We start from the raw sequence: 144179 nt of genomic DNA, 5'->3' as shown, positions 1-144179 counted from the left end.
TGGGCACCGCCACAGAAGGAGCAGACGTGTAGGAGTCTGCAGTTCGAGAGTGAGCATCCGAGATGGTTGAAGTTATTGCATACCATTCTGCCTCCTTGATATAGAATCGGCCGTCCTCTTTTATCTATACTTTTGGGAATTGGGAGGTTGACTGTGGGGCGTATATCGAGGGGTTTTGGAATGATAGGTGGAGGTGGAGCTGCCGAGGACAGTCTATTGAAAATGGGTATTTTGCGCGAGGAAGATGGCTGAGATTTAAGAGGGGTGATAACCGTGCACATGGAGGCAGGATGTGACAGGGCTCCGCAAAGCTCGCAGGAGAGTGAAGTACGGGCTGCAAAGATGCGACAGTAAAGTTCGGCATCGAGGGTGCCCCAGTATGTCCCTTGGTTAAACTGCTGTAACCGACCTGCAGCTTGAGTGGCAAAAAGAACGTGGTAGTTATAGAAGCCTGTCCCTCCGAAGTGTACGGCCATGTCTAAAATGATTGATAGGTAATCGTCTAGCTCGGTCCTACGATTTAGGTAGACAGAACAAATTATGTCTCGGTAGATCGCGAAGGCTAGAGCAAATTCGGTAGGGGTAAGGTCTTTAGAACGAGAATTTATAGTGTGGCTAAGCTGCATGATGCCTTGGCTGGTTTGCAGCTCTCTAGGCTGGCTGATGTTTATGAGGGATGGCTGGAGAAGGTGGGCTAGATCGATGTAATTACCAGACAGAATCTGATGACGTAAGACTGGGGAGACGGGGGAAGGCCGAAGAACTGATGAAGCTGGCTGAGGAGGTGGTGTTGCTGTGGCCAGCGTATATGGACTGCTGTTAATTGGCATGAAAAGAGGGTATTGGGAAGGGGAGGGGTTAGGGAAGGTAAGGGAGGGGAAAAAGGATAGATTAGTTGGAAGAGCAGAAGGTACAGAAGGAGGTTGAACAGACCCACTGGCAGGAATGATTCCCGGGTTTGCTGCAAGGGGAACTTGGTTTGGGTTAGTTAGTAGAGAAGAACCAGAAGTAGCAGAAGCCATATTGCTATTAACCCTTTTAAACCGGCTGTGTCGGTGCCGACACATCAGACCAAGCTGTATTCATGTTACCATAACTCTTCTACCGTTTGCACTATCAAAATAATTCAAATTGCTCCTGACAGCAGACAACATGCGCTTTTCTGCAATATATGGCTTATTACGGTAATTTCTTGCGCTCCGTCAACAAATGACGGCAGATTTCCGGGAGAGCGGGAAGGGAGAATTTGAATGGAGAGATAGGGAGCGCGGAGTTTGTTATTGCATAAAATAATAAACAAAATGAAGAAAAACATGGTCAAAGAGGAGTAAACAGCATAAGAGTCGATTAGGATGATTTTTGATGAGACTTTGGGACAGGCTGAGTGAGACTTTTTCACATGTGGTATGTGCGTCGCTATAATGAGTCCGCGCATGTAAATGAATGGGTGTATGCATGTACATGCATGTGTAAATGTGTGCGTGTATGAACAAAAAAGCCTCCTGAATGAAAACTGTGCAACCCAGTGTCCCAAAAATACTTGCATATATGTATTATAGTTGAATTTTGAAGTAAGAAGTGTTGGATTATTTCGATCATGATTTTTCTCTTTTTTTTCTAAATAAAAAACAGAAAAATTATTCCGGTTTTTTTATTTTTGTCTATTTAAATTCTGTTTACAAACTCAAAACACAAGATTAATGGTCAAGAACTGTACTTTTTTGAAAGCCATTTGTTTTCTGAAAAAAATGACACCTTGCACTTGAAAATAGCACATTCTTTTAGAATTTTACAGTCAAATAAACAAAATGTGTGAAAATGACCTATTTTACCCTTAGGTTTTAAAGGGTTAACGGCTGAAGGGAGGGTAGAGGAATGGATGGTGGGATGAAAGGATGAACAAGTGTTAGGATTTGGGGCAGTTTGTGAACATAAGGATGATGAGAAGGATGTAATTATCTGTGATAATTCGAAGGTGGAAGGAGCCGGTGTTGGTGGCCTTTGCATTTGGCCGCCGCTAGGTGGCGCGGATGCTGCTTGCTGAGGTCGTTGTCGAGGCTGAGTATTGAAGTCACGAGTGACGAGGAGAGGATTCCGTGAGGATCCCGGAAGAGTCGAGGGCTCTGAGCTTACCTTTAGAGGAGTGTTGACAGATGCTGTGTAAAGTTGGAAAAGTTGTGATTTATTATCATAGCGGCTGAAGTTGATGCTTCTATCCTTGAGAGCGCGCTGTAGGCGAGCTACGGTCCAATGCTTGATATTACTCTCTGGTCTGGGGGACTTGCCGTGAGTGCTTTGGCGAGGACTGCCGGTGGATGGATTTAGATGCTGTTGGCGGGGAACAAGATCGCGCGGGCTTCGAAGAGCCGCGGTCCGTTGCTTGGTGTTACTCTCTAATCCGGGAGACTTGCCGTGAGTGCGTTGGCGAGGACTACGAGTGGGTGGATCTTGACGTTGTTGGCGAGTAGAGCGGTTACGCCTGCTTCCGTGCCTGTGAGATCTATCGCGATCGCGGATAGAAGTTCTCGTGTGCGGCGGAGAGTGGGCGTCTGGTCGTGTCGGGGTTGGAGAAATCTCGGATAATGAACTTGTACGAGAATGCTCACGGGGCTGAGGGATTTGAACAGCGGAACGCAACCGATGTGAAGATTGGCTTCGTGAGGATTGCTGAGAAGATTTGCTGGGTGAAGAAGAATTGATTCCGAATAGATCGTCATCTGAGTCGGAGGGGATAATCTGCAGCTCTGGATCCATGGTGAGTGAGTCCAACAGGAAACTGAGACGAACAGTTCAGAGAAGGTCAGGTTTGCATAAGTAGCTGACGGGTAGCGAGATGATTGGTTGAGGCGTGGCCCTGCTCCCGAACTTTAGTTAACTCATTAACTCCATTAGTTGTTGTATTTACTCTTGCATATCTATTGTTAATAAATTTCATTTATCTTATTACAATTGTGTCTTCTTTGTGATGATGATCCAAGGCTTTACTAGCTAGATAAACCACCAATCTTTCGGATAAATCAGTTGACCAGCTCCCTCCAATGTGTGCAATTCAAATTATTGAACAGCTTGTGGGAAACACGCCCACATTGCCAAATTACCAGTCTTTGACTGGTGCACTAAACTAAGTGAGGTGGGAATTGGTCATCTGATATACTCATAACCGCACCTTGAGTGACGTGTGACCCAAAATCACAACGTCTTAGGTGACGTCAGTCCCACACACTACATAGTATTTTAGTTGATATTACTCTTGCCAAGCTCTGATTTCTGAGAGATGCACAGAGAGGCAACAGCAATGACGTGTTTGATTTGTGCTCTTTTCATTCATAAAGTTTACATTCATTCACTTCACACACTCATTATTGCACAACTTTAGAGGTTTGTGTAAAATATCGCGCTGATCCCCTGGCTCACCTGTTACCTAGCAAACACCAGAGTGTGCCAGCCTCAGCCAAATATTCGGGCAGAATTATTCGTTATCCGTTATTTGTTTTTGAAGTCATTATCCATGCCTTTCCGAATAAGGTATTCGGCTTCGGGCACACCCCTACCTGTCACAAATATTGTCACAAGCATGAAGATACAGCTTTCATTTCATCAAGCTGAATGCTCACTAAAAACTGAAAGTCATCACGTTTTTAAGCCATTTCATGTTTCCTTTTGACGTGACAGTCAAGTCAAGTCATCTTTATTTATATAGCGCTTTTAACAGTACAGAATGTGTCAAAGCACTTAACAGTATCAAATTGGAGGATAGAGTGTCAGTAATGTACAAGATTAAACACTCAATTTTCAGTTAAAGGCATTTCATTATTGAATTCAGAGATGTCATTGTTTAGCTCAGTTTAGTTTAAATAGTATCTGTGCAATCAAATCGGCGATAATCGCTAGAAATTAAGTGTCCCCAACTGAGCAAGCCAGAGGCTACAGCGGCAAGGAACCAAAACTCCCTCTGTGACAGAATGGAGAAAAAAAAAACCTTGGGAGAAACCAGGCTCAGTCGGGGGGCCAGTTCTCCTCTGACCAGACGAAATGCCCCTTATATATGTTATATTCCAGTGGTGTGAAAAAGTGTTGGCCCCCTTCCTGATTTGCGTGTTTGTCACACTTTAAGGTTTCAGATCATCAAACAAATGTAAATATTAATCAAAGATAACACAAGTAAACACAACATGCAATTTTTAAATGAAGTTTTTTATTATGAAGGGAAAACAAAATCCAAACCCACATGGCCCTGTGTGAAAAAGTGCTTACCCCCTAAACTGGTTGTGCCACCCTTTGCAGCAACAACTGCAATCAAGCATTTGCGATAACTGGCAATGAGTCTTTCACATCGCTGTGGAGGAATTTTGGCCCACTCTTCTTTTCAGAATTGTTTTAATTCAGCCACATTGGAGGGTTTTAGAGCTTGAATGGACTGTTTAAGGTCATGCCACAGCATTTCAATTGGATTTAAGTCCAGACTTTGATTTGGCCGCTCCAAAACCTTGATTTTGTTTTTCTTGAGACATTTAGAGGTGGACTTGCTGCTGTGTTTTGGATCATTGTCCTGCTGCATAACCCAAGTGCGTTTGAGCTTGAGATCACAAACTGATGGCTGGACATTTTCCTTCAGGATTTTCTGATAGATTGCAGAATTCATGGTTCCATCAATTATGGCAAGTCATCCAGGTCCTAAAGCTGCAAAGCAGCCTCAGACCATCACACTACCACCACCATGTTTGACTGTTGGTATGATGTTCTTTTTATGAAATGCTGTGTTGGTTTTAAGCCAGATGTAACGGGACACGCACCTTCCAAAAAGTTCAACTTTTGTCGCATCAGTCCACAGAATATTTTCCCAAAAGTCTTGGGGATAATCAAGATATTTTTTGGCAAATGCGAGACGAGCCTTTGTGTTCTTTTTGGTCAGCAATGGCTTTTGCCTTGGAACTCTCCCATGGATGCTGTTTTTGCCCAGTCTCTTTCTTATTGTTGAATCATGAACACTGACCTTAATTGAGACAAATGAGGCCTGCAGTTCTTTAGATGTTGTTCTGGGTTCTTTTATGACCTCCTGGATGAGTCATCTTTGTGCTCTTGGAGTAATTTTGGTAGGCCGGCCACTCCTGGGAAGGTTCACCACTGTTCCAAGTTTTCTCCATTTGTGGATAATGGCTCTGACCATGGTTTGCTGGAGTTCCAAAGCCTTAGAAATGGCTTTATAACCCTTTCCAGACTGATACATGTAAACTATTTTGTGTCTCATCTGTTTATGAATTTCTTAAGATCGCGGAATGATGTGTTTCTCTTTAAACATGCTTCACTTTTGTCAGACAGGTCCTATTTAAGTGATTTCTTGATTCAACAGGTCTGGCAATAGTCAGGCCTGGGTTTGGCTAGTGAAATTTAACTCAGCTTTCTAAAATAATGTGGCTAATCACAGTTCTTTCATGATTTAATAGGAGGGGGCAAGCACTTTTTCACACAGGGCCATGTGGGTTTGGATTTTGTTTTCCCTTCATAATAAAAAACTTCATTTAAAAACTGCATGTTGTGTTTACTTGTGTTATCTTTGATTAATATTTAAATTAGTTTGATGATCTGAAACATTAAAGTGTGACAAACATGCAAAAAAATTAAAAATCAGGAAGGAGGCCAACACTTTTTCACACCACTGTATATATAAAATTTCGTCATATTCGTGATTTATGATTTTTTATGAAAATTTTGTTTTATAGAATAGCTAGGGTATTTGTTATGTTCGTATTTTCCTTATGACAAAAATTCATTAGCCTGGCCTGTTTGTTATGAAGTTGATTCAAAATTGTTCATAATACATTTTAAGAAGTTAAAACTTAAGAGAGAATGAAATTAGCCTGTAGTCTATAGATCTATAGATAACTTTTATTAGACTGCATGCAGATCAAAAAAAAAAAAAAAGTCTTGATAATCTTTAAAATGAGAGAAATTACTGACATAATTTAGGCTATAGGCTACATTCTTTTACTGCAGGAAAAAAAAAAACGAAACCATTTAATTTGCAGTGTTAACTTATGAATTAAATGAAAAACAAGAAATAAATCACAAGAAGAATAATAGTTTTTTTTTTTTTTTTTTTTGTAATCAAGAAAAAAATATTTGGCAATTTCAAAATGAATGCTGAATGATGTTTGACAGTGAACGCATCTCTACTGCACAGCCGCATACAATCGTTGGTGTCAGCCGCAAATATTAAACATGTTTTAGGCTACAATGCATGGCATGTGTTTCACTAGCACTTTTGTTTGATCTAATTCTGGATATTTCCAGCCTGAGACTTGTGATTAATCCATATCTAAAGCTGTGTCTACACCAAGAGAACCCATTATAATCAGTTGATGTGGTGACTGTCCACACGGGAAGTGGCGTGAGGCGACAAATGCCTCCTTTTATCCCAAATCTTTGAAACATGCCTTGAATGCATTGAAAGTGAAACCTAAAAAAACAGCGCACATAAGAAAGTGATTGCACGCTTTCGTGAGCTTCAGCAAATGCACGCGATCACAGATTGCAGGCCTCCCAGCCGAAACAACCCCCCATGTGAAACCTGAAATCAAAAAAGATTTTGGCCATATTGCCCATCTACAGTAAGTCATTCATCCCACACTATCAACAGACATGTAGGCTACACTTCTTGTACTTCGTTTGGGCACCACAAGGTGTCACTGTGGCCTCAAAGCTTACCCCTCGCCTACTCAAAAAGAATCAGAATCAGAAAGTGCTTTATTGCCAAGTGTCTTTACACACACAAGGAATTTGTCTTGGTGTTAGGAGCTTCCAGTACAGAAGTACAAACATAGTGCAGACAACATATAATTAAGGTAATAAAAAAACACTAATAATGAAGAGAATAGACAATAAATTATAAATAACAATAGTAATAAAAATAAAAATATACAGAAAAGAAAAATGAAAAATGTCCATAGACAGAACTGTGAATGTGCATGTGTCCTATGTACAGATGAAGGTTTGATGAGTTATTTACAGATGTACAGTACTGGGGTCTGTTATGTGTTATTAAGGTGGGATATGGCCTGGGGAAAAAACTGGGTTTCACTTTATTTTGATGGTCCCTTTAACACATTCTATTGACTATAAGTAATGTTGCACCTACATTTCTACTAACTCTCATTAGAGTGTTAGTAGTGTATTAGCTGACTGGTAGGGTTAGGGTTAGATTAAGTTGACACGTTCTTGCAAAGTTACTTATAGTCAGTAGAATATCTGTTGGGAGATCAACACAATACGAAGTTAGTAGATATGAAGCAGAGAGTTTACTAATACTCTTATGAGAGTTTATTGACATGTAGTTGCAACATTACTTAGTGTCAACAGAATGTTCAAAAGGGACCATCAAAATAAAGTGTTACCAACTGTTCTTGTGTCTGGCTGTTTTGGTGCTGAGTGATCTGTAGCGCCAGCCAGAGGGCAACAGTTCAAAGAGAGAGTGAGCTGGTTGTGAGGGGTCCAGGGTGAGAGCAGAGGGGGTTCCTCCTGAAGTCTACTATCATCTCCACTGTTTTGAGTGTGTTCAGCTCCAGGTTGTTGTGACTTCACCAGATTGCCAGCTGCTCAATCTCCTGTCGGTAAGCAGACTCGATCCCCAGTGAAGACCTCGTCACCTAGATGGCCATCGGGACAAGACCTTGGGAACCAGATGAGTCCTTTACACAATCTGACTTTGCTGCAGTTGGAATTGATCTGCTGGTTAGTCTGGTCAGAGGAGAACTGGCCTACTGACTGAGCCTGGTTTCTCCCAAGGTTTTTTTCTCCATTCTGTCACCGATGGAGTTTTGGTTCCTTGCCGCTGTCGCCTCTGGCTTGCTTAGTTGGGGACACTTATTTTCCAGCGATATTGTCTACATGATTGCACAGATACTATTTAAACTGAACTGAGCTGGACGATGACATCACTGAATTCAACAATGAAATGCCTTTAACTGAAAATTGAGTGTTTAATCTTGTCATTTTACATTATTGACATTATTTTCCTGTTCTGATATTGGAAAGTTGCTTTGACACAATCTGTATTGTTAAAAGTGCTATATAAATAAAGGTGACTTGACTTGACTCGAATCTCCGTCCTTGATGAGGCCGATGACTGTGGTGTTGTCCGCAAACTTCAGAAGCTTGACACAGGGGTCCTTTGAAGTGCAGTCATTGGTGTACAGAGAGAAGAGCAGTTGGGACAGAACACAACCCTGAGGAGCACCAGTGCTGATCATGATAGTCCTGGATTTGAGTTTGCCCAGCCTCACTAGCTGCTGCCTGTCTGTCAGGAAGCTGGTGATCCACTGACAGATGGAGGTGGGTACAGAGAGCTGTGTCAGTTTGTCTGAGAGAAGGTCAGGCATGATGGTATTGAAGGCCGAGCTGAAGTCCACAAATAAGATCCTTGCATAATTCCCAGGTCTGTCGAGGTATTGCAGGATGTAATGCAGTCCCATACTGACAGCGTCATCCACAGACCTGTTTGCTCTGTAGGCAACTGTTTACTCAGGCTCCATTGCTATTCCTGAAGTAATACACGCCCTCCTCATTACCCTACGGACAAAGAAATGTAGAAATACATAAATGTGGAAATAAATAAAGCAAGAAATACATGAATAAATACATAAATGTGAAAATAAATAAAAGAAAAAAATAATTAAATGTGGAAAAAAAATACATAAGGAAATACAATTTTAAATAATTATTTATTTTTGCATTTTTACTTTGTTTATTTAAATGGCGCTTTTCCACTGCCTGGTACAACTCGGCTCAGCACGGTTCAGAACGGCACGGCATGGCTCAGTTCGGCTCGGTTCGCGTTTCCACTGCACTTTTTTGTACCGCTTTAGAGTGGGCAGGATTATTCACGTGTCGTTATAGTTGCGCCTCCTACTGCTGTAGCCACACTGCCGTGACTCCTGAAAAACTTTTTAATTCCGTGTCGCTCAATCAAGCTCTCGCTGGATCCGCTCCTCGGCTATCAACGAGAGGACAGTCTGTACTTCCTCAACAGACAACAAAACAGACATTTTTTTTCTTTTTTATTATTTATTTTATATATTTATGTTACAGTTATATTAGTTTGAAGTTTTATTTTTAGTTTGTTTTGTCTTGTGTATGTGGGGAGTAGTCGGACTTCCACGTTGTGCCGGCCAAATCAAACGCTCGAGCGGCGCCTGCTGACGTCACTGCCCGTGCCGCGCCGGCGCAATGCGATCATAGTCCGACGAAACCATTGTTGTTTTTGTGTGTGGAACTGTGTCATCTTTTCTGTGGAGTGAAAATATATTAAATGTTAATGATTTGTGTTATGTTTTAATAATGGTTTATTGGTTTTTGTGTTTTATAATGTGATTGATGTTTTATGTGAAGTTTATGAGTTAAAATGAGAATATAAGATTAAATACTTACCTGGTAATGGTACCCTCTGGGAAGGGGGTTGAGCCCGGCCTATAAGAAGTTGCTTGTTTACCAAGTCAGCCAGCATGTGCAAATTTGTGGATATAAATGATATAATGGTCTTGTTTTTGGATTGTGATACTGGTCTAGTAGAAATGGACAACATAATTAAAATTTTTGTTTTATTTGGGAAATATATACAAAAAACAAAATGTATGTTAACTGTACCAAATGGTAGACTATTTTCCATTGATTTAAAGATTTTTTGTTCATCTTAACTTCAGTACAGCGCAATCGTAAAGCTGTTAAGACATCTCAGCTACTAAAGAGGATACTTGATGTAATAGATTGATCTTTGATGAAAAAAAGTGTTTTTTTTTTCTTCGTTTTTTTGGGATTGTATTGATTTACAGACTCATGTATTTTTATACTGTTGTCGTATTGTACTTTGACTCTGTTCCCCTGTTATTATTGCAAATAATAAAAATTAAAAAAGTCAGCGAGCGTGTTACTGCAGTGCCGTGAGCAAAACCAGACCTCTTGTATATTGTGGATACTCGTTTGTACATATTATTTGTTGTTTATTTTGTTCTTTTTTTTTGTCTTTCGTTTAATTTAAAAATACGGTCCCACTTTATATTAGGTGGCCTTAACTACTATGTCATGGTTCAAGCGTTTGCGCTGCCTGAGCTGGAGATTCTGCTTCACCGGATTATCAGCACTTCCTCTGTGGCTGTATTATTGGAGTTGTCTAATAAAGACTTATTATTGACTTGCAATTGGATCTTGAGTTTCTGTACCGTGACATACATGTTCTTACATTGTACTTATATTGTTAATAATACCTTTCTGTAATTACATCTGTAATTAATTTCTGTAATTACATTTATAATTACACCCATTCCTTATACCTAAACCCACCCTTAAACCTACTCATACCACTTAACCTGTCCCTAACCTTACCCATATCCCACCTTAATAGCAGCAAAAGTGTTTTGCAATACAATATGAATACGATAAGTACATTGTACTTACTTTTTGATGTAAGTACATAGTAGTTAAGGCCACCTAATATAAAGTGTGACCAAAAATACTTGATGTGTATGTAATTACTAGAAATTGCTGCAAATATAGTGAAACTGCTGTCTGTCCTGATTAAACCCATTCAATATAGACAGCGCAGAGAGAGCCATGAACCACATGACCACATGGCAACGAGATCAAAGCATGTCGCAACTCTGTTTCTCAATGGCTCTGCGTGTAAGGTACATCAATTTTGGTATGCTTTGGAATGCTGCCTTTTGAAAGCAAACTTATTTTGAAGTTTTGTTGTGGTCTTGCCGTTTCCTGTTCCCTTTGAATTCTGATATTTCCTCTGTTATCGTTTCATGTAATACCCTTTTTGTGTATAAGTACTGTATATACCAATTTTCTTTTGTCTCCTCGAGTATTTTGTGTTCTGTGTTCTTATTTGCCAGTGACTTTTGGGTTATTCCAAAACATTTACATTTATGCCTTTAGCAGACAATTTTATTCAAAGCAACTTTCAAAGACAAGTTCACATTTGTGTTATGAAGTTCAGGGGCCCGTTCTTTGCACGTCGCTAACTCAGTTAGCTGGATTTGATTGTTGACGATTTCGCTTGATCTTGGATCATTTGGTTCTTCGAAGCTCATCCTAGACTTGGTCCGCTCCCTGCTTACCGTGGAGATGAGATTCATAGCAGACTGTCGTCACTCAATGGCTGGATGTCTAAGTGGTGCCCGCAAAATAACCTTGGCTTCATAGACAATTGGAAGAATTTTTGGGGCAGACCTGACCTGTTGAAAAGAGATGGTTTTCATCCCTCCTGGGGTGGTGCCGCTCTTCTCTCTAGAAATATGGCACATAGTCTTAGAGTTTGTACTTGACTAACTGGAGCCCAGGTCAGGAAGCAGACAGACTGGCTAAACCGACCGTCTGCTAGCCGCCTCACGTCACCAAAGTCAGTTAACTCTCAGCACATAGAAACTTTTTCATCTAGATATCACACTATAGAGACTGTGTCTGTTCCCCGAACTAGAAAATACAGAAAATATCCAAACCAAAGTAATAGTAACAATTTAATTGATGTTCAACAAATAAAAAAACGATATAAAACAGATAAACACATGATAAAGCTTGGCTTTTTGAATATTAGATCCCTTTCTTCAAAAGCACTTTTTGTAAATGATATGTTCACTGACCATAAACTAGATGTGCTTTGTCTGAAAGAAACCTGGCTAAAACAAGATGATTACATTACTTTAAACGAGTCTACACCCCAAGATTACTGTTACAAGCATGAACCGCGTCCAAAAGGTAAAGGGGGAGGTGTTGCTACAATTTATAGCAATATTTTCAGTATCTCTCAGAGGTCAGGTTTCAAGTATAATTCGTTTGAAGTAATGGTGCTTCATATAACGTTATCCAAAGAAACAAGTATTAATGATAAATCCCCTGTGATGTTTGTACTGGCTACTGTATACAGGCCACCAGGGCACCATACAGACTTTATTAAAGAATTTTCTGATTTTCTATCGGAGTTAGTGCTGACTGCAGATAAAGTCCTAATCGTTGGTGATTTTAATATCCATGTTGATAATGAAAAAGATTTGTTGGGATTAGCATTTATAGACATTCTAAACTCTATTGGTGTTAAACAACACATGTCAGGACCTACTCATTGTCGAAATCATACTCTAGATTTAATACTGTCACATGGAATTGATGTCAGTGGCGTTGAAATTTTGCAGCAGAGCGATGATATCTCAGATCATTATCTAGTCTCCTGTATATTCCATATAGCTAAAGCTGTAAAGCCAACTCCTTGTTACAAATATGGTAGAACCATTACCTCTACCACAAAGACTGCTTTATAAATAATCTTCCTGACTTATCTCAGTTCCTCAGCATATCCAATAGCTCAGAACAACTTGATGATGTAACAGGAACTATGGACTCTCTCTTTTCTAGCACTTTAGATGCTTTAAGATGGCGCCGTGTACGTGGCATGCCGTCTCTCTGCTCTATCCTGGTTGGTTTTTATGACTGTTTTAGTAACACTGTTTATACATGATGCTACCTCCGCACTGATCTATGATCGCCATACACTTTTAAATATTCGAAGCTCGTATGAGAAATTTTTTAAAGAAGGAAGAGGTGAGCTGCAACTCCCTACTACTAAGCCGCAGCTGATTATTCCCACCTGGCTGAAACACGAGCCCTGGCCTCCTGTGGAAAAGAAAAGTCGCCGTCATGAAAGCGGGAGGAAAGTTGGTGAAACTTAAAGCCTACCTGGTCTCTCTTCCGAGAACGCCTTGTCTAGTGGATGTGCTACTATGGGGATGGTGTGGCGGCCGGGTGTTATATCGGCGCTCGGAGAACGTGATGCCGCGGTGGGTTCAGCCAGTGGAACCGGCAGGCCCCGTGGTGACCTGTCTTCAGCGTACCCTGTATCTCCATTGGAATGGAGTTCATTTACAGAATCTTCGCCCTGTACCCTGTGGCTCAAGCAGTTTCACGACGCCGTGGTGGATGATACGGGACCAGCGATCAGGTTGGCGCTGATTAACGTCCGTTCATTGAGAAACAAGACTTTCATCTTAAATGAGTTCATTAGAGCCCGTAATTTAGATTTTTTATTTATCACTGAAAAATGTTTAAACGCTGGGGATATGTCTGTTTTTGGAGAAGTGGCGCCAAGTAACTTTGCAGTATTTAATACTCCCCGAGAAACGGGAAGGGGAGGTGGTGTGGCCTCTATTTTTAAGGATACTTATATTTGTACCAGACTCAAATTTGAGGTTTTCTCAAGTTTTGAACTCCAAGTTTTTGAAGTCCGGCTGTCAGCTCCTGTGCTATGTGCTGTTGTCTATTGACCACCTGGATTTAATAAGAATTTTATTCCAGAGTTGTCTATGTTTTTAATGGACATTGTTGTGAGATATGACAAAATATTAATATTAGGGGACTTTAACATTCACATATGCTCTCCGACAAACTCCTTTTCAAAGGATTTTTTAAATCTCATTGATTCTGTTGGCCTTCAGCAAATGGTTAATGGTTCTACTCATACCTATGGTCACACGCTGGACTTGATTCTGTCACTTGGTTTATCAGTCAGTGACATTATCATAGATGATCTCCTGGTGGCTGATCACAATCCTGTTCTATTTACTGTCTTCCTCGATGTCAGCTGAAGAAAGCTTGTGCCATAAAGAGGTTGGCTCGTTCGATAAAGCCAACTACATATGTGGACTTTAATGAAACTTTTATGGTTTCTCTGCAGAATGTAAAAATGGACCTCTTATCACATTACCTTAGTGTGGAGGAGGCGGTAAATAGTTTTAATTCTGTCTGCCTGGATACACTAGATCAAGTGGCGCCTCTAAGGCAGGTGCATAGAAAGCACAAGTCAGCTCCATGGTTAAATGAATATATCAGGTCCCTAAGAAGGGATTGTAGAAGATGTGAACGGAAATGGAAGAAAGATAAACTACAAATCTCTTATGAAATTCTGAAAGAATCGTTGTCTAAATTTCAACGGGCTGTGAAATCTGCTAGAACAAGCTATTTTGCAAATGTTATTGAGAAAAATCGCCAAAATCCAAGAGTTCTTTTCTCAACGATTGACTCTGTTTTGAACCCTAAATTAGAGGTGTCTGTCGATACGTCTGTGGAATTATGTGAAAGTTTTTTAAAAATTTTTGTCAGTCGAATATCAGAGGTTCAAAATAATATTCAGCAGTGTACATATGTGCCTTTGAATGCACCAGAGACCCCTGCTATGCTATCTGAATTTGAGCCTATCTCCATATCTACTTTTAATGACATTATTTTTAAATTGAAAGCTACATCTGCCCCCCAAGACATTATTCCAACAACTTTGTTAAGGCAAATTATCGGCACGGTTGGTCCATATATAGTTTCTATAATAAATAAAAGCTTACTCCTAGGGATCGTTCCCGAGTACTGCAAACACGCTGTAGTTCAGCCTTTGTTGAAAAAATAAAATTTGGATAAGAGCGTTCTTTGCAATTATAGACCAATCTCTAAACTTCCATTTCTGGCTAAGATTTTAGAGAAAAGTGTTCTTATTCAACTGGAGTCATTTCTTGATGATAATGATATCTTTGAAGTGTTTCAGTCAGGTTTTAAAAAGCACCATAGCACAGAAACTGTATTATTAAAGGTTTTTAATGACATTTGTTTGGCAACCGATCAAGGCAATATGACAGCACTTTTGCTTTTAGACCTCACAGCAGCGTTTGACACAATTGACCATCATATTCTTATTTCCTGTCTTGAAACTTGGGCAGGCATCTCTGGAAATGCCTTAAACTGGTTTAAGTCCTATCTGTTAAATAGAAGTTTTTCTGTTTGTTTGGGTGAGTGTACATCAACTTCCTCACCTTTATCATGTGGTATTCCTCAAGGGTCCGTTTTAGCACCGCTCCTCTTCTCACTCTATATGCTCCCTTTAGGTTCGATCCTGTGTAAATACTGTGTGTCCTTTCACTGTTACGCAGACGATACTCAACTATATGTACCATTTAAGTCAAGTGATTACACTGCCATGGAAAGATTGCTGGCTTGTCTTGATGATGTCAAGGCATGGATGTCTATGAACTTTTTGAGCCTAAATGAATCGAAAACGGAATTGATTGTCTTTGGTCCCTCTGAACTTGATAATGCGTCTCAAACTAAGTTGGGTCCCTTGAGCCAAGTTAGGAAATATCATGTAAATAATTTGGGGATGATTTTTGATAGCGCACTTAAATTTGACAAGCAGATAAATGAAATCGTCAGAAAGAGTTTTTTTAAACTGAGGATGACTTCTAAGATTAAGCCTTTTTTATCCCAGAAAGATTTGGAAAAAGTTATTCATGCGTTCATCATCTCGAGATTAGATTATTGCAATTCATTATATTATGGTACTCAAAATAAAGTTTTAGACAGATTGCAGATGGTCCAAAATGCATCTGCAAGATTGCTCACTGGCACGCCGTAAATTAGATCACATTACCGGTGTTAAAAGCATTGCATTGGTTGCCCATTTCTCTTAGGATTAACTATAAAATATTATTATTTGTTTTAAATCGCTACGGTTTAGCTCCGTCTTATATTGCTGATCTAATCAAGGAACAAAGGACAATGAGATCCTTACGATCCCAATCACAGAAACTTCTTGTTGTTCCTCGGTCTAAGCTGAAATCTAGAGGGGATCGTGCGTTTGCGGTCGCCGCACCTAAATTATGGAACAGCTTGCCGCTTTATATTAGGGATGTACCGACACTTGGTCAGTTTAAGAGCCATTTAAAAACATACCGTTTTATGATAGCGTTCGATCTAAGATAAGTGCGAAGGTTGCTAGTGTTATATATGGTTTTTCTGATCTTATTTAAAATGTATTATGATTGTTTTAAGGTCTCTGCTATATTATTCATTTAGATGGATATGATCCCTTTTAAATGTTGTCTCCTGTTCATTGTGTTACTGTTTGTACAGCACTATGGTCAACCTTGTTGTTTTATTCAGTGCTTTAGAAATAAACTTGAATTTGAATTTGAATTTGAATAGATACAGCTGCTCCTTTATGCTTAAGGAAGATTAAGGATAAGAGTCCAACACCGTGGTATAATGAGCACACTCGCGCCCTAAAGAGAGCAGCCCGGAAAATGGAGCGCAGCTGGAGGAAACTAAATTAGAGGTATTTCATTTAGCTTGGCGGAAAGTACCTATCCTACAGAAAAGCATTAAAACTGCTAGATCTGATTACTTTTCGTCTCTTCTAGAAGAAAACAAACATAACCCTCTGTATTTATTCAATACAGTGACTAAATTAACGAAAAATCAAGCATCAACAGGTGTTGGCATTTCCCAAGAGCATAGCAGTAATGACTTTATGAACTACTTTACTTCCAAGGTCGATACTATCAGAGATAAAATTGTATCCTTGCAGCCGTCAGCTACAGTATCGCATCAGATAGCGCACTATAGATCCCCTGAGGAACAATTCCATTCATTCTCTACTGTAGGAGAGGAAGAATTGTATAAACTTGTTAAATCATCTAAACCAACAACATGTATGTTAGATCCGATTCCATCTAAACTACTAAAAGAGCTGCTTCCAGAAGTCATAGATCCTCTTTTGGCTATTATTAATTCATCATTGTCATTAGGATATGTCCCCAAAACCTTCAAATTGGCTGTTATTAAGCCTCTCATTAAAAAACCACAACTTGACCCCAAAGATCTAGTTAATTACAGACCGATCTCAAATCTCCCTTTTCTGTCAAAGATACTAGAAAAGGTAGTATCCTCACAATTATATTCCTTCCTAGAGAAAAATTATATCTGTAATTTGGAATTCCAGTCAGGATTTAGATCGTATCATAGTACTGAGACTGCTCTCATTAGAGTTACAAATGACCTGCATCTATCATCTAACGTACGTTAGTACGTTAGAATGCTGTTCATTGACTTCAGCTCAGCATTCAACACAATAATCCCACAACAGCTCATAAATAAACTCAACCTGCTGGGCCTTAACAATTCCCTCTGCAATTGGATCCTGGACTTTCTAACCGGAAGACCTCAGTCAGTCCGTGTCGGCCACAACACCTCGAGCACTACCACACTGAACACAGGTGCCCCACAAGGCTGTGTGCTCAGCCCGCTGCTCTTCACGCTGCTGACCCACGACTGCACTGCCAAGTCCAGCTCCAACCACATCATCAAGTTCGCTGATGACACAACAGTGGTAGGCCTCATCAGCAACAACGATGAAACGCACTACAGAGAGGAAGTGGCACAGCTGGCTGAATGGTGTGGCACTAACAACCTGTCCCTCAATGTGAGTAAGACAAAGGAGGTTGTGATGGACTTCAGGAGAAACTCCGGTGATCACCCCACTGACCATCGACAGCTCGCCTGTGGAGAGAGTCAGCAGCACTAAATTCCTGGGGTACACATCACAGAGGATCTCACCTGGTCCACCAACACCATGTCACTCCAAGAAGGCTCAACAGCGCCTACACTTCCTCCGCCGGCTGAAAAGAGCAAGTCTCCTCCACCCATCCTCACCACTTTCTACAGGGGCACCATTGAGAGTGTGCTGACCAGCTGCATCACTGTCTGGTACGGAACTGTACTGCAGCAGACCGCAAGACCCTACAACGGACAGTGAACACCGCTGCAAGGATCATCGGTGCCCCTCTCCCTCCATCCTGGATATTTTCCTCACACGATGCTCCAGCAAAGCCAATAGTATCGTGAAGGACTCCACACACCCTCCACAGTCTCTTCCAGCTCCTACCATCAGGAAGGCGGTGCGGAGCATCAGAGCCCGCTCTGCCAGACTGCTCAACAGCTTTTCCCCAGGCTGTGAGAGCCCTGAACTCAAATCACCCGCCCCTCTCTGAACCCCCATACAAACCCCTACCTCCTGTAACATGTAACGTGCAATTCAAGTGTGCTACACACAGGTGAGTGGGCCTGTACAAACCACCTGTAGTAGCACACTCTCCTCCTCTATCGCACTAGTCACTTTTCACACACACTGCTGTGTGTACACAAATCCACAAAAGAACTCCGTAATATACAGTGAGGAAAATAAGTATTTGAACACCCTGCTATTTTGCAAGTTCTCCCACTTAGAAATCATGGAGGGTCTGAAATTGTCATCGTAGGTGCATGTCCACTGTGAGAGACATAATCTAAAAAAAAAATCCAGAAATCACAATGTATGATTTTTTAACTATTTATTTGTATGATACAGCTGCAAATAAGTATTTGAACACCTGAGAAAATCAATGTTAATATTTGGTACAGTAGCCTTTGTTTGCAATTACAGAGGTCAAACGTTTCCTGTAGTTTTCACCAGGTTTGCACACACTGCAGGAGGGATTTTGGCCTCCTCCACACAGATCTTCTCTAGATCAGTCAGGTTTCTGGCCTGTCGCTGAGAAACACGGAGTTTGAGCTCCCTCCAAAGATTCTCTATTGGGTTTAGGTCTGGAGACTGGCTCGGCCACGCCAGAACCTTGATATGCTTCTTACAGAGCCACTCCTTGGTTATCCTGGCTGTGTGCTTCGGGTCATTGTCATGTTGGAAGACCCAGCCTCGACCCATCTTCAATGCTCTAACTGAGGGAAGGAGGTTGTTCCCAAAATCTCGCAATACATGGCCCCGGTCATCCTCTCCTTAATACAGTGCAGTCGCCCTGTCCCATGTGCAGAAAAACACCCCAAAGCATGATGCTACCACCCCATGCTTCACAGTAGGGATGGTGTTCTTGGGATGGTACTCATCATTCTTCTTCCTCCAAACACGTTTAGTGGAATTATGACCAAAAAGTTCTATTTTGGTCTCATCTGACCACATGACTTTCTCCCATGAGTCCTCTGGATCATCCAAATGGTCATTGGCAAACTTAAGTCGGGCCTGGACATGTGCTGGTTTAAGCTGGAACCTTCCGTGCCATGCATGATTTCAAACCATGACGTCTTAGTGTATTACCAACAGTAACCTTGGAAACGGTGGTCCCAGCTCTTTTCAGGTCATTGACCAGCTCCTCCCGTGTAGTTCTGGGCTGATTTCTCACCTTTCTTAGGATCATTGAGACCCCACGAGGTGAGATCTTGCATGGAGCCCCAGTCCGAGGGAGAATGACAGTCATGTTTAGCTTCTTCTATTTTCTAATGATTGCTCCAACAGTGGACCTTTTTTCATCAAGCTGCTTGGCAATTTCCCCGTAGCCCTTTCCAGCCTTGTGGAGGAGTACAATTGTGTCTCTAGTGTCTTTGGACAGCTCTTTGGTCTTGGCCATGTTAGTAGTTGGATTCTTACTGATTGTATGGGGTGGACAGGTGTCTTTATGCAGCTAACGACCTCAAAAGGTGCATCTAATTTAGGATAATAAATGGAGTGGAGGTGGACATTTTAAAGGCAGACTAACAGGTCTTTGAGGGTCAGAATTCTAGCTGATAGACAGGTGTTCAAATACTTATTTGCAGCTGTATCATACAAATAAATAGTTAAAAATCATACATTGTGATTTCTGGATTTTTTTTAGATTATGTCTCTCACAGTGGACATGCACCTACGATGACAATTTCAGACCCCTCCATGATTTCTAAGTGGGAGAACTTGCAAAATAGCAGGGTGTTCAAATACTTATTTTCCTCACTGTATGTATGTTTACATGCTCATGCACTACAAATCATCCTGCACTGTTCCCCAGCCAGCTGCTTGAACTCAATGTTTCTCCTTGCACATGTACAGTACTTATCTGAAGCATTCGTATAGTTTGTATAGTTTGTATTTTTTAGTTTGTATAGGTACTTTTTTATAGATAGTATATTTATATTTATAGTCAAAATCTATCAGTAGGATAGTTGTGTATAGGTTTATATTGTCTTACTCCATTGTTGTATGCCTGTATTTATGTAGCACCGTGGTCCTGTGAGGCACGACATTTCGTTCCACTGTATGCCCCCGCATGTAGCGGAATGACAATAAAGCTCAACTTGAACTTGAACTTGATCATCTGATCATGGTTGTATCTCTTTATTAGTTCTACTGGATCTTAGCGCTGCATTGGACACTATCGACCACAACATTCTTTTGAATAGACTAGAAAACTTTGTTGGCATTATTGGAAGCGCCTTAGCATGGTTCAAATCGTACTTATCTGACCGCCATCAGTTCGTAGCGGTGAATGAAGAGGTATCATATCGACCACAAGTGCAGTATGGAGTACCTCAAGGCTCAGTACTAGGGCCGTTACTTTTCACGCTTTACATGTTACCCTTGGGAGATATTATCAAGAAACATGGTGTTAGCTTTCACTGTTATGCTGATTATACTCAGCTCTATATTTCTTCGCGGCCTGGTGAAACGCACCAAATTGAGAAACTAATGGAATGCATAGTCGATATAAAAAACTGGATGACGAGTAATTTTTAACTGCTAAATTCTGAAAAAACAGAGGTGTTAATTATCGGACCTAAAAACCCCACATGTAATAAGCTAGAACATTATCTAACACTTGATGGCTGCTCTGTCAATTCTTCTTCATCAGTCAGGAACCTAGGTGTGCTGTTTGATAGCAATCTTTCATTTGAAAGCCATGTTTCTAGCATCTGTAAAGCTGCATTTTTTCATCTCAAAAGCATATTTAAATTGCGACCTATGCTCTCAACGTCAAATGCAGAAATGTTAATTCATGCGTTTATGACCTCAAGGTTAGACTATTGTAATGCTTTATTGGGTGGTTGTTCTGCACGCTTGATCAACAAACTATAGTTGGTCCAAAATGCAGCAGCTAGAGTCCTTACTAGAACCAGGAAATATGACCATATTAGCCCGGTTCTGTCAATGTCACGAATCTGGTCTGCACTTCCGTCCATTCACCACCAGAGGTCACTCACACCACACACCACATGGACTCCATTTCCCATCATCCAACACTGATCACAGCTGTCACCAATCACTCATTGCACTAATCACACGCACACCTGATCCCACGCACATACTGATCACACACGCTTTATAAGCCTTGGACTTTCTCTGCCTCTCTGCCGAGTATTGTATGCGTTTACCGCTCCCATAGCCGTAGCTACTCTACAGAGCCCCTGTTGTTTCCCTGGATTAACCCTTGCCTTGCCGTTTGGACTCTGATTGCACCCCATTGGATTCTAGCCCGTGTTCCCTGGATTATCTCTCTGCCTTGCCCACTGGATACTGTTGCCGATCGTCGACCTTTGCTTGCCCTAGGATTACTCTGTCTTGTCTCTGCCATACCTGTTTGCCATTGTTTCGACCCTGCCTGTACGACCACGTCTCTGCCTAATAAAAACTTGCACATGGATCCGCACGTCTCACGTCTCGTCAGCCCCGCTACAGAATACTTGGCCTCACAAGGATCCAGCAACTTCTCAGATGGACATTGGTCAGGTATGGACACAAATAGACAATTGTTTGCCCTTAAACAAGGCCCACGTTCATTGGAGACCCATATTAGGGAATTTTTAGTTTTCGCTCATTATTCCGATTTACCAGACATAGTCTTAATTGAGATTTTTTGTGATGGCATTAATCCACCTCTGCGATCTCAGCTCAGACGCGAGGGCCCGCGTTCATCACTGAGTTGTTTCTTGGATTATGCTCTGTGGTCTGTTGGTTCAGCTTCCACTGTGGGTGTCGCGGAGGAACGCGACACTGCATTCTCTCGTTGGATAGCAGCCACACTGGAGCAGACACACAAAGTGGCAGCTACACTAGAGCACTAGCACAAAATGGCGGCCACAACAACACCCCGTCATGTCATTGCTGCTATTCATGAGCCAAGTCAAGTCAAAGTTGATGTCAGAGAATCAAATCAAGTCACAGTTGGTCGTCATCAATCGAGTCATGTCTCAGCTGCTCGTCCAGAGTCACAGCAGCACGTCTCCGCTGCTCGTCCAGAGTCACAGCAGCACGTCTCCGCTGCTCGTCCAGAGTCACAGCAGCACGTCTCCGCTGCTCGTCCAGAGTCACAGCAGCACGTCTCCGCTGCTCGTCAGAGTCACAGCAGCACGTCTCCGCTGCTCGTCCAGAGTCACAGCAGCACGTCTCCGCTGCTCGTCCAGAGTCACAGCAACGCGTCACAGCTGCTGCGTCCAGAGTCACAGCAGCACGTCACAGCTGCTCGTCCAGAGTCACAGCAGCACGTCACAGCTGCTCGTCCAGAGTCACAGCAGCACGTCACAGCTGCTCGTCCAGAGTCACAGCAGCACGTCACAGCTGCTCGTCCAGAGTCACAGCAACGCGTCACAGCTGCTCGTCCAGAGTCACAGCAGCACGTCACAGCTGCTCGTCAGAGTCACAGCAGCACGTCACAGCTGCTCGTCCAGAGTCACAGCAGCACGTCACAGCTGCTCGTCCAGAGTCACAGCAGCACGTCCACGGCTGCTCGTCAGAGTCACTTCACGTCTCAGCTGATCTCCTAAGGTCAAGTCACGTCTCAGCTGCTCGTCAGAGACACAGCAGCACGTCACAGCTGCTCGTCCAGAGTCACAGCAGCACGTCACAGCTGCTCGTCCAGAGTCACAGCAGCACGTCACAGCTGCTCGTCCAGAGTCACTTCACGTCTCAGCTGATCTCCTAAGGTCAAGTCACGTCTCAGCTGCTCGTCCAGAGACACAGCAGCACGTCACAGCTGCTCGTCCAGAGTCACAGCAGCACGCGTCACAGCTGCTCGTCCAGAGTCACAGCAGCACGCGTCACAGCTGCTGCGTCCAGAGTCACAGCAGCCGTCACAGCTGCTGCGTCCAGAGTCACAGCAGCACGTCACAGCTGCTCGTCCAGAGTCACAGCAACGCGTCACAGCTGCTCGTCCAGAGACACAGCAGCACGTCACAGCTGCTGCGTCCAGAGTCACAGCAGCACGCGTCACAGCTGCTGGTCCAGAGTCACAGCAGCACGTCACAGCTGCTCGTCAGAGTCACAGCAACACGTCACAGCTGCTCGTCCAGAGTCACAGCAGCACGTCACAGCTGCTCGCCCAGAGTCACAGCAGCACGTCACAGCTGCTCGCCCAGAGTCACAGCAGCACGTCACAGCTGCTCGTCCAGAGTCACAGCAGCACGCGTCACAGCTGCTCGTCCAGAGTCACAGCAGCGCGTCACAGCTGCTCGTCCAGAGTCACTTCACGTCTCAGCTGATCTCCTAAGGTCAAGTCACGTCTCAGCTGCTCGTCCAGAGTCACAGCAGCACGTCACAGCTGCTCGTCCAGAGTCACAGCAGCACGTCACAGCTGCTCGTCCAGAGTCACAGCAGCACGTCACAGCTGCTCGTCCAGAGTCACAGCAGCACGTCACAGCTGCTCGTCCAGAGTCACAGCAGCACGCCACAGCTGCTCGCCCAGAGTCACAGCAGCACGCCACAGCTGCTCGCCCAGAGTCACAGCACGCGTCACAGCTGCTCGCCAGAGTCACAGCAGCGTCACAGCTGCTCGCCCAGAGTCACAGCAGCACGTCACAGCTGCTCGCCCAGAGTCACAGCAGCACGCCACAGCTGCTCGCCCAGAGTCACAGCAGCACGTCACAGCTGCTCGCCCAGAGTCACAGCAGCACGCCACAGCTGCTCGCCCAGAGTCTCAGCAGCACGCCACAGCTGCTCGTCCAGAGTCAAAGCACGTCTCCGCTGTTCACGCCACGGCTGCTCGTCCAGAGTCACAGCAGCACGCCACGGCTGCTCGTCCAGAGTCACAGCAGCACGCCACGGCTGCTCGTCCAGAGTCACAGCAGCACGCCACGGCTGCTCGTCCAGAGTCACAGCAGCACGCCACGGCTGCTCGTCCAGAGTCACAGCAGCACGCCACGGCTGCTCGTCCAGAGTCACAGCAGCACGCCACAGCTGCTCGTCCAGAGTCAAAGCACGTCTCCGCTGTTCACGCCACGGCTGCTCGCCCAGAGTCACAGCAGCACGCCACGGCTGCTCGTCCAGAGTCACAGCACGCCACGCTGCTCGTCCAGAGTCACAGCAGCACGTCTCAGCTGCTCGTCCAGAGTCACAGCAGCACGCCACGGCTGCTCGCCCAGAGTCACAGCAGCACGCCACGGCTGCTCGTCCAGAGTCACAGCAGCACGCCACGGCTGCTCGCCCAGAGTCACAGCAGCACGCCACGGCTGCTCGCCCAGAGTCACAGCAGCAGCACGCCACGGCTGCTCGCCCAGAGTCACAGCAGCATGTCACGGCTGCTCGTCCAGAGTCACAGCAGCACGTCACGGCTGCTGCGTCCAGAGTCACAGCAGCGTCACGGCTGCTCGTCCAGTCACAGCAGCACGTCACGGCTGCTCGTCCAGAGTCACAGCAGCACGCGTCACGGCTGCTCGTCCAGAAGTCACAGCACGCGTCACGGCTGCTCGTCCAGAGTCAAAGCACGTCTCCGCTGTTCACGTCACGGCTGCTCGTCCAGAGTCACAGCAGCACGTCACGGCTGCTCGTCCAGAGTCACAGCAGCACGTCACGGCTGCTCGTCCAGAGTCACTTCACGTCTCAGCTGCTCGTCCAGAGTCACAGCAGCGCGTCACAGCAGCAGCACGTCACGGCTGCTCGTCCAGAGTCACAGCAGCACGTCACAGCAGCGTCACGGCTGCTCGTCCAGAGTCACAGCAGCACGTCACGGCTGCTCGTCCAGAAGTCACAGCAGCACGTCACGGCTGCTCGTCCAGAAGTCACAGCAGCACGTCACGGCTGCTCGTCCAGAGTCACAGCAGCACGTCACGGCTGCTCGTCCAGAGTCACAGCAGCACGTCACGGCTGCTCGTCCAGAGTCAAAGCACGTCTCCGCTGTTCACGTCCACGGCTGCTCGTCCAGAGTCACAGCAGCACGCGTCACGGCTGCTCGTCCAGAGTCACAGCAGCACGTCACGGCTGCTCGTCAGAGTCACAGCACGTCACGGCTGCTGGTCCAGAGTCACAGCAGCACGTCACAGCAGCACGCGTCACGGCTGCTGGTCAGAGTCACAGCAGCGCGTCACGGCTGCTGGTCAGAGTCACAGCAGCACGTCACGGCTGCTGCGTCCAGAGTCACAGCAACGCGTCACGGCTGCTCGTCCAGAGTCACAGCAGCACGTCACGGCTGCTCGTCCAGAGTCACAGCAGCACGTCCACGGCTGCTCGTCCAGAGTCACAGCAGCAACGCGTCACGGCTGCTGCGTCCAGAGTCACAGCAGCACGCGTCACGGCTGCTCGTCCAGAAGTCACAGCACGCGTCACAGCTGCTCGTCCAGAGTCAAAGCACGTCTCAGCTGTTCACGTCACGGCTGCTCGTCCAGAGTCACAGCAGCACATCACGGCTGCTCGTCCAGAGTCACAGCAGCACATCACTGCTGCTCGTCCAGAGTCACAGCAGCACATCACGGCTGCTCGTCCAGAGTCACAGCAGCCTGTCACAGCTGACCTTCCAGAGTCGCAGCCCGTCACGGCTGACCTTCCAGAGTCACGTCACGTCCGGGCTGACACACCCAGATCATCAAGGTCAGTCTTCCACTATCCCAATTTGATGTCTAGTTTGAGGGATGTACCGCTGGTGTCTGCACGCACGGCTGGTATCCCCAAACCAACTCACACTAACCCTCCTGTTCTTATGCATATTCCCCTGTCCGAGGCACTTCCCCTGATGGGAATCGCTTTGTTGCGTTTGGGCTGCGTACACCACCGCAGAACTGCCCAAGGTGGCGGCACACGCTGCAGAACCTTCCGAAGCAGCCGGGCTCGCCTCAGCCTCTTGTATGGTGGTGGCGCCCTGCAATGTTCTCTCGGTCTGTCGAGTTGCGGTCAAGGAGACTGTTACCGCTGTAGAACCTCCAGAGGTGGCGGCAACCGCTGCAGAACCTCCGGAGGTGTCAGTGGTATCCACTCACCAACTCTCGTCTTGCCCTGCCACGGCCACAGAGGCCGTCCTTGATTCCTCGTCCTGTCCTGTTTCGGCCAAGGAGGCCGTCCCTGAACTCTCGTCCTGCCCTGTCAAGGCTGTGGAGGCCGTCTGTGAATCCTCTGCCTGTCCTGTCGCAGCCAGAAGGGCTGTCAATGAACTCTCGTTCTGTCCTGTCACGACTATGGAGGCCGTCAATGAACTCTCGTCCTGTCGCAGCCAGAAGGGCTGTCCCTGAACTCACGTTCTGTCCTGTCACGGCTATGGAGGCCGTCAGTGAACTCTCGTTCTGTCCTGTCACGGCTAAGGAGGCCATCAATGAACTCTCGTTCTATCCTGTCACTGCTATGGAGACTAATTATAAACTTCCTATGTTCTCTACCTCAGTCCTTGTGTCTGTGCAGGTTCTGTCTCCTCCTTGTGTCTCCATTCTCCCTAGTTCCCAGGCTCTGCTGTGGGTTCCTGATCCGTCGTGGTGGTCTTCGGGTCCGCCTGCTCCGCTCTGGTCTTCTGCTCCACCTGTTCCACCCGCTCCGCTGTGGTGGTCCACTATCTGGCTCTGGTGGTCTTCTGCGCCGCCCTGGTGGGCTTGTGCTCTATCTGCGCCGCCGTGGTGGTCTGCTGTCGGGCTCTGGTGGTCTTCTGCACCGCCGTGGAGATCTTTGGCTCCGCCCTGGTGGGCTCAAGTCCCGCCTGCTCCGCCCTGGTGGGCTCAAGTCCCGCCTGCTCCGCCCTGGTGGGCTCAAGTCCCGCCTGCTCCGCCCTGGTGGGCTCAAGTCCCGCCTGCTCCGCCCTGGTGGGCTCAAGTCCCGCCTGCTCCGCCCTGGCTTCCTGCTCTACCTCGGTCCCAGATCACTCCGCTTCCACAAGGACCTGGCCCTCTATCCCTCCCCCTGTTCCGCCTCCGCTCCACCTCCCTCCTGGATTAAAGACTGTGGAGCGTCTGGAAGCCGCTCTTAGGGGGGGGGCTCTGTCACGAATCTGGTCTGCACTTCCGTCCATTCACCACCAGAGGTCACTCGCTCACCACATGGACTTTCACACCACACACCACATGGACTCCATTTCCCATCATCCAACACTGATCACAGCTGTCACCAATCACTCATTGCACTAATCACACGCACACCTGATCCCACGCACATACTGATCACACACGCTTTATAAGCCTTGGACTTTCTCTGCCGAGTATTGTCGTTTACGCTCCCATAGCCGTAGCTACTCTACAGAGCCCTGTTGTTTTCCTAGTTTTCCCCTGCCTGTTTGGTTTGTGTTTTCCCGTGTTTGTTCTAGCCCGTGTTTCCCTGGATTAACCCTTGCCTTGCCGTTTGGACTCTGATTGCACCCCATTGGATTCTAGCCGTGTTCCCTGGATTATCTCTCTGCCTTGCCCACTGGATACTGTTGCCGATCGTCGACCTTTGCTTGCCCTAGGATTACTCTGTCTTGTCTCTGCCATACCTGTTTGCCATTGTTTCGACCCTGCCTGTACGACTACGTCTCTGCCTAATAAAAACTTGCACATGGATCCGCACGTCTCACGTCTCGTCAGCCCCGCTACAGTCAACACTGCACTGGCTCCCTATCAAACATCGGATAGATTTTAAAATCTTGTTAATTACTTATAAAGCCCTGAATGGTTTAGCTCCTCAGTACTTGAGCGAGCTCTTATCGCATTATAGTCCTCCACTTCCACTGCGTTCTCAAAACTCTGGCCATTTGATAATACCTAGAATATCAAAATCGACTGCGGGCGGCAGCTCCTTTTCCTATTTAGTACCCAAACTCTGGAACAATCTACCTAACACTGTTCGGGAGGCAGACACACTCTGTCAGTTTAAATCTAGATTAAAGACCCATCTTTTTAGCCTGGCTTACACATAACACACTAATACGCTTCTATTATTCAAATCCGTTAAAGGATTGTTAGGCTGCATTAATTAGATCAACCGGAACCGGGAACACTCCCCATAACACACGATGTACTCGTTACATCGTAAGTAGAATGGCATCTACGCTAATATTTGTCTGTTTCTTTCCTATTCTGTTTCTCAGTCCGTATCCGATCAGATGGTGGATCAGCACCAAGAGATGATGTCTACAGCCCTGATCGTCAGCGGAGACCAGGACACCCAGATGACCCCCAGAGACATATCCCCAGTGAAGACCTCGATTAAAATACAATAAAACTAAAAAATATAACAAAATAACTAAAAATATAATAAAATACCTAACTACATAATACTACTATTGTTAGAAATTGCAACAAAATTAAAATAGAAGGTAACACTTTATTTTGATAGTCCATCTGTTGAGACTATACTAGTTATCAGTAGTCATTTAGTAGCATGTCAACAGTGAATCAGTTGACATTCAACAACATTGTTTCAACAGACAAGTAACAGACATTCAACTAACTGCCAGTAGATTTTAAGATGCATTTCAAATTTTAATCTATTGATTTTACAAAAACTGCCTGTTGACTGTCTATATGTTTTTCGCAACAGATTGTTAACCAATAGTCAGCTAACTTTCTGTAGATTGTGTTACCATCTCCTAAGTTGTCTACCAACTACTCAAAATCAATGTGTCAGTTGAAAGTCTACAGTCATGTCAACTTATAATCAAGACCATATTACATCATTCTTAATCAAGAGTCTCAAACGTATCAGATTAATAAATATTTAACACCTCGTTTTTATCAAAATCACTAGTTTAATATCTGTTGATAGTCAACTAAAGATTAGTTGCATATCTGTTGCTTTTCAACTAATCTAAAGTTTAGGATCAGCAGACTATTAGTAGGCATTCTCAACTAAAGATTTGTATATATTTTAGGACCATCCAATTAAAGTGAAAAACAGTTGATAACAGTAGAAAGTCTATAAACTATCAACAGATCACATACAGTCATCCATTAATTATTTGCAACATATTTACCATTTGAAATGAGAAGTCAATACCAGACGATGCAGTAGAGAAAATTATTTTATTAACAATATATTTATACAACCCATTGTTCACTAGGGTATCAGATCTAAACAATCTTACTATATGTGGCAAACTTTACATGAATTAACATTATATGAAAAAACTACACTGAGAAAAAAAGAGAGAGAGAAAAAACATGCTGCACATATGTCTTTACATTGTTGCACATATGGCTTTACCATGTTGTCTTATTGGAGGTGTGGCTTAGGGAAAAACCAACTTGAACAACAGCCACCACCATTTCAAATTATGAAAAATAAAACTTACCTAGTTAACACTAATCTACTTAGACTTATCTAGTTAACATCCTGTTGCCTATAGTCAGTCTTTCTTGGCAGAAAAGGGGATGAGCTGTTTGTTGTTTTTCATTTCAATGATCTTTTCTGCCAGTTCACCAACTATTTTTTTCTGACAAAGTTGTGCTAGTTTCAAAAGTGTGTATTTACCCTTGAACTGGTCTAGGACACTTTTGTTTGCTATGTAAATCTCTGCGATTGCTGCCGTGTCTTTCACAGCATTTCTTGAAACGTGAGCTTTCTTGAAAGCTGTGGTCATCCTGAAGCCTCTTTGCACAAGTTTGAGGACCCGTCGATATCTTTTCACCACATCTGGGATTGAGGCAACTGAAAAGAAAACAATGAGAATAAATCACCAACGACTGTTGTGTCTTTTGTGCTGTCATAGTTGCAGGGATGGATAACTTGGATGAAAGTGTGTGTAGCTTATCATTTGATTCAGAACATTTATCATAATTTATAGTAGGTAGTGTGAGGGCAGTCTGCCAATTAAAGCTGATTATTTGTTCTAAATAAATTCTGGTAAACACTGACAAATAACTTCACCGTAATAGGTAAGTGCATACATAGTGTATCTCTGTTTGCTTCATTCATAACATACACTATATCTAAAAGTATTGGGTCACCCCCTTCTAATGAACAGGTTTGACTACTTTAGTAATTTCCATGTGTACAAATCTTAATTTTTAAGCATATAATGATATTCTAGGGAATTGTGTGTTTCTAATTTTAAAGCAACAGTTTGGACAGAACCCTTTTCTACTCTAACATGACGATGCCTCTGTGTATAAGGCAAGGTTCAAAAAGAAATGATTGATTGAGTCAGTGTGGAAGAACTTGATTGGTCTGCAGAAAGCCAAGTTGAACACCTCTGCTGTGACATTAAATGCAGATCTTGAGCCAAAAACTCTTTACCAAACACCAATGACTTGTACATATGGGTACGATCATTTTAGACACTTCAAAACTGTTGCAACAGAGATGGAAATAAAATTTTTAAATACATGAATTATGTTTCCATCTTTGTTGCCACAGTTTTGGAAGTGCCTTTTCTGTTCTAAAGAAGGGGTGTCCCAATACTTTTGTCCATATAGTGTATGTACAAGTCATTGGTGTTTAGTGATGAGTTTTAGGCTCAAGGTCTGAATTTACATTTACATTGAATCATTTAGCAGACGCTTTTATCCAAAGCGACGTACAAATGAGAACAATAGAAGCAATCAGACCATCGAGAGTGCAGCAGTATACAAATGCCATGACAAGTCTCAGTTAGTCCAGCACAGTAGACGTAGGTAGGGTTTTTTTTTTTTTTAAGACAGACAGATATAATAGGCAAGTGTTAGTATTAGTTGGTCAGGTGCAGGCGAAAAAGATGTGTCTTTAGATGATTTTTGAAAATGGCTAAAGAATCAGCTGTTCGAATTGAGATCGGGAGGTCATTCCACCAGAATTTAATGTCACAGCAGAGGTGTTCAGCTTGGATTAGGACTTTGCTTTCTGCAGACCAGTCAAGTTCTTCCACACTGACTGAATCAATCATTTCTTTTGAACCTTGCCTTATACACAGAGGCATTGTCATGTTAGAGTAGAAAAGGCTCCTGTCTAAACTGTTGCTTTAAAATTAGAAGCACACAATTCCCTACAATATCATTATATGCTTAAACATTAAGATTTGTACACATGGAAATTACTAAAGTAGTCAAACCTGTTCATTAGAAGGGGGTGCCAATACTTTTGGCAATATAGTGTATGTAAGAAACCTGTAATAAAAATATAAGCTGGATATGGATCATCACTGATTCAAGAAAAACAAACAGCACAGAATTGTGGAGCACTGGCTCTGGCTGTAACAGAACAGTTAAGCTTTAAGTGATAGTTCACCCAAAAATGAAAATTATGTCATTAATAACTCGCCCTCATGTCGTTCCAAACCCATGAGACCTTCATTCATCTTAGAAAAACAAATTAAGATATTTTTGATTAAATCTGAGAGCTTTCTGACCCTCCATAGACAGCAAGGATCCTAACACGATCAAGGCACAGAAACATAGTACATTTATTTACATTTATGCATTTAGCAGACACTTTTATCCAAAGCAACTTACATTGCATTCAAGCTACAGTTTTTTTTTACATTTTATCAGCTCTTGCTTTCCCTGGGAATCGAACCCATGATCTTGGCGTTGCTAGCGCCATGCTCTACTATTTGAGCTACAGGAAAGCACATAGTAAGGACATTGGTGAAACAGTCCGTGTGACATCAGTGGTTGACTGTAGTATGACCAGTGGATGATCAGAAAGCTCTCGGATTTTATCAAAAATATCTTAATTGGTGTCTAACGAAGGTCTTACGGGTTTGGAACAACATGAGGGAGAGTAATTAATGGCAGATTAAAATTTTTGGGTGAACTATCCCTTTAGTGTCATGTCATTTAAAAGAGAGATGATAAGAGTGGTGTTGGGGGATAGTGTGCATAACGCCTCAAATCCAATAAAAAACACTTTTTTTTTTGTGGAATCTTCTCCTTCTTCGCCCTCAGCGTTTCCCCTCCGTGCCATTGCCTGGGTAAAATGCATGGTACCCAGCAGCGCACTGCTCCCATTGCCAGGTGAGGGGCGGTAATGCGCTTCATCAAACATGTTATGTTTAGGCTGAGAAGAAAATTGAGATAGCGATTTTGGTTAACATGCAAGTAATAATGACCGCTCTCTAAAAATAAAAAGAACAATATTTCCAGTGGAGTTAACTCTTACCATTCTAGACCGCCAATTTTTTTTCCAGAGCAGTACGAGTTGGCCAATCCGATTGTAGAAGTGCTCGGTCATGTGTTAACTCTGCCAACACTCAGCCATGGTAGGTGTGTCTGATAACATATTTAGCCAATAAAAGAAAGTGCGCCAGTTTTAAATTTTTGGGTTGTCTTGGTCGTTAAATTGACAAAGAGACACAGTTTGTGTCTGTTTGTTTGCTTGATCTGCCGGCTCTATGGATTCACTGGAGAAAACTTTTGACTAAAGTTTATGTTAGAGAAACTAAAAATCATCTTTAAAATTAATCAAATGGTTGCAAATGATTGGCTTGTTAAAACGCAAAATTAAATGCAAAAACTGCGGGCATAAAATGAACATGGTTCCCTCCCAGACCAAGGACTGTTACATCTGGTAAGAATAAATTCTTGAAAACTATAGGTTTAAATTTTGTTTTGCAATAGGTAGTTAACCTTGTAGATAGGGTTTCCTCCTTAGTAAACATTAGTAAGTTATATTAGTAGAATGCTGCTATTCCTCTTGTAGGTGGGAATTACATTAATAATTGCTAAAGTCTTAAATTAATTTTTTAAAATCAATTTAAGGTCATATAAACTTTTAAATATAAATTGTATGAAAAAATCTTAGTAATTATTTGAAATGGTATTTTGGGGAAGGAAAAGCTAGAATCGCTATATGGCTTAATGTGTTAAACTTAATAAAAAAAAAAAAAAATAATAAATAAGTATCAAAGTTCAAAAAGCTATTATTTAAATAAATGTTCTACTGGTGAGTGGTTTCCGAGCAGTTGGTAATGATACAGCACACAGTGATTGCTTTTGATCTACGCAATGTATACAGTACTTGCAGTGTTCATATTGTAATTTATTGTAGATCTTTGTAAGAGAGCAATTTCTTATCATGATTTTACTTCCATTTTTAGCCAGCAGCTGGAAGTAGTAAAAACACAGATATTTCAAAATAAGAGTTTTTATAACATGGGCTGCCCATCATAACAAATAAATACTACAGATTTAATTTTATTTTTTTAAACACATTAAGTATATAGATGTTACTATGAGCACAATAATCAATTTATTGTTTTCTTTACACACCTGTATTTCATATATATATATATATATATATATATATATATATACACATTAATTAAATATCCAACTTACTGTGTGTGTGTGTGTGTGTGTGTGTGTGTTGAAAGACAAATGTTAACATTTTTGTATATCATTCAATTTGATTTCCTAAAACTTCCCAGGAGTGTCGACGTAAAAGATGTGGGCGGTTGAAAAGAAGTGTCAGGTCAAAGTCACTCTTTTCACCATTACACTGTAGTCTATTCACATGGATGAAGTACATTCACAGGTAAGCAATGCAAGTGCATTTCATAAGAACTATATTTGGAATATTACACTATTTGTATAGTGCTTTTGAGTGCATAGAACAATTGCACTACAGCATACGCTATAATAGTTTATGTTGGCATGGATTTAAAAAGATATTGTGGTCCATCTAGTGTAGCATTATATTACAAAAGAATGTTCTGTAATATGTCACCGTAGTTTGCCATACATGTTACAATAACCAAAAAGTAAAAAATAAAATATATATATATATATTTTTAATTGCATCAAGCTGCCTATATTTTGACCATAATTGTAACTATGTAATATACATTTCTAACAGAAGATTATGGTGGTGACTGTATAGATGTGGCACTGTGTTGCAAGGAGCATCACTTTTAGTTACTGTACTATACAGTACTGTTTAGTCAGCTATGGTTGGTGGACAGAATGTGTTTTTATGCTTACAGTATGTTTTGTTATGTTTAGAATTTGAGCAGCAACACGTCAATAGTCAAAAGAAAAAAAAAAGTGTCTTTGCTTTGCAGTCTACTATTTCATAAATCATAGATTTTCTGTATGTGAAATATACTGTTCTTATTTAATGGTAATCAGTTTTGTTAATCCTTTGTAGATTTGCACAGGGTTTACATCTACGGCAAGTAGACATGCTTCAAGATGGCATTGCAAAGAGCACAGCAACACTTTCTATGATGTCAACGAAACTCAGAAGAATTTGTGTAAAAAGCCTGGAAAAGCACCGAAAGAAAAAAAGGCAGAAAGTTGGCGGAGTTAATGTCGTTGTTCACATTGATGAGAGCAAGTTCTGCCATAAACACAAGGTAATGTAATCTAAATGTGCAATGCACTTGACAAAACGTGTTAAATTTTGTAGAACCTGAAAGAGCTGACATCAATATGTGTATCGTAGTTTAGGATATTTATAAGTAGTGGGGGTGGACATCACTTTCCCCAAAGATGTCAATCAGTTTATACTGATTGATTGTATATAAGTTTTGTTTACTTTTTTCTTATTTTATTATTTTGTAAGCATATTTACCCAGTCAACAATTTGATCTCACAGTGATGTCACCATGAGCTCACAGGATACTCGTGATGAGGTCACAATGTGAGGTAACAGTGAGCTAAAAGTGTAACCTCACAGCGCCCTCATTGTGTGCTCATAGTAATGTGAGATCAAAGTGCACTCACTGCACAGAGACTAGGTACCCAGCATGCATTGCAGCATGAAGCTTTTGATTGTCACCATTGTTGAGATTCATACACAGATTCTTGATGTCTCTCTTTGTGTTTAAATGACAGTAGTTCAAAATGTTTGTGTTTTATCATGCCTTTAAAATCCTTCATAAACGATTGACATTGCTGGGTCCTATACTGTATAATCACAGAGCTATTACTAAAAACTCTAGATTAATAACTCCTCACAAAGACTGCATACTGAATTTAGATGATGGTTGCAGTGTTATCATCAGTAACAAACCAATATCACCTGGTTGCAGTCTCTTTTTGGTTTTCCTTGCCATAACAAATGTGTTTTTCAAACACAGTTACAGCAGCCCCAAAAAATATGATATTATAAAGTCAAGGGTCAAGAGCCCAACTAAAGCAAACACTACTCACCACGATGGTAACGTCAAACAAAACAATAAAAAATCATCATCTAAATCTGTTAATTCTCAATAAGCACTTTTGTAGATGTCTAACAGAAATAAGAACCCCGCTCATCTTTCTGAGTTCACAATGAGCTCATATATTACTCACACTGTGAGTATCACCGTATGAGAATGGTGTGAGGTCACTGTGATCATCGTGTGATCTCACGTGTTGACTGGGTATTGTATTATACAGAATTTAAAAAGTTGCTTAACAATGAATTTAAAAGTTTTGGATGAAAAAAAAGTATTATCATATAAATACACCTTTCTAGTAATACATTTTTACAGGATCAAGAGATTATTTTGATTATTTTCTAACACTGTTGATACTGTTTTGTAGTATGCAAGAGGACGCTTCGGTAACACCTGGAAGAGAAAGCGAACGTGGGTGTTTGGTATACTTGAAATCAAAGCGGCAAGCAGACGTCCAATTCTTCGCCTTGTGAAGAAAAGAAACAAGCAGACCCTTGTTCCAATAATCAAAAAACATGTCAAAAGAGAAAGTTTAGTTGTGAGTGATGAGTGGAGAGCATACGCCAGCCTTTCCCAGGAGGGCTACAAGCATGCCAGAGTAAACCACAGCCAGAACTATGTCAATCCACAAACAGGACTACACACTCAAAACATTGAGAGAGCATGGCAGACGTACAAAAGGGAAATATGGCGTATGCGGGGGAATCGGTCTGAGAAGGCCTTAAAAAAACAACTCTGCTTTATTGAGTGGACTTACTGGTTGGCCAGAAGACATAAACATGGTGTACTTGGAAGACTTCAAGGACATAAGGAATGGTAACCACAGTTTAAGATCTTTCTGTAAATGTTGATGATGCATTAACTCGATTAGCATACCCACTGTCATGAAAGGCAGAATTAATTAATTATTATTATTATTATTTTTTTTCCTTGGTGTTGTTGGCCTAGTTTGTTTTCCCCTACACAAACCTTCAATAACACTGCATAGTAAAAACTTTGATTAATTGTAGTGCTGGCCATGCAATGCAGCATGTTTGTTTTGTTGTTGTTTTTGTTTTTCATGTAAAGTTTGCCACATATAGTAAGATTGTTTAGATCTGATACCCTAGTGAACAATGGGTTGTATAAATATATTGTTAATAAAATAATTTTCTCTACTGCATCGTCTGGTATTGACTTCTCATTTCAAATGGTAAATATGTTGCAAATAATTAATGGATGACTGTATGTGATCTGTTGATAGTTTATAGACTTTCTACTGTTATCAACTGTTTTTCACTTTAATTGGATGGTCCTAAAATATATCTACAAATCTTTAGTTGAGAATGCCTACTAATAGTCTGCTGATCCTAAACTTTAGATTAGTTGAAAAGCAACAGATATGCAACTAATCTTTAGTTGACTATCAACAGATATTAAACTAGTGATTTTGATAAAAACGAGGTGTTAAATATTTATTAATCTGATACGTTTGAGACTCTTGATTAAGAATGATGTAATATGGTCTTGATCATAAGTTGACATGACTGTAGACTTTCAACTGACACATTGATTTTGAGTAGTTGGTAGACAACTTAGGAGATGGTAACACAATCTACAGAAAGTTAGCTGACTATTGGTTAACAATCTGTTGCGAAAAACATATAGACAGTCAACAGGCAGTTTTTGTAAAATCAATAGATTAAAATTTGAAATGCATCTTAAAATCTACTGGCAGTTAGTTGAATGTCTGTTACTTGTCTGTTGAAACAATGTTGTTGAATGTCAACTGATTCACTGTTGACATGCTACTAAATGACTACTGATAACTAGTATAGTCTCAACAGATGGACTATCAAAATAAAGTGTTACCAAATAGAAATATAAACTTTTGAACTGCGGGTTTCGTCTGGTCAGAGGAGAACTGACCCCCGACTGAGTCTGATTTCTCCCAAGGTTTTTTTCTCCATTCTGTCTCGGAGGGAGTTTTGGTTCCTTGCCGCTGTCGCCTCTGGCTTGCTCAGTTGGGGACACTTCATTTCTAGCGATTATCACCGATTTGATTGCACAGATACCATTTAAACTAAACTGAGCTAGACAATGACATCTCTGAATTCAATAATGAAATGCCTTTAACTGAAAATTGAGTGTTTAATCTTATCATTATACATTACTGACACTCTATCCTCCAATTTGATACTGTTAAGTGCTTTGACACAATCTGTATTGTTAAAAGCGATATATGAATAAAGGTGACTTGACTTGACTTGACTTGCTGTCATAGCAACGGGTCCGCAAGCTTAAACCTCGGGAGCAGGGTTATTTAATGTAAACCGGATTAGATTGCATCTTTTTAAGCAGAATTGATACTTAAAAGCTGTCCTAGCCACTGCTACTTTATTACAAGAGTTCCCTGCTGGTCCAGGGACAATCATTTAAAATAATAATAATTTAAAAATGAATTTGAAAATAATATAACAATATAATAATATAATATAACAATGTTGTGTAGTCTATAATACTAGAGACACAGCCAGTTTTACTCATTGAAAGATTTATTAGTGATGAAATAATTAATTTCGCTATGGAATTACAGTCTGGTTTGGAAACTTGTCTGTTCAACTGAAAAACAAATGGGCTCATATCCACAAAACAGCCATGGAAATCATAGGAATAAAACAATATGTACCTATACAGACTTTATATGAACAGGCAGTGATGAGATGGGCAAAAAGTATTAGCACTGATCCCGATCATCCTCTTTTTAGTGAATACCAGTTGCTGCCGTCAGGAAAGAGAATGAGAATGCCTATGTGTAAAACTAATAGATTGAAGCTTTCATTTGTTCCTGCCTCCATAAAACTATTGAATTCTAATAAGAACAATGCACCTATGGCACATTAGCACTTTACTGTGTTTTTGCATTTATTTATATTACACATTGTTGTATTTTAATGTATGTTCTTAACTGTTTTATTGAATCTGTTTTGTCTATCATTATTGTATGTATTATTGTTTAGAGCAACATTGTAGCACTCTGCCCGAGACAAATTTCCTTTCGGGGACAAATAAAGTTTATCTTTATCTTTATAATTTTATTGGAGGCTTGCACACATTCTATATAGTTAATCTGAGTCGTGCATTAATTTGAGTGATGACAGATATTATGGGAGAGGCTTGATGGAGCGCAGGAGACGCGGATAACTGGATCTCTAAAAAACTTTAATTAATGTTGTCACCATAAGAAATTTACTTCAAAGATAAAATTGAATGGATTGCTAATTACAACATTGAAATAAAAATGTAAAGCTTGTACAAATACTAGAAATCATGAAAATAATTGGGAATCATGTAAATAAATACAAATAAATTAAAAACCGTGCGCATTTCATTTATCTATTATAACATTTATGTAGTTTTGTTCGCTCGGCTGTTTCCTTATTAAGGTCCAGAAATTTGTCAACTTTTTCGTCAGGTGTCTTTTTTAATGATATGTTGTCATTACGTTGCTGTCTTGCCGCAGCCAATCACTGCACTGCTGATCACGGTTTCAAGTATCAATACATCTGCCCTTTTAGAGGAACACGAGAACACGCAGTAATCCTAGACCACTTAATCCAGATATTTTAATCTAATACGTCAATTCGTTTGAAGAACCAAATTAGCCAGAGATCAGTTATCAGGATTAGAAGATCTGGCATCTTTCAAATCATCTCAGATCTATTAAGCGACGTACGAAGAACGGGCCCCAGGCTGTTTCCGGTTAAAAAAATGTTCCTGCTTTTTTGGGTTCTTTGTTACTATCGCAAGTTCAGTACACTGCATTTGTGTTCTTTACCACATCATGCCTCATCTTGTCTTTTAAAACAGTGATTGAATATGTGATAAAGTTTGAAAGTGGAAAAAACAATGGAGAACAAAGTCAAACTTTGCCATTTAATGGACACAGAAAAACTCAGCACAAGTCAGTCATATACTTGCTTGTAGGTGTAGTTTCTTTTCGTCATTCTTCATCTTTAGTCTTGAAAATGCAAAAAAAAAAAAAAAATTATTGAAAGTGTTTCATAAATTTTATGTATAAAAAGTAACTTTTCTCTACATAATTATCATCTGTTGTTACCTTCCCAGCTTCACGGCTCTTGGCTCTCAGCTTGTTGACCTGGGACTCTGCGATGTCAGCACGCTCATGAGACTCCTCCAGCTCATGCTGCACCTTCCTGTACCTGGACAGGTGAGTGTTGGCCTGCTCCTCCTGTTAGGATTGCACAAGATATCCAACCCCTTTCAGAGCATTGCACTCACGGAGTGTATTGAATAGAAAATGTCAAAACTTCACACTCAAGCCATTTGACATTAGACTTACAGCTTCTTCAGCTTGGCGTTTGTAGGCCTTCACTTTCAGCTGCAGCTTGTCTACCAGATCCTGAAGTCGGGTCACATTCTTCTTGTCTTCCTCAGTCTTTGGGTGTAAAAATTGTTCATGGTCTTGGTTAAACTATGTATATTATCATGAAAGGTGTTAAATGTCTAATTCTTGTGTAGTTTTACCTGGTAGGTGAGCTCCTTCACTCTCCTTTCATATTTGCGCACTCCTTTCACAGCGTCTGCACCACGTCTCTGTTCAGCTTCAACTTCAGCCTCCAACTCACGCACCTTCAGTAGAGAGTTATTGTTGTCACCTGTCAAATCTCTGCCATGGCCCGTTCATCTAAAGGTGTACTCACACTAGGCGATCTGAACCATGCTCGAGCACCCCCAAAGTCTGGTTCTTTTGAACCATGTCCTGGCCCTCTTGAAGACGTGAGCCAGAGCATGTTTCAGTTGGGCTCTGGTGTGGTACACATGCAGTGTGATCGCTAACTGCTTTACTGTCATAATTTCTACAAAAACATCTATTACTACTTGGAAAGTAGCAATTTTCAGTTAATTTGAGTATTGAGTAATATAGGTTTATAACGGGTCTGGTTTTCACATTATTGATAAACAGTTTTCATACTTTGTGAGGATAGCTGCAAATTCCTCCATCAATGTCGTGCAGCACAGTTAAATGAAAATCACTACACTGCATAAGTGATAAATATATTAGACAGTCTATTAGCGAAAGCGCTTTTCTTCCTGCTTTCTTCAAAACAAAATTTGAATCGTAATGACGAAAGCCTGCTCCAACCCAGAACGTTAAGTGCAATGTAAGTGCAGGCGGGGGTATAATCGCACTCTGGCTTGGTACAAGGCAACCGTTCCTAGTGTGAGTACACCTTAAGTCTGTATTTAACCTGTAATTTACCCTGGACTCCAGTTTCTGGAGCTGTTTCTTTCCGCCCTTCATGGCCAGACTCTCAGCCTCATCCAAACGGTGCTGCAGGTCTTTAACAGTCAGCTCCAGGTTCTTCTTCATCCTCTCCAGGTGAGCACTGGTGTCCTGCTCCTTCTTTAGCTCCTCGGCCATCATGGCAGCCTGAAATATAAGCCAATGAAAATGAGCTAACCAATATAGATAGAATTAGCTTCCATGAATGATCTCTTTGTTACCAGAGTCAAATAACTGTTTAAATTAGAATAGAGCAACAGAAAGTAAACACCCACATCAGTGATGGCCTTCTTGGCCTTCTCCTCTGCATTTCTGGCCTCCTGGACTGCATCGTCCACCTCACCTTGAACCTGGACCAGATCAGTCTCAAGCTTCTTCTTGGTGTTAATAAGACTCGTATTCTGCAGGATTTAAGCAGGTAGTTTAGTTTATATTTAACTAAAACTGTGTCATGTAACCTGAATGTGCTCTTAGTATTTAATTTTTTTCTGTACTTGTGAGTGCAGCAGTCCCACACGCTCGCTGGCATCCACCAGCTCCTGCTCCGCCACTTTGCGGCCTCTCTCTGTTTGCTCCAGGGCAGCTCTCAGCTCCTCAATCTCTGCTTGCATCAGGCTATTCCTGCGCTCCACCATGGCCACCTGCTCCTTCATGTCCTCATGTCCTCTGACAGCTTCATCAAGGTGCAGTTGGGCATCCTGTGGCAATGTTCTTTCTTTGTTAGTTGCATGTAATGCTTCAGTTAATTCATGTATCATATTCATATTATTAAACATTTAAACTCCTCATTCTACAGAGAGATACCTTGAGTTGGCCTTGGACGTTCCTGAGCTGTTTCTGGGCCTCAGCAGCCTGGCGGTTGGCATGGCTCAGCTGGACCTCCATCTCATTCAGATCTCCCTCCATCTTCTTTTTGACCCTCAGGGCATCATTTCTGCTCCTGACCTCAGAGTCCAGTGTGCTCTGCATGGAATCGATCACTCTTTGGCTGTTCCTCTTGATCTGTTCCATCTCCTCGTCCTTCTCAGCCAGCTTCCTGTCAATCTCGCTCTTCACCTGGTTCAGCTCCAGCTGCACACGAAGAATCTTGGACTCTTCATGCTCCAGGGTGCCCTGCATGGAAAAAAGGAAATAATTGACTTACTTTTTCAACTTGTCAAAATGTACTATATGCTTCCCGAGTTATGGCACTACATTTGTGATTGTTTAAGAAGGAAATAAGTACGTTTGTTTAAGGTTTTGAACCACTACATATACAGTACAATGTTTTAATATTATTCAAAGCACTGGTGTGATGTTAGTATTGTATCGAAGGAATGGCACCTCGGCTTCTTCAAGTGCAGTCTGGATCTCTGATTTCTCAGACTCCACTGTCTTCTTGGCTTTCTCTAACTCATGAATGCTCTTTCCAGTCTCTCCAAGCTGCTCAGTGAGATCAGAAATCTCCTCTAAAAGTATTTAAAAATCAATAGTACATCGTTTTCTGTTTTTAAAAAAAAAATACATCTCTGTTTTATAAAATCCTTGCTGTAAAAATAAATGTGCCATTTACGTTGCAGATTCTTGTTCTCCCTCTTCAGGGTCTCGAGGTGGTCAAGAGCTTCTTCATAAGAGTTCTTCATTTTGAAAAGCTCAGTGCTGAGAGAACGAGCTTCTTTCTGAGCAGCTTCTAGTTCAGCCTGGCTTTCCTCATACTTCTGCTTCCACTCTGATAGGACCTGAAAAAAGAAATGTAGTCATTGTTAATTAGCCAAGTCCATGGTTCAAGGTTTAGATTTGAAGATTATCCACCTCTTTCTTACCTTATCAAAGTTTCTCTGCTTCTTGTCAAGGTTGGCAGCCAATGCATTTGCCCTCTCCCCATCAACCATGAGGTCCTCTACTTCACCCTGCAGTCTCTGTTTGGTCTTTTCCAGTGAGGCACACTTGGAGTTCACCGCCTCAATGGATTCTTCAGCATCCTGCAGACGCTGTGCCAACTTTTTCCTGAAGAAAGTGGTATGAAATTATGAATTCTTGCTATTAAATGTAGGGTACTGAAGACTTTTTTTGTTGTTGTATTTACTTGGCTTCCTCAAGCTCTTCAGTGCGTTGGATGGCATCAGTCTCATATTTGGCTCTCCACTGGGCCACCTCACTGTTGGCCTTAGACATTCCACGCTGGAGTTCAGCTTTGGCCTCCTGCTCCTCCTCATACTGCTCTCTGAGCAAATCACAGTCATGGCGGGCAGACTGAACCGCATGGGCCAGAGCATTCTTGGCCTATAAGGCAGCGCATTTTGGGATTTTAAACACTCTTCAAAAAAGCATTAAAATCCATTTGATTATCAAAACAAAATAATATGTGCAACTCTACCTTGACTTCTTCCTCAATATGTCTTTTGAGATCCTCTATTTGCTGAGTATAAGCCTGTTTTCCTCTAGTTAACTGTGAAACAAGTGCTTCTTTCTCTTCCAGTTGACGGCTAAATTCACCTTAGAAAGAGGTTACAGATATTAGCATGAAATATAATAACATAATCTTTAACTCAATTTTGTTTTGAGGTGTTTTACACGTGTAGCTTATTCTCTTACCATTTTCAGTCTGAAGTCTTGCTCGTTGTGCATTCATGTCGTTCAACTGGCGACTATTTTCATCACTTTTGGCCTTGATTTCACTCAGCTGGTCTTCAAGTGTGCGGCACATCTTCTCTAAATTACCCTAAAGAGATTAGAGATTTAATGAATATGTTTGTAAAGATGATTGTGTACTTATTAATGATCATCTAGTGACATTACCTTTGCTTTAGCCACAGCCTCCATGTTGCTTGACAAGTCATCAATCTCCATCTTGTATTCACTCTTCTCCTTCTCCAGCTTCTGCTTGACCCGCTGGAGGTTGTCGATCTGTTCTCCGAGCTCAGCCACACTGTCTGCCTGCTTCTTTCGGAGAGCTGCAGCTGTAGCTTCATGCTGCAAGGTAGACTCTTCCAGATCACGACGCATCTTCTGGAATTCAGCTTCACGCTTCTTGTTCATCTCAATCTGGGCAGCAGTGGCACCACCAGCTTCCTCAAGCCTCTCACTGATCTCCTCAAGTTCCCTGGAGAGATCAGCTCTCTGCTTCTCCACTTTGGCACGAGCAGCTCGCTCTGCCTCAATTTCCTCTTCCAGCTCCTCGATACGGGCCTAATTGAAAAAAATAAATAAAAATAAAATAATAATTATTGATATTTGTAATGTGGATTTTTCCAGCTATGCATCTACTTCACCATTTCACATCAGATAGACTAGGGTTAGTGTTACCTGAAGTTCTTTGATCTTCTTCTGAAGCTGTGCTCCCAAAGTCTGTTCATCCTCAATCTTGCTGAGAAGTTGACTTATCTCAAATTCCTTCCTGTTTTCAAAGTATTGTTTTGTAAAATGTGCCAAATACTTATTTTGTGTAATTGTGTAAAGTTCAAAATCTGATGCCCACTCACTTTTTGATCTTCTCATCTGATTGCTGTTTGTCATTCTCCAGGTCCATGATAGACTCCTGGGCCAGTTTCAGATCACCCTCAAGCTTCCTCTTGGCTCTCTCAAGGTCCATACGGAGCTTCTTCTCTTGTTCCAGTGAGCCCTCAAGCTATTGTGACAAATCAGAGCATTAAAATATTAATTAGCAACAATATTAATTTCTCATTGATTCCCATTGATTCATGTTCTTATTCTTTTGCCAAACATCTTACATCGTCCACTTGCTGCTCAAGCTTTGTCTTAGCTTTAGTCAGAGTGTTGACTTTGTCTTCCTCTGCCTGAAGGTCATCAAGAGTCTGCTGGTGTGCCTCTTGGAGGGCTTTCTTCTCTTTGGTCAGCTTAGCAATGCTCTCATCTTGAGAGGCCATCTCCTCCGTCAGGTTTTTCACCTAAATGGAAACATTGATTACTGGTTTCATTATCAACAGCCTGAATCACAATCTGCAGTGTGTGTGTATATACTGACTTTATTTTCTGTTGCATGTTTCTCCTTCTCCACTTTGGCCAAGGTGAGCTCCAGGTCATCGATGTCTTTCTTCAGCTCGGAGCATTCATCCTCCAGTTTCCTCTTCTTGGCAGTCAGTTCAGCATTGATTTCCTCCTCATCCTCCAGTCTCTCGTTTGTCTCTTTGAGTTTGCCCTCGAGCTGGATCTTGCTTTTGATGAGCCCTTCACATCTCTCCTCAGCATCAGAGAGGTTTTCAGATTCCTGTTGATTGACATGGACATAGTTAATGACTTATGTTTATTGCTGTAGGATCTATATTAAGATCAGTAAGAGCTGAAATACTCACAGCAGTTACTTGCAGTAGAAGATCGTTTTTCTCCTGAACAAGTGACACCATTTTCTCCTCAAGCTCCTTCTTTTTAGCTAATGCCTTTGTTAAATCTTCTTTCATTTTCTCATAATTCTCCTTCATGGCTGCCATTTCTTTCTCAGTCTCTGCACTCTTCAGAAGAGGCTTGATCTTGAAGTACACCTTCATCCATGGCCAATGTTTCACATTCATGAATGAGCGGATGTTGTATTGGATGGTATAAATTGACTCCCTGTGTAAATTGTAAATTGTAATCAGTAAATCAGTCTTTATCACTCTGTGGTACTAAACAGTTGTGTTCCAAACATTATTGTAAGTTCATTGTACCTCCTCTCCATCATTTTGACAAACTCCTTCCTCATGACATATCCACGGCACAAAGCCTGAGTCATGGTAACCAGATTTGCTAATTTCTCATCTCTCATCTCCTCAAGAGTACCCAACAGACCAGCTTTGAAGAACACCTACAACAACATTTGGAATATATTAGTGGTGTAGTGTTGAATAAGCCAACAAATCCTTTTCAGCGTATGTGTGGCCTGGGATACACTATATGGCCCTAATAATAATTGAGTTTGGCTGTTCCAGTAATTCCAGTGGGAAATATATATATATTATGTTCTACACTATATTTTAGAATGACATTAGAGAAAATTCTGTTCTTTCTTTTTTGATGTAACAGTTTGGAGAGGCATGACAGTGTCCAGTACACAAAGTGGGGTCCATATATAATATTTTGGGGTAATAACTTGTGGAAAAACTGGTGTGGTGTGGAATAACTTGACTGGCACAAAGCCTAGACTTGAACCCCTATTCAAAAGCTTCCGGTCTTCCTTCCTCAGACTGTTGCAGTACATTTGGAAGCAATGAATTCTCTACAATGTCATTGTGTTGTGGCAGAGTCAAAAATGAGAAGGAAAGAGTTGAAATACTTTTGTCCACATGGTGTATTTGCTGAGCAGCTCACCTTAGTGAGTCCAAATTTGTATTGGGTGTGGTCAACATCAATAGAGCCCAAGAGTTTCTCTGCAGCCTTTTTGTTGTCAATGAACTGTCCCTCAGGGATGACGCTAGCATTTAATACTTTGTATCTAGAGGACATTTAGGGAAGAGTCATATTCTTGTGTTATCATGTAAGGAAGCGGAGATTAGGTGATACATCATCTCTAAGTAAGAAGTTGCAAAAAGATGTCTTTACCTCTGCTTGAAGTCGCCGTAGTGGATTCTGCTGGGGAAACCCTTCCTGCAGATTCTAATACCCTCCAGGACACCATTACACCTGAGCTGGTGGATAACCAGGTAGTTCTCCATCAGACCTGAATTGCAAATGTTCTTAAGGTTCCAGACATTTTTTCAAAACTGTGATGCATTTGAGTCTTCAAGGATCAAGATTACCTGGAGTCTTGGATTCATTAGGAATCAAGCATCGCACAAAGTGAGGGTGAGTGCTCCTCAGATTAGACATCAGTTTAGCCAAGTTCTCCTGTGGAAACGTTTGTAATTAATCTAATCTGTAATGTTGAAAAAATTCACAAACTTCATTAAGAGAGAATCTGTTTACCCTAAAAAGTGCAGACACCGTCTGGAAGGAACCACCCTTCTTCTTGCCTCCTTTCTTTCCACCTCCCTCTGTTTTATATCAATGACAGAAGTTTTTTGTTGTTGTTAATCTTGTGTTGCTTTCCATTAACCCCTTCAGTAAAGCTCTATTTACATCTTGTTGAATCTAACTCTTATCTTGCATAGATATACTTCATATTTTGAAACTCCAAAATCTGTGATCACATAGTTTGTTGCGTTCTGATGATCTCATTCTTTTTTCTTTTTTTTTTAAAGTTTTTGTATAAGCAGGTGTCTTGTACATAATTAAAACACAAAGGAATTGAGGAAATGCAGATGTCTGTACCTTCTGCAGCAGCAGCAGCGGCATACAGGAAGGCCAGCACTTTGAGCGATGACTTTTGGTAAAGTTGCACAACTGAGTCATTCAGTGGATCCTTGTTCTTGTCCAACCAGCCACTAATGTTGTAGTCCACAGTGCCGGCGTAGTGCACCAGAGAGAAGTGGGCCTCTGCCTTACCTTTGGCAGGCTTGGGCTTCTGGAAAGCTGGACATTTTCCCAGATGCTGGTCATGCAGCTTGTTTTTGAAGCTTGTGTCTGTAGCCTTTGGGAACATGCACTCCTCTTCAAGGATGGAGAAGATGCCCATTGGCTGTTGAAGAAATATTCACACTCAAGTACAGCCACAGTGAGAATAGTTATTTTAATTTACTGAATATCCTCTTACTTTCTCAATGAGCTCAATGCAGGCAGCCAAGTCCATACCAAAGTCAATGAACTCCCATTCAATGCCTTCTTTCTTGTACTCCTCTTGCTCCAGAACAAACATGTGATGGTTGAAGAACTGTTGCAGTTTCTCATTTGTGAAGTTGATGCAAAGCTGCTCCAAGCTGTTGAACTGATAATTCAACAGAAGCAATTATTGCAACTGACTGTTATCTTTTATGTCTTGATTCTTTCAGAGACAATAATGACTGATACTCACATCAAAGATCTCAAATCCAGCGATGTCCAGCACACCGATGTAGAACTGTCTAGGCTGCGTTGTGTTCAACATCTCATTGATACGGACGACCATCCACAGGAACATTTTCTCATAGACAGACTTGCAGAGTGCCGAGACTGCATTGTTCACCTGAGAAATTCAATGGTGTCTCACGATGACTATGTCTGAGACATTTCTCACTGTATCCATAAGTTAAATGTGTTGATAAAGTCATCACCTGTGGTACTGTCTGGCCTTTGGTCACCATCTCGTTCCCGACCTTCACTCTGGGGTAGCACAGAGCTTTCAGCATTTCAGCGGAGTTGAGGCACATGAGGTAGGCAATTTTATCAGCCGCTAAGGAAGCAGAGTTTTATGCATTATTGTTGCTAATTAAGTGAATGTTTATATGTTAATATGTGCTAAAATTTTATTACCCTCATTGCCGTCAGGTTCGGCCTGCTCCTCTCTCTGCTTCTGTTTGAACTTCATGCTCCCATGATGCATCACAGCACCCGTCAGCTTGTAGATGCTGATTTTCTCATCAGCAGTGAAGCCAAGAATGTCAATGGCAGTCTGTTTTTACACAGACCAAATAAATCACATTGTTTATTAGAGTCAAAAAAGAAGGGTATTTTATACTGTGTCATGCATTACTCAGTTCAAGCTGGTGTTATTCTGATGTTTGTTTGCTCAGATATATTGCAAAGAATCTAAAAATACTACTACTACTAATAATATTGCAGCTGTCCACATACATCTGTGGCAATGAACTCCTCCACGTCATCGATACTCTTGACAGTGATTTCACCTTGACTGATCATTGGATAGTCATAAGGGTTGGTGGTGATGAGCAGGGCCTCTGTAAAGAGTTGATGTGCAGTATGTTAACAGTGCTCTCAAACATGGAAACAACTGAAGCACACAATCCTGTAGATTTCTCACCGAGCAGCTCTGGCTTGTGTCCAGTCATGAGCTGGTAGAAGATGTGGTAACTCCTCTCAGCAGACAGCTGGAATGTTACCCTTGACTTTTCTAGCAGATCTTTCCATGAAAAAAAAGAGGAAAAAATATGTGTTCAATTGATTAACCCACATCTTAGCCTCCAAATAAAATGTTTGGCTTAAAACAGTGTTGACTCACAAGTTTCAATATCTGCTTTGGCCAGTTTACCAGTGGTCCCAAAGTGAATCCTGATGAATTTACCCTAGATTGAAATCAATGATAAAAGCTCAACTGTTTGCCTGCTTTGAAATTGTGATTGAAAATGTATGATGTTATTAATGATGATTCATAGGTGCAACTTACAAAACGAGAGGAGTTATCGTTCCTTATAGTCTTGGCATTACCATAAGCCTCCAGCAGAGGGTTGGCTGCAATGATCTGGTCTTCCAGTGATCCCTAGATGTAATTGTAGGACAGTGGGTAGTCGTGAGGTGAATTACAAACACTGTCATTAATAACATTGTCTAGAATAGGTATTGACTAACCTGCATTTTTCCAGGGACAGGCTCTGCCTTCTTTGGACCAGACATCGCAACAGTTGCAAAGTACTGAATGACACGCTTTGTGTTCACAGTCTTTCCTGCACCAGATTCTCCGCTGGAGATTTATATGAGATCATCATTTAGTCATAAATCTTTTATTGATTTACAATTATAATTGAAAAGCTTCAGGTTGTGTCAGCAGAAGAATATTTACTCACGTAATCAGGACAGACTGATTCTCACGATCTGAAATCAAATCGTAAAATGTTAACAGGATTTCTAAAATAGGTAGCACTCTATATTAACTTGAAGCTATAAACTGTTTGTGAAGTTTGTTATTTTTCTTGCATTGGTATTAGATGAATAGGCTACATCCTAAACTTAACATTTCATTAATTTATTCATATACGTGCATAGAAGAAGGTAGCTTTTTATACAATAATGCAAAATAATGGTTTTTATGAAGTACTTACTAATTAAACATTAATTTTCCTCAGCTTAAAAACCTTATTTAGGTATCGTTTACTAAGTAATTGTTAACTAAGGATAAAAAACATCAGTCCTCTTTCATTTATACATATACGATTTGGATTTAGCTTATCTATGAACTCTGTCAAAATAGCAATTTATAGAATTTTATCTTTTTAACTGTTATTTGTTGAGACTGCTGGAATCCACTTACCAGTGAGCATAAACTGGTAGGCGTTGTCAGAGATGGAGAAGATGTGAGGTGGGGCTTCAATCCTCTTCTTGCCTCGGTATCCAGCCACAACAATTGCGTCGTACACTGGGAGCCATTTGTATGGATTGACAGTGGCGCAGAACAAGCCAGAGTAGGTCTGAAATGGAGATCATCCAGTTTTACAATGTTGCTGCCCTATTCCAGGAATAAATTCTGATTTACTTACATAGATCATCCATGCTGCGTAACGCTCTTTGAGGTTAAACAGCACAGCAGGCTCATTGAGGTGGGTCATCATGGCCATGTCCTCCATTTTGTCAAACTTGGGAGGATTCATTGGGAAGATTTCATCTTCTTTTACTGTGACAGTCTGTAATGAACATTGTTTAGACTTTTTGTACACACATTTCTACACTATTTAAGAAAAACTTCTGAACTCAAGCACAGTAACATATGAAATAGTTTTTGTTTGCTTGTTTGTTCACTCTATGATACTTACTTTCCCACAGTGAGTTTTGACAGTAGCTTTGCCACCCTCTCTACTAACAAGAGTACTTTTCAGGTACATCTCAGCTTGATCTGTCACGAAGAATGCTGATTTGGCGTCAAAGGGGGTGTTCTGAGCCTCGATTCGCTCTCTTTCTGGCTTCCGGAGGTAAATGGCCGCCGGGCCGAAACACTCCATTTCACCATCTCCCATGATTGTACTTCACTGTGGAGCAGAACTGACATCACCATGCTGATATACTTAGATTCACTTTTTGATTGTCATTGTCTAACTTTTAACTCTAACTCTCCTAATACAGTCCAATCAGTGAAACCTCCAAACAGATCATATTGTCACAAGTTATTTACCCTGTATTATGCTCAGATATAAATCGCAGCAGTCAAATTCAGGATTCTGAAAAAATATATATATATAAATGACTAGTCACACACACATATATATGTATATATAATGACAGATAGATAGATGGATAGATTGATGGTTTAACTCACCCACCTTTGATGGGCAACTGTGCTGCAATCAGAGGCTGTCGTTTATATAGTGTATTTACTGAACACTCAGCTAAACTGTCCAGCTGGATTTGGTCATGATCTTCTACTTGGTTTATGATGATGTATCTCAGTCCTAGTGGAAAATAGCAACATGTCATGTCACAAACTTCATTTGTTTTTGTTTTTTGTTTTTCTGGAGCATGTGATATTTTAATTATTCTCATGGTTTACATCAACTGAACATTGTTTCTATACTTATATTCATGATGTTGATATGTTTTAATTTTAAAGCAATAACACATTCATCATAGACATTTGGATAATACACTTATATGTTATAAAAGTTTTACAGTCCGTGCTTTTTTCATGTTGTGTTTCTTTTTTTTAATGTAGGCTTTCTTGTTGTGTGTATTTGTTAGTTTACATGTTTAATTTGTTGTCACTGAGGTCTTATTTCAATATCGAATCTTATTTTAATCTTGGCAAAGAGGAGGAACTTGGTTCAGATGTGAAGGAAGCACTCAGCTGCCACTGCTATTTAATTTTAGAGGTGACAGCAAGACTGACACAATGTGATGACTAAAAGTTTTTACTTTTGATAAAAGGTAATATACAACTTATGTTTTGGCCAACTATCTATTACATAACGATTGATATTGCTAAATCACATGATGTCATTTACCATTCCTACCTTTGTTTTACCAGATAAATTCCTGTGTTCAGCAAGTTCTAACATTTGTTATTTAGCATCCATATTATTTCCTCTTCCATTGCAAATACAGTCAAGTAACAGTGTTTGCATATAATGTCAACTTTTGGACACATATTTAAATCTTTTACAAAATCACAAAAAGCTTACTGTATGTAATATCTAGTTCGATCACAGGAATGTGAGCAAAGATTTTCCTCTTGACCAGTTTGAGAAGTTTGGCAAGCAGGGCATTAAAACCTAGATGAATTACCAGAGCTGGACCGTAACAGTCCTTCCAAATGAAAAAATAATATCTCTGGCATATTTTTATTGGGCAATTAAACCTCAGTGGTCACGGCACATACGAATCGTATTTCATGGTGTCATAATGACTCTCAAAGTTATAAACAGCATGTTCATATATGGACAAATCATAAATATAGCACAGTGAGAGCTCATGTTTGTATTATGAAGTTTAGGTTACTCATCCAGGCCACGGTGAAGACTCATTTGACCTATCATGACATTACTGTAAGATTGCTCTGTAAGTACACTGCTTTTTCCAATTTACTGTACCTTTGAAATAAATGAATAAAAAAAGTAATAAACAATGTTTATGACTTGCTCTAGAGTCTAGACTATCTAGATTCATGTTATGTTAAAATTGATTAGCTGCTGCAGTATACTATTGTTGTAGATTGTTACCAGCTATTAACTGACTTTGTGTTAGAGTCACAAGCCTAAGAATTTTGCTTGATTTAAATATAAATTTACAGACAACAGTCAGCATGTGGTGTAGTACTTATTCAACTTTGAGCCAAATGGTTCTGAGCATGGTGAGTTACATTTCCAGATGCATTTCTACATGAATACAGTACGGTTTGTAATCATACCACATCTGTTTTAAGTGCATGAAGTCAAATATGAAGCATCGAACCACAAAATCATTTACTTGTCTTGAATGTAGTTTTTGCATTGTTGATCCAGTATGTAGGAATACAATTTAGAATACAATTGTGAAAGACTGTCTTCATGCAAATAAAACAGTCAAGTCAGAATACAAGCAACTAAAAAATGTTTTGGTAGGCTATGAAATTTGCAGAGCGGACAATAGTCTGGAGGGATTTCAGAGAATAGTACCAAAACATCCAGTCGGCAGTCGTTCTGTTGCTGTGGTTGAAAATGCCTTGTTAATGACTGATCCAAGGTGAAGGGATCAAATCAAATCAAATCAAAGTTTATTTATGGAGCACTTTAAAAAAAAACAGCAATTGTTTTCCAAAGAGCTGTACAAGCATAATCAAGATAAAACAAATATGAACAAATAAGTAACAAAAAAAAGGAACAAATATTAACACTGACCAGATACATAAAACAACTCTCATACTGAGTTAAATGCCAGTGTATAAAAATAAGTTTTAAAACTACATTTAAAACAGCAAGTGTTTGGGCCTGCCTAACCTATAGAGGCAAGTTATTCCAAAGTTTTGGGGCTGTGACAGCAAAAGCCCCTGCTTTTTAGCCTTTAACGAGGTACAACCAAGAGTAAACGGTCAGCAGACCTAAGTGCTCTTGATGGATCATGTGGCTGTATTAAATCAGAAAGGTAATTTGGTGGTAACCCCTTTAATGACTTTAAAACTAAAACCTTAAAATAATTTCTAAAATGAACAGCAAGCCAATGAAGAGTTGCCAATATGGGTGTAATTTGTTCGCGCTTGCGCTCCATGTTAACAGACGAGCAGCGGCATTTTGTACCATCTGTAAACGTTTGAGAGAGGCCTTATTGATACCTACATACAGGCCATTACAATAGTCAAGACGGTTCGAGATAATTTGGATAATTGCCTCAACTGGAAAACAATGGATTTAATTACTAAATTAATTTGTTTATCCAATTTAAAATCACTATCCATTATGACACCCATGCTTTTAACGTTTGGCTTTACATATGGTTTCATAACACTCAAATCTAAATCTGGGGGTCATAATGTGTTAGCAGGTCTAAATATCATGACTTCTGTTTTTTCTTCATTGAACTTTAAAAAATCTGAGGCCATCCAGGCCGTAACCTCCTCAAGACAGTCCAACAATGGTGCTAAACAGTTTGCATCATGTCGTTTCAAAGGGAGATAGAGTTGTGTATCATCTGCATAGCAATGAAACGAGATGTCATATTTTCTAAAAATGAACCCTGATGGAAGTAGATATAATGAAATTAAATTCAAGAATGGAACCCTGAGGGACACTACACGAAAAAGATGCAGAAGATGACCCCAATCCCAAAGGCGGACTGTAAAACTTCTATCAGACAAATAAACGCAGTGCCCTAACTCCAACGCAATGCTCCAACCGAGAAATCAGGATGTTATGGTCTACAGTGTCAAATGCAGCCGTGAGATCCAGGAGCATGAGGACAGCATAATCAGTCAGTGGCTAGTAACAAGTCCTTAAAAACTTTCAACAGGGCCGTTTCTGTGCTGTGGAGTGATTTAAAACCAGACTGAAACACTTCCTGCAAACCATGTTGACTTAAAAATGATTGCAATATTTTAGAAAGAAATGAAAGTTTTGAGATAGGCCTAAAATTATCAAGAATCAAGGTATACAAATTTGACTTCTTAATCAATGGTTCCACTATTGCATGTTTAAAATTTAGAGGTACAACTCCTTATTTAAGCCCACCGGCAACTATAGTTGCCGCAGTTTATAGTTGTCATTTTCCGTTTGTAAGTATTTTTCTAGATGTTATCCATGTTTGATGTCTCAATGACATGCAAGCTAACAACCAAATAAAGGATTTCAAGGGGGAAAAAAAGGTATTCACTTCCTTCCTGTCACACGAGGCTGTCAACTTCCTACTCCTATTTTCAGGAAGCATGGCAAAGGCAAACCCTCCCAAAGAAAGGTAATTTTCATGTTACTAATAAGTATTTTTTGTTGACTTATATACATCTACATAATCATGAAGGTCTCTATAATCATCCAAACAAAACAAATCTGACAAGAGATCTGTAGTTTTTGTATACTTAGTCAAAAGTCCAAGCGGCAACTATAGACCTTTTTCCTGAATAACCGATGAGCGGCGCCATGATGGATTCTAACTTCCGTTTGGGTGCTCTCGTGTTCCGGTCTCCACAGAAATCCATTAAAGCGGGGTAAAAAAGATAGACTGAATTGAAACTTTTTCAATATAACTACATATAAAAATGTGTGGAGGGTTGCTGTGCTGTTGTTGGCTGCCACAGTAAGGGCAGTATAAGCTAAGGAATTCCTTTAAAGTACTTGTTTTGCGCATCAGAAAATCTGTCTTGTCAGGCACCGTATATATGGCTTGCAGTGCTTAAGTTAAAATATTGAGTGTGAAATAATAATATACAGTGGGTACGGAAAGTATTCAGACCCCCTTAAATTTTTCACTCTTTGTTATATTGCAGCCATTTGCTAAAATCATTTAAGTTCATTTTTTTCCTCATTAATGTACACACAGAACCCCATATTGACAGAAAAACACAGAATTGTTGACATTTTTGCAGATTTATTAAAAAAGAAAAACTGAAATATCACATGGTCCTAAGTAATCAGACCCTTTGCTGTGACACTCATATATTTAACTCGGGTGCTGTCCATTTCTTCTGATCATCCTTGAGATGGTTCTACACCTTCATTTGAGTCCAGCTGTGTTTGATTATACTGATTGGACTTGATTAGGAAAGCCACACACCTGTCTATATAAGACCTTACAGCTCACAGTGCATGTCAGAGCAAATGAGAATCACGAGGTCAAAGGAACTGCCTGAAGAGCTCAGAGACAGAATTGTGGCAAGGCACAGATCTGGCCAAGGTTACAAAAAATTTCTGCTGCACTTAAGGTTCCTGAGAGCACAGTGGCCTCCATAATCCTTAAATGGAAGACGTTTGGGACGACCAGAACCCTTCCTAGAGCTGGCCGTCCGACCAAACTGAGCTATCGGGGGAGAAGAGCCTTGGTGAGAGAGGTAAAGAAGAACCCAAAGATCACTGTGGCTGAGCTCCAGAGATGCAGTCGGGAGATGGGAGAAAGTTGTAGAAAGTCAACCATCACTGCAGCCCTCCACCAGTCGGGGCTTTATGGCAGAGTGGCCCGACGGAAGCCTCTCCTCAGTGCAAGACACATGAAAGCCCGCATGGAAGGACTCCAAGATTCTCTGGTCTAATGAGACCAAGATAGAACTTTTTGGCCTTAATTCTAAGCGGTATGTGTGGAGAAAACCAGGCACTGCTCATCACCTGTCCAATACAGTCCCAACAGTGAAGCATGGTGGTGGCAGCATCATGCTGTGGGGGTGTTTTTCAGCTGCAGGGACAGGACGACTGGTTGCAATCGAGGGAAAGATGAATGCGGCCAAGTACAGGGATATCCTGGACGAAAACCTTCTCCAGAGTGCCCTAACCCTAACCTAACCCTGCCCTAACCCTAATACTGAGCAAAGGGTCTGAATACTTAGGACCATGTGATATTTCAGTTTTTCTTTTTTAATAAATCTGCAAAAATGTCAACAATTCTGTGTTTTTCTGTCAATATGGGGTGCTGTGTGTACATTAATGAGGAAAAAAAATGAACTTAAATGATTTTAGCAAATGGCTGCAATATAACAAAGAGTGAAAAATTTAAAGGGGTCTGAATACTTTCCGTACCCACTGTATGTTAAAATAATGTTTGCTCTTGTCATTCTGTATACAAAATCCCATGAACTTCACCCCCCTGCTGGAAAAACCAGCAAAGACCAGCATAATTCCCATGCTGGTTTATGCTGGTCTATGCTGGTCTATGCTGGTTTGGTGCTGGTTTAGCTGGTGGACCAGCGAAACAATGGCATCCCATGCTGGTCACCAGCATCCCAGGTAGCCAGCGGAATCGGGCCGAATGCGGCTGAGTGTACTCGGCTGTGTGCTGGCAGCGGCTTGCCAGAATTGAGCCAGGTCCGGCCCAGTAATGGTTGCTAGATTTGGCTAGGTTTTGGATCTGTGGAACTGGCCCGATTCTGGTTGAGAAACGGCATATTTAGCCACATTCAGCCACATTCAGCCCGACTGTGGGCCAGAAGTCTCAGTCCTAAAATGTCAAAAATTCAGGTTTTACTCCTTATTTGCTCCTTATCTGAATATTTGGTCCCCACAATGGAAATTAAACCTGTACACACACAATCAATCAATTAGGCTGAATTATAAAATTACAAAAATATATATTTTTAAACAAACGCTTTAGAGTTGTCAAACCTTTTGCATGTCAAAGTTATTTATTCAATTTTATTATTATTTTAATTAATATTTCTATTCATTTTTAGGCTGACCTCAAATAGACTTTGCTTATAATTTAAAAATGTTCCCTTCCTCTAAATTGACACTTTCTGACTGTGTGTGATTGCAAAAACTGATACCTCAGTAATAAGTGGTAAACTTTACAAAATATGATTTCAGATGTTATAATAGTGATTTTATTATGTCCAAATAAAAGTACCACAGCAAAACTTAGGCTAGTGGGTAGAATGAGCCAATAAGTGATTCTCTGCTGCCATCTTCTGAAATCAGTGAGTGAAACTTTATTATTAATAACTGTAACAATATATATATATATATATATATATATATATATATATATATATATATATATATATATATTTGTGTGTGTGTGTATGTGTGTGTGTATGCGTGCGCGGAGATGGTCCACACTGCAGAACACAAGATCCAGGGAGTGTGGTTGGATCTAGAGCCAACTCCTGCCACCTTACATTTACCTAAACCTACCAGTCTCCACCCCTGATCCCTAAAACCCACCCATCTCCACCCCTGGATGTGGATCCATCCCCGCCCCTGGATCTTTGTTCTGCATTGAGTGGCTACTGCGTTTTGTGACAAATCAGGACATAGATTTGTATAATGACAAGGGTATGACAGGTATTACAAGGAGAAGAGATGGAGTGTATTGAAAATCTGAAATACAGAAAGTCTCCTGTAAGGGGTAGGTTTAGGTGTAGGGTTTAGGTGTCCCCACTTTTCACAAAACAAACGTGTGTGTGTGTGTGTAATTTTTTTTTTTTGGCAGGTAAAATATAACATGAGGTAATGACTTAAATGTAGCCTACATCTCAGATTATATATATATATATATATATATATATATATATATATATACACAGGGCCGCATTAACCATTATTAGGCGGGCTGAAGCCCCGGGCCTGAGCAAGGAGGGGCCTGTGATTGGCTGTGGAGTAGATTGACTGGTCATTGGTAGCGCCGATCGCCAAAGCCCCACCACGCCCCCCACTTATTAGCATTATTATTTAGTGGAGCTTTTCCATAAATTCAGTGCAGTACCATTAGAGATTGAAACGTCACGTTTGCATTTGTTTTACCAATCAAATGCATTTATTTTATATATTGCTTTTGAACGACCTGTGTAGCCTATCTATCAGGTGACCGCTGCGTCCGCACTCACCTCTCTTCGCTTCGTTCTGGCGTAATCTGGAAATGGTCATGCAAAGAACAATCTTCGAAAAGTAAAAATGTCTACTATTCAAAAAATAAAATTAAATAAATAAAATGTGAGAGAGGGGCTATTCTAAAAAAAATAAAAATAAGGAGAGAGGGAAAAACATGAGTTAGTCAGTAAAATTCCCAGCTATCAGGTTATTTTACTAAAGCTGATGATGGAGTGGAAGTTGTGGAACAGCAAGTGGACCGGACACATGGAGTAGATAAAAACACAGCGTCATTGTCGACACAGATTTTAGGTTAGTTTGATTATTAGATTGATGGATGTATATTGCTTGTTGTATTTGAACAACCTCTATAGGCCTATATTCGCTTTTGGGTTGAGAAATATTCCGATGTTATTCATGATGTTAGTTTATCATTTAAACTCATTTTAAACATTGTGGTTTTAAAACAAATGTAACTGTTCAGGGACATTAAGAAACGGGGCAGAAATTATTTTGGCAAATGCACGCGTTACAGCCTAAAAACGCGCGGCGCGTTAAGCACCTGCCTAAACTTGAGTTATTTTTCGCGCCTTGAGCTTAAACGTTCAAATATGGTTAGGCCTATGTGTCAAAATGCGAGTATCCTCGTAAACAGTCATTTGTGTCTTACATGAATATTATAGTTAAAGATAAAGCATGCATGTTAAGTGTAGGCTATGTGAGTTCCTGGCGTTTTATGATGTGATTTTAAAGGGATAGATCACCCAAAAATTAAAATACTGTCATCATTTACTCAGCCTCGAGTTATTCTGAACCTGTATGAATTTCTTTGTTCACCTAAACATAAAAGAAAATATTTTGAAGAATGTTCATAACAAGAAGGTTTCTGGGCCCCATTGATTCCAATAGTGTATTTTTATTTCTTTCTTTTTTTTCATATATGAAAGTCATGCAGCAGCTGTTTGGTTACCAGCATTGTTCCCAATATATTCTTTTGCGTTCAACAGCAGAAGGAAACTCATACAGGTTAAGAAAAACAACAGAATTTTCATTTTTGGGTGAACTATTCCTCAAAAGCAGCCTGATATAGCTGCTGTTGCCATTTGTGTCAATAATGTGAATCAAACATCAGAAAGAAAATCACTCCATGTCCTTGACTGAATCACTTTTGTAAAATAAGAATTCATCTATATTGAATTTATACAGTGAAGACTATTCAGTCTATTTGTACATTTACTTTATACAATATAATGTTTTTTATTCAGTGTTTTAAGTTTTTCCAAGTAAGTCGATTTATGTATCTTTGTTCTCTTGTCATTCATGACTGTTTACTTGTCTTAAGTAAGCTTGGTTTTACTTAGGCTAGTATTATTTTTTGTGATATTGTAATTAGTAACAAGAATTATGAAATTTCAGTGCATCAAAAATGTTGATAGGATAAAAATCCCATATTAAAGCTATATATATAATTATTGTGACGGGGGGCCCTCCAGATGTCAAATGTAGTATTTGGCCCAGATGTCAAAAGTAGATATCTGGGCCACATAAGTATTGCCGATCTTGACCCACATTTAAAATCCATTTCAAATATTTTTGAGTAAAATGCCAATGTTTTCCCATACAGAAAGGTAATATATTCACATAAATGAGAAACTGTTAAATATATTTTGAAAATATATTTTTAAAATGCATAACATAAAGCTCATACTGTGTGTTATTATGTGTTTGTATGCAAAATTATATTCATGCCTCATGATATTATATAATATATGATATTATATAGTATATTATAGAATAATATATTCTGTTTTTTATATATATATTCATATATTCATCTGCCATTCATCCGGCACTGGCATACAGCATGTGGGCCAAACATGGCCCGAGTTTGGCAGAGGTGGTACCGGGTTTAAGACGGCACACAAGACATGGGCCAGATGTCAAATGTAGTATTTGGCCCAGATGTCAAATGTAGATATGTGGGCCACATAAGTATTGCCGATCTTGACCCACATTTAAAATCCATTTCAAATATTTTTGACTAAAATCCCAATATTTTCCCATACAGTAAGGTAATATATTCACATATATGTGAAACACTGTTAAATATATTGAAATACATTTTGAAAATATATTTTTAAAATGCATAACTTAAAGCTCATATTGTGTTTAATTGTGTTTACATGTGAAATTATATTCATGGCTCATATGATATTATATTATATTATTATATTATATTATATGTTATATTATAGAATAGTATATCCTGTTGCTTTATTTATATACAACTGACTTCAAACAATGTTTTGCATTCACTGCTTTCATATTCTCATTCAATTTACAGTTTGATGTAGGCCTACTAAACAATACATGATGAAATTTCAGGATATTTTATTTGACTTTTGTACTATTTATGTAAATGCGTAACGTTGATGTGTTTTAGGCCATGCTGGGCAATCAGAAGCCTGACAAAGTTTCAAGTAGGCGGAGATAACAGCGCAGGCTCCGACGTCACAAGCCAAAAACTCTGGTTTTGCTGTCTAACGTTACATGATAACACTGCAACCGGAGTTTTTTTAAAATCTTCACCCTTAGTCCATGGGCCAAGCCAGAATTTGGTACCACCTAAGGTGGCAAAATCTCTTTGGTACCAGTTTGTTTGTAGAGTCCATATAAGTACTTTGAAATATGGTAACCATTTCAAATGAGTAGCTTTACTAATCTTTTGGGACAATCATTGTTTTAGCCATTATCGTCCTACAGTATCTGCACAGCAGGTTTGTATGAAGTCTATTGTAAGAGGTAGCCATACATCCTATATGTTGTTTTTTCAGGACAGTCAGGGCTATCCAGATCTGACATAATTTGACATGATATTTGTTGTATACATTTTATATTAGCCTTCACATTAAATAAAACAATTTTTTGCATCTATTAAATTGTTATATTTGTATATCTATCTCAAAAGATATTGATGTTAGGGGGGATATCTTTTCAGATAAGGATAGACAAGACTGTCTGTAATCTGGTGATATCAGAACCATGATGGTGGAACAATCCATGACCTAGCAATTTGAAAAAATATGTATGAACTGTATATGAAATAGTATATTATGCAACAACAACTCCTGGTGCTAGTTTCAAAACCAGATTACTCCACCATACTTTGTTGTAATGATAAGCATAGCATCATCACAATATATTAGCATCTAGCATCATCTGAAAAGGTATGTCCTGCTGTTTATTTTGATATGTGTTACCCTTGGAGGCCACAAGTACTTTGCAACTTATTCAGCTGTGACTCAGCTGTGTGAAAATGAGTAAAGAAATGGCCGATGATTGCAACTTTGTTTAATTTGATGCATTTTCAAATTAAGATTACTCCGACCATCTTTGTTCTATAAGCAAGGTACTAGTGTCACTGTGAAGCAGAAGGTCCACTCTTTCATTTGATACCTGTTTTATACGATAACAACTTCGTGAATAATTAAAAAAAGATTGAGTGTGTGGAGATGCAGAGATGGAAGTAGTGCAAGATGGCTGAAATTTCATGTGATTTCGAAATTTCACGTTCGATTACTTCACAATACTTTGTTGCACAGACTAACACATAACATAATTGGAAATGGCTAGTCCTGATGCTATTTTTAACACCTCATATTTAAATGTTCCTTGTTCTTGATATACCGGTATTTCTGTTATTTTCAACGTACATCACAGAATAGAGAAGTATGGCAGAACAAAGTGCAAGTGTTACAGTCAGAGTGTTTAATACACTGTTCGGATGATGACTCTAACCTTGTGGCGCCTATGAATATACAGGTGCATCTGAATAAATTATAATGTCGTGGAAAAGTTCATTTATTTCAGTAATTCAACTCAAATTGTGAAACTCGTGTATTAAATAAATTCAATGCACACAGACTGAAGTAGTTTAAGTCTTTGGTTCTTTTAATTGTGATGATTTTGGCCCACATTTAACAAAAACCCACCAATCTCAACAAATTAGAATACTTCATAAGACCAATAAAAAAAACATTTTTAGTGAATTGTTGGCCTTCTGGAAAGTATGTTCATTTACTGTATATGTACTCAATACTTGGTAGGGGCTCCTTTTGCTTTAATTACTGCCTCAATTCAGCGTGGCATGGAGGTGATCAGTTTGTGGCACTGCTGAGGTGGTATGGAAGCCCAGGTTTCTTTGATAGTGGCCTTCAGCTCATCTGCATTGTTGCATCTGGTGTCTCTCATCTTCCTCTTGACAATACCCCATAGATTCTCTATGGGGTTCAGGTCAGACGAGTTTTCTGGCCAGTCAAGCACAGTAACACCATGGTCATCGAACCAGCTTTTGGTACCTTTGGCAGTGTGGGCAGGTGCCAAGTCCTGCTGGAAAATGAAATCAGCATCTCCATAAAGCTTGTCGATAGTAGGAAGCATGAAGTGCTCTAAAATGTCCTGGTAGATGGCTGCGTTGACTGTGGACTTCAGAAAACACAGTGGACCAACACCAGCAGATGACATGGCAGCCCAAATCATCACAGACTGTGGAAACTTCACACTGGACTTCAAGAAACATGGATTCTGTGCCTCTCCAGTCTTCCTCCAGACTCTGGGACCTTGATTTTCAAATGAAATGCAAAATTTACTTTCATCTGAAAAGAGGACTTTGGACCACTGAGCAACAGTCAGTTCTTTTTCTCCACAGCCAAGGTAAGATGCTTCTGACGTTGTCTCTGGTTCAGAAGTGGCTTGGTAGCCCTTTTCCTGAAGACGTCTGAGCGTGGTGACTCTTGATGCACTGACTCCAGCTTCAGTTCTCTCCTTGTGAAGCTCTCACAAGCGTTTGAATCAGCTTTGCTTGACAGTATTCTCAAGCTTGTAGTCATCCCTGTTGCTTGTGCACCTTTTCCTACCCAAATTATTCCTTCCAGTCAACTTTGCATTTAATATGCTTTGATACAGCACTCTGTAAACAAAGTTCTGGCCCATGTGTGGCCCTTGTCTGGAATCCAGACTTGGTACACACTAGGACCATAAGTCATTGCGGTATGTGGGCCAAGCAAAAGCTGATTGTGTGGGCCGGAGCTGGGCCAGAGAAAAATTGCTATGTGGGCACGAGGTAAAGTGTTTTTGTGTACATGAGTATAAAATCGACGGCCTGTCATTTAAATGTACCATAAGCCTACTGTTCACTGTTCAAACGAGTCTTTTCGTCTTTATTTTGTACGGCCCGCTCTTCTGCTCTGTTAATTACCGTTAATGCCGTTATATCTGTGTGACGTCATTTGCGCAGATCTGCTAGAATTGAGAAAATCTCCTTTCGTTTCACATTCATGTCGGTCAAGGTAACGTTAGTTTTAAAAAAAATTTAGCCTATATATTAATTTTACAATTATCATTAATATTTTCACATTTAAGCAGTGTTGTCTCACAGATTTGTCTGAGTGAGAGCGCGCGACACTGACGCACACTGAACGCTCTCTCTCTCTCTCTCTCATCGTGTGTGATAGAGCGAGCGAGAGACAGAAGACTCACACAAGCCAATGTAGCCTATCCTTAAGAGATAATAATAGTAAAAATAATAATATTTCTGCTTTTTAATAACAAATAATTACAATAAAAGTAAAACATGTATGCATGTGTATACACCAGGAAAGAAATAAAAGTCATATTCAAGTAAAATTATAATTATTTTCAATAATGAAAATATTTATTCTAATTTTTTTTTCTTTATTCAGATTGTCATCCGATTGTTGTAAGTGATCAGTCAAGCAGTCATCCTGCATCTTGGATTTGCCCTGTTCAGTTTGTACAAACATTATCTGATATTGAGTGAGGCTTTTATTTTCTCCCTTTGTTTGTGTCAGTAGCTGCTGCACCCAAAAGCCTCCACACCACAGCACAGCACAGCACAGCACACCACAGCACAGCACACCACAGCACAGCACAGCACAGCACAGCACACCACAGCACACCACAGCACAGCAAACCACAGCACACCACAGCACAGCACACCACAGCACACCACACCACACCACACCACACCACAGCACACCACACCACAACACAACACAGCACACCACACCACAGCACAGCACACCACACCACACCACCACACCACAGCACACCACACCACAACACAACACAGCACAGCACAGCACAGCACACCACAGCACAGCACAGCACACCACACCACACCACACAGCACACCACACCACAACACAACACAGCACACCACACCACAGCACAGCACACACACCACACCACACCACCACACCACAGCACAGCACACCACACCACACAGCACAGCACAGCACAGCACACCACAGCACAGCACAGCACACCACACCACACCAGCACAGCACCACACCACACCACACCACAGCACAGCACAGCACAGCACAGCACAGCACACCACAGCACAGCACACCACACCACACCACACCACAACACACCACACCATAGCACACCACAGCACACCACACCACAGCACACCACAGCACACCACAGCACAGCACACCACAGCACACCACACCACAGCACACCACACCACAACACAACACAGCACAGCACACCACATCACATCACATCACATCACATCACAACACATCACACCACACCACACCACACCACAGCACACCACACCACACCACAGCACAGCACAGCATACCACAGCACGGCACACCACGGCACACCACAGCACAGCACAGCATACCACAGCACAGCACAGCACAGCACATCACAGCACAGACTTTGGCTTTGTAAGTATATATTTTTTAAGCTGACTGTCAAACATTTTCTCAGTTTTTTTATTTAGGTTCATGAAATATATGTCACGCAGCAGTTATTTATTTATTTATTTATTTAACAGTCTAGCATTATCTGATCTGTTTTAAAATTTATGTATTTTATAGTTTGTTAGTGAATCTTAATTATTTAATTACACAACATATTATGTGAATAGTGTAATAATGTTCCTGCTACATTTCTTCTAATATTTTTGTGATTACTTTTCTTGCTACCTGGTCTTTATGGTAAGTTAGGAAAACCAGCTTCATGTTTAAATAGGCAAACTTGTGCCACATATACCAGACTGAGACACACACACACACACACACACACACACACATATATATACCAGGAAATGCTTTTTTATTCTCATCTTATTTTTATTGTCTGTGTGTCGTTGTTGTCTCTGTGAGCTGGAAGCTTTTGACACTAAAAGAAATTCCTTGTATGTGCAATAGAGGGTGACACGGAGTGCATTTTCAAACCTCTCCGTCCCACTCCCACAAAAAAAAAATTTAGTCCCGTCCCAATCCCACGAAAAAACTGGGAAAAATCCGGTCCCGTTCCACTCCCGGAAGAATTACTTCCATTCCCTCCCACTCCCGTTTTTTATTTTTATTTTTATTTTTTATTAATTTAAAAACCACACCACAGCACACCACAGCACAGCACAGCACAGCACAGCACAGCACACCACACCACACCACACCACACCACACCACGGCACACCACAGCACAGCACAGCACACCACAGCACAGCACACCACACCACAGCACAGCACAGCACAGCACAGCACAGCACAGCACACCACACCACACCACCGCACAGCACAGCACAGCACAGCACAGCACAGCACACCACACCACACCACACCACAGCACACCACACCACAGCACACCACAGCACAGCACACCACAGCACAGCAAACCACAGCACACCACAGCACACCACAGCACACCACACCACAGCACAGCACAGCACAGCACAGCACAGCACAGCACAGCATAGCACACCACAGCACACCACAACACAACACAACACAACACAGCACACCACAACACAACACAACACAACACAACACAACACAGCACAGCACACCACACCACAGCACAGCACACAGCACAGCACAGCACAGCACAGCACAGCACACCACACCACACCACACCACACCACACCACGGCACACCACAGCACAGCACAGCACACCACAGCACAGCACACCACACCACAGCACAGCACAGCACAGCACAGCACAGCACACCACCACACCACACCACCGCACAGCACAGCACAGCACAGCACAGCACAGCACACCACACCACACCACACCACAGCACACCACACCACAGCACACCACAGCACAGCACACCACAGCACAGCAAACCACAGCACACCACAGCACACCACAGCACACCACACCACAGCACAGCACAGCACAGCACAGCACAGCACAGCACAGCATAGCACACCACAGCACACCACAACACAACACAACACAACACAGCACACCACAACACAACACAACACACCACAACACAACACAGCACAGCACACCACACCACAGCACAGCACACACAGCACAGCACACCACAGCACACCACAGCACAGCACACCACACCACACCACAGCACACCACAGCACAGCACAGCACAGCACAGCACAGCACACCACAGCACACCACACCACAGCACACCACAGCACAGACTTTGGCTTTGTAAGTATATATTTTTTAAGCTGACTGTCAAACATTTTCTCAGTTTTTTTATTTAGGTTCATGAAATATATGTCACGCAGCAGTTATTTATTTATTTATTTAACAGTCTAGCATTATCTGATCTGTTTTAAAATTTATGTATTTTGTAGTTTGTTAGTGAATCTTAATTATTTAATTGCACAACATATTATGTGAATAGTGTAATAATGTTCCTGCTACATTTCTTCTAATGTTTTTGTGATTACTTTTTCTTGCTACCTGGTCTTTATGGTAAGTTAGGAAAACCAGCTTCATGTTTAAATAGGCAAACTTGTGCCACATATACCAGACTGACACACACACACACACACACACATATATATACCAGGAAATGCTTTTTTATTCTCATCTTATTTTTATTGTCTGTGTGTCGTTGTTGTCTCTGTGAGCTGGAAGCTTTTGACACTAAAAGAAATTCCTTGTATGTGCAATAGAGGGTGACACGGGAGTGCATTTTCAAACCTCTCCCGTCCCACTCCCACAAAAAAAAAATTTCGGCCCGTCCCAATCCCACAAAAAAAACTGGGGAAAAATCCGGTCCCGTTCCACTCCCGGAAGAATTACTTCCATTCCCTCCCACTCCCGTTTTTTATTTTTATTTTTATTTTTTATTAATTTATTTTTGGCTGAAATCTGTCAGTTACAGTAAAAATATAGTACAGATCACAGCGTGCCCACCTTAAAACCCAAAATGTAGTTTTTTGTTATTATATTGAACTGAAAGCCAGTTTATGCACAGTGTAGGCTACATTGCACACATTAAATTTTTTGTAAATCATCCATGCTAACACGTTTTCTATTTGAATTTTGTTTTTTCATTTGAAAGTAGACATTTCACTCTCTATAGATATATTTTTCAAAGACAGAGTTTCGAAGTTTCTCGCTCACAGACCTAAAGCGCACCCTGTTTGCCTTAAAGTTGGGTGCAATATTGCTACAACGGCCCGGTCCTGCAGATTTTCCTTATACAACGTTAGGAAGATTAGACCCTTCCTGTCTGAGCAAGCTGCACAACTCCTTGTCCAAGCTCTTGTTCTGTCCAGACTGGACTATTGTAACGCGCTCTTGGCAGGCCTTCCTGCAAATATTATCAAGCCTCTACAACTGATCCAGAATGCAGCAGTCAGAGTGGTCTTTAATGAACCGAGGAAGGCTCACGTTACCCCTCTCTTCATCAGGTTGCACTGGCTACCAATAGCCGCTCGCATCAAATTCAAGGTACTGATATTTGCCTACAAGATGACAACTAGCACTGCACCAATATATCTAAACTCACTAGTTCAAACTTATGCACCCTCCAGAAGCTTGCGTTCTGCAAGTGAACGACGCCTTGTGGTGCCATCACAAAGAGGTACCAAATCTCTCTCACGGACCTTTTCCTGGACTGTGCCCAGCTGGTGGAATGACCTCCCGATCTCAATTCGTAAAGCTGAGTCTTTAGCCATTTTCAAAAATCATCTAAAGACACATCTTTTTTACCAGCACCTGACCAACTAATACTAACACTTACCTATTATGTCTGTCTGTCTTAAAAAAAAAAAAACTGCCTAGTTGGTACGACAGGGTCACAGAGCATTTTCTTGAAAAGGAACATAGGGCAGAATTTACGTATTAATTTAAAGGACAATTTTTATGATGTAGGCCGAAAATGAGCTTCCCCTCTTTGAAAGACCAGCAGCCGCCACTGAGATGCAGTATATCATTACATGTTCGTCCAAGCTGCTCACCTTTTTGTTTTCAAAGCCAGAAAGGTTTGATCCCATGTATGCCATTTTTCTTTTAACAATATCAAACATTCCTATTAATGACAACCAAATGTAACAGTAAAATAAATAAATTAATTAAAAGTATAAATTTAACTTAGTCCCTGAGGTCCAAGATGTCTCCTTTTATATAGACAATGTTGTCTCAGCAGTGCAGCCGCTGTATTTGGTTATAATGGGCTGGATTTTACTTTCTATTTATGATAAATGTGTTCTGTTCTGTTTTTATCCTAAGATACAATTACACGCCCCCACAGACTGATTGATAAGAGAAGTCAATCTAATGTCTTTGCATTTAAATAATTTTACTTGTACCTTCAAGCACTTGATATGCATAGCATCAGTGGGCCAAAAAGTGTAAAAGCAATATATATATATGTTTATTTTTTTATTTATATATTTTTTTTCCCTTTGTGAAGGTCATACAGCATATAAATGGATGATGCTCCACTGACTGGGGATTCACACAAGATGAAAATCTATAGATGAAGTCTATACTGTAAACCCAATTTTTACTTAAACAGGACAGTCCGTTTTTATTTCATTTTTATTTAAATAGGATAATGTATACCCCAACACAACTTAAACCATGGAGTGTAAAATACATTCAGCAATAAAAAGCAGGAAAGAGAAGATTAAAAGGCCCATTGATCAATAACGATACAACAAATTTCATTTGCCCTCCTATTTTTGTTTTGTTCAACAGAAAATTGTTGGTTGTTTATTTAGTTCTTCCCAAAATGTCTCTTTCTGCACCTATTGTCTGAACTGAACTATTCAAAAGAGCTTATGCTGTACCCTATGAATTGGAATTCTCTCTAAATGAAATTAAAGCTATAATATTTGTTTTTGAAAACTTATATCATTTTTATTTATCATCTCAAATATCATTTGAGAATTGGAGGATGAGTCAATGATTTGTAAATGTTTGTGTATATGTGTAATAGGTTACACTTGGCTGCCTATCTTGGCCAGGACACTCATGTAAAAGTGATTTTTTAATCTCAAAGAGGTCTTTCCTCATTAAATAAATAAATAAATAAAATTAGACAAATATATCCAAGTATATTCTCCTTTTCTAAAAGGCAATAAATGAAGTATTCAAGACAAGCATAATGCAGCTGTCCAAATAAATGCTTCTACTCTGTCCACATTAATAGATTTGTTTTGGCAAGAGCGAATATCTTAGACATTTGGCTGAGTGGGAATGGGAATCAGACACTCAGGTTTTCAGTGCTTCTTCATGCTGTCAGATAATCCAGCTGGCACTCTACCAATGCGGGCATGGCTGTGGAGGAGCTGTCAAATGGCTTTGGTATACAGTTTCAAGACATCTGCAAGTTGAGCGTATTTATAAATAGGTCAAAGTCATATTAATGAAGATGATTTGTGGTGTGAGAAGGAATGCAAATCTAAATACACAGCCTTAATGTTCTCTTTAATGGTTTATTCAGATGCTTTGAGCTCAACCACCTGATATTATAAGAAACCTAAAGTCAAGTCAAGTCAAGCCACCTTTATTTGTACAGTGCTTTATACAGTACTGATTGTGTCAAAGCAGCTTTACAGTGTCAAACAGGACACTAGTTTGTCAATAGTGCAATAGAATAATAACAAAGAGTCATTTTTTTTTTCAGCTAAAGTCAGTTCATTGATGATTCAGTGATGTCATCATCTAATTCAGCTCTCTTCCAATAGTGTCTGTGCAATCAGTCAAGTGTCCCCAACTAAGCAAGCCAAAGGCGACAGTGACAAGGAACCAAAACTTCATCGGTGACAGAAATGGAGAAAAAACCTTGGGAGAAACCAGGCTCAGTCAGAGAGCCAGTTCTCCTCTAGCCAGATGAAACCAGCATGGTGTGGTTTAATTCCAAGCTGCAACACAGGCCAGATTGTGCAGAGAACTCATCTGGTTACCGTGGTCTTGTGCCGATGGTCGTCGACGTGACGAGGTCTTCGCAGGGGATTTGTCTCTGAGGCTCATCTAGTTGACATGGTCTCCGCTGACATTCAGGGCTGTAGAGGTCATCTCTATGTGCTGATACACCAACTGGTCTGGATATGGACTGGATCTGGATACAGACTGGATCCATATGGCTATGGTGACCTCGGAATAAGAGTCTTCAAACTTGGAAGTAAAGAAGTTCATATAGTCAGTACTGCTGTGCTGTTGGGGAATGTCTGTGTCTGTTGATGGTTTATTTTTTGCTAATTTAGCCACTGTATTGAATAAATGCCTGGGGGTGTGTTTGTTTTCTTCTAAGAGAGACGAAAAGTTAGCAGATCTAGCAGTTTTTAGAACTTTTCTGTAAGTAGTACTTTCCCACCATGCAATACAAAATGCCTCTAGTTTTGTTTTCTTCTTTGGGCTGCTCTCTAAAGGTGTTCACATGATTTATACATGTACAGTTGAGTGCTTAACATCCTCATAAATATCAAGCATAAACTTTCCATCACCATTGGAGTGCAGTGAATTGTTTGAAGTGTACTTAAAAAACATCACAAAGATTTTTGTGCAATCAGGCATTCCTTATATGGTTTGTACAGACGGTGTATTTAATAGCTAAGCCTGTTGCTTGGCTCTGGTTTGACTGTAGGTGTTCTCATGTTTCTGGTGTACAGTTGCAGCACTTTTGCATCTCAAGCATTTTTATTAATAAGTCATATCAAAGACGGCTGTGCTCTGTGCATGTCTGATATTTTTTTTACTACATGAGTTTGTTGATTGAACCAACAACTCAAACCAAATATGAACTAACAAGTCTGATATGACTCATTAAGGAGCCCTAAAGCGACATGGTGTTGAAAAAAATCTGTGATGGGAGGAAAAAATATTTTTCAGAGCCATTGTGTTCTTAGTATTTTGTTATTTGCATCCTCTCCCAAAACTTTTGCATTCTCTGGCAAAACCTGTTACGTTCTGACAAACACTTGCTGTTTATTTTACAGCTTGCAGAGGTTCAAACAGCTCAGATAGCAAATCTGGAATACAGTTTATTAATAAATTATTCTATGGACAGGAAAGCAGATGAGACCAGAATATGAATGGAATATGCAAAGTTTCACGTTATAACGGTTTTCGATGGGGTAGAAAAAGCTTAACATGCAAATTCATATTCTGGGCTATTCTGCTTGTCTGTAAAAAGAATGCTTTAAGATTTGCACTGAATTTGGCCCTCCAATGTCACTGTTTTACTACATTAAGCCACATTAAAGGGTGGTTGATTGCAATTTAACTTTTTTAACCTTGGTTAGTGTGTGATGTTGCTGTTTGAGCATAAACAATATCTGCAAAGTTGCAGCGCTGAAAGTTCAATGCAAACAGAGATATCGTCTTTTAAAATTCTGGAACTTTAATGCCTACAAAAATGGCTGGTAAGGGACTACAACAAACTATTTCCCGGGTCTGATACCGTCACGGATAAACCCCGCCCTCGGGAACATGTAAGGAAGGGGTCGAGGGCATGCTGTGCTGCTTTAGAGAAGAGGAAGAGAAAGCTAGGGGTGCACGTAAAAATCTATTCATATATGAATCACGATTCTGTCTTCTAACAATTCTAATAGATTCACAAGTTTCAAAATCAATGTTCTAAAACAGCGGTTCTCAATCCTGTTCCTCGCGTCGCCCTGCTCTGCATCTCTCTCTCTCTCTCTCTCTCTCTCTCATTCAGATCGTCAGATCAGCTCCAACAAACTGTTCCAATTATACATTTTCACATAGCTATGAGAAGCATTATACATGGACGCGTGTGCGGTTGCCGTACTGTGTTAAAGCTTTAATCAGAATTAAAATGTATATTAAAAGCTAACATAAGCAGAAGCATAATAACAGCGTATCTAAACGTATGAGACAACAAACAAACAAACATACCATTAAGAGCCTGCTTGCACAGGTTCTGCGGATCCTCTTCACTAATATCTTCTGCGTCTCAATCCGGCTCAAATTGATAAGCAATACAGACGACACCATTGTTTACAATACAACCGGTACACATGCCGCTGAGCTGAGGGGCGGGACATTTAGGGTGGTTTAGTGAATCACAACACACTGAGCCAGCTAACCAATCAGAGCCCATCGCGTATTTCTGAGGGAGGGGCTTCATGAAAACAGGATATAATTGAGGCGTTTGTCAGAGAAGGGACAGAGCAGTGTGGAATAAAGGTAAATTATATGAAAAATTATGTGTTTTTAAAAAAACTAAGCATGAACACATTTTAGACTGCACCCCATAAACACAATCAAGCCTAGAAAAAAAACAGTCAACCACCCCTTTAAGTGTTTTTCACGTTAAGCATTTTAGAATATCCCAAATCTGTGCCTTGAACTAAATAACTGACTACATTTCAAACTCATTCTTGAGTTCAAGTTCAAAATAAAACTCTATGAACTGCTCCTTTGTGAATGTACGGAGATGTCTGAACCACTGCAAGCTATAAAGTAAACAAAAAGTGTTTGTCTGAACTCAACAGGTTTTGCGAGAGAAAGCAAAGTTTTTCGGGGGAATGCAAAAGTTTTCAAGAGATGCAAAAGCTCTGAAAAAATATTATTTCCTCCCATCCCAATTTGTCCACCACCATATGTCTCATTAGGGGCTCCATAGCTCTCATCCATAGGTGATGGGAAAAACCCCCTGCTGTGTGGACATTTGATCGGTTTGTCTGAAATGTTTGGTTTCTCCAAAGTTCACCCTCTGTTAGTTTGTTGTCTGTGTTTCCATCCTTTGTCTTTTTCATTCTCTTTTCTCTTACAGTAAATCAACAAGCACATTCCCGAAATGTAAATGCACTTTTACATGGCAAACGAGAGGTGCAGGTCCCTGAGTAATAGAGACACAAATGGTGAATGCGATATGAGGTAAAATGTTGACACGGCTTTGTTCTTTGGTGAGGGATGCATTTAATTGTAGCAGCAACAGGGAGCAACATTTCTTCCATTTTCCTTCAAGACCCTGAATCTGCTTTTGGCAGAAGTGAAAATCTTCATGGAATAACAGCAGGGGTGTAAATTACGGGGGTGTCACAATCTCCAGCTGGAGTGCTCACTGCTTGAAAAGAGGTCCAGTAAACTCCTGTACACACTGCAGATTTTTGGACAAATCTGGGAGTATTACTGACCAGACACGAGAAATACCATGGGTCCGTATACTGCCGATATGTACCAAGTCGGATGTAGGATGTTCGGACTGAGGTATTCTTCTGTGCAACAGCCATTTAAAACTTTTGCATTCCCCCGAAAAAATAATTAATCTCCTAAATGAAGGTGGCATTCGTGGCACTGTGCCCTCCCTTTTGGTCATTCATGTCAAAATAGATTGGTTGATTTGAAACTAAACCCACCCCTAAACCAGATAGTTATTGGGCCACTGAGCACACATACTTTCCTGAAAAGTCATTTCATTGGGAAGCTTGTGATTTATCCCACCCAAAACCATTGCAGAAAAGTGACTTTATTGGTTGCATTTAGAATATATTCCTCCCAAAACCCTTACAGGTGAATGATGTGATTGGTTGCAGGCCAGGTGGGCAGACTGATTGTTTGTCTTTATTAGGGTAAAATAGTAAATAGTATTCAAAACATAAAAAGAGTCAGAAAACAATTTCAGCGGGAAACAACATTTAAAAATACAACATCTACTTTGAATGATCCATGTCTGTCCTCCACAGTGCTCTTTCTGTGTTTGTCTCTGTTGACCAGTAACTGCGAAACAACAGAAATGTTGACAATAATCACTACAGGCTCTCTCTCTCAAGTTACACCATGTCAATTTCTAAACTTACTTTTTTTTTTTTTGCCACAACCGGGATTGAGTGTTTCAGCTGGGACTTTCCGGAGTGAAACTATGAAAACTTCTTCCTCATAGCCTCATCATAATTCCTGCAGGATACCTAAAAGAGGTAATATGTGTTTAGTAAAGGAAAATATTTAATTGGATTAGTGAAAATACAAAAATGGATAATAAAAAATTGCCCCTCAGAAAGTCCCTGCTCGCGAGGTAGTACTTTTTAAAAGGTCCGGAACTTTCGGGGGTAGGACTTCGACCCTGAACATGCTGATTAGTTGAGTTCAAGCAGCATTGTATTTCAACTACCATATTCGCATAATTTTCAACATATTACTGTTATTGTGTCATACGTTTTGCCCGAAATGTAGTTTTAAAAGTATTTCAGGCGAGAATGTAGTTGTTTAAAACTCAAATCTGCGGTTTATTTATAAAGACAGCACGTATTTGAAAATGTGTGTTGCTGATTTCAGAGACGTGAGCTCCACGCCATCACCGGGCACTCAGTGATCATGTATCCCAACAAGACCAGCCTCAACTCGCCTAGTCCTTCTGACATTTGCCGCTGGCTGTGATGTCTCTGTAGTGGTTAAACATAATATATAAAATGTTTTGGGTAAATCTAACAGGTAATCTTTGCTCTTTATTCTATCAATCTATTAATATGTTAAAATGAAAATGAAAAGAGGCAATGCTGTTTGATATAATATTTAGTTTCATTGTTAATGTATGTACAGTACATTCCCTGAACTACATTTATGCGGCTATTAATATGTTTAAATGGAAACGAAAAGAGTCAGTGGTGTTTGATATCGTATTTCGTCTTATTGTAAATACAGTGAGGAAAATGGCAGTAGCCAAGGCGAGCTGACTGATGTTATCAAGTACGCTGCTGTTAAAACAGTTTTTGTCTGTATTACTATTCAACTGTAACTATATGTTACTATAGTTACCAATGTTTATAGGAAGCGCATTAATATAGAACGTGATTAAACTGACCTGGAACTAACTGTGCACTTCAACGAATTGAATCAACACCTGCCAGCCAATCAGAATCCAGTATTCAGACAGACCATGGCATAAATATATACAGTGGGTACGGAAAGTATTCAGACTCCCATAAATTTTTCACTCTTTGTTATATTGCAGCCATTTTCTAAAATCATTTAAGTTCATTTTTTTCCTCATTAATGTACACACAGCACCCCATATTGACAGAAAAACACAGAATTGTTGACATTTTTGCAGATTTATTAAAAAAGAAAAACTGAAATATCACATGGTCCTAAGTATTCAGACCCTTTGCTCAGTATTTAGTAGAAGCACCCTTTTGATCTAATACAGCCATGAGTCTTTTTGGGAAAGATGCAACAAGTTTTTCACACCTGGATTTGGGGATCCTCTGCCATTCCTCCTTGCAGATCCTCTCCAGTTCTGTCAGGTTGGATGGTAAACGTTGGTGGACAGCCATTTTAGGTCTCTCCAGAGATGCTCGATTGGGTTTAAGTCAGGGCTGGGCCATTCAAGAACAGTCATGGAGTTGTTGTGAAGCCACTCCTTCGTTATTTTAGCTGTGTGCTTAGGGTCATTGTCTTGTTGGAAGGTAAACCTTCAGCCCAGTCTGAGGTCCTGAGCACTCTGGAGAAGGTTTTCGTCCAGGATATCCCTGTACTTGGCCGTATTCATCTTTCCCTCGATTGCAACCAGTCGTCCTGTCCCTGCAGCTGAAAACACCCCACAGCATGATGCTGCCACCACCATGCTTCACTGTTGGGACTGTATTGGACAGGTGATGAGCAGTGCCTGGTTTTCTCCACATACCGCTTAGAATTAAGGCCAAAAAGTTCTATCTTGGTCTCATCAGACCAGAGAATCTTATTTCTCACCATCTTGGAGTGCTCCATGCGGGCTTTCATGTGTCTTGCACTGAGGAGAGGCTTCCGTCGGGCCACTCTGCCATAAAGCCCCGACTGGTGGAGGGTTGCAGTGATGGTTGACTTTCTACAACTTTCTCCCATCTCCCGACTGCATCTCTGGAGCTCAGCCACAGTGATCTTTGGGTTCTTCTTTAACCTCTCTCACCAAGGCTCTTCTCCCCCGATAGCTCAGTTTGGCTGGACGGCCAGCTCCAGGAAGGGTTCTGGTCGTCCCAAACGTCTTCCATTTAAGGATTATGGAGGCCACTGTGCTCTTAGGAACCTTAAGTGCAGCAGAAATGTTTTTGTAACCGTGGCCAGATCTGTGCCTTGCCACAATTCTGTCTCTGAGCTCTTCAGGGCAGTTCCTTTGACCTCACAATTCTCATTTGCTCTGACATGCACTGTGAGCTGTAAGGTCTTATATAGACAGGTGTGTGGCTTTCCTAATCAAGTCCAATCAGTATAATCAAACACAGCTGGACTCAAATGAAGGTGTAGAACCATCTCAAAGATGATCAGAAGAAATGGACAGCACCTGAGTTAAATGTCAACAATTCTGTGTTTTTCTGTGAATATGGGGTGCTGTGTGTACATTAATAAGGGAAAAAAAAGAACAAATGATTTTAGCAAATGGCTGCAATATAACAAAGAGTGAAAAATTTAAGGGGGTCTGAATACTTTCCATACCCACTGTGTGTGTATATATATATATATATATATATATATATTAGGGGTGTCAACGTTAATATTAACGCGTTAATATTTTTTTAACGCAGATTAATCATTTGATAAGGTTTGACCCTAAATTCTTTTAGTTAGATATATTGGAGACCAGTGCTATTTGACACACATTTTATTTCAAATTTCTTTATTAGATTTTATGCATGGAAAACCAACTCAACAACTTACAACATTAATTTTATACAATTATCCTTCCATGGTATTACTGATACTACCCCACTAAACATTCCCCTCCCTCAACAACCTAGAACTTCCCACAGGGAGAAAAAACAAAACACAACAACAAATAAAAAAAAAAGCATGAATAAAAATCGTATGTTTATATATTAATGCTCAGCTTAGGTATCAAGACAGTTAGCCAGCAGATAATCTAAAAAGGGGTGCCACACTTTGTCAAAGGTCTTTAAAGAACCAGTGAGTGACAGTCTTATTTTTTTCCAATTTAATACAAGTAAACACTTCTTTTAGCCATGTATCAAAGGAAGGGGGTGAGACGTGCTTCCATTTTAAAAGAATGAGACATCTTGCTAGTAAAGTATTAAAGGCTAAAGCTTTTTGGACCGTTACTGAAAGGTTAACATCTACTGCCAACCCAAAAATGGCCAAAAGTGGGTCTGTATCAATATCTATGTTGAAGGCATCTTTCAAAGTTTTAAATATTTTAGTCCAATAATCAAATAATTTAGGGAATTCCCACAACATGTGAATGAGATCTGCTGGTGATTGCTTGCACCTATTACATGCATCGCTGACAGAGGGGTATATTTTAGCAAGTCTAGCATTAGTATAGTAAACCCTATGTAGAATCCCCATGTCTTGCGCATATAGTTGAGGTGTGAGTGAGCTCAAGAATACGCTCCCAGTGTTCATCAGGTAACTCAAATCCCAAACTCTTTTCCCAAGCACCTCTGGTTGAATTTGCAGAGCCTGATTTAATATTGTGAATCAGATTATAAATGACAGAAATACAATGTTTTGAGTGTGGTTCAAGCTTTAAGATGTCATCCAATGGAGATTCAGGGGGACGATTTGGAAAATGAGGGAACAGTTTTTGCACAAAGTACCTGACTTGAAAGAAACGAAACAAGTTAAGGTTAGAAAGGTTATTAAAGGATGAGAAAATACCGCTCTCATAGAGATCATCAATGGTCTTTATGCCTTTATCAAACCATATTCGGAACGCCTCATCCATAATGGATGGTGAAAAACAGTGATGTTTAAAAATCGGAGAAAGGATAGAAGACCTATGCAAACCAGTGTGCTTCTTAAATTGAGTCCATATCTTAACTGAGTGGGATACTACTAAATTTGAACTAAAATTGGCAGGTAAAGGTAATTGAGAAGATATAGCAGAGTTCAGAGAGAGGCATGCTGAGGACTGTTCTAGGTAAACCCAACAAGGGAGTTCAGAATTTATATTGTTCCTCCAGTGTAACATTTTTTGGATATTGCAAGCCCAATAATAGTGTAAAAAATTTGGGAGTGTGAGACCGCCTTCATTTTTAGGGAGCTGCAAAATTGATTCGAGCTGGCCTATTTCCCCATAAAAAAGAAGTGATACGTTTGTCCAAATCCATAAAAAACGTTTTCTTAAGGTAAATTGGAATATGTTGAAATAAGTACAAAAACTTGGGAAGAACAGTCATCTTGATTAGGCTTATACGTCCAGCAAGAGAAAAAGGGAGGTTAGACCAACGTTCCATGTCAGATTCACAATTTTTCAGTAAGGGAACAAAATTGGAGACATACATTCCAGTTAAAGATTTGGTCACAAAAATTCCCAGATACTTAAATCCATCGACTGCCCATCTAAAAGGGAAAAGTGAATGTGTAAGCTTATTTGCCAAAGAATTTACAGGGAACAACTTGCTCTTATGAAAGTTAATTTTATACCCTGAAATTTTCCCGAACTGATTTAGAATGCTCAAAATAATAGGGACAGAGACCACTGGGTCAGAAATAAGAAGTAAAAGATCATCAGCATATAAGGATAATTTATACTCTCTATCTACCCGTTTGATACCTTTAAAATCTACCTCCTCATGAAGCCAGATAGCTAAGGGCTCAATGGCAATGGCAAAAAATAGAGGCGACAAAGGGCAGCCCTGTCTAGTGCCCCTCTGAAGTAAAAATGGAGATGAAGACACACCGTTAGTTAACACGGATGCCTGTGGAGAGACGTATAATAATTTGACCCAGGAAATGAACCCATCATCAAAACCGAAACTTTCCATTATCTGTTATAGATATCTCCATTCCACTCTGTCGAACGCCTTTTCCGCATCAAGAGCCAAAACCACTTCTGGCACATCTGAATTGGGCATATTGAGAATATTGATAAGTTTCCTTGTATTATAGAAAGAATGTCTTCCAATCATAAAACCTGTTTGGTCAGCTGAAATTATTTGAGGTAGCACTTGCTGTAACCGCAAGGACAAAATTTTAGTTAAAATTTTATAATCCACGTTCAAAAGTGAAATGGGTCTATAGCTGCTACACAAAAGGGGGTCTTTGTCTTTCTTGGCTATCAAAGTAATTGACGCTGAAGATAAGGTGGGAGGTACGTAGCCCTTGGAAAAAGCCTCATTAAACATATTCTGTAGTGCAGGTGCTAATGATATAGAAAACGCTTTATAGAACTGAATGGTGAACCCGTCAGGACCTGGTGACTTGACACTTTGTAGAAGTTTGATCGCTTCCGCCACCTCAGAGATTGATATTGGATCACCAAGGGTCCTAGCTATAGTACTATCAATCTTGGGAAAGGTGATCTTATCCAAGGGCCACTCCTCACAGTTAATACATGAGGGAAGCTCAGAAGTGTAAAGATCTGAATAAAATTCTAAGAAAACGCTATTAATGTTATATGCATCATGGAAAATATCTCCTTGTGGTGACCTTATTCCTGTAATCAGCCTCGATGTTGCTGATGCTCTGGCTTGATGCGCTAATAATTTACCTGCCTTCTCACCCAGTTCAAAAAATTGTTGCCTAGATTTAAGCAGCAGTGCTTCAGCATTATTCGTGGTCAGAAGATCAAATTCCGTTTGCAGACGAAGACGCTCTTTATACAGATCTTTATTTGGATCAGCAGCATATTGGCGATCTAAGTTTTGTAGATCCTTCAAAATTGTATCTAGTTTAAGTTTATTAGCTTTATTCGTACCAGAAATATAAGAAATTATCATGCCTCTTAAATATGCCTTGAACGTTTCCCAAAGGGTCCCTCTGCTAATACTTGGTGTATCGTTAACTTCAAAAAACAGGGCAATTTGTTCAGTCAAAAATTGTTTAAATTCATCTCTAGCCAAAAACATAGAGGGGAAGTGCCACTGTTTAGAAAAAGATGTGAACTGGAAAAGATTAATGTCAACAGAAGTGGGAGCGTGATCCGAAATAACGATGCTGTGATATTCACAGCTTGATATGTTTGAAAGTAGTCTGTTGTCTACTAAGAAAAAATCTATTCGCGAATATGAATGATGAACATGGGAGAAAAATGAGTAGGCTTTATTAGTGGGAAATTTTGATTTCCAAGGATCGGATAGCCCCAATCGTTCCGCAAAGGTATTCAAAGTTTTGGCTGAATTAGTTAATGCACATGGTTTGCTTGAGGATCTATCTAAAACAGTGTCTTGAACAAAGTTAAAGTCACCCCCCTATAATAATATGTCTTTTCTCAATATCAGGAATAGATGAAAAGAAATTAGATATAAACTTATCATCATCCCAATTAGGGGCATAAATACTTGCCATAATGACAGACACATCTCTAAGTTTGCCAGTAATTATGACATAGCGCCCATTAGGATCAGATAAAACTTCTGCCAACTCAAAAGGGATATTTCTGTGAATAAGAATAGCGGCACCTCTTGCTCGTGCACTAAACTTTGAGTGATACAGATGGCCCACCCATGCTCTTTTAAGCCGTTGGATATCACTTGTCTTAAGATGGGTCTCTTGTAGAAAAAAAACATCACCCCTAAGGTGTTGAAGATGAAATAAAACGCAACTAATTTTAACATTATTATTCACCCCTTTAACGTTCCATGATATGAAACGAGTGCTGAAACTCTCTTTAGTCTTAGCCATTGTCAATCTGCCATAATACAGTTTTATATCTGAGCAGAGTACAGAAAGATAAAGCAAAAAAGAAATACTTCAAGAAGAATAAGATAAAACACAAAAGAACAAAGTTGAAAATCATAGCAAACAATAAAGAAAAAGGAATAAAAGCCCAATTCCAGATCCATTCCTAACTTATCATTGCAAAACCAAGCAGAAAACTTGCTGCTACACATCAACATCTCAATGTAATTTCACAAAATATTCAAACTTACTATCAGATTGCATAAAGGACCCCGGCTCCACAAAACTATGTAGTTTAAGTCAAGTCAAGTCAAGTTGAGCTTTATTGTCATTCCGCTACATGCGGGGGCATACAGTGGAACGAAATGTCGTGCCTCACAGGACCACGGTGCTACATAAATACAGGCATACAGCAATGAAGTAAAACAATATAAACCTATACACAACTATCCTACTGATAGATTTTGACTATAAATATAAATATACTATCTATAAAAAGTACCTATACAAACTAAAAATACAAACTATACAAACTATACGAATGCTTCAGATAAATACTGTACATGTGCAAGGAGAAACATTGAGTTCAAGCAGCTGGCTGGGGAACAGTGCAGGATGATTTGTAGTGCATGAGCATGTAAACATACATATATTACTGAGTTCTTTTGTGGGATTTGTGTACACACAGCAGTGTGTGTGAAAAGTGACTAGTGCGCATAGAGGAGGAGGTGTGCTACTACAGGTGGTTTGTACAGGCCCACTCACCTGTGTGTAGCACACTTGAATTGCACGTTACATGTTACAGGAGGTAGGGGTTTGTATGGGGGTTCAGAGAGGCGGGGTGATTTGAGTTCAGGGCTCTCACAGCCTGGGGAAAAAGCTGTTGAGCAGTCTGGCAGAGCGGGCTCTGATGCTCGGTACCATCTTCCTGATGGTAGGAGCTGGAAGAGACTGTGGGAGGGTGTGTGGAGTCCTTCACGATACTATTGGCTTTGCTGGAGCATCGTGTGAGGAAAATATCCAGGATGGAGGAGAGGGGCACCGATGATCCTTGCAGCGGTGTTCACTGTCCGCTGGAGGGTCTTGCGGTCTGCTGCAGTACAGTTCCCGTACCAGACAGTGATGCAGCTGGTCAGCACACTCTCAATGGTGCCCCTGTAGAAAGTGGTGAGGATGGGTGGAGGAGACTTGCTCTTTTCAGCCGGCGGAGGAAGTGTAGGCGCTGTTGTGCCTTCTTGGAGAGTGACATGGTGTTGGTGGACCAGGTGAGATCCTCTGTGATGTGCACCCCAGGAATTTAGTGCTGCTGACTCTCTCCACAGGCGAGCTGTCGATGGTCAGTGGGGGTGATCACGGAGTTTCTCCTGAAGTCCATCACAACCTCCTTTGTCTTACTCACATTGAGGGACAGGTTGTTAGTGCCACACCATTCAGCCAGCTGTGCCACTTCCTCTCTGTAGTGCGTTTCATCGTTGTTGCTGATGAGGCCTACCACTGTTGTGTCATCAGCGAACTTGATGATGTGGTTGGAGCTGGACTTGGCAGTGCAGTCGTGGGTCAGCAGCGTGAAGAGCAGCGGGCTGAGCACACAGCCTTGTGGGGCACCTGTGTTCAGTGTGGTAGTGCTCGAGGTGTTGTGGCCGACACGGACTGACTGAGGTCTTCGGTTAGAAAGTCCAGGATCCAATTGCAGAGGGAATTGTTAAGGCCCAGCAGGTTGAGTTTATTTATGAGCTGTTGTGGGATTATTGTGTTGAATGCTGAGCTGAAGTCAATGAACAGCATTCTAACGTAGGAGTCTTTATTTTCTAGGTGGGTAAGAGCCAGGTGGAGAGTGGAGGAAATTGCATCGTCCGTAGAGCGGTTCGGACGGTATGCAAACTGGAGCGGATCGAGTGTGTTGGGGAGGCTGGTTTTGATGTTGTGCATGACTAACCTCTCAAAGCACTTCATTATGATTGGAGTCAGTGCTATGGGACGGTAGTCATTTAGACAGGACACAGGTGATTTCTTTGGTACCGGTATGATTGTTGTGGATTTGAGACATGTGGGGACGACTGCCTGGCTCAGCGAGGTGTTGAAGATATCTGTTAGGACATCTGTCAGCTGTGCAGCACAGTCTTTCAGTACACGGCCAGGTATGTTGTCGGGACCCGCAGCCTTGCGTGGGTTGATCCTAGATAGGGACTTCCTTACGTCGGCTGGAGACAGACAGAGCGCCTGGTCGTTGGGAGGTGTGGGCAGTTTTTGTGCAGGTGTGTCATTCTGCATTTCAAACCGTGAGTAAAAGTGGTTGAGTGTATCTGGGAGGGATGTGTCGTCATCACAGGCCTGTGGCGGGGGCTTGTAGTCTGTGATGGTCTGAATAGCTTGCCACAGGCTCCGTGTGTCACTGCTGTCTGTGAAGTGATTGTTGATTTTTTGAGCATATGACCGTTTTGCATTTTTGATGCTGCGGGACAGATTGGCTCTTGCTGTTTTGAGGGCTGCTTTATCTCCTGATCTGAATGCTTCATCTCTGGTCTTTAGCAGCCCACGAACCTCTGCTGTCATCCATGGCTTCTGGTTGGCGCGTGTGGTGATGGTCTTGGTGACTGTCACATCATCAGTGCACTTTTGGATGTAAGCAGTCACAGTTTCAGTGTACTCCTGCAGGTCTGTGTGGTTGTTGTAGGTGGCCGCCTCTTTAAACATGTTCCAGTCTGTGTCCTGGAAGCAGTCCTGCAGTGCTGAGGTGGCATTGTCTGGCCATACCTTGATCTGTTTGTGAACCGGTTTGGCCAGTTTCAGAAGTGGTCTGTATGCTGGGATTAGCATAACAGAGATGTGGTCTGAGTACCCGAGGTGGGGGCGGGGTTCAGCTTTGTATGCGCTCTTAACTGTTGTGTAAACAAAGTCCAGTGTGTTATTTCCCCTTGTTGCAAAGTTCACATGTTGGTAGAACTTTGGCAAAACTGTCTTTAGGTTTGCGTGGTTGAAGTCACCGGCTATGATGAAAAAGCCGTCGGGGTTATTTGTTTGTTGTTCGCTGATGGCGCTGTACAGCTCGCGGCGCGCCCTTTGCGTTTGCGCACGGTGGGATGTATACCGCGACAATAACAATGGCCGTGAACTCCCACGGCAGATAGAACGGTCGACACTTCACAAACATAAACTCCACCAGCGATGAACAGTGTTTTGTCACTACCCCAGCATTGTTACACCATTCTTTGTTGACGTACACACACAAGCCGCGAGTCTTACCAGACAGTGATGAATCTCTGTCCGCGCGGTAGCAAGTTAGTCCGTGCAGCTGAATGGCGGAGTCCGGGATGTTGTCGTTCAGCCATGTTTCAGTGAAAACAAACACACAACAATCCCTTGTCTCATGCTGTGTAGATCGACTGAGTTGAATTAAGTCCAGTTTGTTTTCCAGAGAGCGAACCTTTGAGAGCATGAGTGTTGGAAGAGCGGTCTTGTGGGGTTTTCCCTCAGCCTAGCTCGTATACCTCCGCTTACCGCGCTTCCGTCCTCTCTCACACCGCTTGCGACGCCGCCTTGTGCGGGTAGCGACAGTAGGCGAGGCCGCGGTCTCGAGGTCCGGCTTCAGCAGTAAACAGAGGCCTCGTAGCTTCTCAGTAGCCGCCGGCGAGAGTTGGTCTTTGCATGCGTTGCCGATATCCAAAAGTCTTTGGCGAACATATTTGAGTTTAGGAGTGATTTCCTTATGAACTAGCGGTAAATTTACACTATTTGGAGACGAACAGATGACATTAAAAGACAAAAAAGCACCGTCTTTGGGACCTGGAGCAGCCGCCGCGTCTGATCGCGCCGCCATCTTGGATCCTTGACCCCTTAATGAAGAGCAAAAACTGATCAGGAACAAACAATCATCAACAAAAACATCATTACATATAAAGTTACCAGTATACATAACACTTCTCCTAGGCAGTGGTGGGTATATAAAGTTACAATCTTGTCAGTCTTAAAATCACCCAGAGATAAGATGGGCGATAAAGAAAAAAAAAAAGAAAGTCAGTGCCAAGTGAGATTCAGCGAGTCCTTGTGTTCATAAAAACGTCGTGCCATGAATATCCTTTGGCTTACAGAAGTACAGGAGTAAACAAAAGAGGCATCTGAACAGAATAAGCGCCTAAAAACACTCGCATAGATTAAACGATAATAGTTTAACACATTCACCAACCTCAAATAACATAATTAACTATGACCTAAAGTGTCCATATTACTGTATGTCAGATTAACAAATTAGATCCAAAACACAGCATCGGGTTGGTGAATACTCGAGTAGTCAAAATAAGTACTGCTCACGTAGCTTCTGTCGTCTCACGTCGATGGGCCTTAAGAAACTCACTGGCCTCATGAACTGACGACAACCGCTTCTTCTTACCGTCCGATGTCGTGATGAACAGCTTGGATGGGTAGTGCAGAGATGGTCTCAGACCAAGCGTGTATAGTTCCTTCATCACAGCTCGATATTCGGCACGCATTTCCAGAACTTCGGGACTATAGTCCTCATTGATGAAAATCTGGGTACCACGATACTGAAGCTTTCCTCTTAGCTTGCGGGCTTCGCGAATAACCAAGTCCTTGGTTTGGAACTTATGACAGCGAATAATCACAGATCTAGGTCTCTCCCCCGGCTTCGGTTTCGCTGTGAGGGCGCGATGAGCACGATCCAACTCGGGAGGAGAGGCAAAGAGGCTTGCATCCAAAACGTCCACTAAGAGCTCTGAAAAGAAAGTGGACGGATGAGGACCTTCAATCGTCTCAGGTAGGCCGAAGATTCGTACATTGTTTCTCCGACTCCTCCCTTCTAGATTCATAACTTTGGCTTTGAGTTTAGCGTGCTCGTCAGCTAAAGTTGAGTACTTCGACTCCAGTGTTCCGACACTCAAGCTGCTCGCGTCTGCATTTGCTTCAAGTGATAGACGTCGCTGTTCGTGATCATTCACAGTTGTGTGTAGTGTGTCCAGCTTCGCTTCCAAGGTGGAAACCGCCGATTTAAATTCGGAAGACAAAGCCGCTCTGTGTGCTTCCAATAGCGTCGTCAGAGTAGCAATATCTGCTAAGCTCCCACTAGCCTGTACTTCGTCTTTCTTAACTTCGTCTTTCCTAGTGTTGTGTTTAGATTTTGAAGCAATTATCACCCAGAACGTTTCAGAGCAGTATATCTAGTATTATACTGGTTCAATAAGTAGTTGATGGGCCAAAAAATAAACTTTATAAAGAAAACTGCGGGAGAGCGGGCGAGACGCAGCTACTCCCCACACATGCCAACCGGAAGTCCCTTGACACACATTTTACACAAAATATTTATCAGGGGAGATATCTTTTAAAAGTATTGTTTGTCTATCGTAGTTAAAATAAATTGTGTATATATATATATATATATATATATATGTGTGTGTGTGTGTGTGTGTGTGTGTGTGTGTGTGTGTGTGTATGTATATGTAAGGATCCACCCGCCGCCCAAAAAGCGGAGTCCAGCAGCCTGGTCGAAGGTGTATGTCTTATACGGTGCTTCTGCAAGAAATTATCTTGAATCGTTCAAATTTGGTTTCCAATCAAAAATCTGACTCTGACTGAATAATTTGATCTGACTCCAGTTGTCTTTAATTTCACTTTGTGTTTGTAATTTAAAAGCTGATCATAGCTATTGATTATAATTTAGAGATTTGATTATTCTGGGAAATTCCATACTTTGAGTTATTCGTTCATTAAGGATCTAACAACACTTAGAAATTCACTCAGCCGTTTAGTGAATCCACGGACACAAACTCGCCAGTCCTGGTCTTACTCAGAGAGTACAGTGTGATTAAATATCTTTATGTAGGCTGCACCCAGCAAGCACATAACAAAAAGTGTAAATTTGCGTAAATGTTTAGACTGCACAATAATATACTTGAAAAAATGATTTCTAGAAACCCCAGAGTACATCAAAATTAACATTTATTTTTGCCAGGCATAATCAAACAATAGAAATCAATAAAGATTCAATCAATTAAAAATGAGAATACATCAGTTACAGGAAATGCATTAAAGTGCCCCTATTATGCCTTTTCGAAGGCACAGCCCATACCAGAAGAACAGAATTTCTCTCAGTTTTGAGATCTTTATTTTTGGTCTGTTCTATTGATATGGGACTGAGATCACATTTCCAATTGCACCGAGACTGTAAAATTGATACCAAACCTGAAAAGTTTATGCTCATGAATTCTGAAGCTATAGTAAATATTTTATGTAAGAGTAGCAGCTTGAGTTCTTGGCATTTCTTTGTCAACTTTTAATGACCAGGACTATGTGCCCAGGGGGGAAGGATGGGTGAAAGGACCGATGAGCAAATGGTCTTTCTCCCAGATCTTCTTGTCTAATTAGAGAGTTTATCGTTTTGTGGCATGACATTTGCATTGCGAGAGTTCCTGAGTGTTTGGCTTCACGAGGAGATCAAAGCCCCCCTACATACATATATATATATATATATATATACAGTGGGTACGGAAAGTATTCAGACCCCCTTAAATTTTTCACTCTTTGTTATATTGCAGCCATTTTCTCAAATCATTTAAGTTCATTTTTTTCCCTCATTAATGTACACACAGCACCCCATATTGACAGAAAAACACAGAATTGTTGACATTTTTGCAGATTTATTAAAAAAGAAAAACTGAAATATCACATGGTCCTAAGTATTCAGACCCTTTGCTCAGTATTTAGTAGAAGCACCCTTTTGATCTAATACAGCCATGAGTCTTTTTGGGAAAGATTCTACAAGTTTTTCACACCTGGATTTGGGGATCCTCTGCCATTCCTCCTTGCAGATCCTCTCCAGTTCTGTCAGGTTGGATGGTAAACGTTGGTGGACAGCCATTTTTAGGTCTCTCCAGAGATGCTCAATTGGGTTTAAGTCAGGGCTCTGGCTGGGCCATTCAAGAACAGTCACGGAGTTGTTGTGAAGCCACTCCTTCGTTATTTTAGCTGTGTGCTTAGGGTCATTGTCTTGTTGGAAGGTAAACCTTCGGCCCAGTCTGAGGTCCTGAGCACTCTGGAGAAGGTTTTCGTCGACCTGGCTGCTGGCAGTAAAACCAAAGCAAGTCTTCGGCCATTGACTTTGGACCTTGTGCATTGTCAGACAGTTCAACACGACCCCTTTCAGACCCAGAGTTATGAGTAAAGCCACGTACAGTACCTTTGAGTGGTTGAGTACGAGGACCACCACGATGAGCATGGAGGTACTGCTGTGCCAACTTTGCTGCCCCCCGTCCTGACCTCGGCTCGTGCTCTTTCACCCAGGTGCGTAGGGTAACACCCAAAGAAGCTGTTCCAGGACGTTGGCCTCGCCTATCTCCTCTTTAGAGTGCTCCTCCGGTCGCACCCAATGCTTGTACAGATTCTTTAGCCGGTGGTAAGTCTCTGTTGGCGACTCTCCAGCTGGGACTGTAGTCGATCGGAAGCACTGATGGTAGGTCTCTGGAGAAATGTTGAATTTCTCCAGCAGTGCTTCCTTCAGGTCATCGTAGACCTCCGCCTGCTCCTCGTCCATTGCCAGGTACGCCTCCAATGCCTGCCCTGTCAGCAACGGAACCAAACGATAGCTCCACTCCTCCTCCGGCCACCTCCGGGTCCTGGCCAGACGCTCGAACTGCCGAAGATAATTCTCGATGTCTTCCCCCTGCTGGAAGCTCGGCATCTTCGGATCAGCCCACTGCATTGGCTCTCTTGGAGCTGTGACATTCGGGGAGTCTTGGACGTAGGCTGGTCTGTGTCTTGTGGATACCTTTGGTGCTGGCGTCGGTAGCTCCATTCGGACGCTCTCTGCGTCAAGCGAGGTCTCAGCAGGACGAACTGACTGCAAGATGGACTCCCGAAGACCTCGGAGCTCCCGCAGATATTGATCCACTCTCTGCTCTTGAGCGTCGAGAAATCTGTGCATCAGGGAAATCATTCCCTCGCCAGCTGTAGCGTCAGGAGTGACGGGCTTGGTTGGTGGTTGACTGGACTTTGGGAAAACTCGTGGCTCCCTCCTCATCCTCCGTAGTCTCAACCGAATTCCAGGCTGCATCCTCCTCTGATACCACCTTCACTTGGGATCGTAAACCCGGCCTGGGTTTTCTACCTTTCGGTGCTGTCTTACGAGTAGCCACCGCTGCCACCAAATGTGATGAAGACGAGCCCACCAGCTCGCCTTCGGGGAAAAATGTGAGTCCGTGAAGGGATGTAAAAACGATGGCCCACTCGCAAAAGCACTTTTGTGCAAGGTGGAATTTATTTACAGTGCCAGAAAGATTGTCCACAGTGAAGAATATATACAAGTCCACCTAAAAATGACAAAAATCCAAAGTACCAAATAAACAACAAAAGGGAAAAATAAATCAGAAAATAATCCAAGAATGATATAATCAGGTAACAAACAGATATTCACAATATATCGAAGGGGTTTGGGGTTTCTGCTTGAGGCACCGTAATAGCACTCTTGCATCGACTTGGTAAACAAGTACTGTCTTTCTGTTTGGCCTCGGCTTATATAGGCCAAACCCTGCCCCCTTTTTGGGCCATACCATTCCCAGGTAAGAATAACATTTAACACACACACAAATACCACATCTATTGGTCATCTGTAATACTTAATTAATAATCACTTCCGATCTATATATATATATATATATATATATATATATATATATATATATATATATATATATATTAATAAACACATAATCCATTAACACATAATACATTTAACACATAATTTCCACACTTAAATACACACTGAAACACCTATTCATATTAGACAATGGTTTCGCCAGCTTCCAGTTGCGCTGTGCGGCACGACCAAGCCTGTGATGTCATAATCAACCGCCACTTGTTCGATCGATTTGGCCGGCGTGGTGTTTCCCGCCGGAAGACTGACTACGCCCACACAGACAAACATCACAGGGATGAAACAACACAACAAGTGCAATGTAAGTGTATGAAATGACCGGGAAATGGATATGAAGAGGAGAGTGCTGCAGTGGGAAAATGTCCATGTGCTATCAGGATTGCGTGTGCACCCACTACTCCGATAGCGGCAGCGGCAGGGAGGAACAGTACGGAGGATGAATGAAGTAAGTAGGCGAGTATGTACAGTATGTATGTGTGTGCGTGTATGTGTATATGTGTGTCAGTGCTGCTTCCCCAGCGGTGGCAGCTAATGTGACTTCATCACAAATGGCTAGCTGTGCATTAAATGATTTAAATGCACGACGTGGAGGCGAAGAACCACTCGACGCGCAGCGACGCCCAGCATTCGCATATTAAAGATGTTAATAATATCCGCGCTGCAATATTTGACCGGAACGATAAAAAGGAGTGTATATATATTTTTTCATCTAATTCCCTGTTTCTGCTAGATTATCAGCTGTGTGGTTTTCTGGGGTGTACCTTGTCTCTACACATTTTTACTCTATAGTCCAGTCAGCTGTGATGTAATGAACTGTAAAGCTCATGTACGGAGTCATGTTTGAGCTGGATCACATGTCTGTAGTAGTGGAATAAAAATGAATTTGTTTCAGATCTTTGACAATATCTTCCTTCACTTGATTGTTCAAATTCGGTATTGCCGTTTTGGAAATGTATGTTTTTCCTGGCAATTCATACTTGTTGTCGAAGTTCTGTAGCATTTCTTTAAATGCTGGCGCCTTTCGCTGGTATTTCTCTTTTACATATTCGACACACTGCTATGTCAATGTCTTTCGGCTGTCCTTTTTCGTCAGGTGTAAAACCAAAATGTGCCCAGACAGGTGCCGTCATTTTCAGCTTCGATATTAATGATTTGCCTGTAGTCTGCAGGGTTTGGCCCTGTGGTGTGAGTTGTTCTCTCAGCTGGGGAATCTCAGTCTGGATCTCCCTTACATGTTGCCTCAGTGTAGATAGGCTCACGGAGTTGAAACTGGTCACTCCCAGGTTGAACAGGGTTCCAACAGGAGCCACAGCTCCGAGCAAGGCCCCCAGGAATCGCTTGTTACGCCGGTTATGTCCGCTTAGCTCTGCTTGGGTGACAGTCATTTTCTGCAACTGAGTGAGCATGTGTTTGATATCGGCTTCTGCGCGAGCGAAGCTATTTTCAGTCCACCGGGCACCTGCCCAACTGTAGTGTGCAGCTGCCTGGGGATGATGTGTCCGGTAGACGTTTCGGGGGTCAAGTCGGACATACACCTTTTGGGTGTGAGTCCTGCAGGTGGTGATGAGAAGTCCAGGTTGGTCCCTCGGTACAATGCCTGATGCTGGACCTGGTGATGTGATCTCAGTTTGCGGCTGTCCTCTGGTTAGCTGGAGGCATAGGATGGAGAACCATAGAAGCATCCTGATTCAGAGGAGGAGAAAGGCAGTGGATCAGTGGGGGAAGTTCTTGTCTGTTCATGAGAGTCTTTGTTTGAGAACTATAGCAAGGCCTAGTTAGCACTAGCCCCACTAGTTGACACGCTCGCACAAGAAAACAGCTCGCTCCAGAACTCGGTTACAGCCCTCACAACACAACTGTCCACTGTTACCACTCAGCTTACTTCAGTCACCTCCGAAAATAAAATGATGAAAGAAACAATTCTGGACTTACAAGCACGCAACATAAGGGACAACCTGATCTTCACCGGCATCCCTGAAGCACTCACTGACGATCCAGAGAAAGTAGTCAAGGATTTTATGGTTAAACAGCTCAAACTCTCAACGGAAACTGTCAACATCATCACTTTTCAACACGGTCATCGTCTAGGTCAAAAACTCAGTAACGCCACCCAACCCCGCCCAATCATTGTCAAATTTGAATATTTTAAACAAAAAAAAAACTGCTTCATCGACAGGGCAGGCAGTTAAAGGATACTCATTATGGACTTAACGACCAGTTTCCACAAGAAATCAACCACAGACGTAAACAGCTAATCCCCATCCGCAACAAATGATAAAAGAAGACAAAAGAGCAATACTCATAGTGGACAAATTGTACATTGATGGACAAGGACAAGGGCATTACCCCTTGGCTCTATTAGCACCCCTCCCTCAACAATATAATTCAAGTCATATTGTATCAACCTTACAATTTGTTCATAATACAACTATTTCAGACCCAGAAGGACACTTTATTATCATAAACCTATCAATTAACAATAACCCGGTAACAATTGCCAACATTTACGGCCCAAATTCAAATGACCCTTTTTTTTTCATATTTTTTCCCCCTCCATTTCAAATTTCTCCAACTGCCCGGTAATTATAGGAGGAAATAAACAAATAAACAAGAAATAAACGACACTGGCAATCCACTGACACAATAATACAGTTCATGAGAGATTTTGGCCTTGGCAATGGTTGGAAGCTACAGCATCCAACTGACAGAGAATGCCCATATTACTCGCCGGTTCATCATAGCTACTCCCGCATCGACTTTTTCCTAACTAGTAACTTGATCATACCAAATTTACATAAACACACCAGTAGATGGCGCTTTAACATATATCTCCTTAAAGACCCAGAGTTTGACAGTTATCTTAAAAGAGAGTGGACATCCTTCCTAGAAATAAATGACTCTCCAAAGTCATCAGCCTTATTGCTTTGGGAAACAAGTAAAGCAGTACTACGAGGTAAAATCATATCATTCTCCGTCCATAAAAAAGAAAATAGAAAAACAAGAAGAAATCAGACTAGAAGAAAAAATAAAAGAACTTGAAATATTACATGCAAATAGCCCAACAAATGTAATATATAATGAACTAAGGAAACAAAAATGTAAATCATCAATAAACGAAATCATCAATAAAATAACTCAATTTCTAATTCATAGACTCGTCAAGAAACCTACCACCACAGCAACAAATCCAGTAAATATTTGGCCAATCAAATTAAAAGAAGCAGAGAAAAAGTAACAATTGCAACTATTAAGGACTCAACAGGGAAGCCTACCAACTCTCCACAAGAAATAAATACAATATTCTGAAATTTTATGCTAAACTTTATTCATCTGATAATAAGGATATTAATTCATTTCTCAATAATATTCAACTCCCAAAACTTAACACAGAACAAATCAGCACACTGGACAAATCAATCACAGAAAAAGAACTTCATATCACCCTGAGCCGAATGCCTAACAATAAAGCACCAGAACCCGATGGCTTCCCTGCTGAGTTCTATAAACACTTCTGACTATTTTATCTCCATTATTCATCAGAGCAATAACAGAAATAAAAAGAAAACTCAAGATTACCAGTACACATGAACACAGCCACTATTTCACTCACCCCCAAACCTAATGAAGATCCAACCCTTCCGTCAAACTATCTTCCTATATCGCTCATCCACGTAGACATCAAAATAATCAGTAAAGTTCTTGCACATAGAATTGAAAAAAAATTATCCCATTCATAATCCACCCAGACCAGACCGGTTTCATCAAAGGTAGGTAGGCATCCAACAACACACACAGACTAGGGATGCAGCGATTTACCGGTTTTACGATTAACCGCGCTTTACAACGTCGCGGTTAATTAATCGTAAAGGCTCCGCTACACCGAGTGTGTCTGTTGCATGGAATGGAACTGTTGAAACATGAGCAAAACGAAAACAAAGTTACACTAACGGTGCACCAGCTTAAAATGCCGTGCTTATCAGAGACATGGAGGCTACTAGATTAACTATGATGGAGGAACCGAACAGCGATCCTTTATTTCCACCAGAGAAATGACTAAAGTCGATAGTGTGGGACCATTTTAGGTACATCAAGAATGACCAGGGCGTCATTTAAATATTGCTGTAAAAATTGCTGTTAGAGAGCGAATACATAAGGGATAATGCACGGATAGCCAACCTGTTCTCGCTGTGCAATTAACGATTTTAATGCACGACATGAAGGCAAGGACCACCTGACGCGAAGTTCGTTAGCGCTAACATTCAAGGCAACAATACTTCTACAGTTTTCATTAATGCTACAAATGGACTCATTTGGACTTATTGTTAAGTATTACCATTTCATTTCAACAATCATGCTTAAAGATGGCCATCTTTAAATATCTACACAAAGCCATAGCATTACAATTACATACATATGGATATTGTATGTGTACTCACGCACTTATGCTTCTATTTTTTAACACTTGATAATTATCTAATAAAAAAAAAATAAAAACATTAGCCCCCCCCCCGGGAAAAAAAAGTGCAGCGCTGCGTCTAGGAGAACTCAGAGGTAACACACACACACCAGACACTTTACGTTCAATTCAAGTGGCGGTCTAAAACAATTTATTTAATCCCCAAACGGACATAAATTTGCTTCAAGAATGAACAATGTGGCATAAATGAGTTTGAAGTTCGGTGTTTAAAAAAACAGAGCAAGCGGAAAGAGAAATCGCGATCTATTACAGCTCTCTATATGAAGCATACAGACTTTATTAGAGCCACAGAAAGACAAACGTTTTACTGAAAAATGCACAATACATAATTTATAGCCTAGGGTGAAGTCATTGTGTACATTCACAATGATTTAGGACAAATATAATGTAATTTAATAGAAAACTATGAGAATTGTGCTCTGTTCCGCGTCAGGATTTTCTGTCGGCTGTAAATCGGCAGAACCGATGAATCGGTCGACCTTTAATTCTGACATATCATATTTTGTCCAGTCCTTATGATTATCACAATGTCATTGCAATTTCAAGAGAATATCGGATGTCACTTCCGAAAGTTTGTTGCAAGTACTTGGTCCACATTGGTCCTCTTAGCAGCATGAAAAACAAAACTTTTATTCAAATTCTGAATGGAGAATAGGCTATATACTAGGGCTGGGGTTCGTGAATTTCACGATTCGATTTCATTCTCATTCACAAGCTTGCGATTTGATTTGATTCAATATCGATTATTTTGGATATACAGGTGTATCTCAATAAATTAGAATGTCATGGAAAAGTTCATTTATTTCAGTAATTCAACTCAAATTGTGAAACTCGTGTATTAAATAAATTCAATGCGCACAGACTGAAGTAGTTTAAGTCTTTGGTTCTTTTAATTGTGATGATTTTGGCTCACATTTAACAAAAACCCACCTATTCACCATCTCAAAAAATTAGAATATGGTGACATGCCAATCAGCTAATCAACTCAAAACACCTGCAAAGGTTTCCTGAGCCTTCAAAATGGTCTCTCGGTTTGGTTCACTAGGCTACACAATCATGGAGAAGACTGCTGATCTGTCAGTTGTCCAGAAGACAATCATTGACACCCTTCACAAGGAGGGTAAGCCACAAACATTCATTGCCAAAGAAGCTGGCTGTTCACAGAGTGCTGTATCCAAGCATTTTAACAGAAAGTTGAGTGGAAGGAAAAAGTGTGAAAGAAAAAGATGCACAACCAACCGAGAAAACCGCAGCATTATGAGGATTGTCAAGCAAAATCGATTCAAGAATTTGGGTAAACTTCACAAGGAATGGACTGAGGCTCGGGTCAAGGCATCAAGAGCCACCACACACAGACGTGTCGAGGAATTTGGCTACAGTTGTCGTATTCCTCTTGTTAAGCCACTCCTGAACCACAGACAACGTCAGAGGCGTCTTACCTGGGCTAAGGAGAAGAAGAACTGGACTGTTGCCCAGTGGTCCAAAGTCCTCTTTTCAGACGAGAGTAAGTTTTGTATTTCATTTGGAAACCAAGGTCCTAGAGTCTGGAGGAAGTGTGGAGAAGCTCATAGCCCAAGTTGCTTGAAGTCCAGTGTTAAGTTTCCACAGTCTGTGATGATTTGGGGTGCAATGTCATCTGCTGCTGTTGGTACATTGTGTTTTTTGAAAACCAAAGTCACTGCACCCGTTTACCAAGAAATTTTGGAGCACTTCATGCTTCCTTCTGCTGACTAGCTTTTTAAAGATGCTGATTTCATTTTCCAGCAGGATTTGGCACCTGCCCACACTGCCAAAAGCACCAAAAGTTGGTTAAATGACCATGGTGTTGGTGTGCTTGACTGGCCAGCAAACTCACCAGACCTGAACCCCATAGAGAATCTATGGGGTATTGTCAAGAGGAAAATGAGAAACAAGAGACCAAAAAATGCAGATGAGCTGAAGGCCACTGTCAAAGAAACCTGGGCTGAATTGGTGGGTTTTTGTTAAATGTGAGCCAAAAGAACCAAAGACTTAAACTATTTCAGTCTGTGTGCATTGAATTTATTTAATACACGAGTTTCCCAATTTGAGTTGAATTACTGAAATAAATGAACTTTTCCACGACATTCTAATTCATTGAGATGCACCTGTATATCAGGTACAGCACATGCCAAATTTTCTCAAGGAAAAAAAAAAAAAAATCTCTCAACTAATGCTGTAAAATATACATGACAGGGTGTCTACAGATATGAACAAGTTAGATTTAAGACTTTTTAAGACCTTTTTAATACCACCATATGTAAAATTTAAGACCAACCCTGTGAAGGAAATACACATATTACATACGTAAATGTAATATTTAATGTGTTTTTAAATTTAAAAAGAAAACAAAATATCATCGCTGTCAAAAATGCTATTTATTATTGTGATATACAGAGAACTTTTCATATCTGAAGACAATATCCCATACAAAATATCCCTCAAAAACTCCACATCAGCAATATTTTTGGTGGTGTAAATGAAGCAATATTTTCATCAGTTTTCTATTCAGCATTTACATATTTAAATCTGCATGTTTTTAATTAACTGATGAGGAAATTTAATATACACAACAGGGCTGTTAGCAATCAAATTAAATAATTTGCACTACAAATTTTCAACCGCAATAAATAATGTTATGAGATTAATGTTTTAAATAATTTTTTCTGAATATACAAATAAGAAATGTTGGTGGAAAAATGCATACTTTTAAACTAACTAAACCACCAGTAGGTGGCGGTAAGTCACTTATTCATTTAACCGATTCATTCAAAACACTGAATCATTCAGGAACAAACATGCTAGTGCTGCTTGGAGAATGTGCAATACTTCTCATCTTTGTTTGGAACTATTTTCATTGGTGAAATAGAACAAAACAGTCAATATTCTGTCTAAAATGTAAGTAACTACTTAACTGCTTGTTTCTTGAGCCAAAATCAATGTGAACATTTGCAATCATGAAAATATTTAGCAAAATAGTGCCCTTGTCATGGTATGTTATCATCATCATGATGTTATAAATAAACTAAACATTTTGAATTTTTACCTCAGTATGTTTGTTCTGTGAGTTTCTTTATGTTTGCCGTTATGCTCATTTGATTTGATTTCTCCATGTAAGTCTCTCACAGAGACAGGCAGCATGAGCCTCAACAGCGCAACATTAATACCAGAAATACACTATTATCAATCGCTGTTTACGCTGAATGTAATAAAATGTCACTTAAGTTTTAAACAAGCTATTTGTCCCGTCGGGCAAGTAAAATCCTCGAGCAATTTTTCAGTAAACTTGCATTAACCCATTTAAAGCAGCTAGGAGGCTTGTCAGCGATCTGCATTCTGCTACCGCAATTCTCTCTGATGACGCAGTAACTAAGGGGGGAATCTTCCGTCTGTCCAATGATTGTAAACAGTCCTTGGGTCCGTCAGACTGGTGAAACTTTTGCGGAAATGAGACCGAAGATATTTAAGACCCACTAAATCTGAATTTAAGACATTTTTTAAGCAAAACTTTATTTAATACATTTTAAGACTTTTTAAGGACACCCTGCATGAGAGTCAGTTGGTACTACATTACTATAATATTGAAGGTTAAAATTGACTGATTTTTTAATCATTAAAAATTACACTTAATGAAGTTTTAAAATAAAGTTACAATTAGCCTACATATTATTTCTACTTAAATTAGTTTAAAAAAAAATTATAAACATAATGGTGGCAGTCATAAAAACTTGATGGATTTATTCAATTAGAGATCGGGTAGTATGGCTCCAGCTGTAAAGGCCGGGGTGGGGGCTGGGGCCGCGGCCGCGGCCTCAGAGGTAGTCCCGCCATGGCCTCCTGAATCCGCCATGGCTGCCCGGGCTCCCTGCTCTGCCCTGGAGGCCTCCTGTGTCTCCATCCTGGACCATCCTGGACCAGCCTCCAGGGCGCCCACCCCCCCTCCCCGGTGGTTATGTGACGGCTCGGGACGCGCCTATCGGGAGGGGGTGATAATGTCAGGGTTCTGGACTCTTTGTTCTTTGTTTTTCCCCTGTCTTTCCTGAGTTTCCTTATTTGGTTATTTTCCTGTTCTCGTTAAGTTGATTGATTATTCCTAGCACCTGTTTTAGTTTTCCTTGATTACGTTCTATGTGTTTATAAGTCCTGAGTTCTCCCTGAGTCTTTGTCCATTCACTCGTCAATTTAAGTTGTGTTCTCCTGTGTGATGTTATTGTATTTCCATTTATTAAAACGAAGAGGTTTTACTCACCTCAAGTCTCCTCGTCCTTCCTGCAACACAGCCCGTGACAAAAACAAGGGTGTAAGTACAGCTTCTAAATCAGTTTTACATATTAGAAATAGTCAAATGTTTACTTTACTAATTATACTATGTTAATAGAAACTGAATTTATGAAATTTATAGGAAGATTTTATTCTATTTAAATCAATATAATTCATAAAATACCTTATTCTAACAATTTTATTATTTTCTGGTTGAGACATAGGCGAGTTATGTTTCTGCCTATGGGTGCTCATATATATATATATATATATATATATATTTTCACCGCTGTTTCCACGACTAAATAATAACTGGGCTAAGTTATCATACATGCACCGAATGTAATATTTTCAAATATTTCATTCTCATTAATCAGTAATTAATTAAACTGAGTGTTATTTAATTTTTTTCTAGAGTGCACGCCGTTGGATGGTGCATTTGATGAATTTACTACACAACATTTATCTTGCGAAGTGAAACGCACGGACTGCAAATACATTATTTGGTAACCAAATATCCTAAATAATACACACATTATTTCTATGAAGATTGCTGTTCAATAAATACCTGCTTACAATAAGCACTTAGGACAAATTTTGAGGGTGCACACGTTATCTGAGGGAGTGCAGAGCCATGATCACTAACTTATATGGGAGAGCCGAGATATTCGTGACATTTGCGATTAAAATAATGTCAAAAACTGCCTCAAATAAACTATGAGAACGAGAATAGTCGTACAAGCTGCAATCTATTTCTTATTGGTTAAAATGAACGGATCTTGTGTTTTTCTGTGGGTGATCGAGCCCCTGAGCACTAGAGGCTGACATTTTTTCGGGAATCCCGCGGGATGGGAAACAAAATCGCTGTGATTGGGACTGGACAGGAAAAAATGTCATCAGGAGTGGGCGGGACTGGGAATAGTAATGATACCCAACTTCATACACAAATATATATTTTATATAAATAAACTATAAACTGTATATTTTAATTCTGAACTCCCTGTCTCGCTCTCCTCCTGTTTGCTTTGGTGTGGCTGTGTGAATGACGCAGTCCGTGACGGACAGATCGTTAACGGCTGGTCTATCGTCTATGGCAGTGGTTCCCAAACTCGTTCCTGGAGCCTCCCCAACACTGCACATTTTGCATGTCTCCTTTATCCCTAACCCTAACCCTAATCATTTTTATCAGGATTTATTATTATCGAATTTAGTCCTCCAGTGTCACTGTTTTAAAACATTAAGCCACATTAAAGTTTTATTATGTCCCAAAACCGTGCCTTGAACTAAGCACTGACTTATTAATTTATTTGAGTCCAAGTTCAAAATAAAACTCTATGAACTGCTCCATTGTGAACATACGAGCTGTAACCACTGCAAGCTGCAAGGTAAACAGGAAGAGTTTGTCCGAACTCAAATGGTTTTGCGAGGGAACGCAAATATCTTTGCGAGAGAATGCAAAACATTTGAAAATTATTTTTTCCTCCCACCCTGAATTTTTTCCACTCACCCCGAATTTTTCCCACCACGATGTCCTTTAAAGGGCTCCATAGAATAACAACGAAACGTTGCGCTTTAAAGCAAACAGGGTGCGAGTTAGGTCTCTGAGCGAGAAACTTCGAAACTCTGTCTTTGAAAAAATATATCTATAGAGAGTGAAATGTCTACTTTCAAATGAAAACAAAAAAACAAAATTCAAATAGAAAACGTGTGTGTTAGCATGGATGATTTACATAAAATTGAATGTGTGCAATGTAGCCTACACTGTGCATAAACTGGCTTTCAGTTCAATATAATAACAAAAAACTACATTTTGAGTTTTTATTCAATTAAGGTGGGCACACTGTGATCTGTACTATATTTTTACTGTAACTGACAGATTTCGGGCAACAACAAAAAAAAATAATAATAAAAAAAAAACTGCAGTGGGAGGGAATGGGAGTAATTCTTCCGGGACGGGATTTTCCCCCAGTTTTTTTGTGGGATAGGGACGGGACAAGATTTTTTATTTATTTTTTAATTAATTTATTTATTTTTTGTGGGAGTGGGACGGGAGAGGTTTGAAAATGCACTCCCATGTCACCCTCTACTGAGCACCCACGGAATCGACACCTATGGTGTGAGATTCTTGTAGCGTATAACTTGTTTCGAGACATTCCATCACTTTACCCAAGCCTGAATTTAAAAATGTTTAAAATAATTTAACACACTGTCCCACTATTTAATTTTTATTTGGGACAGCTGCACACCAACCACATTCAGTTTTCCCGAAACATGCCGTCACTAAACGGTGATGGCGCAACTAAGAGAATCATTAACAAGTTTCTGAATGGTCTCGTGTATTATTCTGTTCCATATACGGGTCAATCGTGGATTTTTTTTAAAATATATGTGTAGCTACAAATATGAATCTTATGAAACATCACTATCCAGTTTACTAACACCACTGACATTCAGTTCACTTCTGTGTCAAGTGAAACGTACATAAATTAAAGGACTCACCGGTCAACATGTCCTAGTATCGTGCCACACATTCAGCAGCAGTTCTGGCGCCGCCGTCTCTATGTACTGTACAACGCCACATACATTCAGTGTAACTCAGCGGTAGAGTTACTCTCACGGGACACTGCACTTATCCGCAGTCATAAAAGTACATTATCTGCATCTGCTTCAAAGACTTACTGGTTAAACGTTTCACTCCTGTGCTGTTCCGACAAGCACCTTTTCTGAGCACATACACCCAAAGCGCATGCTCTAAAAAGCCCGTCAAACAGTGATTACTGAACTAAGTTCTGTGTTGTGCTAATACAAGTGTAACCGGTCTAGGGCAGAAAGACCACTAGGGTCCAACTATGATAAAGATGTAGCAAATTGGCTTAAAAAAAGGGAATTATTTATAATTAATTATAACTGGTTATAATAAATATTTAGATTAGATCTTAGAATTAACTGTAGCAGAATCGATATTACAATTATTTGATCTGTCCGTCCACCGAGCAGACAATATAATTATTTATCAATTCTAGGAAGACTACTTTCCTGGCCAAGGAACAATAGCCTTCCTACTTATACAGTGCTAGCAGTAGTTTAGCATGTAGCAAGGAGCAACATTCAGTGACTTTGAATTGTGAGCGGAACACAGAGACAATCAATTGTGAATATAAGAATGAAGGAAAGTAAGGAAAAGAGAGAGAAGAGCAAAGAATGGCAGTATTTTACATCAATTAACCACAACCTAAATGAGAATCATCAGAGACACAATTCACCTTAAAAGGGGTTCAAACTTAAACACGCATCTAATCAGTTGTAAATGGTTACTTGCATTGGTTTGTTGCTGAATAGGAGTCTTGAAGCGGTAGACAAGGTTCTCGATGATTTCTTTAGGAGTAAGTTGAAGTCCACAGCAAGTCCACAAAGTTACTTGAAGGTAAACACTGCCACAAGGTTAAACACAAGAGGAGAGTTTTGGAGTGTGTTCGTCTCAAGAAGAAGAGTTTTTGAGCATTGATTAGTCTGTGTTCGGAACTTTTGATAGTTCATTGCCACACCCATTTTGTGGGTGGAGTGGCCAATCAGAGGCATGCATTTTGAGTGGGAGAGACATCCTTTGTCTCCGTTTATGGCCATTTGCATTTTATTGCTGATCTGGACCGCTAGTGCAGCTTTTAATTCAAAACATCGTGAAATGCATCGAACAATTCTTACTATCACATAGTGTACATCATTGTGTGAGAAATGAAGAGAAGATCATTTTGATACCAAGAAAGTAACCTCCAGACGATATAATACAAGTAAAGGGTTTTAAGTAAGTTAATATAATAGGAGAATATACATACAACACATGAATATAGCAGATACTTTTATAACTGCTTAATTATGGCCTAAATAAAGACAATGTCTTTAGGTGTGTGACGTGTATTGGAAATTGTGGAGACAGACATTCTGTCTCATTCCCTCCTCTGTGGAATGTGTTTGAAGCTTGATAGAGACACCCCAGAGGCGACCTGTTTTAGCATCCTTTTGATGGTGATAAAGACCACAATTTAGCACCCATATAAATGTAAACGGTGAGGCCAGGTCAGTAATTTATATGCAAATGTAAAAAGGCTAAAAGGTTTTTTTTAAAACAAAGTGTAATCAGCCATCACTGATCCTACACAGACGTTACAAAGAATAAGAGTTCAACTATACTGAACCCCGACTACGCCACTCTGATATAATCACAGAGAATAATTAGAACTAAATTAAAGCACACAAGTTCGTGCACCTAAAATGGACCAGAGACATGAGCAACATACAAAAGTATCTTTATTAAAACATAAAATCAAGTCAGTAACACACAGCAGAGAACCACAGCCTCAATTTGGACCATAAAAAAGAGTTTACACAGAAAAAAGGAGTTCACGCAATCACTCATCAAGCATTGTAACAAAATACCAAACACCACGAAAACTCTAGATTACATATAGGGCTGAGGCTGGAGGACAGAAATACTATCAATCAAAAAAAACAAAAGAAAACAAACCAACCAACAGTGTTCAACCCACCACCAGCATGCAAAGGGATCAGAGGGACTCTCACCAGCGGCTACTGAGAAGCTACGAGGCCTTTGTTTACTGCTGGAGCCGGACCTCGAGACCGCGGCCTCGCTTACTGACGCTACCCGCACAAGGCGGCGTGCAAGCGGTGTGAGAGAGAGACGAAGCCAGCGCTGCTGAGGTATACGAGCCAGGCTAAGGGCTAACCCCTCAAGACCGGCTCTTCCAACACTCATGCTCTCAAACGTCGCTCTCTGGAAAACAAACTGGACTTAATTCAACTCAGTTTGTCTACACAGCATGAGGCAAGGGATTGTTGTGTGTTTGTTTTCACTGAAACATGGCTAAGGACAACATCCCGGACTCCGCCATTCAGCTGCACGGGCTAAACTGCTACCGAGCGGACAGAGATTCATCACTGTCTGGTAAGACTCGCGGCGGTGGCTTGTGTGTGTATATCAACAAAGATTGGTGTAACAATGCTGCGTTAGTATCAAAACACTGTTCATCGCTGGTGGAGTTTATGTTTGTGAAGTGTCGACCGTTCTATCTGCCGCGGAGTTCACGGCCATTGTTATTGTCGCGTTTACATCCCCCGTGTGCAAATGCAAAGGACGCGTCATGAGCTGTACAGCGCCATCAGCGAACAACAAACAAATAACCCCGACGGCTTTTTCATCATAGCCGGTGACTTCAACCACGCAAACTTAAAGACAGTTTTGCCAAAGTTCTACCAACATGTGAACTTTGCAACAAGGGGAAATAACACACTGGACTTTGTTTATACAATAGAGAAAATGCATACAAAGCTGAACCCGCCCCCACCTCGGGTACTCGGATCACATCTCTGTTATGCTAATCCCAGCATACAGACCACTTCTGAAACTCACCAAACCGGTTCAAAAGCAAATCACGGTATGGCCAGAAAATGCCACCTCAGCACTGCAGGACTGCTTCCAGGACACAGACTGGAACATGTTTAAAGAGGCGGCCACCTACAACAACCACACAGACCTACAGGAGTACACTGAAACTGTGACTGCTTACATCAAAAAGTGCATAGATGATGTGACAGTCACCAAGACCATCACCACACGAGCCAACCAGAAGCCATGGATGACAGCAGAGGTTCGTGGGCTGCTAAAGACCAGAGATGAAGCATTCAGATCAGGAGATAAAGCAGCCCTCAAAACAGCAAGAGCCAATCTGTTTCATGGCATCAAGAAGGCAAAACATCAGTATGCTAAAAAAATCAACAACAACTTCAGCGACAGTAAAGACACTCGGACCCTGTGGCAAGCCATCCAGACCATCACTGACTACAAGGCCCCGCCACAGGCCAGTGACGATGACACATCCCTATCAGAGGCACTCAACCACTTCTACTCACGATTTGAGATACAGAACGACACACCTGCACAGAAACTACCCACATCTCCAAACGACCAGGTACTCTGTCTCTCCCAGCCGATGTAAGGAAGACCCTATCCAGGATTAACCCACGAAGGCTGCGGGCCCTGACAACATACCTGGACGTGTACTGAGAGACTGTGCTGCACAGCTGACGAATGTCTTAACAGACATCTTCAACATCTCGCTGAGCCAGGCAGTCGTCCCCACGTGTCTCAAATCCACCTCCATAATCCCAGTACCAAAGAAGTCACATGTGTCCTGTCTGAATGACTATCGTCCCATAGCACTGACCCCAATCATGATGAAGTGCTTTGAGAGGTTAGTCATGCATCACATCAAGTCCAGTCTCCCAAGCACGCTGGACCCATTCCAGTTTGCATATCGTCCAAACCGTTCCACGGACGATGCAATATCCACCACTCTCCACCTAGCTCTTACTCACCTGGAACAGAAAGACTCCTATGTAAGAATGCTGTTCATCGACTTCAGCTCAACATTCAATACAATAATCCCACAACAGCTCATCCACAAACTAAACCTGCTGGGCATTAACACCTCCCTCTGTAACTGGATCCTGGACTTTTAACTGCAAGACCTCAGTCAGTCCGTATCGGCCGCAACACCTCGAGCACTACCACACTGAGCACAGGGGCCCCACAAGGCTGTGTGCTCAGCCCGCTGCTCTTCACGCTGCTGACCCACGACTGCACTGCCAAGTCCAGCTCCAACCACATCATCAAGTTTGCTGATGACACAACTGTGGTAGGCCTCATCAGCAACAACGATGAAACGCACTACAGAGAGGAAGTGGCACAGCTGGCTGAATGGTGTGGTGCTAACAACCTGTCCCTCAATGTGAGTAAGACAAAAGAGGTTGTGATGGACTTCAGGAGAAACTCTGTTGACCACCCCCCACTAACCATCGACGGCTCAACCGTGGAGATAGTCGGTAGCACTAAATTCCTGGGGGTGCACATCACAAAGGATCTCACCTGGACCACCAACGTCACGTCACTCAACAAGAAGGGACAACAGCGCCTCTACTTTCTCCGTCGGCTGAAAAGGGCAAGTCTCCCTCCACCCATCCTCACCACCTTTACAGGGGCACCATTGAGAGTGTGCTGACCAGCTGCATCACTGTCTGGTATGGGAACTGCAATGCTGCTGACCGCAAGACCCTACAACGGACAGTGAACACTGCCGCAAAGATCATCGGTGCCCCTCTTCCTCCATCCTGGACATTTTCCTTGCACGATGCTCCAGCAAGGCCTCCAGCATCGTGAAGGACCCCACCCACCCTCCCACAACCTCTTCCAGCTCCTGCCATCAGGAAAAAGGTACCGGAGTATCAAAGCTCGTTCTGTCAGATTGCTCAACAGCTTCTTTCCCCAGGCTGTGAGAGCTCTTAACTCAATCTCCCTGTCCCGCTCTGAAACCATGAACACCTCAGCCCCCCAACTATAAATAACTATTGACAAATTTCTCCTAAGTGCAATTCTGGGTGTGCTACACACAGGTGAGTGGGCTATACAAACCACCTGTAGTAACGCACTCGTCCCACTATATGCACACTAGACACTTTCTATAAACACTCCCTGCAACAAAGACTCAATAAGATAATATGTTTACTTGAATATTGCACTATAAAATAATGTTTACTGGAGCATTGCACTACTAAGTCTTTTGCACTATGCGCTGCTTCCCACAAAATCTCTCTTCTGAACAATTTAATGTAAAAAAATATATATTTCCTGCACAATTTCATGTACAAATATCTCTTTAGCACTATTTCACGTACAGTATTTATGTAAAGTTCTTGTACAGTCTCAGTTTGTGTATGTGTAGTCAACTAGGTATAGTAGTATTTATAGTATATGTATAGTCAGATGGTTAAACTGTTGTATAGCCCTATTGTGTTTTTGTTTTTTCCCCATATTTGCATTGCTGTATGTATCTCATGTCTAACTAGTATGTAGCACCGTGGTCCTGCGAGACACGACATTCCGTTCCACTATATGTCCACACATGTAGCAGAATGACAATAAAGCTCAACTTGAACTTGTGTGTGTACGTAAACAAAAAATGGTGTAACAATGCTGTGGAAGTGACAAAGCACTGTTCATCACTGGTGGAGTTTGTTTGTGAAGTGTTGACCGTTTTATCTGCCGCGGGAGTTCACAGCCATTGTTATTGTCGCGGTTTACATTCCCCCGTGTGCAAACGCTAAGCACGCGCTTCGTGAACTGTACAGTGCCATCAGCGAACAACAAACAAATAACCCCAACGGCTTTTTGCCAAAGTTGTACCAAGATGTGAACTTTGCAACAAGGGGAAATAACACACTGGACTTTGTTTACACAACAGAAAAGAAAGCTTACAAAGCTGAACCCCGCCCCCACCTCGGGTACTCGGACCACATCTCTGTTATGCTAATCCCAGCATACAGACCACTTCTCAAACTCGCCAAACCGGTTCTAAAGCAGATCACGGTATGGTCAGAAAATGCTACCTCAGCACTGCAGGACTGCTTCCAGGACACAGACTGGAACATGTTTAAAGAGGCGGCCACCTACAACAACCACACAGACCTGCAGGAGTACACTGAAACTGTGACTGCTTACATCAAAAAGTGCACTGATGATGTGACAGTCACCAAGATCATCACCACACGCGCCAACCAGAAGCCATGGATGACAGCAGAGGTTCGTGGGCTGCTAAAGACCAGAGATGAAGCTTTCAGATCAGGAGATAAAGCAGCCCTCAAAACAGCAAGAGCCAATCTGTCCCGCAGCATCAAAAATGCAAAACGGTCATATGCTCAAAAAAATCAACAATCACTTCACCGACAGCAGAGACACACGGAGTCTGTGGCAAGCCATTCAGACCATCACAGACTACAAGCCCCCGCCACAGGCCTGTGATGATTACACATTCCTCCCAGATACACTCAACCACTTTTATTCACGGTTTGAAATGCAGAATGACACACCTGCACAAAAACTGCCCACACCTCCCAACGACCAGGCCCTCTGTCTGTCTCCAGCCGACGTAAGGAAGACCCTATCTAGGATCAACCCACGCAAGGTTGCGGGTCCCGACAACATACCTGGCCGTGTACTGAAAGACTGTGCTGAACATCTGACAGATGTCCTAACAGATGTCTTCAACACCTCGCTGAGCCAGGCAGTCGTCCCCACATGTCTCAAATCCATAACAATCATACTGGTACCAAAGAAATCACCTGTGTCCTGTCTAAATGACTACCGTCCCATAGCTCTGACTCCAATCATGATGAAGTGCTTTGAGAGGTTAGTCATGCACAACATCAAAACCAGCCTCCCCAACACACTCGATCCGCTCCAGTTTGCATACCGTCCAAACCGCTCTACGGACGATGCAATTTCCTCCACCCTCCACCTGGCTCTTACCCACCTAGAAAACAAAGACTCTTATGTTAGAATGCTGTTCATTGACTTCAGCTCAGCATTCAACACAATAATCCCACAACAGCTCATAAATAAACTAAACCTGCTGGGCCTTAACAACTCCCTCTGTAATTGGATTCTGGACTTTCTAACCGGAAGACCTCATTTAGTCCATGTCGGCCACAACACCTCCAGCACTACCACACTGAGCACAGGTGCCCCACAAGGCTGTGTGCTCAGCCCGCTGCTCTTCACGCTGCTGACCCACGACTGCACTGCCAAGTCCAGCTCCGACCACATCAAGTTCGCTGATGACACAACTGTGGTAGGCCTCATCAGCAACAACGATGAAACGCACTACAGAGAGGAAGTGGCACAGCTGGCGAAATGGTGTGGCACTAAAAACCTTGTTTTTTTTTGGGGTGTTAATTAACTGTTCTACTTACCAAGCGGGAAATCGCAGTGGACCTTGGGATCGCGCCTTACAATGACGTCAGCACCACTGATTGATTGATTTATTAATAAATAAATAAAAATAATAAATCAATCAATTAATAAACAAATACATAAATAAATAAATAGATAAATAAATAATAGGTTGATTGCATTGCATTGCGCTGATTAATCACTGATTAACCAAACATAATCACAGCACATTAAATACGTTTATCATCATCAACAAGCCTCAACAAAAATACCAGCATTACCGAGGAATACACTACTGCTGTTGCTCGCTGGAGCGTTGTTAAAGTCACCGCTGAACGCTTTGATATCAGGCAACGAGTGGTTTTTAAAATAAAAAATCAGTTTAATATGACCTGGGGGACGCCAATCGACTCGCCCTGCCATAACTAATTTATTGCAGCCTTTTCTTTTTTATTCCTATTTATCATAGTCTGGAGTCCCGTACACACTGCAGTCTGCTTTCCTGCAGGTCAAATGTCAACGCCGCGGGCTCCGGTCAGAAGTCTATGGGAATCCCTGCGAGTTAAAACATGATGCCAAAGGGATCCAAGCTTCAATATGTGACGAGTTGGGAGTGAGAACGTGTTGCAATAACATAAATATATGTCTTAAATGAGAACACATGCTAATAATGTAATAAAAGCCCAAATTTGAATAACCTTTGGAATAAAGACTTTATTTTTGATAAAGTCCCTTCCTGTGATGATCTTTGGTCCAAAACACATGAGTCAAACATTTGTTCTAGTGTAGGTCTGAGGATGATAACTTTCCAACTTTTAGTTTTATGAAACATTATCTTAGACAAGTGAATTTGCTGAGAGAGTATCAGGAAATCCAGGTAAATCCAAGTTCATTAAATTCATTCGCTATATGCACAAATTAGGTGCGCTCCATTCAGAAGTAAGTGCCCTGCCCGGCAAAGTGGATTCAAAGGAAATTCTGCCATTTTAATGAGATTCCAGACTAGAGGAAGTGTATATTGAGCATTCTGCAGTACTTAAAGAATTCTAAATAAAAAAAAAAATAAAAACAATGTGATGATAAAAATGTTGAGGCTCCAGCATTTTTATTGAGTTATAATCATGGCCAAAAATATCGGCACCTTGGTAAATATGATCAAAGAAGACTGTGAAAATTAATCTGCATTGTTAATCCTTTGGATATTTTATTAAAAAAATTCACAAAAATCTAGCCTTTCATTGGATAATAAGAATTTAAAATGGGGGGAAATATCATTATGAAATAAATGTTTTTCTCAAATACACGTTGGACACAATTATCGGCACCCCTAGAAATCCTTATGAGTAAAATATCTCTGAAGTATATTCCCATTCATATTCACAGTTTTGAGCACTCCAGGGTGATTATGAACATGAAATTATCCAGCCATGGCTTCCTGTTTCACAGAAATATAAATAGGAGGGAAAACAAAGCCCAAATTCCCTTAATCATCCATCACAATGAGAAAAACCAAAGAATATATTTCTGATGTGCAGCAAAAGATGATTGAGCTTCACAAATTAGTGAAGTGGCTTTAAGAAAAGAGCTAGAGCAGTGAAAATTCCCATTTCCACCATCAGGGCAATAATTAAGAATTTCCAATCAACATAAAATGTTAGGAAACTGCCTGGAAGAGGACGTGTGTCTATATCGTCCTAATGCACGGCGAGAAGGAGAGTTTGAGCGGCTAAAGACTCTCCAAGAACCACAGCTGGAGAATTGCAGAAAAAAGTTGAGTCTCGGGGTCAGAAAACCTTAAAAAAAAAAAGTCAAACAGCACCTACATAATCACATGTTGTTTGGGAGGGTTTCAAGAAAAATTCTCCTCCCTCATCCAAAAACAAACTCCAGCATATTCAGTTGTCAGACACGACTGGAACTTCAAATGGTCGGCTTCTATGGTCAGATGAAACTAAAACAAATAGCTTTTTAGCAGCAAACACTCAAGATGGGTTTGGTGAACACAGGGATAAAAACTACCCCACGTGTACAATGAAATATACTGCTGTATTTTTGATGTTGTGGGCCTATATTTCTGCTGGAGCTCCTGGACATCTTGTTTAGACGCATGGCATCATGGACTCTATCAAATACCAACAGATAAAAAATCAATAAGTGACTGACTCTGTTAGAAATCTTATAACGCCATGTTTGGATCTTCCAACCGTACAATAATCCAAACACAAACCTCAAAAACAACACAAAAATGGGTCACTGAGTACAAAACCAAGCTTCTGCTGGCCATTCCAGTCCTCTGACCTGAACCCTGTAGAACATGAGTGAACTGAAGAGAAGAAGCAGCAACATGGAGCTGTGAATCTAAAGGGTCTGGAGTGATTCTGGATGAAGGAATGGTCTCTGATCTCTTGTCAGGTGTTCTCTAACCTCATCAGGCATTATAGGAGAACATTTAGAGCTGTTAAACTGGCAAATGGAGGTTTCAAAAAGTACTGAATAAAGGGCTCTGTTAATTGTGGCCAGTGTGTATTAGAGAAAAACATTTATTTCATAATGATATTTCCTCCCATTTTAAATTCTTATTATCCAATGAAAGGTTAGATTTTTGTGATTGTTTTTTAATAAAAGATCAAAAGGATTAACAATGCAGATTAATTTTCACAGCCTTCTTTGATCATATTTACCAAGGGTGCCGATATATTTGGCCATGACTGTACATTATAAATCAGGTGTCATTTGTATTTGGTTTGCATGAATGTAAAATGTGTGCGAGATCATGATTGTGTCTTAAATAAAATGCATTTAACATAACCCAATTCTGTTTATTTTCATAATAAACCTAAAAAAAAAAGAAATTTAAAAAAAAAAAACATTTTGCAAATATGACAAATTGTATTAAAAAGATTTTTCAGTCTTTCAGTTTAATATCAGAATAAACACTGAATATCTTAAACACCTTTTATACCGTTATAGTTTATCACCCCTAAAGTAAACAGAGCTGCTCCTCTTGTAACAGCTATGCCCTGTTGTTATGCTGGGAAAGGGCGAAAAGAAGAGGATCCAAATACAAGCTGGTTTAAATAATAAAATAGAAAAAAACATGGTGAAATCACGGAGCGGGTACAGGGACGAGGAAACCAGGAAAACGAGCATAGACAGTTATGACTAATGACTGACAAAGAACTAGGCAAACAGGAGAATGATCAATCACCAGGGAAACCATGACAACAAACAAGGTGGGCAAAGGGACAAGGGAAAAACAGGAACTAAACAAGGAAGTGAACACAGACACAATGGGGAACAGAAACCCTTCAAAATAAGAGTACCAGACGAGAAAATGACACGGATCATAACGTCTGTATGTTAATGAATTTCAGACACCCCAATGTCTAAGATGTTCTTAGTGTCTCACTCCCGTTGTGATGACCCTCAAAACAACATAACAGCTGACTTTCTTATTCTCTATAATTATTAAACCCTTTTGGTCAGTGATCATGTTCTAAGAGCTATTTTGGAGTGGAATCTGGGTCGAGGCAGTCTGTCATTTCTTACAGCCTCCTGATGCACTACTCCTTTAAGCTACATTTTCTGGGTTCTGCAGGATGGATTTTTATTTTTTTTTTGTCTAAAATGTTCATGTGAAACTAAATATACAAGTTCAGTATAGAGACGTTTAGTCTGCACCACTCAGGAGAGTTGCTTCCGGCTTCGCTACTGTTCGGACGCTCCTGCTTATTGCTCTGCGCTTCGCTCCCTATTTATGCACTTTTCTCAGATTTCTCTAAGATTTTAACCTCGGCACATTTTAACCTCACAGTGCTCAAACAACACAGTTTTTAGAAAAGGAAGACTCTTTGCCTCCCGCTGCCAGCAGTTGACATTCCGGAGACGGGAAAACACAGCTGTCTACATTCAAACAGACGGGAAAGAAAATGCTCCTTGTGGAATCTACTTGCTGCATGAACTGCCACAGACTTCTTCAAAGGATTGCGGTTCTTGAAACAAAGTTACTTGCTGGACCTCCAAAACAGGTGGAACACACAGCAGATCGTCATCACGGACGCCTCAGCATACAGCCGGTGAGTCCTATGAATCTAGTGAATCTCAACAGTTTATACAAAGTGTAGAAGAACAAGCTGATCGACAGACTAATCGATGGCACAATCAGGAGCGAGACCCAAAGGCACTCGAGACATCAGATTGTCACGAGTATCTCGTATTGCTGCAGTAGCATCCTCTACCCCAGATACGGCTATGAAAAGACTTGTAAACACTGGCATTTTACAACCCCCTATACATCTTGAGAACCGATTTGAAGCATTAATGAATGTGGGTGAGGAATCCCCAAATGTGTCAAAACATGGATTGTATCAGCCAGCAGCTAACATCGCTACTAACAGGCGCTCGAGGTCGAGCAGACAGCGGCACTCAGCTCAGGCGCAGCCGAGCCCAGGACTCTGATAGTGGGCGACTCTATTATCAGAAACATCAGTAGCAGGACTACAACTACATGCTGCTTTCCTCAAGCAACTGTCTCTGATGTGAACAAGGAACTTCGAAACATTCTGATGAAGCACAAGACTGCAAATCGAATCATCATCCATGTGGGGAAGAACGATATTCGGAAAGAGCAGTCAGAACTGCTTAAGAAGGATTTCAGTGAACTCTTTGAAACACTTCAAAGACTTGAAGTTCAGTCGTTCATCAGTGGACCACTCCCAGCAAGAGGAACTAACATGTTTTCACGGCTGCTTGGGCTGATTACATGGCTACAAAGAACCTGCAGTACAAAAGGAGTCAACTTCATCGACAACTTCAATATTTTCTGGGGCCATAGACAACTGTTTAAACTAGACGGCTTCCACCCAAACAAACTTGGTGCGAGAGTGCTAAAGGACAATATCTATTTCTCCCTCCGTCATCCTTCAGTTGTGTGTGCCAATCCACACGGCCTCAATGGCACACACACACCTGGACAGAATATGAGTGACCACAAAACTTCATGTCAGCCTCAGAGTCATCATGTGGTTGACACATCCCACAAGGACACTGATAACACCACGCAGCCAAAACAAACTTTCCTCACAGAGACTATGCCGGCTGAGCCCTGCCCACACAGCTCATCACAAACAGACTGTGACGTACTACATCAGCTCCAAGACTCAGCACCCAAGGACAACTATCTGGAAAACAGCCAGGGAAGCCAGGACAACATATCACAGCCACCGGAAACACCAGAGCCAGAGCCCATCTCACCAGACACACTATCCCTCTCTCCAGAATCTCCACTTCTAAGCTTCTCACAGAAAATGGAGGAACTGGTGTATGCTGGGACCAAACTCTCCCAATCGTTTGCTGCAAGCCCCCAGATATCAACTAAAAAACGGCGGGCCCCACAACCACCAAAGACAGCTGGCCCAGCTTTCCCTCCTCCTCCTGTGAGAGCTCTCCGACCACTGCCACAACGACAGGGCCCAAACCCTCCTCCATCGGCTGTAGGTGAACCAAAAACAACTGATAACAGCTCTCAGTGATATGTGTCGGGTCCCGCTATATTAGCAGCAACACTCACAAATGTTCACAGAACAAGCGGGAACCCAGTGTGCCTGTAGCCTTCTATATCTCTGTTTTATCACGTGATAGAAAGTCTAAGGCCTTCTCAAGCCGTACGGCTGATCCATCTAATCAGCGGCCTGTAATGCGTCAATCTAAGATTGCTGTAGAGACAAAATGTAATTCCATCAAGTTAGCATTTTTAAACATTCGCTCACTAAAAAATAAATCATTTCTGATCAATGATTTTATAACCACAAACAACCTGGATTTTATGTTTCTAAATGAAACATGGCTTGAAGACAGCTGCAGTGCAACAGTCCTCAATGAAACAGCCCCTCCTAACTTTAATTTTACAAGTGTCTGCAGGACTGTTAGGAGAGGTGGAGGTGTAGCTGCTCTATTTAAAGATGTTTATCAATGCAAGCAAGTGTCATTTGGTCAGTATTTGTCCTTTGAATATCTAGGTATTGTGCTGAAAGGTGCTCCACGCATTCTGTTTATCATTATTTACAGGCCTCCAAAATACTCTCCAGCCTTTGTTGAAGAGTTCACAGAACTGTTATCAATGATTTCCTCAGAGTTTGACTGTTTTACTATTGCAGGGGATTTTAATATTCACATAGATAATGCAGAAATCAAAACTGCAAAAGAAATTATTACTGTTTTAAACACTTTTGATCTGATCCAGCATGTGCATGAACCCACACACACAATCGTGGACACACTCTAGATTTACGCATCAGTAAAGGTCTAAACATTTCATCCATTGTTGTTAAGGATGTAGCACTATCTGATCACTTCTGTATTTTCTTTGATATATTGATCTCTGTTACCACTGAATCTAGATCTGTCTCTGTCAGAAAGAGATGCATTAATGAGAAAACTAGTGCGCTATTTATGAAGGCTATATCTTTAACACCAAGCATTTCTGCAGACTCTGTTGATCTTCTCCTGGATTCTTTTAACTCAAAAGTTAAGAATGTTATTGATGATATTGTTCGACAAGGGTCTGCAAGAAGAATGGCAGACAAAAATCACCATGGAGAAAATCAACAGCAGTTCAGAGTATGAAAAGACAATGAAGAAAAGCTGAGTGAATGTGGCGGAAGACAAAACTTGAAATTCACTATAGCATCTATAAAGACAGCCTTCATGCTTTCAATGTGGAACTAGCTACAGCTAGACAGACCTTCTTCTCAAACCTTATAAACAGTAACTTAAACAACTCTCGCACTCTTTTTGCTACTGTGGAGAGACTTACAAACCCCCCAAGTCAGATTCCCAGTGAAATGCTCTCCGACAGTAAATGCAATGAGTTTGCTTCCTTCTTTTCTGAGAAGATCAATAATATCAGAAAGGAGATTGGCATATCCACTTTTGCAGAGGTCACACAGATTCGACCGCAATTTCAAAAGAAGTGACTATGTCTGTTTTTGAAGAAATTGATTGCAAAATTTTGAAAGAAATAGTACAGCACCTTAAATCATCAACATGCTATCTTGACACACTTCCCACATCTTTTTTCAAAAGTGTGCTTAACTGTTTAGAAACAGATCTCTTAGAAGTGGTGAACGCTTCACTTCTTTCTGGGACTTTTCCAAACTCCTGAAAACTGCAGTTGTTAAGCCCTTCTGAAAAAGCGCAATCTTGATAACACAATGTTGAACAACTATAGACCAATATCAAATCTTCCGTTCATAGGTAAGATTATTGAAAAGGTAGTTTTTAATCAGCTGAACAACTACTTAAACTTAAATGGATACCTGGACAATTTTCAATCTGGTTTCCGAGCACATCATAGCACAGAGACCGCGCTTATTAAGATAATAAATGATATTCGCTTCAATTCTGATTCAGGCAAAATATCAGTGCTGGTACTACTAGATCTTAGTGCTGCGTTTGACACTGTTGATCATAACATACTTCTAGAGAGACTGGAAAACTGGATCGGGCTTTCTGGGATGGTACTCAAATGGTTCAGGTCATACTTAGAAGGGAGAGGTTATTATGTGAGTATAGGAGAGCATAAGTCTAAGTGGACGTCCATGACATGCGGAGTCCCACAAGGCTCAATTCTTGCACCGCTCTTGTTTAGCCTGTATATGCTCCCACTAAGTCAAATAATGAGAAAGAACCAAATTGCCTATCACGATTTACTTAGCCTTATCTCCAAATGACTACAGCCCCATTGACTCCCTCTGCCAATGCATTGATGAAATAAACTGTTGGATGTCCCAGAACTTTCTTCAGTTAAATAAGGAGAAAACTGAAGTCATTGCATTTGGAAACAAAGATGAAGTTATCAAGGTGAATGCATACCTTGACTCTAGGGGTCAATCAACTAAAACCAAGTCAAAAATCTTGGGGTGTTTCTGGAGACAGACCTTAGTTTTAGTAGTCATGTCAAAGCAGTAAATAAATCAGCATACTATCATCTCAAAAACATTGCAAGAATTAGATGTTTTGTTTCCAGTCAAGACTTGGAGAAACTGGTTCATGCCTTTATCACCAGCAGGGTGGATTATTGTAATGGTCTCCTCACCGGCCTTCCAAAGAAGACCATTAGACAGCTGCAGCTCATCCAGAACGCTGCTGCCAGGATTCTGACTAGAACCAGAAAATTTGAGCATATTACACCAGTCCTCAGGTCCTTACACTGGCTTCCAGTTACATTTAGGATTGATTTTAAAGTACTTTTACTCGTTTATAAATCTCTAAATGGCCTAGGACCTAAATACATTGAAGATATGCTCACTGAATATAAACCTAACAGGTTTTTAGCTATTATGCCGCCCGCAGTTGGAACCAGCTTCCAGAAGAGATCAGATGTGCTAAAACATTAGCCACTTTTAAATCCAGACTCAAAACTCATCTGTTTAGCTGTGCATTTGTTGAATGAGCACTGTGCTACGTCCGAACTGATTGCACTGTGTATAATCACTTTCTATTCTTAAATGTTTTAAATTTCTTTAAAATCAATTTTTAAATCACTTTGTTTTTATTGTTGTGATTTTTATTATTTTTAATTTCTTATTATTTTTAATGACTATTTCACTTCCTTTTATGTAAAGCACTTTGAATTACCATTGTGTATGAAATGTGCTATATAAATAAACTTGCCTTGCCTCGCCTTACATTTTCTGGGTTCTGCAGGATGGATTTTTATTTTTTTTTGTCTAAAATGTTCATGTGAAACTAAATATACAAGTTCAGTATAGAGATGTTTAGTCTGCACCACTCAGGAGAGTTTAATCCTTGTTGAGTGTTCATGCAATGAACCAAATAACAGAATTCCAATTTCTTCTGCCCCATTGGACAATTCCTCTTTTTGATCAGACCAGTTAGGTGAGGATGTTGCAAGGCACAAATTTCTACACCTAAATTCATTACATTTATTTAATAAACTCACAATGAAACAAAAAACATGAGATATAATAGTTCATGAGAAACTATTACAAATAACTGATGAACAACACTGCTGCTCATCAGACAGTTTAACAACTTTTACTCCTTCAAAAAAAAAAAAAAATCACCAAGCACACGTCCTCATATCCAGTCTGCTCTCCCACTGAGAGACAGTGTCTCCCGAAACAAGAACACCGCACTTTCTGAAAGAATTCTCAAAATACAAAGACATCTGAGAAAGGTTCTACAAAATTAAAAGCTTAGACCACACACATAATTCTATTTCACAGACACACACACACACACACACACACGTCTAGTTTGCTATCCTTGTGGGGACTCTCCATAGGCGTAATGGTTTTTCTACTGTACAGACCGTATATTCTATTGCCCTACACCTAACTACAGGCATTTTTAGATTTTCAAAAAGCTTAATTCTGTGTGATTTATTAGCTTGTTTACCCGTGACACGAGTCCCCATGAGTCTGTGTATGCAGGTTTAAGTCCCCACCTGAATAGAAAAACAAGTACACATACACACAACATGAGGAAGGCATGTTTACTGTATGTGTTTTGATATTTACTATTTTGATAATCAATTTTAATTCCAACCTCAATGATTAAGTGAACACAAATTCATTTAAATCTGACCCTATGCTCATGAAAACTAGGGAAGTGACTCTTGAAGATGGTAATTATTAGGTTTGTTTGATAGTACAAAGACACTGACGGTAGATTGTAGTTTAAATTATAGCACTATGTTATGTTATTCAACACAACAAACCAGAAAATGCATACAAAAACGACTAAATCCCTTGTTTATCTACGCAGATGTCATTGCGTAACATTCTGTCAGTAGTCAGTAGCTGTGTAACTAGCCCTTTACTAGCAGGATAGTGGCATCATATGGGCTCAGATAGAGTTACGTCATGAATAATTCACATTCACACTGAGATCAGACTCAGTAAGCCTCATTTCATCCTTACACAAGTCACAAAATGGACATAGCCGTCCTGCCAAACAACAATCATCCAGAGAAATTCCTGCAGCTGGATGTGGGAATGCTGCCGGCCTCACATGGAATGTTCCAGATTGGTGCTGTGTTGTCTGGACAAAGACAGTGGCAGAACAAGATGTACTCGCAGGTAAACTCTGTTATTACAGACTCGAGCTGCTCAGAATGAAGGAGGATGAGAGAGAGTGTTCCTACACAGACATCTTTGTGGAAAAACTTCTCCTCGATCACAAGAGAAAATGGTTTAAAGCAATGTAATGGAGCAGAATTAGTCTTTAGTATTTAGTTGTTTATTCAGCAATTTGACCAAAGGTGAAGTTATATATTTTTAAATAGATTTTTTTTTTTTTTTTTTTTTCAGAATTTGATTTATGTTTTTTTATACTTAAAGCACACCTTTAAAATTTGTCAAGGAGTGCCTTGATGAATACTTAACAAGTTGACTTTAGGTGCTGTTGTAAATATTGTCTTCAGTTTGGTTGATGTCAGCGTTGTGAAATGATCTAATATTCTACATATTCTTAACAGTTATACTGATGAAGTTTCAAATCTGTCAGTTCAAATCTGTTCATGTATGCATTATTCATTATCATCATGGCACATACATGCAACCCAGTCTCATCACCCAACTGGAGAAACTTTTTTTTTTTTTTTCTCATACAATTCAAAGTAGGTGGTCACCTAAGGGCAAGGGCTTAACTCCAATCCAATTAAACACACCTAAAGCAGCAAATCAAGGTCTCCTACATTACTCGAGTTAATGACAATGAGTTAATGACAAAGAGTGATTGAATCTGGACACTAAGTGCACCGGGTGCATCTTCTGGTGAGATGTGGGAATTCATTTGGTGCAAAGCTCACAGTATATGGGCTAGCTAGATGTAGGGGTAGGAGAAAAACTAAAACAATTTTCTGATGCAACGCAGTTCTCTCTTCAATGATTCTGAATCGGTTCTGAGCATCAATTATGTATGATTTACGATGGCACTTGTGTGTGCTAGAGATAGCCATATTATGATTGCTGCATATTTTGCTGTGCATAACTCTGTGAATGTATAAATGCACTTGCATCTCAAATGTTTTTTTGTAATGCAAAATAAATGTAAACGCAGTCATTTATGTCTTAAGGAGAGAACAAAACATCTGATATTATAAAATAGATCTGTGCATTAGCGTGAATGCAGCCTGTTAGACCTGGCACTGTCTCTGACAGGAGTGTTAAATTCAGTTCCTGGAGGGCTATCATCCTGCAGAGTTTAGCTCCAACCCTAATTAAACACACCTGAAGCAGCTAATCAAGCTCTTCAGGATCACTAGCAGCTTCCAGGCAGGTGTCACAGTTCGCCTACTGTGGAGGAACGAGGAAAACATAGGAGAATACAATAAACAGTCTTTATTTATCCAAACGTCTGAGAACACAGGATAGACAGGAAACTACAACTAGAAGACATATAAGACCCGACAAGGAAACATGGGCGGAACACACTTTAAATACTTATCTAAACAAGGGATACACAGGTGAGGGGAATGAACTAATAACGAGACAACGAGGACAGGAAAAGGAACGACCAAATAAGGGCATGAACAAACACAAAACAGGTCCATAACCCTGACAGCAGGACATTGGCAGGACATTATTTACCATAAAATTGTTTTGATTTATTATTAATTTATAATTTATTTAAAAAAAAAATTACTCATTTTAATTTAATAAAAGTGCACAAATAAATGTGATATTCAATGTTGGCAAACTTATTAATTAACCATTTATAAAGATGTCGATCAAGGATTTTTTGGAACTTGATCATGGTTCCAAAGAAGGGGAATCAGATCCTGAGGTGCCTAAAGATTTCCGATCCGCTCTCCACATGGACTCTCACACTACACAGACCGTTACACTATACCCTGGACTACATTTCCCATCATCCATTGCACTGATTTCACACAGCTGTAACCAATCACACACCCTACATAAACCATGCCCTGCGTCCCATTGTGCATACTATCCACCCTATCTCCCTAAATAGTATTGAAAATTCCTAATGTCACATTGAATTTAGGATGGATAGTGTGCACATTGGGACGCAGGCATGGACTTCCTCTCTCTCACTGCCGAGTGTTGTTTGTGCATATCACTTTGTTAGCGATAGCAACTCTGCGGAGCCTTTCCATGTTTCTAGTTCATAGTTCCTAGTTTAGTCTAGTCTTGCCTGTCTATTTCGGATTGCCCTATCGTCTTGCCGTTTGGACTGTGTTCGCCGTTGTCTGGACTATTGTTTATGTTTACGGATTACCCCTTTTGTCAAGCTCTCTGCATTCTGTTCGCCGATCGAAGACCCACGCTTGTCCTAGGATTACTCTTGGTCTTGCCTGTGTTGTGCCTGTTTCATGACCATGTCTCTGAATAAAAGCCTTGCAAATGGATCCGCACGTCTCGTTCGCCCCGTAACAAGTTGTACACTCATTATTGAGGCGCGTTATGGAATTGATTGTACTCAATAATCTGGTTTACAGAGGGCCACTTCCTGCAGAATTTAGCTTCAACCTGATCTGACCTGATCAAGTTTCTAGCAATCCTGAAGACCTTTATTAGCTGTCCCAAATGTGTTTAATTAGTGTTGAAGGTAGGGGGTATGTTTTGTTTGTTTCACAATCGATAGAGCATTAACTTTTTATTGAAATACCATCTTCATGAATCTTTGCTGTGCATCTTTGTTGTGTAGGGAAGGGAAAAAGAAAAGGGAGGAAAGCTGTCAGCAGACAGTCATGTGTTTGAAGACAGAGAGCTGGAGAAACACATCACTCCTCAAACCCTGAAACCAAAGCTCAAGCAGAACCCTCTCTTTTCTCACATCAACATCATCGACATAGAGGACAACAAGTCCAAGCCATCCTGGACCATTCAGGACTATGACAGACACTCTGCACATGGTCAGCTGGCTGACTACATGAAGGTATTGCATTAGCCCGAAGCAGGCAAAGACAAATGACACAATTTGAATAACATCAGATTATGACAATGTTGTAACGATCGGCTTTATCGACCGGATTACATGGGTTTAAAATGGTCAGATTAAACTGTGTAAGGTAAAATAAGTGTTTTAAAAAGATGAGACAATGACAAAAGAAGAATGAAATTCACAAGGAACTTAAAACAACACAATAAAACTAGAATAACTTAGGCTGTTAAAAGCATGGAGTCCATTTGAATTATGGCTGCACGATATATATTGTCATGCGCATCTCGTCAGTAAAGCCGGTTCTGTGATTATTAATTAATCTCCATCACCTGTTTTCAAATGGAGTGGCATTTAATACACAGAGCCATAGTTCACTGACAAGCTACGCAATTCGTGCTCAGAATCGCAGATGAATCGCTTGCGATATTGAACGTGATATTGTGTAGCTTGTCAGTGAACTACGGCTCTGTGTATTAAATGCCGCTCCATCTGAAAACAGGTAACGGAGGTTTATTAATAATCACAGAACCGGCTTTACTGACGAGATGAGCATGACAATCGCATGCAATCTGTAACAGGGCTGACGAGACGTGAGACGTGCGGATCCAAGTGCAAGCTTTTATTTACAGGCATGGTCAGAAATACAGGCAGGGTCGAGCAATGGCAAACAGGTATGGCAGGGACAAGACAAAGAGTAATCCTAGGGCAAGCAAAGGTCGGTCGACAGCGAACAGTATCTGAAGGGGCTAGACAGAGAGATAATCCAGGTACATGAGCTATAATCCAGGCAAGGGAAATAATCAGAGTCCGAACAGGGAGACAGGGGTAAACACTAGGAACACAGACTAGAAAACAACAAAAGTTCCGTATCGCAGCTAACACTAGGGGAGTGAAAAACGCAGAACAATACAGGAACTGAAAAGAAACACGGGTAGAAATAAACACAGGTGAACAGGTAATGCAAGACTAGGATACTGACTAGGGCTCTGTAGAGTAGCTATAGCTAGGGGAGCGGTAAATGCATACAATACTCTGCAACGAGGGAGAGAAAGTCCAGGGTTTAAATAGTGTGTGTGATTAGTGATGCTGTGTGATCTGTGCCTACAGCTGTGTGTGCAATCAGTGCAATGAATGATGGGAAATAGAGTCCAGTGTTATGTATGGTGTGAGTCAATGTGGTGAGTGAGTGACCTCTGGTGGAGGGTGAATGGAAGTGCACAGACTGGATTCGTGACACAATCAATGTATCGTGCAGCCCTAATTTGAATCACATAAAACAGTCCTTAAGAAATCCAGCGTGCTGTAAGTTCCAATGTAAAAGTGCCCACCGGTGTATATACAATCCAAAGAAAGTGATAATCCAATAAAAGTGAGATGCTGGAATGGTAAATCCTTAAAAACAACTCCTCAATCCAGCATGTTCAGTGCTTTTTGCTCAGTGAGCCTGATTGTTATGCTGGCCTACTTCCTGATTCCTGACATGTGATGAGTCACACAAACAGACCCAGCAATGTTTAAAGACAGATAAGAGGAATAAAATGGCTAATACAACATGTAAAACCCATTAAAACAACAATCAAATATAGGGGAGAGCGGGGCACAAAGTAACAGAGTAAGTTCAGAGTATTTTTTTTTTTTTCCACAGTAATTTCACACTTGTCTAGTACAAATATGTCGCTTTGTTTCATAAATACAGTATACATTTTTCTTTATTTACCCTCAAAAATTGGAAGTGAAATGTGACAACATGCCCCATAGGTGGGGTACATTGTAACAGCTGAGGGGCACGTTGTGACATGACCATATGACACCCTAAAATGTTATCTGATCTTATGAAAAAAAATATACAAGACAAACTAAAATATTTTGTCAATAAAATAAAATAATTATTTAATAAAATAATAGCGTTTTTTAAATAATTAAAAGTAATCTGATTTTTGAGTTTGACAATGAACATATTGCAACCATGCCTGGGACGGCCCACATAAACGAGCCAAAATGCTTTACATGTCTTGAAATAATCATTTCTGAACATTAACCAATGATTGTCAGTCTTTATTCACCTGTTTCTTGTCGTTTCTCATTAAAATGTATTAAAGTAAATAGTGTGAATTACATCGCTAATGTCATAGAATAGCACGGCAGGGCAGGGTGTTACAACTTACCCCATCTGTGCAACTTTAATTTAAAACCGGTTAGTGTCTTCTGCTAGTTATCGAGGCATTAAAAAACGATCTAAACTGATAAATAACAGACTGGAGATTAAAATAATAGCAGATTTGTCTCATTTTAAATTAGTAATAAAAACTGAGATGAAAAATTTACTTAAGCCAGAAATTTCATTTTACTATGTTAAAATAAATGTTCAGCGATATCTTCAAAAGACTTTTGAATTTTGGCACACTTTTTTTCTCTATATAATGTTGATATGGTAACTAGTAAATACTGTAAATTTGGTTATACTAGCATGTGTGGAAATATTTAAAAAACGTGTGTTACAACTATCCCTGCGTTACTTTGTGCCCCGCGGTCCCTATAGATATAAAACCATCATAATATATAGCAGTATAAAACGTGTTATGGTCAGAGTTGAGAAAGTTGGGCACAAATACATGACAACTTATTAAAAAAAAAATAAAAAAAAAATACCTCAGTTCAAACAGATCCAAGTTCAAAATTCAAAACATGTATCAAAATACAAATACAGGTTTTTTGTTTTGTTTTTAAATACATGTAAAATTGGCAATTCAGTGAAGTATTATTATTTGATTGGAATTTATCTAGACTTATTGTGAATGCAAAAAAAAAAAAAAAACATTTTACAACTGCTTAGAAACGTGTTTTCATTGCGTTTCAGTCAATGATGAGCCACAAACACTGATGTTCTGATGCTTTATTTAAAGACAGTGACTGTGTTGATGATACAATGATGATCTTTTTTACTAAGTATTTTAATACATAAATGTGTGCTATTGCTGGCTAATTACAGACTGCAAAGATTTGAGTGAAAGTCATGTTTTGTTTGTTTCACTATTACACATTAAATGTTTACAGTTTTATATTAAGAAATGTTTATTTTTAGTGGACTCAAATGAAATAAGTTCACACAGTACTAACACCGTTTAAATACTATCTTTTTAAACTGGAATGGTTTGAAGAAATCGATTTCCCAAATGAAATGAGTTACCACATGGTATTATAACAGTAACATACTTTAAAAAAGATGAGCTGTAAATTAACAGTACAATGAGACCCAGAGGATATTAGTGAAGAGGATCGCGCAGAACCTGTGCAAGCACAGCTCTTAATGGTATGTTTTTTGTTTGTTGTTGTCGTCTCATACTTTTAGATGCACTGTTATTAGTAAATACTGCTTATGTTAGCTTCGAATATACGGTTTTATCATGATTAAAGCTTTAATACAGCAGAATGCATGATTGCGTTTGTCATAGAGATGGAATGATTATGCGTGTTGATTGAGAACCTAAACAGCCAATGGAAAAAGGGGGTGGGGGATAAGACAATGCAGAGTTACGTATGTTTAGAGAGATTAGATTAGGCTTGTTTGAGATGAATACAAAAAATGATAAAAAAGTATAGATCTCTGCAGGAAAGTAATGGGAGTTACCAGATAGAGGCATTTTTAGACCATGTTACCTGATTGGCTGACGTCAGAGTGACGGTAGGTTTAGGGGTGGGGTCAGGTAAGGGGGATCATTTTGATTGCATGATTTAGAAACATTTTAATTGTGATATTGGAAAGTTGCTTTGACACAATCTGATTTGTTAAAAGTGCTATATAAATAAAGATGACTTGACGTGACTTGACCCAGCAGTTTGAAAACACCCAAAAAGTCAGAAACGCCCACTTTTGCTCTGCAGAGACCTCAATCTCAAGATCTGTGCAGAACCGATCACCGGTGGTCACCATGAGATGCATGCCGGTTAGAAAAGTGTCCGAGTTACGTCCGCCTTGCTCTGATGTCATGCTGACGTATGCCAAAAAACTCTGCTCTCCACCGACTGCGCTGATCAAAAGCATGCTTAATGCTCATTGGTTCAGACAACCGTGATGCTGGGTTCTCTTCTAAAATGTTTTATTTGTTTAATCTGATTTCATGTGATTATGTATTTCAATTATGCATGGATATTCCCAAACACTATGACAGTGCGATCTCTGGGTGAGATATGTGATTGTTGTCATATTTCTATGAAAATCTAAAATACATGTTTGAATTAAAGTAGAAATGGATGATAAATGCATTTTTCGATTGGAATTAAATAGCAAGCACTTTGAGTGTCTTGTTCATCATATTTATATTCATATAAAGCAACAGAACTGAAATTATATGTTTATCAGCAGAACAGTGCATGAGTGAGAATAACGCGATAACCGCCTTTGATCTCGTTTGATCTGTTCCACTTCGAGAGCTCAGAACTGTCCGTCTTGACTGTGTTTATTTCTCTCCTCCCCTCACTGCAGCCACCTGCTCTCTCCTACATTTCAGACGAGGCGAGGCACACCTCAAACAAGCCTAATGACAGAGATTTGTTCCGATCGCTTTAATAAATACGTTCTTAGCAACTGAACACAGTTCACTGATGGAGCTGACAAGCTGATGATCTGAATGAGAGAAAGAGAGAGAGAGAGAGATGCAGAGCAGGGGACACGATGAACGGCTGCTTTAGAACATTGAATCCATTAGAATCGTTAGAAGACAGAATCGCGATTCATATATAAATAGATTTTTTCGTGCACCCCTAATTTTGATGGCATCACAACAATTTCTTCCAGATGTCAATTGTACTGAAATAACAATGAAGAAAAACTCGAGACAGACACTCGGGCCAACACACCGTCTCAGCACACAGGGACATTTTAAAACACTTAACATGAAAAACTTCTTAGATCACTGGTCTCAAACTCAAATCCTGGAGGGCCGGTGTCCTGCAGAGTTTAGCTCTAACCCTAATCAAACACACCTGATCCAGCTGATCAGCTAATCAAGGTCTGCAGGATCACTAGAAACTTTCAAGCAGGTGTGATTTGGAGCTGGTTGAAGCTAAACTCTTCAGAGCCGTGGCCCTCCAGGAATTGAGTTAAGGCCACATTCAGCCCAAGATTGTTTTCTATGTGGGTTCTTAGCATTTTGGAGATACTCTGACCCAGTCGTCCAGCCAGCACTATTTTGCCCTTGTCAAGGGCACTCACATCTTTCTGCTTGCCCATTTCATCTCCTTCAAACACATGAAATTCAAAAACTGATTTTTGCTTTGCTGCCTAGTATATCCCACTGCATGACAGCTGCCACTGTAACAATGTAATGAATGTTATTCATTTCTCCTGTCAGTGGTTTTGTGGCTGTGTATGAAATTGTAGCTTTTTATTTAAAAGATGTCTGGCCAAGCTGATCTTGTGTATTTCAGGAGGACCCAAAAGAGCTGAGCTTCTGGCTGGAAGATCTCTACACCCCTGGTTATGATTCACTGCTCAAGAAGAAATCAGCTGAAATGAAGAGGAACAAAATTTGTAAAACACTTGCAGCCGTCATTCTGTTAGTTTGTGTGGTTGTGATTATTATTACAGTGCCAATAGTGGTCACACAATCAAGAGACTGATGGAGCTACGACAAGCGGTAAAACTACCTCTATTCCAACAACAATCTGACAGTTCAGCTGAACAACAGCAAGCACTTTATATCATTTACATGGAGGGGGGTGTCAATATGATGACTGCTATGTTGTCTAAATTACATTTTGTCTGTTGTGATTCAATTTAATCCACCAGGCTTGTGGTGCACTAAAAACTAAGTAATATCCACATTGTTCTGTTTCATTATTACAAACATTAAGTTTATTTTTTTTGTTTTTTTACACAGCCAGCTGGGTTAACAACTGGTCTTATGATGATAGATATATTTTAAAATGCAATTAAATGGAATTACCACTCTTCTGGAGTCTCAGCACACTGGCCTGTATCGAGACAATGGACTGTTATTAAGGGAAGTGGAGTGTTTACATTTCGATATCAATTCTACTTACCTGCTGGTTTCCTGCTCTGCTGTTTTAATAAACATTGTTAATGAGCATACCTGTGTCTCTGTCATTGGCTGTGTCCGAAACAGCATACTCAGTGAGTAGGTACTTAATTTCAATAAGAACTTACTTAACGAGTCGTGTTAAGTATGTCTTTTTCTAATCTCTCATTTGTGCATCCTCGTTCCCTTTCTTTGCATCTTGGCTCCACCCCCTTAGGATATGAGGTAAGGATGCAAGGAAAGAAAATGAGGACAGAGGAATCAAAGGAACAGTTATGTGTACATTGGAATATTCTTAATCACTCAAGCATCACTTCAAAGCGCCATCAGCTTCTCTAAAGGGATCTGCCCTTAATTTTGTTAAAGTTTGCTATTTAAGACATTCATAATAAATATTAATACAGTAAGATGCACTGTTGAAATATGTGACCTGTATGGTTTATTTAAATTACAAGGGTAAAATATAAATTAAAATTATTATGACAGATGTGAGAGGGAGGAGAATGTATACGTGCATCAGGTTTTTCGATGAGAAAGGTGTATCCTATGCGGAAATCTGTGTATTCTCACTCATAGCTCCTCTGGAAGCGTCCTCAATCCTCGATCCTCAATCCTCGCTGTGGAATTAAATGCTGTATCCGAAATCGCCCACTATACCCTCATTCACTATTCCCTACATTAGTTCACTAATTCAGTTCACTTGAAGGAGTGAATGATGACTGGAAGAACTGGCACTTTTGCATAGTTTGTGCTGCTGTTTAATAATCATTTGAAACTGGTAAACTGGCAGCTCCAGTAGTCAAGTCACTATTATTTGTATAGCACTTTTAACAGTGCAAATTGTGTCAAAGCAGATTTACATCAGCTTGATATAAAGCTGGGTGGCTTTATATCAGCTTTACAGTATTTAGACGGGGAAATAGTGTGTCGAAATAGTGTCATTCTCCTCTGGCCAGACAAAATCAGCAGTTTAAATCTAGGCTGCAGCAGAGTTAGATTGTGCAGAGGACTCATCTGGTTCCTGCAGTCTTGTCCTGATGGCCGTCTAGGGGACAGGGTCTTCACTGGGGATCAGTCTCTGGGGCTCATCTAGGTGTCCTGATCTCTGCTGACGTTCAGGGCTGTAGAGGTCATCTCTAGATGCTGATCCACCATCTGATCTGGATACGGACTGGATCTGGTGGCTACGGTGACCTCGGAATAAGAAAGAAACAGACTAATATTAGCGTAGATGCCATTCTTCTAACTAGGGTTAGTAACAAGTACATCAGGTGTTTTGGGAAGTGTTCCTGGTTCCGGTTGATCTAATTAATGCAGCCTAAGAATCCTTTAACGGATTTGAATAATAGAAGCGTATTAGTGTGTTATGTGTAAGCCAGGCTAAAGAGATGTGTCTTTAATCTAGATTTAAACTGACAGAGTGTGTCTGCCTCCCGAACAGTGTTAGGTAGATTGTTCCAGAGTCTGGGTGCTAAATAGGAAAAGGATCTGCCGCCCGCAGTTGATTTTGATATTCTAGGTATTCTCAAACGGCCAGAGTTTTAAGATTGCAGCGGACGTGGAGGACTATAGAGTGATGAGCAGTAAGATTAAAGGATTTTATCTTTAACTCTGTCATGGAAATGGTGTACCCTCTGGTGCTCCTTATTTGGGAGTCACACTTGTGATCTTTTTAACTTTTTAAAATCCATGTAACATTTTTGTTTAATAATATTCTTTATTTTGTATTTTATTAATATTTATGCAATAATTATGATCAAATATTTTCTATTACTTTTCAGTTATGGCAGTATTTCATGTTAAAATAGAGCCAATGCCTTTAAAATGCAATTTTTGAAGCCAGATTGGTGCCATCTGGTGGGAGTAAAACAAGAAAAAAAAGGGTACTCAGATTCAGAGGCCAAGCGGGCCACACATTACAATTTGCTTGATCAGACTTTATTTAAGACAATATTTGCAGATTTACTGATTTAGAAATACAGTTTATTACTTATCTAAGTCTTGCTTGTCCTATTTAACATAACACAGAGCATGAAAATATATATAGGGCCTATATTTTTTTTTAAGAGTAAAAATCTGTTAAAAGTTTGTTTTGCTATATTGATCTATATTGATTTTAAATAGCGAAATAGAGAAAATTTTGCTATTGAAAAAACTCAAAATGCTAAAACTAAAAACATTCTTGAGCAAATATATTCATAAATTTCTTTAGAAATAAGTATTATTTTTCATATTGTATCAATATTCTATTTTTAAAATAGATACAACTTTCCTCCCACAATGATTCTGAAAAAAAAAACAGACAACTAAAACTAACAATTTACTAGTTTATACAGAACATTGCTGCAGTCTATTTATAGAATACAATATTCAACGGATTGATTAAAAAAGTTAAACAAATGATTCATAAGTCATAACTTCACGACTTGCTCATAAAGACTTCACTTGTTTCATTCCTGAATGAATCAAGGTTTTTTGAAGGAATCTCAGTTTAAGTCACTTGTCTCCACCTGCTAGCATTACATTGTAATTGATACAATCTTTATTTGAAGCATCGTCACTTTCAAAAAGGTGATTTATTCTATTTTGATCGCTAGACAGCAGTGTTTATAGCCGAACTATAAACCTTTATTCCAGTACTTCTGTGATTATTTGAATGTCTGTAACACAAAACATAACGATACAAAAGACTTTGTAAAGATGTTTCATGCACTGTTCATAGAAATGTGTGTGTTTGTGTGTGCTTGTACTTCATTGTGTGTCTCTGAGGGTTTGTCGTCATTTAGTTTCTGTAGTGCATCTCTGAGCCGCAACAAATAAGCCTCTTTGATTCAGTGAACCACTGACAACCTGCACAAACATACACAGAGACTCAATACACAACATTCTTTCTTTCTTTCTTTCTTTCATTTATAAAGCACTTTCACACAACTACCAGTTGATCCAAAGTGCTGTACAATACAGATAAAATAAAACAGATAAGAGACAACAGAACATCAAAACACAGCATAACAATACAATTGACATGGCTAGACAAAAGCTATTGACAGAAGATGTTTTTTCAGCCAGCATTTAAATGCAGGCAAAGAGGGCACAGCTCTGATAGAAGCTGGTAATTTGTTCCATAGACTAGGACCAGCAACAGCGAAAGCTCAATCACCTCTGCAATGGAACCTAGATCTAGGAACTACTACAGATTACTTGATCTTAGGGACCTATTTGGTTTATAATTAGAGATTGCCTCTGAGAGATATGATGGAGCTTGGTTTTGCAGAGATTTAAAAACAAAATTTTAAATTTTAAAAGTAATTCTAAATTTGACTGGTAACCAGTTTAGGGAAATAAGAATGGGTGAGATGTGGCCGAACCTTCGTCTGCCTGTAATCAATCTTGCAGCAGCATTTTGGAGCATCTGCAAACGCATTATAGAAGACTGACTTATACCATAGTATAGTGAGTTACAGTAATCTAAACGAGATAGAACAAACAAGTGGATAATCTGTTCAAACTGTTTTACAGAAAGTAAAGATTTGATTTTTGATAAACGCCGTAAGTGAAAGAAACTTGATTTGATCACTGCACTAATTTGTTTCTCAAAACCCAGGTTGCAATCAAAAAGAACACCAATATTTTTAGCACAGGGTGTAAAGTAGGAAGAGAGATGACCAAATTGAAGAGCATAGTCTTCATATGACTTTAAACCAAACAAAATGATTTCGGTTTTGCTCTCGTTTAACACTAAAAGATTCTGCTTTAACCATATTTGTAATTCGTTTAGACAATTTAACAGAGGTCCTAAGCATTCTTTACTTTTATGCTGCAAGGAAAGTACAGCTGAGTATCATCCGCATAAAGATGGAAGGACACTCCATATTTCTCAAAGATAGCACCCATTGGCAGCATGAATATAGAGAATAAAACTGGAGCAAGAATTGAGCCCTGTGGCACCCCACAAGCAAGTGGGTGTGAGGACGAACTATGTTGGCCAATAGAAACACTAAAGCTTCTGTTAGTTAAAAAAGATTGAAACCATTTCAATACCTTTCCCTGTAACCCAACACAGCTCTCCAGCCTGGAAATCAAGATATTGTGGTCAACCATATCGAATGCAGAGCTTAAGTCTAGAAGCACCAAAGCCACGGCATTCCCTTTATCTGTTTCTAGTAAAATATAATTTACAACTTTTAAAAGTGCAGTTTCTGTGCTGTGTTGAGACTTAAAACCTGATTGGAATTTTTCAAGAATATTATTTGACATCAAATGGGACTGCAGCTGGGTCAACACAATTTTCTCAAGAATCTTAGAAAGAAATGGCAAGTTTGATATAGGCCTAAAATTAATGAAATTTGAAGAATCAAGATTGGGCCTCTTTAATAATGGAGTTACTATAGCTGTTTTTAGGCAGTCAGGAACAACCCCAGTAATTAGACTAGTGTTAAAAACAGTTAAAAGATCATGTCCAACGGTATTGAAAATCTGTTTTAGAAATCTAGATGGAATGATATCTTGAGAAGATGAAGTCGATCTTAGACGTTCAACAATGCCTTTACAGGATTCAAAGGAAACAGGCTGAAAATCGTTCCACAGCATTGGACCACTTGATCTCTCAGGTTGAACAGAGTTCCACAAGGGCAGGTTAGATCTTAATTGAATGGTTTTCTCATTAAAAATTTACAGAATTTTTCACACAGTAATACAGAAGCATCAGGAAAAATGTTGACAGGGGGACTGAGCACAGAATCAATAACAGAGAAAAGGGTTTTAGGTCTGTGTAAATTGTCACCAATAAACTCAGATAGATATTTGGACTTGGCGGCCTTGACAGCTCTCTGATACATATATAGGGAGTCTCTCCACATTTCATATGAGACCTGTAACTTATCCTTACACCATTTTCTCTCTGCTCTTCTGCAAGCCTTTCTGAGCAAACGAGTTGAATCATTAAGCCATGGCTGGGGTTTAGTAACAATACGTTTGGGTTTTAACGGAGCAATAAGATTCAGAGTAGACAAACATTTTTGATTGAAGAAATCAAAAAGTCTGTTCACATCCTGCACAGGAGAGGACAGTTCAGGCACAGGTGGATCAGTTATTGCATAAGAGGCCGCAAATCTCTCACATGACTGAGTGGAGAAATAACGATTCAAACGAGTCGCTGAAGGTGTAGCAACTACTGGATCGGGAAAATGAGAGGAAAAAAGTACCAGTTTGTGGTCAGAAAAACAAGTTTCACTGATCTCAATGTCTGATAATTTGAATCCATGTGAAAGAACCAAGTCCAACGTGTGACCATGAGCATGAGTAGGCTCTTGCACCCACTGCACAAAATCAAATGAATCAATAAGATTTTTAAATTCAGTTACCAGGGGTTTAGTGGCGCAACATAAATGGATATTAAAATCACCCAACACTAAGATGTAGTCAAACCGTGGAATCAGTTCTCCTAGAAAGTTAGAGAATTCAATTAGAAACTCATTGTTAATACGCGGTGGACGATAGATATTAACACAGAGAACTAGACGTACCAAGTCAATTTGAAGAAGTTGTACCTCAAAGCTCGAGTAGACACCAGTCGGAATGGTACGTGTAATAAACTTTCGTTTGAAAACAGCTGCAAGTCCTCCTCCACGTCCAGTTTTCCTGGGGCAATTATAAAAGGTGTAGTCATGAGGAATAAGTTCAGAAAAGGGACTAGAGTCTCCCTCTTTAACCCAGGTTTCCGTCAAAAATATAAAATCCAAATCCTTTGAAGTAAAAAGGTCGTGCAGGATAAAAGTTTTGTTGACCAGAGAACGAACGTTAATTAGTCCCATTCTGATCGGCAGTAGACGAAGAACGCTGTGGTTAACTCCTCCACCGTGAATCTGGGGAGAGATGGGGTGCACGGGCGCATCCAGGAAGCCGGGAACAATCGGATGAATCCATCGGTAGGGCTTCTCCAGCGAGCGTCTTACCACATAACGACCAGAAATGGGCCAGGGTACTGGTGAGGGAAAGTCAGATGGCCGAGTAGATCCAGAGAGAAAACCGAACTTGATCCTGATAGTAAGACCAGCCCGCTTCCCTCGTCTCCTGCAACGCCTTCTCCGCGGCGCGTCAAAGGGCCGTCGACACAGAAAATCGGGAATGTTCGAGGCGAGCGGCGGTGGACACGTATAAGAACCACTCCACACGGCATCAGGCGAGTAGGAGATTAGATTTCCAATATGAAGTAATGTTTGACGGTCATAGGTTAACAATGTAGAGTTCACAGTAGTTAAAACTGATGTTAAAATAGCCAACATCAACACATAAAACGAACAAGGCAGACTGCTTGCCACACACATCGGCGCCATCTTGCCAATAATCATTCTTCTTCTTCTTCTTCTTTGGTGTTTATTGGCGGTTGGCAACCTAGCTTATTGGTGCATTACCGCCACCACCTGGAATATGGATCATGATATTTGCTTATACTAAATATAAATGAACATAAAAACCAAGCAAAACAAATAAACAAACTGGAAAATGAACCATAATAAATAAACAAACAAAAAAACAATCAAAACGCTATATTGTTTTATATAATTTACTTTCTATCACAAATATCTAGCTGTTTCCCTTAATAAGCCTGATAAAGTAAAGTCATGATGTTTTACTTTCTTCAATGATAGAATAAGATGACGTCTCTCATTGATATATTTCCTACAATGGAGTAGTACATGCTCAACTGTTTCTTGTTGGCTACAGTGTATGCATTCCCCAGTTGGGTGTTTTCCGATTTTATATAGTGTACTATTAAGTCCAGTATGACCTATTCTCATCCGAGTTATGATACTTCCTTCTCTTGATTCCTGCTCTCCTCCTCCCAGCACCAACTTGTTTTTGTATATTGTATAAATGTCTACCTGTTTCATTATCATCCCAATATACCTGCCATACTGATTGTGCATATGTTCTTATGAGTACTTTAGCTTCTGCTTTACTTAATGGGACCTGAAAATCTACTTGTTTTAATCTTAGAGTTTGTTTAGCCAGAATATCCACCTTCTCATTTCCTTCCACACCAACATGAGCAGGAACCCAAATGAAACGTGTAGAAATACCCATAACTTTCATATTGTACATCTTACAGAATATCTCATTGATAATATCCATCCTAACTAGTTACCTGCCTGATCGTATACTTTCAAGTGATGAGTAGCTATCTGATGCAATGACGGTGTTTTTAATTTTCTTCTCCTCTATCCACTGCAGGGCCAGTAATATTGCCAATAATTCTGTTGCATACACTGACAAATGATTGGTTACTCTTTTCTTAATAAAACAATCTCTCATTGGAATATATACTGCTGCACCTGCAAATCCTGTTTCAGGATCTTTGGATCCATCTGTAAATAAAAACACTGATTCTGGATAATGTTCCTTGAAATAATTCTGGACTATAAACCATGATGGAAGTTGTGCCAAATTATCTTTCAATTCCTGCTGTATACTGAGGTCAACATTTGGTAAAGGGAATAACCAAGGAGGAATGGAAGATATTGAAACTGAATTACTGTACTGTAATATAATTTGACTTCAGAAAGATTATCTGAGCTATGAACCTTCTTGAATGTTTGAACAAGGAGTTCAGCCTTTTCTAGATTGCTAACAGCTATTTTATCCCCACTGTTCAACACTGGCAATTCATAATTCCTTCTGATCCCCCCCATTCTTCTGATCATGCCCCATACATCTGATATTTGTACTTCTCTTCCAATACTATTGCAATATTGCCTCCAAAATGTACGTTTTTGTGCTTTTATTGTTTTCCTTACTTTTGCCTGTGCCCTTTTATACAAGATCAAAGTATCCTGAGAATGATGTTTTTTGAGTTGCCTAAATGCCTTATTTCTTGCTTTTATAGCTTCTTTACAGTCATTATTCCACCAGGGTACATTCTTGGTACATCTTACTCCTGTACTTTTAGGTATTATTTCCTCAGCTGACTGTATTATTTCATTAACTAGTTTATTATTAAATATATTTACATCCATCTGATTCTCTACTTGAAGTGTCAAACATCTCTTTTCACAAATTTCTTGAAAAACTTCCCAATTTACATTCTCCAATTTCCATCTAGGAATTATCTTTTCCTTTTCATAGCATATCTTTGTACCTATTTTAGTCATTACCGGGTAATGATCACTCCCTACTGTAGTATGTTTGATCACACTCCATGTGCTAACCCCTGCTATTGAACTAGATACAAATGTCAAGTCAAGTGCTGTTTCTGTGTTGTTTATACTATTATATCGTGTTCCTTCTCCATTATTCATACACACCAAATACTTAATATCAATGAATTCTTCAATAAGTAGGCCATTCGCATCAGTACTCTTACCCCCCCATAATGAATTATGTGAATTAAAATCACCACACCATATAACACTGTCTTGTATCAATCCCACTACATCCTCTAAAATGTTCTGACTCAATTTTTCACACGGATTATAATAATTAACTATATCTATACAACCTCTTTCAGTCCATATCTTATTTATAATTGATTCATAATCTGTATTTATTTGTACTACCTTATATTTCATCCCCTTCTGTATAAACGTTGCTATTCCTCCTCCTCTGCCGTATTCTCTGTCATTCCTAATTACATTATATCCCTTTATTATGAAATCCAATTGTGGTTTTAACCATGTCTCCTGTATACATATTATATGAGGTTTCTCTATCAAGTTATCAATATATTTCTTAAATTCTTGACCATTAGCAATTAAACTCCTTGCATTCCACTGTAGAATAATCAACATCATTAAGATGATCCAGCCCATGTCTGAGAGGATTGTGTCTCTTCATTGAGGATGTCTCTAATTGTTTCCCAGAGCAGCCCTTTCACATCTAGATACCTCTCTGCTGATTTAACAATTATTTTGATCCTTTCATTCCGGCTTTTTGTTTGTGCTGAACAATTTATTATCTCTGCCATAAACAGTACAAAATCATTTTTACTCACTATCAAAGTTTCCTCTTTCAATTTATCACATTTCTGACACTTATCAATGTTTTTGTTCTTAATTACAGTTTGTTTAACCATGGTCCCAATTCCTGACACAGTCTTTGCAGCCTCTGCATAACTGATTCCCTGAATAACCTTGACTCGTTGCACTTCAGCCTGCCTCTTGCTAACCTCACATCCTCGATAAGCTGAACTATGTTCCTCCACAATTACAGCATTTTAGCTTTGCACCCTCTCCACATTTGCCATACTCATGCTCACCACTACATTTACCACATCTCTGTTTTCCCTTGCACACTGCCGCCACATGTCCAAATCTCTGACATTTAAAACATCTAAGTGGTGGGGGTATGTATAGCCTCACATCGTAACACATATATCCAATGTAGACCTTATTCGGAAGTTTCTCCTCATCAAAAGTGATCATAATTGAAAGACTATCATATGTACTTCCATTCCTGTTTATTTTCAGACGTCTTACTTCATTCACATTTGCATTTTTTATATTTCCTTTCACATCTTCTACTGAGACGTTTACCGGAATCCCTGTGATAACTCCTTTGACAAATTTTTTACCATTAGTCTTAGAGCATTGTACTTTCTTTCCATTTATTTTGTTCATTCTGATTACTTTCATTTGCTGTTTCTCATCCATGCATATAATCAGCAATGATCCATTTCTTAGTATTTTAGCACTCTTTATCACGCCAATTTCCTTGTTTAGAGTTTTTGTTAGCTGTATTGGATTCATATCACCAAACGAATCCCCTTCATTCTCAAGTTTTACAAATACCAAATACTCCTCTCTCTCCGTTTCCTCTACAGTTAATCCTCTGTCGGAATCACTTTCATCTGACTTATTCTTTCGTTTCTTTTTCCGTGTTTTATTTCTAACCGTATCCCATTTTCCATAATTCCCGCCACCTACTTCCATCTCGTCCAATTCATTTCCTGAACCGTCACTTCCTTCTGCATTCTCCTGTCCATTCACATTCCAGTTGCTGCCAACCGCCTTAGGATCCAATCGTTTTGCCATTCTCTCCCGGATCTGTTGTCCGCCTTGCCAATAATCATCATAAACATAAACAACATAAACACATTCACACAATCTCCATTAAACACACAGTAAGTGCTATCAAATTCACCCCTTGCAGCCCCATCATCACAGACACAAATGTGACAACATTACAAAGGGGGTCAACATCTGAATATTTTCTGTAAAAAGCTAGGATATGCTGAATAATATGAATTTGTTGCTGGCCGTTTTTTTGTTTTGTTTTGTTTTGTTTTTGTTTTTTGTTTTTATGTGCACGATGCCTCCTGCCATTTTAAGGCAGTTTAGTAAAGCAATGCTATTCTGATGCTTTTGATTGGTTCTCTTGTTTGAAATTGCAACGCACCACGTCTGTATTTAACCTCAGAACGATCTCAAAGTAAAAAGAGGTGCTGTAGTCTGATTTTGTGGTGTCTGTGCTTTAAAATTCAATTATTGTAAGTGATGAAGGATGTTGAAAGTCATCACTATTGTTGTCAAGTTTAACCCTGCCTGGTTCAAGCATTTCAAAATGATTAACAGTTGAAAATATCAAAGTAATCAAATGTAATCAGTTACTTATTACATTTTAATTAGGGTAACGTGTAATCTGTAACTGATTACATTTCCAAAGTAACCTTCCCAACACTGCTCATGACTGATTTAGTTCTGTTTAGATCAAGGATGCCGCCTACAAAGCAAATTTCACCCGATCAAATGAACTGATCAATGTATAACCTGAGTGCAATGCAAACTGCTTTGGATTAAATGGTAGGGGGCATTATTGCTTTAATATGAAACATCTGCCATCCTCCAGCAGAACCTGAGGAATTCATTTCACAGGACGTCACATAATCATGGACAAATCCAATAATCTCAAATATGACCCTAGTAAATTGAATAGGCGTTTATACGATATGTGATTCATTATACATGAGTCAGGATTTTGTCTAATAAATTTGAAAACACATAACTTTTCTAGACCTACAACTTTTAATGCAGACAAATTGAATAGGAAGCCATTGGGATTATTTGCATGACAATTAAATTATTCCTCACTGTTATTGCCCTCCAAAATTATCACCACAGTAATGTAAATAAAAATATGATTGCAAAATATTTGCATATTATGGCAGTGTCTGTTGTGCTGATTTCAATTTAACAGTAATGAGTGCATTGGTCGCATTTGCCACTGAAAATTCGGCAAAGCTCATAAATAGTTGCATAATCCAATAAGATTTAAAACTACAACTCGCAAAATGCATTTACACTGCACAACAGTTGAGCTTTGTCTAACTGGTGGGTTTTTATATCTTCTTGCTCTTAATCATCTTAATATGCAATGATCATTTGTATTCTATAAAATATATTTGTTTCTACATTTCTACATATCACTTCTTACCGGTGAACTTCCTGTTGTTGGTATTGGCATGTTCCTCTCATGTCCTGCCAGTCTGCCTGTTTCTTGTTCAGTCTATTGACAATACAATGAAAAGTTGGATTGATAATGATAAAGAACTTGAACTGTTATGCAGCAGTTATTATATTGATCCATATCAGAATGTTAATGCATGCCATTTTTAATATATACTACATATTGTTTTAAATATGCTATCCATGATACTACAAATGATTTTGTTTCAGTTCTCTCTTTTCTTTTGAATGATTTAATACTGTAACAAAAATGGCAGTTAGGCTACGCTCTATTTTTTCTATACTAACCTAAATTGGTGCATAACAGTTCAAGTTATTACAGCAGCTTGTCATGACTCAGTCACTGTATTTATAACAAGAAAATTTGTTATTTTGATAATTATAGCATAGTAAAGTAAACCATGGCTGTAATATGCAACGCTGCCTGATTGAGACATGTAATCCATGCAAATCCAAAATCAACATTAAATGGATAGTTGAATGCGCCATCCGGTCCAGATGAGGCAGTAAGGTCAGGTGCAGTGATGGAGCGTCTCATTCATGGCTGCTGTGGACTTCTCCATTCTCACTGCTCACAGCAGCCTGCAGACATTTCAGATCCTGAAAAAAATGCACAAATATAATACACAAGCAGTCATTTTAACAACACTGTCATTTGATATCTGTATTAGAAGTAACAAAATGATCTTACTTTATATTTTTGTTTCAGGTTTTCCCCCTTTTTTTCTCACAAATGCTGCCATCACCTTTCCTTGCAGGTCCTGCTCCACCACAGAAGATCTGCAGCAAAGGCACAGAAATCAAGAATCAGAAAAGTGCTGTAATAACTCTGTTTGAAATGACAATAATTTAAATATAATACAGCTTAAGCTTTAAAAGATGTTTTATTGATTGATCTGTAGTGTACTCACTCAAAGCCTTTGATGGCAGCATTCCTTCATCAGTCACTCTTCACCGGATAAACACTCGTGTGTCTCATCTGTCCCTGTTACATCCAGACAAGAGTTAGTCACCTCTGTGATTTATCTGCTCAATACTGTATTTACATGTTGAGATAGCTGCTGATGTGTTAACTGCTTCTTATCCAACACAAATGTTCCTCAATTTATCAACAGACTAACAGACAAATAAAAGAGATAACTTTGTTACTTCATGTAGATGTGTTTATAATCACAAATATACTGTACTGTTTAGCCTCTTTACACCTTCAACAATTGAACAGTTTGCTCTACAGTAGTTCAACAAGTGTGATTTCAACAAGCAAAAATTAATATCTCTGTATTTTTTGGCTGATTTGCGGTATACAGTATATATTTCGGCATTTTTTATGCTTTTATATTCGGATTAGACAAATAAGCAAATAAAGTGAATGCAACCATTATGTTAAAAAAGGGTTAAAATTGCATTCTAACATTGCAATCTAAAAATTAAAATAATGCTTTTAAAGCAGAAGTTACATTTACTAAACTAAAAATGAAAATAATAATAAAAAAGCACAGACTGAGTAAAAAGGCTGTTTTGATTACCCCATTACACTTTACAATTAGTTCTATCATACAAATACACTTACTAGTAGGTTTAAAATTCTACATATGACATTTATTGTCCACCTACAAATATTTCAGCAAAATGTATATTTTAGTCAGAATTATTGCGCTCCGATTTCATTGAGCTCTGTCTCTTTGGCGCGCGGCGGAGCTCGTTCTGAATGAAGTCTGTGAAGTTTAGCGGAGGATAGCAGAGCAAAAACTCATGCACTTCTGACAGCTAAATGGAAATATTTCCATGGCTTTCTAACATTTACAGATGGAGAATGTGAGAAATGTAAGTTCAAGTCAAGTTGAGCTTTATTGTCATTGCGCTACATGCGGGGGCATACAGTGGAACGAAATGTCGTGCCTCACAGGACCACGGTGCTACATAAATACAGGCATACAGCAATGAAGTAAAACAATATAACCTATACACAACTATCCTACTGATAGATTTGACTATAAATATACTATATATAAAACATTTTTTTTTACCTATACATAAACTAAAAAATACAAACTATACGAGTGCTTCAGATCAATACTGTACATGTGCGAAGATAAACATTTTGAGTCAGCATCTGGCTGGGGAACAGTACAGGATGATTTGTAGTGCATGAGCATGTAAACATACGTATATTACTGAGTCTTTTTGTGGGATTTGTATACACACAGCAGTGTGTGTGAAAAGTGACTAGTGCGCATAGAGGAGGAGAGTGTGCTTGGCCCACTGGGTTTGTGTGCTTGGGTTTGTACAGGCCCACTCACCTGTGTGTAGCACACTTCGATTGCACAAAAAATAAGTTCCATAAGTTTCAGATGGTCCATGTTTCAGGAGGTAGGGGGTTTGTATGGGGGTTCAGAGGGGGGCAGGGTGATTTGAGTTCAGGGCTCTCACAGCCTGGGGGAAAAAAGCTGTTGAGCAGTCTGGCAGAGCGGGCTCTGATGCTCCGGTACCGTCTTCCTGATGGTAGGAGCTGGAAGAGACTGTGGGAGGGATGTGTGGAGTCCTTCATGATACTGTTGGCTTTGCTGGAGCATCGTGTAATGAAAATGTCCAGGATGGAGGGGAGAGTGGCACAGATGATCCTTGCAGCTGTGTTCACTGTCCGCTGGAGGGTCTTGCGGTCTGCTGCAGTACAGTTCCCGTACCAGACAGTGATGCAGGTGGTCAGCACACTCTCAATGGTGCCCCTGTAGAAAGTGGTGAGGATGGGTGGAGGGAGACTTGCTCTTTTCAGCCGGCGGAGGAAGTGTAGGTGCTGTTGTGCCTTCTTGGAGAGTGACATGGTGTTGGTGGTCCAGGTGAGGTCCTCTGTGATGTGCACCCCAGGAATTTATTGCTGCTGACTCTCTCCACAGGCGAGCTGTCGATGGTCAGTGGGGGGGTGATCACCGGAGTTTCTTCTGAAGTCCATCACAACCTCCTTTGTCTTACTCACATTGAGGGACAAGTTGTTAGTGCCACACCATTTCGCCAGCTGTGCCACTTCCTCTCTGTCAGCAGCGTGAAGAGCAGAGGGCTGAGCACACAGCCTTGTGGGGCACCTGTTCAGTGTGGTAGTGCTCGAGGTGTTGTGGCCGACACGGACTGAGGTCTTCCGGTTAGAAAGTCCAGAATCCAATTACAGAGGGAGCTGTTAAAGCCCAGCAGGTTGAGTTTATTTATGAGCTGTTGTGAGATTATTGTGTTGAATGCTGAGCTGAAGTCAATGAACAGCATTCTAACATAAGAGTCTTTGTTTTCTAGGTGGGTAAGAGCCAGGTGGAGGGTGGAGGAGATTGCATCGTCCGTAGAGCGGTTCGGACGGTATGCAAACTGGAGCGGATCGAGTGTGTTGGGGAGGCTGGTTTTGATGTTGTGCATGACTAACCTCTCAAAGCACTTCATCATGATTGGAGTCAGTGCTATGGGACGGTAGTCATTTAGACAGGACACAGGTGATTTCTTTGGTACCAGTATGATTGTTATGGATTTGAGACATGTGGGGACGACTGCCTGGCTCAGCGAGGTGTTGAAGATATCTGTTAGGACATCTGTCAGCTGTGCAGCGCAGTCTTTCAGTACACGGCCAGGTATGTTGTCGGGACCCGCAGCCTTGCGTGGGTTGATCCTAGATAGGGTCTTCCTTACGTCGGCTGGAGACAGACAGAGTGCCTGGTAGTTGGGAGGTGTGGGCAGTTTTTGTGCAGGTGTGTCATTCTGCATTTCAAACCGTGAATAAAAGTGGTTGAATGTATCTGGGAGGGATGTGTCATCATCACAGGTCTGTGGCGGGGGCTTGTAGTCTGTGATGGTCTGAATGGCTTGCCACAGACTCCGTGTGTCTCTGCTGTCTGTGAAGTGATTGTTGATTTTTTGAGCATATGACAGTTTTGCATTTTTGATGCTGCGGGACAGAATGGCTCTTGCTGTTTTGAGGGCTGCTTCATCTCCTGATCTGAAAGCTTCATCTCTGGTCTTTAGCAGCCCACGAACCTCTGCTGTCATGTGATTGTGTCTGCCGAATATTTTTTCTGTTATTCGGATAAATCCGTTATTCGTTTTGAAGCCATTATCCGTGCCTTTCCGAATAAGGTATTCGGCTTCGGGCACATCCCTACTCGATATACCGCCCAGCCCTACACCCTCATTGCTGTTCTCCATCACGTTTGATGATGACATATTCTCTCTCTCGCGTGGGCTTTTGGGATCGGAAAGTGTCGGATGAACACTTCAGAATCTGGGCTGAAGCAGTAGGACATCCAGGGATTTCTCACCTACTCTTTTATGAATACTTATGTTTTCGAACGTACTTCTTTCTTCACACATGAATATAGTTGATGACGTACCAGCAGAATTTGTGAGACTTTTGCAGGGCTTCAGTGAATACATTTTTTAGATGTTTGATTCACTGCCCTGCAACATTTCAATATAAGTACTTCTGGAATAACCATTCTGAGAATATCAACTGGAAATTGATTTGGACCTATTATAACAAATACTGTGTTACATTTTTTTGGATTGATGTTGAATGTTTATTTAAGTGTTGAGTGGATTTTAAATTAATATAAGGAAATGTTATATTTTATTTTGATAGAAAAGATATGGGTAAGCATAACATTTTCATGCTAAATCTTCTAATATTTTTTAGGTAAGTTTTAAATATACTAATGTAAATGGCCAGAAAGGATGCCCAACATCTCCCACTTCAAGGTTGACTTAAGGATTTATTTAGAAACTTTACAAGGACTTTTAAGAACTCTGGATAAACTAAAAAAAAAATAAAAAAAAGACATAGTATTAAATGTATTAAAAATATACTTGAAATACAAGTAGTATGTTTATAATACATTTGTATTCCCAACATGCTTATTTGAAGTGCACTAAAAATATATTGAATTGCATTTTAATATATTTCTAAAAAGTATAGTAGAAATACTATGTTAATAAATACATTCTTAGTTACACTTTTAAGGAATATACTAAACACAAACATACTTTGTGACGTTTTAGTGTATTTACAGAAAACATATTTGTTACCCTTACTTAAAGTATATTTTATGTATAATTTGTGTAAGAACATAACAAAATGATTACACTTTTAGTAGGTTTTTAATGTACTTTATATTACAGTAGACCTACACATGGTTATATTGTAAATATTTATGTATTTATAATTTTAATATTTGGAGAAGTACGATATTTTGAAAAACATTTTTAACATTTAAAATGTACAAACCTTTGTCAAATATTATTAACCACTGCAATATTTAAAATATGTTGTTTAATATGGGTTATGCTACTCTGGTTGATTAGACTGTTGTTCATTAGTAGTAGTAGTAGTAGTAGTAGTAGTAGTAGTAGTTCCTCCCATGCTATGTAGCATACCGGGCAGCAATCATTCTCCATCGACTTCGATCTTGGGCGAGAGTTTGGCGTCATCCCATGCCGTGTTAAGCATCTTCAGATCTTGTAGGAACGTCCTTTGCCCGGGTGCCGTTTTGGAATCCTGTTGTTCTCCATACAGAGGATGTGGCGGCCAGTCGGAGTCTTCTACTGTGACTCCCCATGTCTGGGCCGTGTTGCTCACGTGCATGATCTTAGACTTCTCGACACTGATCCTTAGGCCAATTTTGCCTGCTTCTCCTTCCAGTGCGGTCGTGGCATGATGCAGCTTTAGTTCATCTTCTTCGAGCAGGGCGAAATCCAGGTCGCCAAGACGATGCATCTTTGCCTGACCCCAGTCGCAATCTCGAAGAAGTCTGTGTGGCCATTCTCGGTTTTGACGCAGCAGCTTGAGCATAGGTACAGGCCCTTGAAGATGGTGACAAAGGCCTCTGGTACCCCGTACAAGCGCAGGATCCGCCAAAGAGACTCACGGTGGATGCTGTCAAAGGCTTTCTTGAAGTCTACGAAGTTGATGGCTAATGGATGCCGGTATTCGACACACTGCTCGATGATTGTTACGGAGGACGAAGATTTGTTTGCTGCATGACCTTCTGCTGTGGAAACCAGCTTGCTCTTCCTGCAAGCGCTGATCAAGGGCACTCCGCAGGCGTCGAAGGAGGACCACACAGAATGCCTTTCCAGGCACAGAGAGGAGGGTGATGCCTCGCCAGTTGGTACACTCGGAGATGTTGCCTTTCTTGGGGATCTTGACTATGGCACCCCTTCGCCAGTCCTCTGGGACTATGCCATTCTGCCAGCATTTTTTAAAGAGCAATGTTAGCTTCTCTGCCATGGGCAGCCCTCCGTGCTTCAAGATCTCTGCCGTTATTTCATCCAAGCCAGCCGCCTTGCTGTTCTTTAGGCTTTT

The 144179-nt window shown here is 40.5% G+C and overlaps 2 protein-coding genes and 2 pseudogenes across 4 annotated transcripts; 1 reads left to right on the top strand and 3 right to left on the bottom strand.

Annotated features, from left to right (window-relative positions):
* LOC131548558 (uncharacterized) overlaps positions 1-446 on the bottom strand; it is a 2165-nt pseudogene extending 1719 nt beyond the window's left edge.
* A 38353-nt stretch (positions 447-38799) lies between these two features.
* On the bottom strand, positions 38800-50136 carry LOC131548188 (myosin heavy chain, fast skeletal muscle-like). The gene is made up of 40 exons (XM_058789302.1): positions 50072-50136; positions 49716-49928; positions 49443-49586; positions 49217-49373; positions 48753-48780; positions 48538-48649; positions 48356-48448; positions 48191-48254; positions 47993-48091; positions 47806-47909; positions 47485-47623; positions 47286-47404; positions 47048-47197; positions 46790-46960; positions 46408-46714; positions 46063-46130; positions 45897-45984; positions 45700-45817; positions 45469-45592; positions 44829-44965; positions 44478-44733; positions 44150-44392; positions 43896-44072; positions 43647-43792; positions 43471-43561; positions 42964-43353; positions 42760-42886; positions 42542-42660; positions 42251-42447; positions 41988-42171; positions 41738-41903; positions 41509-41633; positions 40990-41298; positions 40680-40883; positions 40461-40586; positions 40162-40332; positions 39426-39530; positions 39241-39336; positions 38998-39129; positions 38800-38898 (listed from the first exon to the last, which is right to left on the bottom strand). The coding sequence occupies exons 2-40, from the start codon at positions 49914-49916 to the stop codon at positions 38881-38883; spliced, it is 5805 nt and encodes a 1934-aa protein (XP_058645285.1). The 5' UTR covers positions 49917-49928; positions 50072-50136; the 3' UTR covers positions 38800-38880.
* Positions 50137-51392: 1256 nt separating this feature from the next.
* On the top strand, positions 51393-138691 carry LOC131548191 (major intrinsically disordered NOTCH2-binding receptor 1-like). 3 transcript variants are annotated; one of them, XM_058789304.1, is made up of 5 exons: positions 51432-51450; positions 51683-51742; positions 69375-69828; positions 120115-120345; positions 125779-126328. In XM_058789304.1, the coding sequence occupies exons 3-5, from the start codon at positions 69670-69672 to the stop codon at positions 125968-125970; spliced, it is 582 nt and encodes a 193-aa protein (XP_058645287.1). In that variant the 5' UTR covers positions 51432-51450; positions 51683-51742; positions 69375-69669; the 3' UTR covers positions 125971-126328. The 3 variants fall into 3 exon arrangements, with proteins under 3 accessions (XP_058645289.1, XP_058645286.1, XP_058645287.1); XM_058789306.1 differs by lacking the exons at positions 51683-51742; positions 125779-126328 and adding an exon at positions 138607-138691 and having other exon boundaries at positions 51393-51450; XM_058789303.1 differs by lacking the exon at positions 51683-51742 and having other exon boundaries at positions 51393-51450.
* On the bottom strand, positions 85730-88957 carry LOC131548190 (uncharacterized; annotated as a pseudogene).
* Positions 138692-144179: the final 5488 nt, after the last annotated feature.

The sequence above is a fragment of the Onychostoma macrolepis genome, chromosome 10 (genome assembly GCF_012432095.1).
Source record: "Onychostoma macrolepis isolate SWU-2019 chromosome 10, ASM1243209v1, whole genome shotgun sequence".
NCBI lineage: Eukaryota > Metazoa > Chordata > Actinopteri > Cypriniformes > Cyprinidae > Onychostoma > Onychostoma macrolepis.
The sequence above is the reverse complement of the archived record's forward strand: the minus strand, read 5'-3'. Positions and strand labels throughout refer to the sequence as shown.

Coding starts and splice junctions, on each gene's coding strand:
- LOC131548191 (XM_058789303.1), top strand. CDS start 69,670: ATGGTCTCCGCTGACATTCAGGGCTGTAGAGGTCATCTCTATGTGCTG. Junction 69,829..120,114: donor GAAGTAAAGAAGTTCATATA/GTCAGTACTGCT, acceptor TTTGTTGTGTAG/GGAAGGGAAAAAGAAAAGGG. Junction 120,346..125,778: donor AGCTGGCTGACTACATGAAG/GTATTGCATTAG, acceptor TGTGTATTTCAG/GAGGACCCAAAAGAGCTGAG.
- LOC131548188 (XM_058789302.1), bottom strand. CDS start 49,916: ATGGGAGATGGTGAAATGGAGTGTTTCGGCCCGGCGGCCATTTACCTC. Junction 49,374..49,442: donor ACGCAGCATGGATGATCTAT/GTAAGTAAATCA, acceptor TCTCCATTTCAG/ACCTACTCTGGCTTGTTCTG. Junction 48,449..48,537: donor CTGTCCCTGGAAAAATGCAG/GTTAGTCAATAC, acceptor AATTACATCTAG/GGATCACTGGAAGACCAGAT.